The sequence below is a fragment of the Syngnathus typhle genome, linkage group LG10 (assembly GCF_033458585.1).
Source record: "Syngnathus typhle isolate RoL2023-S1 ecotype Sweden linkage group LG10, RoL_Styp_1.0, whole genome shotgun sequence".
NCBI lineage: Eukaryota > Metazoa > Chordata > Actinopteri > Syngnathiformes > Syngnathidae > Syngnathus > Syngnathus typhle.
In genome coordinates this window covers 1,653,310-1,790,789 of record NC_083747.1, presented here as the reverse complement: position 1 = coordinate 1,790,789, position 137,480 = coordinate 1,653,310, and the positions used below count along the sequence as shown (strand labels likewise).

At 45.9% G+C, this 137,480-nt stretch overlaps 11 protein-coding genes and 9 non-coding genes across 36 annotated transcripts in view; 7 read left to right on the top strand and 13 right to left on the bottom strand.

Annotated features, from left to right (window-relative positions):
• mef2d (myocyte enhancer factor 2d) overlaps positions 1–20,121 on the top strand; it is a 38,010-nt gene extending 17,889 nt beyond the window's left edge. For 2 of the 7 annotated variants that reach the window (XM_061289492.1, XM_061289493.1), the window contains exons 2-13: positions 2,019–2,306; positions 5,180–5,383; positions 8,641–8,778; positions 8,888–9,025; positions 11,447–11,684; positions 12,226–12,282; positions 13,541–13,725; positions 13,880–13,906; positions 14,293–14,410; positions 15,450–15,603; positions 15,705–15,767; positions 16,702–20,121. In XM_061289492.1, coding sequence (XP_061145476.1) covers positions 2,253–2,306; positions 5,180–5,383; positions 8,641–8,778; positions 8,888–9,025; positions 11,447–11,684; positions 12,226–12,282; positions 13,541–13,725; positions 13,880–13,906; positions 14,293–14,410; positions 15,450–15,603; positions 15,705–15,767; positions 16,702–17,089 — 1,764 coding nt within the window. In that variant the 5' untranslated portion in view covers positions 2,019–2,252 and the 3' untranslated portion in view covers positions 17,090–20,121. Of the gene's footprint in view, positions 1–2,018; positions 2,307–5,179; positions 5,384–8,640; positions 8,779–8,887; positions 9,026–11,446; positions 11,685–12,225; positions 12,283–13,540; positions 13,726–13,879; positions 13,907–14,292; positions 14,411–15,449; positions 15,604–15,704; positions 15,772–16,701 lie in introns of those variants that run through there. The other 5 variants (XM_061289496.1, XM_061289494.1, XM_061289495.1 and 2 more) reach the window with 5 other exon arrangements.
• A 1,343-nt stretch (positions 20,122–21,464) lies between these two features.
• On the bottom strand, positions 21,465–28,239 carry nes (nestin). Its single transcript, XM_061289488.1, has 4 exons — positions 27,313–28,239; positions 26,807–26,931; positions 25,752–25,828; positions 21,465–25,217 (listed from the first exon to the last, which is right to left on the bottom strand). Exons 1-4 carry the CDS (start codon positions 28,111–28,113, stop codon positions 21,865–21,867), a joined length of 4,356 nt encoding a protein of 1,451 aa, XP_061145472.1. The 5' UTR covers positions 28,114–28,239; the 3' UTR covers positions 21,465–21,864.
• Positions 28,240–28,662: 423 nt separating this feature from the next.
• On the top strand, positions 28,663–36,420 carry capn7 (calpain 7). Of its 2 annotated transcripts, XM_061289489.1 has the most exons (21): positions 28,663–29,188; positions 29,265–29,373; positions 29,835–30,001; positions 30,075–30,142; positions 30,209–30,436; positions 30,516–30,602; positions 30,674–30,800; positions 30,870–30,955; positions 31,019–31,112; positions 31,172–31,318; positions 31,394–31,500; positions 31,670–31,790; positions 31,855–31,999; positions 32,063–32,162; positions 32,243–32,378; positions 32,446–32,521; positions 32,700–32,845; positions 33,735–33,797; positions 33,871–34,001; positions 35,724–35,816; positions 35,892–36,420. In XM_061289489.1, exons 1-21 carry the CDS (start codon positions 29,087–29,089, stop codon positions 36,034–36,036), a joined length of 2,478 nt encoding a protein of 825 aa, XP_061145473.1. In that variant the 5' UTR covers positions 28,663–29,086; the 3' UTR covers positions 36,037–36,420. The 2 variants fall into 2 exon arrangements, with proteins under 2 accessions (XP_061145473.1, XP_061145474.1); XM_061289490.1 differs by lacking the exons at positions 33,735–33,797; positions 33,871–34,001; positions 35,724–35,816; positions 35,892–36,420 and adding an exon at positions 33,462–33,649.
• A 1,595-nt stretch (positions 36,421–38,015) lies between these two features.
• On the bottom strand, positions 38,016–41,533 carry sh3bp5b (SH3-domain binding protein 5b (BTK-associated)). Its single transcript, XM_061289499.1, has 9 exons — positions 41,256–41,533; positions 40,432–40,494; positions 40,060–40,188; positions 39,499–39,663; positions 39,295–39,425; positions 39,156–39,198; positions 38,872–39,082; positions 38,450–38,788; positions 38,016–38,377 (listed from the first exon to the last, which is right to left on the bottom strand). Exons 1-9 carry the CDS (start codon positions 41,319–41,321, stop codon positions 38,166–38,168), a joined length of 1,359 nt encoding a protein of 452 aa, XP_061145483.1. The 5' UTR covers positions 41,322–41,533; the 3' UTR covers positions 38,016–38,165.
• Positions 41,534–47,735: 6,202 nt separating this feature from the next.
• Positions 47,736–51,958, bottom strand: mettl6 (methyltransferase 6, methylcytidine). 5 transcript variants are annotated; one of them, XR_009715991.1, is made up of 7 exons: positions 51,498–51,957; positions 51,256–51,390; positions 51,015–51,185; positions 50,779–50,920; positions 48,943–49,135; positions 48,162–48,343; positions 47,736–47,895 (listed from the first exon to the last, which is right to left on the bottom strand). XR_009715991.1 is itself a non-coding variant. In XM_061289222.1 (5 exons), the coding sequence occupies exons 1-5, from the start codon at positions 51,780–51,782 to the stop codon at positions 48,993–48,995; spliced, it is 876 nt and encodes a 291-aa protein (XP_061145206.1). In that variant the 5' UTR covers positions 51,783–51,957; the 3' UTR covers positions 48,703–48,992. The 5 variants fall into 5 exon arrangements, 1 of the variants encoding a protein (XP_061145206.1); XR_009715990.1 differs by having other exon boundaries at positions 48,306–48,343; XR_009715992.1 differs by lacking the exon at positions 48,162–48,343.
• Positions 51,959–52,974: 1,016 nt separating this feature from the next.
• eaf1 (ELL associated factor 1) lies at positions 52,975–55,588 on the top strand. The gene is made up of 6 exons (XM_061289223.1): positions 52,975–53,255; positions 53,726–53,820; positions 53,893–54,029; positions 54,164–54,336; positions 54,441–54,686; positions 54,792–55,588. Exons 1-6 carry the CDS (start codon positions 53,153–53,155, stop codon positions 54,839–54,841), a joined length of 804 nt encoding a protein of 267 aa, XP_061145207.1. The 5' UTR covers positions 52,975–53,152; the 3' UTR covers positions 54,842–55,588.
• Positions 55,022–67,205, bottom strand: bmper (BMP binding endothelial regulator). The gene is made up of 16 exons (XM_061289221.1): positions 66,847–67,205; positions 64,397–64,482; positions 60,573–60,672; positions 59,599–59,681; positions 59,403–59,493; positions 59,253–59,335; positions 59,076–59,175; positions 58,894–59,003; positions 58,695–58,829; positions 58,511–58,615; positions 58,347–58,392; positions 58,115–58,263; positions 57,749–57,950; positions 57,331–57,673; positions 57,129–57,259; positions 55,022–57,045 (listed from the first exon to the last, which is right to left on the bottom strand). The coding sequence occupies exons 1-16, from the start codon at positions 66,941–66,943 to the stop codon at positions 56,864–56,866; spliced, it is 2,043 nt and encodes a 680-aa protein (XP_061145205.1). The 5' UTR covers positions 66,944–67,205; the 3' UTR covers positions 55,022–56,863.
• A 1,035-nt stretch (positions 67,206–68,240) lies between these two features.
• Positions 68,241–113,141, bottom strand: bbs9 (Bardet-Biedl syndrome 9). Of its 3 annotated transcripts, none has more exons than XM_061289769.1 (23): positions 113,002–113,141; positions 112,199–112,310; positions 111,970–112,126; positions 110,662–110,726; positions 110,477–110,590; positions 108,559–108,733; positions 107,978–108,062; positions 107,269–107,452; positions 106,266–106,395; positions 104,881–105,062; positions 104,458–104,534; positions 104,218–104,271; positions 104,047–104,149; positions 101,580–101,684; positions 100,579–100,593; positions 98,876–99,016; positions 98,507–98,605; positions 98,164–98,336; positions 97,818–97,970; positions 87,229–87,411; positions 86,106–86,355; positions 82,498–82,602; positions 68,241–68,876 (listed from the first exon to the last, which is right to left on the bottom strand). In XM_061289769.1, the coding sequence occupies exons 2-23, from the start codon at positions 112,308–112,310 to the stop codon at positions 68,596–68,598; spliced, it is 2,943 nt and encodes a 980-aa protein (XP_061145753.1). In that variant the 5' UTR covers positions 113,002–113,141; the 3' UTR covers positions 68,241–68,595. The 3 variants fall into 3 exon arrangements, with proteins under 3 accessions (XP_061145753.1, XP_061145755.1, XP_061145754.1); XM_061289771.1 differs by having other exon boundaries at positions 112,199–112,295; positions 113,002–113,116; XM_061289770.1 differs by lacking the exon at positions 100,579–100,593 and having other exon boundaries at positions 113,002–113,101.
• On the top strand, positions 70,522–70,594 carry trnak-cuu (transfer RNA lysine (anticodon CUU)). Its single transcript has one exon. It is a non-coding gene; the product is annotated as a tRNA-Lys (tRNA).
• On the bottom strand, positions 70,904–70,976 carry trnak-cuu (transfer RNA lysine (anticodon CUU)). The gene has a single exon. It is a non-coding gene; the product is annotated as a tRNA-Lys (tRNA).
• Positions 71,288–71,360, bottom strand: trnak-cuu (transfer RNA lysine (anticodon CUU)). The gene has a single exon. It is a non-coding gene; the product is annotated as a tRNA-Lys (tRNA).
• trnak-cuu (transfer RNA lysine (anticodon CUU)) lies at positions 71,801–71,873 on the top strand. Its single transcript has one exon. It is a non-coding gene; the product is annotated as a tRNA-Lys (tRNA).
• On the top strand, positions 73,964–74,036 carry trnak-cuu (transfer RNA lysine (anticodon CUU)). Its single transcript has one exon. It is a non-coding gene; the product is annotated as a tRNA-Lys (tRNA).
• Positions 113,142–113,626: 485 nt separating the features above from the next.
• Positions 113,627–113,698, bottom strand: trnap-agg (transfer RNA proline (anticodon AGG)). The gene has a single exon. It is a non-coding gene; the product is annotated as a tRNA-Pro (tRNA).
• A 264-nt stretch (positions 113,699–113,962) lies between these two features.
• Positions 113,963–114,034, bottom strand: trnap-agg (transfer RNA proline (anticodon AGG)). Its single transcript has one exon. It is a non-coding gene; the product is annotated as a tRNA-Pro (tRNA).
• Positions 114,035–114,327: 293 nt separating this feature from the next.
• Positions 114,328–114,399, bottom strand: trnap-agg (transfer RNA proline (anticodon AGG)). Its single transcript has one exon. It is a non-coding gene; the product is annotated as a tRNA-Pro (tRNA).
• Positions 114,400–114,676: 277 nt separating this feature from the next.
• trnap-agg (transfer RNA proline (anticodon AGG)) lies at positions 114,677–114,748 on the bottom strand. The gene has a single exon. It is a non-coding gene; the product is annotated as a tRNA-Pro (tRNA).
• A 177-nt stretch (positions 114,749–114,925) lies between these two features.
• Positions 114,926–121,054, bottom strand: nt5c3a (5'-nucleotidase, cytosolic IIIA). 2 transcript variants are annotated; one of them, XM_061289799.1, is made up of 8 exons: positions 120,848–121,054; positions 117,911–118,009; positions 117,747–117,816; positions 117,543–117,675; positions 117,367–117,456; positions 117,134–117,296; positions 116,190–116,390; positions 114,926–116,126 (listed from the first exon to the last, which is right to left on the bottom strand). In XM_061289799.1, the coding sequence occupies exons 1-8, from the start codon at positions 120,983–120,985 to the stop codon at positions 116,025–116,027; spliced, it is 996 nt and encodes a 331-aa protein (XP_061145783.1). In that variant the 5' UTR covers positions 120,986–121,054; the 3' UTR covers positions 114,926–116,024. The 2 variants fall into 2 exon arrangements, with proteins under 2 accessions (XP_061145783.1, XP_061145784.1); XM_061289800.1 differs by lacking the exon at positions 120,848–121,054 and adding an exon at positions 118,408–118,524.
• On the top strand, positions 117,975–134,779 carry atg5 (ATG5 autophagy related 5 homolog (S. cerevisiae)). Of its 3 annotated transcripts, none has more exons than XM_061289802.1 (8): positions 117,975–118,115; positions 123,938–124,129; positions 124,205–124,332; positions 124,638–124,716; positions 124,815–124,977; positions 125,152–125,246; positions 130,782–130,899; positions 133,768–134,779. In XM_061289802.1, the coding sequence occupies exons 2-8, from the start codon at positions 124,022–124,024 to the stop codon at positions 133,902–133,904; spliced, it is 828 nt and encodes a 275-aa protein (XP_061145786.1). In that variant the 5' UTR covers positions 117,975–118,115; positions 123,938–124,021; the 3' UTR covers positions 133,905–134,779. The 3 variants fall into 3 exon arrangements, with proteins under 3 accessions (XP_061145786.1, XP_061145785.1, XP_061145787.1); XM_061289801.1 differs by lacking the exon at positions 117,975–118,115 and adding an exon at positions 123,453–123,597; XM_061289803.1 differs by lacking the exons at positions 117,975–118,115; positions 133,768–134,779 and adding exons at positions 123,453–123,597; positions 131,128–131,463.
• dctn3 (dynactin 3 (p22)) lies at positions 121,416–123,327 on the bottom strand. Its single transcript, XM_061289804.1, has 7 exons — positions 123,145–123,327; positions 122,541–122,625; positions 122,386–122,472; positions 122,236–122,319; positions 122,113–122,171; positions 121,977–122,036; positions 121,416–121,871 (listed from the first exon to the last, which is right to left on the bottom strand). Exons 1-7 carry the CDS (start codon positions 123,244–123,246, stop codon positions 121,785–121,787), a joined length of 564 nt encoding a protein of 187 aa, XP_061145788.1. The 5' UTR covers positions 123,247–123,327; the 3' UTR covers positions 121,416–121,784.
• Positions 134,780–137,480: the final 2,701 nt, after the last annotated feature.

The following is a 137,480-nucleotide window of genomic DNA, read 5'->3' as shown; positions in this document are numbered from 1 at the left end:
ATTATCCTCCTCTGAACTCTCTTATCAAATCTGTGCCAGCGGAAAGGGAGGCGACCATTTGAAGAGGAGTTAAAAATGGATTTTTTCCGAATGCTGAATTTCACTAAGATGTTGCCGACAGTTTCGACATCCTCGCTGTAGATGTTCTAGCCTCCGGTTCTTCATCAGGAAAACAATTAGTGCCAAGTTGCCGCACTCCCTGCTTCCCTCTCATCAGTGAATAATTCATAGATAAGTTTGGATGTTTCAAGATTTAAGTCATTTTCTTTTTCTGAAAAAGTCTTAATATCACAAGAGGTTGTTTTTTTTTTTTTCAAGAAAAAAAAATCCAATATTAATGAGATTTTAAAAGAAAAATACACAAATTAATTTTGATTCTTTTTCACGTCAAATCGGTTTGAGAAAAAAATACAAATAAATGAAATAAATAAAAAGAGGTTTGCGTAATATATTTTTAATTAGGTGCTCAAGAATAACGTATTTTTTTAAATAAAAACATCTTATATTTAAGTTACAATTTTTTTCGCCCAAAAATACTTGCTATTAAGATAATTTGTGATTTATGTATTTATTTAATTTTATTTGCGGTTGCAGAGGTGCTAAATTTCACAAGGATATTGCGGAGGATTTCGACATTCTGCCGAAGTTGTTCAGGCCTCCCTCCGGTTGTTCATCAGGAAAACAATTAGCACCAAGCCGCCACACTTCCTCTTCTGCCCTCATCGGTGCATAATTCAAAAACAATTGAAGCGTCCACTCTTAACGTGCACAAACAGGAAATGTCATGACCGGCAATTTCAAACACTTTGTATTACCATTTGAAATTATTCTCAGCATAATCATTATTGACATCGTGTGCGCTTGGTTGCTTTAAGTGGTTGGGAAAAAAAAGCGATACAATGTTGCCATCTTGGGATGACAACTTGAATTGATGAGCTGGAACCATGTCAATATTTTGGCTTCAAAATTCACCTCCTATTGCTATATTTGCACGTGGCTAACATTAGCTCAAATCTGTTTGTATTTACGTACAGTAGCAGCCATTGAATTTGACCTCCATCCACATGACACAATGAAGGCCGGCAGGTAGGCAGCGAATGCAAACAACAACGTCGGCGAGCTGGCGTGGCGTCATCTCCGCTCGTGTGTGCTCGTCGTCTGCACCCCTGCCTGCGTATATGTCTTTATTTATGGACGGCTATTTTTACAACGCCGCCGCAAATAGTAGGAACGGCGCCCAAAAGTAGCCCCGGTCTCCCTCGGCGTTCCCGGCCTTCTCATTCATTCATGACTTTGCACCAACACTGCACGCGTTCTTCTTCTTTGGAATTTAGGAATGCTCACCACCAACTTTTACCACATACACGCTTGGCTGGCGGCGCCGTTTACGCAGACGTAGACTGGGATGATACCTGTTCCACATGTTTTTGGCATTTAGTGTCTGACATCGTTTTTTTTGTTATTAAAGTGGATTTTTTTTCATTATTTTTTGTATCATTTTGTTTATATATTTATTATTATAATATATATTTTATATATTTTTTTTATAAGTCCTAATTGCTTCTTTCCAAGAACAAAAATAAAAGGAGCAAATAAAAAAGCTAGACGAATTAACCAAAAAAAAACCCCACACAGACAAAAGGCTCCAATGCCGCTGTCATCTCTGCGTTGGCCGGCGTGCCAGGCGGCCCCGACCGGGCAGCCGGTTGCCGTGGGCGACCGTCCGATCAGTGATGTGGCGGTGATGCCTCTAATGAAGCTGACACAGCACAGCCTCCCTGCTCGCCGGGCCGCCGAGGGCCTCCTGCTCTGCATGTAGCAACAACCCCAAACATCCTCCCTCCACCCCCACAGCTCCACTTGTTTCATGTGCGGCTGATTTGATGGCCGCCTCATTTATTCTCTTGTTTATCGGCCGGGTCGGGCAAAGACGGTGTTTGTAGTAGCTAAAGTGGGTCACGGTGTGCAAAGCGAGCCCCCTCGTTCACCGCTCCCCCTGCCCGTGTGTTGTTTTCCAGGAGCCGGCCAGCTGAGGTGAAGGCGAGGGCACAGTGTGGACGAGCCGCCCGGCCAACGAGGACCATGATCTGAACGCTCGCTCGTCCTCTCGTCTTTCTCCACCGTCATCACCGAGTAAACGGCTCCCGCGTCCGGCAGGAAGTGTTTAAACGCACCAGCGGGAAGTGGAAGAAGATTCGGCCGTCACCTGACAAGCCCCCCCCCCACCCCGCCTCCGCCGCCGCCACATCAAGATGGGGAGGAAAAAGATTCAGATCCAGAGGATCACCGATGAGCGCAACAGACAGGTTAGCGTCGCTCGATCGCTTGTCGCGCTGATTCATCGAACAGCTCAAGTCGTTCGATTCCGAAATAAGGTCAAAGCAAAAACCGGTCACCGGTGAAACGGAAAATCATGGCTGAGAAATGAGTTCATAAAATTAAGAACACATACTAAGTCAATAGCTGCATTTCGAATCGTTTGCATCGAAACGGTGACAATCCATCTTTCCGATTGGCTGTTAGCTAGCAAATTAGCGTCTAGTGAGTCACGCTATGGAGGACTGACTTTTCTCAACCTTTTGCGGCCCTTTTTCGAAAGGGCTCAAAATGAGCATTTCTTCGGCCCTGAGAATAATAACAAAGACCAAGCGAAGCAATTCCAAAAGGGCTAAATAATAGAAACAGAATCTAAATTTCCCACGGGAGCGTGCGCTGTTGTGGCATCCCGTGTAGCTCGAACAACAACACTCTCAGCAGTATCACCACAACACCACATCAAAGCGTGATTTATTTATTATTATCATTTTTTTTTTCACGAGGCTCATTTTCCACGTCGCGGTGGGCTTTCTCCCAATTGGTGGAAATGAAAAGCGAGAAGATATCCGAGAAGAAAAATGTCCTCGGAGCGTGCTCATATCAGCAGCGTATTGTCATCTCGGTTAAAAAGGCTAAATGATCCGTCAAAGACGAGTCGCCGGCTAAATGGGCTTCTTCGCTCTATCGAGCACGTTGAGGAATGGATTTGACATGGGCACCTCCAGCAGCCCGCAGTCGGCGAATAACAAGAGAAGAAGAAAGTAAATAAAATGAAAAGCCAGGCTTTGTTTTGTTTTTTTATTCTCGGCTTTTGATTTCTTCCTCATCAATCCCAGCAGGTTGTATTTCCATAAAGGCGCGCAAATGACGCCCGCAGGCCACCAAGGATTCTTGTTCAGACGCAATCGGAGCTATTTGTGGACCAGTTAATGGATCCGGAACTCGTATCAGGTGGCCGGCGGTTAGTCGATAGTTTGACCAACTCGCCGGATTGAGTCGCAGGAATAAATCAGGAATTGTCTCAACTGCAGGAACTTTTCGTATATTTGAAGATGTTCTCTCCAAGGACAATTTGCTGGGTTTGAAAAAAAGTCTTTTGAAGCTTAATGAAGAATGACGCCGGTGAAAGGAATTCAAATGGATGTCGGAGGACATGAGCGCCCGTCACCCTCCTACATGTTGATTGGGGAGATGTTCCGTTCCGTTCCATAAGCTTCACAAAACAAAACAGCCACTGCCAGTGTAGGCCCGGCTGGAAGCACGACAGAATCTCCAATTTGCTCCTTTGAAGCATTGTGAAGCATTGCTAGGTTTTAGCTTTTTTTTTTTTTGGAACCAATATTGCCATTTTGGAAACGTAAACATACAGTGCACTGGCCAAATGCGATTTATTATGACGGTATAAAACGTGTGATCCTAAAAATTCTGGTGTGCCACAGCCATTCAATGATAATTTTAGCCGGTAGAAATTTTGGCTACCAAAAATGTGTCCAATATAATTGAATTATTTAATTTGATAATTTAATTATATTTAATTTAATATATTTTGATCATTGATTGCACTCATTATTTAAAATAATAATAAAAAATGTATTATTTAATTATATTTAATTTAATATATTTTGGTCATTGTGTACACTAATTAAAAAAATAAAAATTTGTGTCCAAAAAATCAGGCTAGCAGGAAATTGTTCCAAAAGAAAAAAAAGTACTCCTCATAGTTAATGTTGATGTTCCAGCCCTGCGTGCGAGCTAACAAACGCTAGCGACCCGTCGGTTACAGGAAAACGACGAGTCGACGCCGGTTCTCAGTGGTGCTTTTCCTCATCCATCTGCCACGCGAGCAGAACCCTGCCAAGACACTCGCATGCACACAAAAAAAAACCCGCTCCATCCTCTTCGCTTTATTCCGTTGCCATTGGTTACCTGCTCTTCACCTCGCACACGTCCAGCTACTTTGTCCTGGATCGGACCTGAGAAAAACAAAGTGGCTGAGTTGAAACAAAGGGATGGATGGATAGATAGAGAGACAGACAGACGACGATCTGCGTGATTATTGCAAATGCCTCGTTATCGATGTGCTCTCATTAGCCCAACGTATACGGACGGCAAGACGAAAGGATAAGATAAAGGAATGGAGGACGGAAGCGACTCGGTGTGAGGTCCTTCTTTCACATTCTCCTCTTGTCATCCTTCCATCCCTGTGCTGCTCTGACATGTTGCAGCATCTGTCATGCCTCCTTCTCACTCCTCCTCCCCTTTCGCCCTCGTTCTCTCGTCGCTTCCTGCTGCCACAAATCAAATTATATCGGGGTCGTATCCACGGGCAACCACTCCCCCCCCCCGCACTCTCACCCAACCCGTTTCCCACCTCATCACACGGTGAAAATGTTTGCTGTTTGCTGCATTCTTGCTCGACTGAAATATTTTATTTCAAATAATTAGCACCTTATCGCTCACAGTCACCTTCTGAGCTCCCTGACAAATATGTGTGTGTAAGAGTGCTGGCATGGAAAAGAGCATGGCAGAGTGTGAAAGTGACGGGGATAGTCAACGTGACAGCAGACGAGAAGCATGTTTGGCCAGCCGGTCCTCAAGTCTGTTCCCCCCCCCCCCCTTTAATGCAATCTGATGCAATGAATGGCGTAATGGAAACACAAGTGTGATTAAAAGTGTTGAAATTGCTCTTCCCGTTAAATCGAGAGTAAACAAGACCTGTCGGGACGATCTGCAATCCTGCGGATAAAGCTTACGCCTGTCAATCAAGAGCTTTGGGCCCCGCATTGTTAAATTGAGTCAGTAGAGAAGTGTGGAAAAAAAAATTGGGATTGATTGGTGGAATATGTTCCCGTTTGCTCGGCAGGTGACCTTCACCAAAAGGAAATTCGGCTTAATGAAGAAAGCGTACGAACTGAGCGTGCTGTGCGACTGCGAGATCGCCCTCATCATCTTCAACCACTCCAACAAGCTCTTCCAGTACGCCAGCACCGACATGGACAAGGTGCTGCTCAAGTACACCGAGTACAACGAGCCGCACGAGAGTCGGACCAACGCTGACATCATCGAGGTAACGTTTCATTTGTGGCGCTTTCATTTTTACCACTCGATGTTGCCGGGTTTTTTTTTTCCCTTTGATCGTAATTTGGCTATAATGGCGTAATTGGTTTTATTGTGCCTGTTTCTGCGTCACCAACAATTATCCTTCAGGTGTGGTCAAAGCTGATTTTTTTTTTATGATGGAGGCCAACGCAACATGGACAAAGGAAAGGCACGACGTCATTTTGGTAGATGTTGCGTCTGTGAGGGTTTTTTTTTTTTCCCCCGTCGTTTTATGTTCGCCGTAAGAATGAAAACGAAAATACAACAATGGCTATTGTTGTACTTTTAACACACCTCGCACCTGCAGGATGCTCTTCAGAGACTCGTGCAGCAAATTTCGGTAATTTCGTCTAACGAGCCGGATTTAAACTTAGCTTGTCATTCCATCGAGATGTCATACTTGGACATACTTTAGACCAATTAGACTGTTGTGGGCCATTTTTTTTTTTTGTTATGAGAGAGTTTCAGACATGCTGCCGCCTGAATGAGATGAAACCAGTGAAGCAAATTATTTCAATTTAGATTATTATTATTATTTTTTTAATTCAAGTAGAGCCACTTGAGCACTTTCGAGCCTTTTATTGAGCAAGAAAAACAGACCAAAAACAAAAAAGTGTGAAAACACATACAAGGAGCTGCTGTTGGCCACAACTCACACCCGGACCCTCCCACACTGACCTTCTCTGGCCGCTTGATGCAGAAAAAAAGACTTGTATTGTACCCAATCACAAATTTACAGCTGTACACAACTAATGTGTCTATCTTATCATCTTATTGATTCCTAATTTGATTGATCATTTATAAGGTCAATGAGTAAAATCTGGACTCCAGCTTTCTGTCTCATAGTGGCAGCAGTTTCTGTAGGCTGTTGCTGCAGTTGCAGATGGCTCTTAAAGTGTGCGTGTGCATGCGCCTGTGTGTGTGTGTGTGTCGCAGGGCGTTGGGCAGCTCCGGGCCACATCAGCTCAAGCTCCACTGGTCCTGTTTGTGTGCATACATGTGTGTGTGTGTTTGTTTTTTTCCAGTGTGTGGATGTGTCGCGCTTGTCTCTTTCTTTCTCTTTCTGCTTGTGTTCATTTGTGTGTTTGTGCGCGTGTATGTGTGTGTTTTGCACGCTCTTCCGTGGCCCCAGAGAGCATCTCATACAATATTCAAGCCTGGTGTGCGTCTCGCTTGTGTGTCTGTGTACATCCTTTACACGGGAGCATCCCTCCCCGGTGCTAAGCTATGCTACGTTACGTTATGCTGCCGCGAACCTCGGCCCCTCCCCTACCTCACAGCCACGGTCACACCGGCGAAGCTTTCAGTGACTTTGTCCTCGGTTGTCCCCCTCCAGATGCCCACCTCCTCATTAAGCGGGTGTTGGTTAATCCTCGGAGTTCGTGTCCTCACGTGACGCCTTTTTCAAATGGTGGCGCCAATGAAATTTATTAAACGTGCTACCCCAAAGGTTTCCTACGTTCCAAATGTTTCCCCAAATAATCTCCAATCTATCGAAACGCTTCCTCCTTCGACGCAATGAGGTCATCGTTGGACTTTAAAAAAAAAAAAATTACAAATTGACAGGAAGTGCCAAGCCTCAGAGCTTAACATCGATAAAGCTTAAGCGAAAGTGGACACGAAGACGTTACATTCGCCGGGCAGCTGTCATTGGAAGCTTTTTTTTTTTTTTTTCTCCCCGTAGGCACTCTCTGTGTCACCCAGGCTCGGCCCGACCCGGTTGGGACGGCGTGACTTAATTATACGATTTACATTGGGCTTAATCTGCGGCCAGAGGACGGCGGCGAAGCTAATTGGCCGGTCACCAAATGCACTCGCTCGCATTCTCGCTCGGTGCCTCCGTGAGCTTCTCTGCGAGTGCTTTTGACTATAAATTATGAAGTGTGGATGTAGTCACGCAGGCTGACACACACACACACACACGAACACACTCAGCTTAGTGCGGGTCATAGTGCATATGACCATTTCTCCCCTGTATGCTTAGAAGCACTTTAGCGTGTGTTGTGTGTGTATGTGTGCATGTGGCAGTATTCATCACACAGCTCGACATTCCTTCACTCAAGTGAGAGGTAGCACATATGCGCACATTGCCTCCAAACGCAGTGCGTGTGTGTGTGTGTGTGTGTGGTGCATGTGTGTGTGGGCGGGCTGCCTCCGCTGCCACAACGTGTTAATCCGCTCGGCTGCAGATCCCAATCAGGGCGAGAGAAGGAGGAGAAAAGAGCGGCGGAAGGCAAGGAGAGGCGAGCACAATGAGAAAAGGCCTCCGATGAATAGACGAGCGAGGAGAAAGGAAGGGAGGCAGATGGATGGATGGAGGAAGACGGAAAATGGAGGGGGCGGGGGGGTTAAGAAAGGTGGTGGTCAGTAGGGCAGAACGATTAATGGAGTTGAAATGGACATTGCAGTGGAGTGGAATATTTGAAGAATCTTCATTTCAATGAATTACGACATCTATTTTACGTTCAAAAGTTGAAATGAGAGAAAATGGCACTCATTCTACGCAAGGGTAAAATTGCTGCACGACAAAAGCTTTTGTGTCGCGTGTACAAACGTTCCACCGGCCGATTTCCTCCGACGTCCAGTCAATGTCCTTAAAGGGCCACGTGTCCCTTTCAGCTCTCATTGTGCTATTTGTGCCCATTTTATGTATCTTCCAGGACCCACATTTTGGTGTGTCATACGTTGATTTGATTTTCATTTCCCTCTTTTTAATATTAAACCTTCATATTTGGTTTTTAAAAAAATGTTGCCCTGGAGTTCAAAAGCCACTCTCGAGATCTTCAAATGGAACCAAGGCAATAACAAATGCTATTATTACTGTCTTTTTGAATGTGGCAATTCATACTTACTGAAGCTTTTTTTTTTTTTTTTTTTTTGTCGTCGTAGCAAGTTGGCAGATTTTGTTTTTTGGACTTTGTCATTTTACCGTTTTGCTAATTGATTTCTCGGCCGGTCACGGTGATTCCCGCCGTTTCGCCCGTCCGCAAAGCTTCTTAGCTCGGCGTCAAATCGGGTTGAGCCAATCCTCCGTATTGACGCCGCAGCTTTCACACCAATCAGGTCCGAAGCGTCGGTGTCAGCTAACATCAGCGCTCATTGGATCAAAAAAATATATATATTTCTCTTTTGTTGTCATGGGCATGTCAAAATGCTGCTGCCATTTTTTTTTGATGACACGTGCGTGTGTGTGTTTATGCAAATGTCCCCCCCGCCCCCCTTCAGACCTTGCGAAAGAAATCATTTAACGGCTGCAACAGCCCCGAGCCCGACGGCGACGACTCCATCGACCAAAGCCCGTTAAACGACGACAAGTACCGCAACAAGACGGACGACCTGGATACCCTCTTCAAGCGCTACGGCGTGAGTACACTCGCACCTGTGTCACCGTCTCTAACCCTCCTCCTCCTCCTCCTCCTCCTCCTCTCCCTCCACCTCTTCTTCCTATCCTTTTTCTATTTGGGCTACCAAGGCTCTGAACAAGAAAGAGCACCGGGACTCTGAGAGCCCGGACCCCGAGGAGCCCTTCTCGCTCACGCCGCGCACTGAGGAGAAGTACAAAAAAATTGACGAGGAGTTTGATAAAATGATGCGCAACTATAGGCTGTCAGTGAGTACCGCCACGCCTCCGCTGTGTACCCCGCCCCTTTTGACCCCGCCCCCCCCCCCCGTCGCCTCTTCGGGCTGCTGACGGCGGCGGCTGTCCTTGTACTCACAGAGCACTCGCATTCACCATCCTCACGCCTCCTCTTCCTCGTCCACGTAACCTTCACCCATGGGAAGCCGTTTGATTCAAAAGTGGTTAAAACGCGTTTAGAATAAGCTCCGCCCACATCACACAAACTCCCTAATTCCCATACATAGTATTATTTTTAAAAATTAGATTTTGAAAATCTAGTCAATTCTTCTAGTCATTTTCATCAGCTATTTTTATTTCTCTATTTTTAAAACTCTTTCACTCTCCTCATAACGGCTTTTAACTTAGCGCAAGTCGAAACGACGCACTGGTTAATTACTGCGCTACTGCGAGCAATGTGAGTCAAGCGCGAGTATGCCAAAGTTGTCCTTTACGCTCAAACGGCTTTCCATACTCACCAGCACATCAGCTAATGCTAATGGTGTGTGTGTGTGAGAGACGGAGACCTCCCCCAAGGCAGGACGGTCAGAAAGGCATTATGCATTCAGTTGGAAATTACAGTGGTGCAAAATAATGATGGGCAAGTTTGCATTAGCCAATATGAAAGAGTCCTGTAATGTTTGTTTATGCTAAGTTGGTTAAGTTAATAAGCTAAGCTAAGTTCATGAAATAAATGGAAATAAAATATGAGTCAAATATATTTTTTTGCTTAGCATCTCTGTGGCGCGGCATGCATGTCAGCCATGTTTGTGGAGTGTGTTGCCACCTTATGTTTGGCATGTGCACGATATATAGAACTAACGGGTTAAGTCGATTGAAATTTAAAAATGGGGATTCAAATATACAATCAATTCAAATATAATAGTCATGCATTTTAAACAAATGGAATAATGTAAATATAGAATTCATGTGAAAAATGAACTGGATACATAAGTTAAAAGTAAAATAAATAGAATAAAAAGTAAAAAAAACAAATAAAATTCTCAATGTATTTCTATAATTATAGATTCATCATAAATACAACACATGCAACAAAATCCTCAGGGAAGAAATACCATTATATTTGGAAGTTTATGGACAAAACAGTGTCGTGCATCGAATTCGTAAAAGTAACAAATCCTGGCAATCCATACTCGACTTCATGCGGCATATTCATAACAGCGAGGCAAATCGTCATGCGTGCTATAAAAATAGGTGCGTTAATGACATCCTGGGCTGTCACCGCTGTCGTCATGGCAACCACCGGCAAGGAAAACACACCTTTTTTTTGTAATAACTCAAGTTAATACCTCAGGTTCCCGCCTTCCTACTGTGAAGAGGTGATGCTATTCACAGGGGCTGGCGTGCGGTCGCCATGGAAACGTCCCTGACTGGACACGGCGCTCCGGTCGTGAACCGGCTCCGTCTCCGGCTCGGGTTCCGCCTCGCACCTCGATTGATGTCTATATCCCTGGCGCTCGATCCCACCATTAACGTCACCTTAATGAGCGCCGTTCGATTTTTACGAGTTGGCGTGATTGGTCGCCGGTGAACGCGCACGGTCACCCTGAGCGCTTTTATGAGTTTACGCCTGAAACCGAGACCACAGCACTACTGCTTGATACCGCGGCTAAAGCAAGGAAAGTCACTTGGAGGAAGTGAAAGACAATAAAACAAAGCAATGGCTATTGAATTTGTTTTGCTAGCTTAATGCGACGTGTGCCCGCGCCTTCCTTAAAGTCAAAATGGGTCCCGGGCTGCACAGAGCCGAGCACAGAGCCCAGAACTTGGGTGCTTTGGCCCATATTCTATTTATATAGAAGTCCTGCTTTCACTGAGAAGTGGGTCACCTTGCAGGACAACCCGAAATGGTTATTGAGATTCATTTTCGTCCACTTTATGGACTCCACCATCACTGTGTGCGTGTACGTTTGTATTGTATCGCATCAGTTAAAAATAATTTCATACTTTTGCCTCATTCAAAATGTGTAAAATGTTCAAATATTTGACAAATTTGTCAATGGAATGAGATTTAGCATTAGCCCGTAGCTTTAGCGGTGTTATATCTGTTTCACAGTGTGGATGCAAGCTAAATGCTAGGACGTGTCACTCGCTGCGGGATGTAGCTTTAGCGATGAAATGTAGCGTTATCAGTAGCTCGGCAATGCACTGATAACAGATGTGGTGAGCTTTAGCATTAGCATTGTGATATACTGTTAGCTTTTAAAATTAGCGAGGGAAGGACAGACTGATTTGTTTTGGCGTGACTGTTTTCCGACATTTCAAGCTTGTTTGCTTCGCTGATGCTAAGCTAATAAAGCTAATTTGATCACCTCTCTCTTATCGTGACGATTGACTTTGGAAACACGGACGCCCTCTAAACCCCGCCCCTTTCCTGTGTGTCCTCACCACCAGGCCGCCGTCCCGCAGCCGACCTTCTCCATCCCCGTCACAGTGCCGGTGTCCAATCAGAGCGCCCCGCCGGCGCAACCAGCTACCCTCCACTTCAGCAACAACCCGGGCGGCACCTTGGTCACCACCACCTCCTTCATCAACGCCGCCCTCTCGGACCCCCGCCTGCTTTCACCGCAGCAGCCCGCCCTGCAGAGGAACAGCGTCTCGCCGGGACTTCCGCAGCGACCCGCCAGCGCAGGCACGGACGGTGCCGCTTTCTCCTTTCTGTGAAGAACTCGAAATTGCCTTTATAGGCAAAAATGTATTTCATTTCCTTCAAAGTCGCTCGACTTGCACCGAGTACTCGGCACGGCGGGGGTGCGGAGGGCCCGCTCGCTACCGCTTTAATTGAAACTTTTGTAAGTTCCGCACGCGCGCGCCCGAAGCTGACAGAAACGTCTTTTGATGCTCGCTGCTGACTGACGAGCTCGGTACGCGCGGAAACATCATCAAACCGAGGAGCGCCAAAACAAAAGCCTCTTCAAAAACAACAGCCGGCTGTGAAGTGCCGCCCACACCATCTGATTGACGGCTCCTCCATGCGCCACGAACATTTTCTACCTCCCGAAATATGTTTGTTTTCTTTTATAACATTTTCCCCGTACATGACCTCACGGCACATTTTGCACTTAGCATTTTGCACGGGAGATTCCGCTTGTTGAAACTCGCATGCTTGAGCTGATTGCAATATTTGGATCTTATTGAGCTACGCAAATGAATGACGCTGTCGTCCTCTGCAGGTGCACTCCTCACAGGAGATCTGGGGAACTCCAACGGAGCGTGCCCGAGTCCAGTCCGTAAGTAAAATCTCCACACGCACACACACGCTGATGGTGTTGACAGACAACAGCCCATAAGACCCAATATGGCGGCCAAATAACATTTTGATTTGGATAAGTGAAAGTGATCTTTTGAACATTCACTGTTTTCATATCTGTTATTCAGCCAGCTGATATCAGCGCTTTTTTTTTTCACCTTCTTCCTGAGCGAGGTCATGAAACCAATTCAACTCGTCTCTCTGTCCGTCAAGACTTTATTGTGCAAAGCAGCTGAGAGCAAAACGCCCTCGCGACAACTAAAACAGGCAACACCCGTCTTGTGTTCTTGCTCCCCGCCCTCGGGGCCCCTCTCAGCTGTTGCCCCTCATCTCCCCTTCTCCAGCCCCGGGCTGGCGTCGGCGATCTTGGCAGCCAGCGCTCCTCAGAGGTGACTTTGACGCTGGCCAGAGCTTCCCCCTTAAAGCCCATTAACGACACATACAGTGCCAGCACTAACAGATATCTTCTTGTTTTCCTTCGGGGTTTTTTTTCTTCCCCCTTTCGGCTCTCTCTTGCCGATTCATTTATTTATTTAACCCTTTCCAACCTGTGGGGGATTGACGTTAGTCTTTTTGGACGGGCCTGAGTGTTGCTTTTATCTTCATCACGTGCTGAAATCCAAAACGCCATCCAGTCAAATGGCAGCTCAGGTGACTCTCTACATCCAGAAGCTTCTTGTGGTCTGCTAATGCTTCTCCATCGTTCCCCCCTTCAGTATCCCTTTTCCCGTGTGTGCGCGCGCGTGTGACACTCTCAGCTGTTGTGTTGCGGCTCCTCGGGAACATCCACATTGACGTCAGACGCCATTCCCAACATTCCTCAGTCCAGAGTCACCACATCGCCACCACGTGGACTCTACGCACGCACACAGAAACACAAACACTCAGAATGGGCAGGTGGACTCCGTGTGCGTGTGTGTCCGTGTGTGCGATTGACAATGAGCAGAGTCACATGTCACCACTGTCATCAGAAAACGGTGTCATGGAGAACCTCTCTCAGCTATCTTACACACACTCGTGTGTGTGTTATTGCCGTGACAACCAAATCTGTGACACCCCCCCAACTGACTTAATCTTCAGAAGTTTGCATTCAAATACTTCATTCTCTATGTAACCATGACAACCAAGCCAGCATCCGTTGAGTTATTTAGTTACGTATTATAAATTGGATTTATTATTTTGTATTTAGTTGAGATTATTGTTCAAAATGAACTCTTGTGTCCTTGTGCATCTCTTAGCTAACGGCTACATTAGCGCCCGGGCCTCGCCAGGCCTGCTGTCCGTCTCCAATGGCAACAACAGCAACCTGGTCAAAGTGGTTCCAGCCAAGTCCCCGCCTCCTGCCAGTCCTCAGATGGTCAGCGCTCGCAAACCCGACCTGCGGGTCATCACCTCGCAAGGTGGAAAGAGCCTCATGCAGCTGGTGAGACACCAAAAAAGAGCACAAAGTATCAAAACAACACAGAATGAAGGAGCTCACGTTTCCCAAATCAGGACGACGCCACTTTTTATTTTCAATCAAATGTGTCAATCGTTTTGGTCGCTCTTGACATGACTTGTTTCCTCCCGCCGCGCAGACAGAAGAGCTGGAGCTGGTCAACGAGGTGAATGAAAAGCTTCCGCAGCCTTTGTTCCGTGCTCCCATTGTGTTTGAACACGACTTGCATGAACGTGCACGAGCCCGTCACGACCCCAGCGCGCTCGTTACGCGCGGATGTACTTTACGAAGTGTTCAGAGAGTGGATACAAGAGCATGGCATGTCTCGCACGTTTCACAACAGCGAGCGACCATGATAACCATAGCAACCTGACGTGTCAGACATCTTTGCACAATTTGTGAACGTCTCAGCGAGCTTGTTCGTTTCAGAAGAGGTGATATGAGATATGATCTAATGATTTGAGGTGGAGCTTGCATGCGGTGTGTTGTATTTGCTAAGCTAACAGCTAGCATCGATGTCTGGCTCAGCCTTGTTGTGTTATATGTTCCCAGAATGCTCAGCGGCTAGGCAGCTCCCAAGTGCAGCAGCCCCTTACCACCCCGGTGGTTTCCGTGGCGACGCCCAGCCTCTTGGCGCCCTTCTCCGCCATGCAGACGGCTTACAACACTGGTAACATTATATGTTTTTTTTCATCTATTACCGTAATCTTCGGACTATAAATCGCGGGTTTTTTTCATAGTTTGGGTGGGGGGGCGACTTATACTCAGGAGCGACCTATATACATATATATATATATATTTTTTTTTTCACTTTTTTGGGCATTTTATGGCTGGTGTGACTTATACTCCGGTGCGACTTATAGTCTGAAAATTACGGTAATATATTTTACACTTCTGTACCAAAATCAAAGCTAACATTAAAATGCAAAACAGCAAAAAAGGAAATATATCTTATTGTCGTTACATGTCAAGGAATATTTTAGAATAAATTTTAGAAAATCACACTCAGGAGCTAGCGCGTCGACTTTATTTATGTATTTATGATGATTTAAATCAATCTTATTTACAATGTAGATGCAGCCATGATCAAACGCTTTGAGCGCATGTTTAATTGGCGGCGAACTTTTGACTTGAAAGCGTGCCGAGCGTTCCAAACAGGAAAGTGGCTGTTTTGCTCCAATAAGCAGCTGACCCACATCCCCGGCGTATCCGCCTCCAGCGGCTAACGCGGGCGTCACGTTGAGTAAATCGCCGTGTGCTCCCTCAGCTGGGATTCCCACGCTTATGCTAGCCAGGTTAGTCTGCTAGCTGCTATCCCGCCCGAGTTGGAAATCAGGCTTTCAAACCAATCTTTCTCACTTTTTCAACTTGGGTTTTCCATCCCGGCCGGGTTGGGCTTTCGAACGAGGGTTGCGTTTTGGAATGGAGTGTTTGAAGTGCTACTCGCTCCCATTAAGCGCGCGCCCCCCCGTGTTGGTGGGTGGCCATCTGCCGCGAGCGGCGCTAGGTAACGCTAGCGTCCCGCCGAGTAAGGCCCGTTTAAAAAACATGAATAATGTCGTCAAGGATCTCGGGCGCCTCCCGGCAGCGGATGAATATTCACTTTGTAGCTACTTCAAAGCCAGAGCGTGAATATGATATGAAGACGACGATGAATATGGATCAGCGCCGCCGCGTATTGACGTCCGGCGCGCTCGCGTTTGTTTCAGAGTACCAGCTGACGAGCGCCGACCTGACGGCCCTGCAGACGTTCACGCCGGCGGGCCTGGTGCCCGGCAACATGGCTGCCTGGCAACAGCAGCCGACAGTCACCCAGCAACAGGCGGCGCCGCCCATCAGCCTGGCGTCGCTTACCAACCTAGTGTAAGTTTGACTTGGGTCAGGTTTTGGGTTAGGATTTCAAGGACAGGCCACCATCTTTGGCTGTATCGGTGACCCCCACCACCCCCCACTTGTTTCCACAGCATGTGGGGTTCAGACAAACAGAGTGCAGAGATGGCTAACTCCAACATTGCTGCTAACCTCAGGTGAAGCACGCTCGTCTTTGTCTCTGCTGTGTTGTTGTTGTGGACAAAACTGGTATTACACTCAAGGCGCCCATCATGAAATTCTGACCTTCCTCTATATTGTTAAATGCAATTAAAAAAAAATATTTCTTAAAAATGATAACGTCACTTCTGTCACCGCAAAGCATTGCGGGTAGCACGACTGCTCCCGGCTATGTCGTTAGCGCTGAAGCTAGGCCGCCGCTCTGAACTCCATCACTGTCACCAGCAGGCTGACTCGGACCTTTTTTTTGCCCGCCGTCATCCATCTACGTGGTCGGCATGGCGTGCGAGTGTGCGCGCGCGTGCGTGTGTGCATATGCCAGCAAACGAGTGGATATTAGCCGCTGATGTGACATATTAGAAGGTTCCCTCCGGCGGCCACAGGCGCTAATTGGCAGGGTGAAATTGGCGTCCGTCACGTGGAGCTGCAGGCAAGAGGGTGAGGAAAAAAAGAAAGAGTCCTGACGACAGTGTCAAACGATGCGCCTTCGTTAAAAGTTATTGCGTGAAATGTCGCACTTTTTTTCGTATGCTGAGGCATGGCTTGTGAATTTTGTGCTTCCAATATCTTAACTCTGCCTGCTTTTACGGGGGTTTTTTTAGGCGGGGGGGTAATTAAAACAATTTAATTGTAAAATTATTTGTTTTCTTTTCTTGGAAGAACATTTCTCCAAGACTTGTTTTCATTGTCTTAATGATTTAATTCTGGTACTTTTTTCTCCCAAAATGTGTCATTTTCCTCAGAAAACATTTTATAAAACAAACAAATGCAACTTGTTGTCTAACTGAGCTGCATTTAAAATCCTAGTTACTAACCTAGTTACTTTTAAAATCCAGCAATTAGTCATAGAATTTACTTTTCAGGGTAACTTTCTTGTCTCACAAATTTCGCTTTCTCTGCTACCCCCTACAGGCCGATGGCTCCCCTCCCTCAGGGCACCTTGACGGTCAACACCAACCCTCACGTCAACATCAAGTCCGAGCCCGTGTCGCCCAATCGGGACCGCAGCACTCCCTGCCCCAGCTTGGGCGGCGGCGGTCAAGTCCACGGGCAGGTGGTGCCGTCGTACTCCTCCACCGTCCAGGGCCGCTCTCCCGTCGACAGCCTGAGCAGCAACGGCAGCTCGTACGACGGCAGCGACCGGGACGACGGTCGGGGCGGCGGCGGGGGTCCGGACTTCCATCTCCACCAGCAGCCCGGCGTCCAGCAACCCACCATGATGCTGCTGCGGCCCGCCTCCACCGAGCCTCCGGAGCAGGAAAACGTGAAGAGGATGAGGTTGGATACGTGGGTCACATAAAATGCCGGTGCTATGCCGGGCCGGACAGAACCAATTGAGGCCCTTGCCCTCCCCCCCCTCCCAAAAAACATTACTACACACACCAGCCCCAGAATTTCACATAAGCATGCTTAACACTTGGGCACACATTCACATACACAACTCACAAAAAAAAATGGGGAGATTTGTCAGGATGAACCTAGAATGCTTTAATTTGACCGCTGAACTTTAGAAGTCAGTATTTTCTTTTTCGGAATTTTGACCCGTGACCAGCAAGTTGTACAAAAAGAAAGACTGAGCATTCAAAACTTGTCAAATTAGGTTGACCTGGAAAGGTCAAGGAGCATTTGTAGGGTCTTTCTGAAGTCACACCCACAAATACTAATGCCCCAAACTTTTTGTCATCACGGGTCGACTTCGTATTTGTCTCTTTCACTCGGGACAGCACGACGGGAAAAAGCCAGTTTTAATATGTAGTGCAAAAGGGGCTCATGCCGTTTCCCAGCATGCCTTGCGTGTCGCCATCCATCTCCAGAGTAGATCAAGCCAATGATGGAAAACTGCCCCCCCCCCCCCCCCCCCCCCGAAAAACCAGACTGATGACACCCTTGCTCACCCTTTGTCAGCAATTTGTAAATGAGCTGGTTTGAAAATAATTTCTCTCTTCTCTGATTGGCCACAAGCTGTTGCTTTGCCAGACCAATCGGAGAAGAGAAAGCCATCACATGGTTTTGCTGCCTCTTTTTAATCATGTCAACACGAATAGACGTTGCTTACAAATCAGACAGCAGGGATGTGATTTAATTCATCCAATGATTAGTCGGCTAATTGAGGCAGGAAAACGGCATTAATTGGAATGATTTGTTGCCATGACAACAACAGAATCAGGGAGGATGAGACTTGTGCGTGTGGTAACGCACAAAGTGAACCACATTGGGGGGGCTGTACATAAACTGCGTGCGTGTGTGTGTGACAAGTTTGAATAATGTTATTGATAATAATAATAGTAGATGATTGTACATATGAGCTCAGTATTTGGCAGGAAGTAAGGACAACAACTCCTTTTTTAATAATTCTTTATGGCTACGTGCGTGTGTGTGTACAGTACACGATATAAAAGTGTAGTTTGTCGACCATGCAACAGAGGGCGCTATAGAGGCAGAAAAGGGACTCGATGTTGGAGCGCACTTTTTACACTTCAACACACACATATCAATGCAAAGGTTCCCTCCGTCCACGTGTTTGTATACTTTTTGACGTTCTACGATTAGATGATGAAGTTAACAAGCCTCTGATCGGAGGTTTCAATGGTGACAAGTTTAAATCATAAGACTTTTCTAAGAATTAATTGCAGCTATTTCCCCCCAAAGTTTCAGTTGTGTTGCATGTCCTTTAAAAAAAAAAAAATCAAAAAGGGAAAAAAACTAAGTGTGTGTATACCATATATATATATATACATATATATATATATAGTGTAGTTATAGTTATATAAATATACATATAATATATATCGAGTTATATATCTATAAAGTTATATATATCTTATACAGTATTTATAGGTATTTATGTTGTGTGTTTTCCTTTTTTGATTTTTTTTTTTTTTTTTTTTAATTTGAGCATACTACTACTCCTGTTTGCATTACGTTTCTTTTTTGCTTTGTTTTGTCTCATTTTAAAATACGCAAACATTTCCAAAAACTGCCCCATAAATGCTACGTTAAAGCTACAAAAGTAGATAAAGAGGCGGGGGTTAAAAAAAGTTTTATATTTGCCAATATGTACTTTTCCCACTATATTTCATAACACACACACACACCTCTTTCCTGTCAATCAACACTTTGAGAACATCCCCCTTTACCATTAAAGTTGAAAGATTTTTTTTTTTATCATATCACTATACTCAAGCCCACTTAAAAACCATCTTTGTGTTGCCATGGCGATGCGGTTAGCCACCAACGAAACGTTAGCACTGCACCTCTTTGTTTTTGATGACTATTTATTGGGACAATGTGCGATGCGGTCCTTTTTAGTGCGCTAAATGAACTCTTTTCAATTCATTTTATTCTGTTGGGAGTCTGCCTCAAGCCATACGCGACTTGGTTGTTATTTGTGCGCTCCCTCTAGGGGGCGCCATAATCACTAAAAGACAATCATCTTCAAACTCTGCCTGCTATGGAAAGCCAATTTGAGCGTTTTATTTGGCAACTTCTTGATATCCAAAGTCCATATACTAGTACGCTCTTTGTCCTAACGAGTAAGACGAGGATTACTAATATGTTTCAACTACTAGTATCACTTTTGGCATAATCAGTTCAATCAAATCTTAGAAATAAACTGCTGTAATTAGTACATGGATCTTTTGATAGGTATCAAGGATTTGGAATAAACACTCCAACATATTTCCACACGCAGGCCACCAAAGCTAAAACGCTCACTTTCCGATGTCCATTCGTGCTGGTGACAAGTCTGTTTTTTTATGGTGAATATAAATGATCATCATCACGATGAGGACATAGACGTGATGAAGACTTTTTTTTTGTGTAGCTTAGTTTTGATTTGATCAATATTCTATAAATATCTTTTTGTTTGGTTGTTGGGTTGTTTTTTTTTTTTTTGGTTGTGTTATGAATTAAACGTCGCACGTTGTTTTGACGCACAAGTAAGCGAGGATGTCACTGCTGCATGGATCAAGAGCAAAGGGGAATAAAATGTAAAGTCAACACACCATCGTCACACAAATATATTCTAAGAAAAATGAAGATAAAATATAGAATAAAAATAGCTAATATATTGTGTTGGGCTAGTCTGCTTTTTTGTTGTAAAGAGACTTTTTTTTTTTGTTGGACAACGATATACAATTTGTGTATATTTTCATAAATAAAAGTATGCACTGATATGTTATTACGAAATCTATACTGCTTTTACAAAAAAAGTGTTTGTTATTGTACCAAAGTATCCCATGCTCCCTTTCTTCTTGCGCCTCCCTCGCTCCCCTTTTTGCGTATGTTTTACCGTATTTTATATATTAAATAGACAAGTTGACCTACACCAAACCTTGTTGCTCTTTTCTCTTTCCTTCATCTCTTTAAATGTAAATTTGGATTTTTTTTTAAATAGATTTTTGGGTGGTATAAGTTTAAGTGTCATCTGTACATGTCAGCTGCCTGCTTGACGTCACGCCCAGTGAGACACACACACACACACACATATGCACACACACACACCAGCAGATTTGTCTCGAAATTCAATTTAATCACTGACACAAAAACATTGACATCCATCTGTTTTTATCATTAGCATGCTAACAAAATGACACTGGAGAAATACTGTGATTTAGTTAGCTTACGTGTGTATGACTTTGCGTTTGTGTATGTCTGCGTGTGGGCGCGGCCCGCTGTCTCCCTAATTCAATTTCCACATACTGATTAGATGACGGCGGGCATCTGCTGCCACACACACACACATTGACACACACATAGTTATGTGATTAGTTGAAAGCCTTGCCCACTCAAGCACAAGCCTCCTTCCTTCGTTTCATGCCGTCAGCTAGCGTGGCGTTTGTAGCGGCGGTCTATCTGTCCCATAGTTTTTGTAAATGTGTACACAACCACAAACAAAAGCATACTTTGAAAAGTTTGACAAAAACTCGCCCCTGATATCGGTTTCACTGACCAACAAAAATTGTGTTGTCATATCTATCAAAAAAGGATTCCTACCTGAAATTAAACAGGATGTCGGCCATTTTGTTTTAAGCTATAGCCATTTCGGCTGAATTCCATGACATCACTATTAAGATATTTTGTTTAGCTACACTATTATGGACAATTGGGTCAGAGTTTGATGATCATTTCAAAGATTTCAAGCCTCACTGCTTAAGAAGGTTTTTACTTTGTTTACTGTCGTTTCTAAGACGCATAAATGTCAAACAAATTTGCATTTGTACCTTTAATGGAAGGATGAAAGACAACTAATACGGAATAAGAAATAAAACACGTGTTGAAGTGAAGCATTTGTCATGGGGGGGCTTAACATTGCGGAGGCTTAGCAGAGTCATGCGCAGCTGTCACCAACACAAACAAAAAGCTAATTGCACGCCGCCGTGCAACCTGGACTATTTTTAAAACCATCGTACATGATGATGAAAGAATTGGTCAGTGACTGCAACTTCAAGTGTCTCACTGGAGACGCCCGAACGGAATGTCAATCATATTTGGCTATTTGTGACTTCTCGCTCGTAAAAGGTTGCGTATCTTGAGCTGTGGGCTCACATTTAAGCTACCGTAATTTTCGGACTATAACACCCAAACTATGAAAAAAAACGCGACTTATAGTCTGAAAATTACGGTAAATTGCAATCAAATTGGTTCTTCTAGAAAATACAAAATAACACCCAGAGCATTTTGTCATCAAGTTTATTCAATTTAAATGTACTACTACTAAACAATCAATCAAGCAAAAAAAAAAGAAACATTTATTTATTGATCAACAAACATTTCTTGACCGCATGAGCATTTTGTTACACGACAATCAATCAGTCATGAGTGCGATCTGCTCTTATTGATCTCCACCGGGAAGTGAAACGTATCAGCTCGATTAGATCAATAACAGCTGATCAATGGTTCACCTTCCAGTCCGGACCAAGATTAGCACAGAAGGAAACTGGAGATGGAAGCAGACTCATCTAGTGGTGGCAAGGGAAAACATTTTCGGAAAATTTAAGATAGCAAAGAATTGACTCGGGAACTTGATGAGTGGCCAGATGGTTTCCAATGACACCTAGGTTCTGGTGGACCGGATTATTCATCCCCGGATGACCAGGAACCTCCCTCAACTTCCGAGTCCTCAGAATGTACGGACACTCCCGTCACAGGCTCCGCCTTCTTTGAACTCCCATTGACCGCCTTCCCCCAGTCCAGCTCGCCAGCAAAGTCCATCCCGGTGGAGATGTCATCTGATCCGTAAGCGGCGGCATCTTCCACGGACGATGCCCAGAAGTCCTTCTTGTCTTTGCCGTTGGTTGTGTGGAATTCCGACAAGGAGTCCTTCAAGATGACGGATTCCTCAGGTGCAGTCTCTGGGGAGATCTCGACAGGTTTCTCGTCAAATGTTGGGGCACCTTCGCCGTCGTCTCCTTCCTCGTGATGATGACTCATAATAGATTTTTCTTCATCTTCTGGATGTCTTATGTCAACATCTTTGGTAGTCTTTTTCAGGATGTTCCATTCATCTGCCAGATGGCCTGCAGCCTCTTCTACCATGGAAGTAGATTGCTGGAGGAGACCTTTTTGGTTTTGAGATTCCAGACACTCTTCTTTATCTTCTTCTCCCAAGTTGGGTCCACTGAGGAACTCACTAAAGGTTTCATCATCATGCATCACCTCATCCTCCCTTTTCTCTGGAGCTTCTGATGCATCTTGAACCCCTTCTTTCATCTCTTTGTTGTCTGTAGAATCCATCTGAGGCTGAACTGAATCCCCGAAGAGAAGATTGTCTTCATCTTGGAGATCAGGATCTATGCAGACTGGTAAGTTTACCTTGACAGCTTCTTCTTGGTTCAACGTTACATCCTGGACTTCCTCCAAGTAGTCATCCGGATAGTCCAGTTGAGGTTGGATAAAATCATTCAGGTCCAGATCGTCTTCATCTTGGAGATCAGGATCTATGCGCACTGGTAAATTTAACTTGATGTCATCTTCTTGGTTCGACGTTAGATCCTGGACTTCCTCCACATAGTCATCTGGAGAGTCTAAGTGTGGCTGGATGAAACCACTGATGTCCAGATTGTCTTCATCTTGAACATCAGGATCCATGCAGGATGGCATGTTCACCTTGTCGGCCTCTTCTTGTTCCATGGTCAATATTTCATTCTGGACTTTCTCGCCATCATCTGGAGAGTCCAACTGAGGCTGCTCCACTTGGAGTTCAGACTCTGTGCAGGACAGCAGGTACAATTTCTGTGCTTCTTCTTCTTTCAATATTTCATCTGGGACCTCCTCCACAGAGTCATCCGGTGAGTCCAACTGAGGTGGGAGAAAATCCTCAAGGTCTAGATTGCCTTCTCCTTGGATATCAGGATCCATGTTGGATGTCTGATTTTCATCCTTTTCAGTCTCTTCTTGTTCCATAGTCATTATTTCAACCTGGTCCTTCTCTCCATCACTCAGAGATTCTGACTGAGAAGGTCCCAAGTCCAGATTGCTTTTCACTTGGACATCGGATTCTATGCAGGATATTGAGTAAACTTTCTCTGCTTTTTCTTGCTTCAGCATTCCATCTCGGACCTCTTTCTCTTCCATCTCCTCCTCATTATCCTTAGCGTCCAACTGAGGCAGAATTAAGTCTTTGGGGGTTGGTTGGTCTTGGACATCAGGAACCATGCAGGACGTCAAGTATCCTTCCCCAGCCTCTAAATGCTCCATGGTCAATGGTTCATCTTGGACCTTCTCTAAGTCATCCAAATGAGTCTGGGATAAATCATGGTCTTGGCCTTCAGATTTCATGATAACTTCTTCTTCCATAGTCATTATTTGATATTGGAGCTCCCCCTCTTCCACCCTTTCCTTGGCATGATCATCTAGAGTGTCCAACTGAGGCTCCACGGAATCCCTAAGGACTTGGATGCATTCCACTTGGACTTCAGATTCTGGGATACTTTTTTCTTCCAAGGTCATCATTCCATCCTGGACCTTCTCTTCTTCCATGTCCTGAAACTTCTCCGGCTGCACAGAATCCCAAAGGTCCATTTTGGTTTCCACTTGGACATCAGATTCTGTGATTACATTCTGTTCCTTTTTGGTCATTCCATCCTGGACCTCCTCCTCTTCCACCTCCTGCCATCCCTCCTCCTCATCCTCAAGAAGGACTGTTTGGTTCTCACTGGCCACCTCTTGAGCAAAGTGAGAAACATAGCTATCCGTGGAAAGGTTCTCCAATTCCTGCTCCACAAGTCGGTCCGTCTCGATCTCCACATCATCAACCTCCGCAGGTATTTCTTCATCCAAACGCTCCTCACTGACATTTTCCAGTCCAGGAGCTTCCTGAGAATATCCCAGGTCATATTCTACCACCTCTTCATCGACTTCCTCACAAAGATCCTCCATGGTTCCAAAGTTCTTGGTCTTGCTTTCGTTCCAGGCACGTCCAGCCGCATCTCCATCACTGGACTCACTCTCGTCCACGTGAGATGCTTGCGTATTAGCGTCGGTGTCGTCGCTGGTGTACCGGATGAGCGGCCGCGTGTCAGCTAGCGTGTTTTCTTGAGCATAGCTGTCGCTCTCCACCTCCGTTCGCCAGGACACCGAGACATTCTGGGAGTCTTCGTCCTCTTCGTTGATGTCTGGTGAACGTTCTTCCCGTCGACTCCAAATCTCTTCTTGCTTCTTTGTTTCTTCTCGACTTAGCTCAGACCTTCTTGTTAAGATGTCCTCCTCCGGTTCTGCGTACTGACTTTCCGTTTCTAATTTGGGTTCACTTGACTCGACACGGATCTTCTTTTCTACTACGCTGTCCCATGTGTCCATCTCTTCTCCATCTGGATACAACAAGTCCACTCCTTCTGCCACAGATGTTCCCAAGGTGGAGTAACTTATTTCCTGCCTGATCTCAGCCATGTCCTCGGGGTTGAGGTCACATTGGGAAGACAAACTGCTGGTGCTGGATTCCAGGGTGGCTTCGAGTATTGCCTCCGTTCCAGATCTTGATGTTATCTCCTGCTCATCTACCACCAAGTACGCCTCAACCGGAGCAATTGCAGAAGAACTGAAGGTCTCCAGAACATGTTGTTGTTGGCTGATCTCCTTATTGAGCGGTGGAGCTACCGAGTGGAGTTTCCCACCATATTCTTCTTCTCCACCTTCATCTGGATGTTCCTCCTCACCAGGAGAAGATAAAGGCTCAGCATATGTTACTTTCTCATCTACTTCCTGCGCTCGAAACTTCTCCACAGCTCCATCATGTAATATTTTAGGATAAGTACTTTGTTGTCTGGCCACTTTTGTTGTCGTTTCTTCTTTCTTGTGAACCTGACTGACATTTTCAAGGTTGCTCCTCAAAGGGGTCGTTGAAGTCACGGATGGTCTCCAGACAGACGCGAGGGTGTTGCAGCGAGCCGGTAGTTGGTAATTCCCTCGTAAAGATCTCAAAGGCGCGTCTACGAGAGGAAAAAATGCAGTCAATAAACTGCGGGGGTTGAAGTTGTCGTAAAAACGTGACCTCCTCACGAGTAAGATGGAATTGCTTTCTGGCTCAGTTCCACGGAGGGGACCCATGGTGGAGCGGAGGCTACGCTAATGGACGCTATTGATCGCCATTTCCTTTCTTACTGGAAAGCCAAGAGGCCACGTGGCGGGCGCTTTGTGAACGCTGTTACTTGGATTACAACCATCAATCCACCAATTGGAATAAAATCATTCTAAAATGGAGGAGCTCAAAGTATTAGTTAACCTGATATCATGTTAGTGACTATTTTGCATTTTCATCGTCAAAGTAGGCCTTTAAAAAGCACTTTCATTAATGAAAGGTTCCAAATAATTCAATCTGAATGGAGGTTTATTAAAACAACCATGTGATTGGTCTCGGCCAATCAGCAACAAGAATTATGTTGTGATTAAAGTAAGTAAAAAGAAAAACATGACGCAAGATGGTCTCTCTAGGCAAAATGAATGATGTCAAAGGGACCTGGTACCTTTCAGTGTAATGTTTCGAGACTCTTTAAGACGGCCCATATCGTCTCGCCGCAGGCTCTCGCTGTCCAGTAGAGCTCTGCAAAGACGGTAAAATAATGTTCAGCTCGGACGCAAAAACCTCGGCCTGTGCGGGGAAGGAAACATCAGAGTGTGCAGTCACTCTTATGATGATGAATGGAAGGTCTCTACTATTGATCTCTCACACACACACACACACACACACACACACACACACACACACACACTATTATTAGCAGGCCATCCAGCGCTAACTCACAAGCTAGCCACCATCCATCACGCGTAATATCTTTTTTTTTTTTCTAAATTTAGATTCAGAAGACATGATTTACTTTATTCTACTTTTTTGTCTGAATGTTCCAAAAAGGTGCGGCAGTCTAACGAGATTGACTATTGATAGATTGATAGCTAATTATATTGCATGTCATGTGTCCCCCTCCCTGCTGTTATTGGAGAATCCCACAGCTCATAAATGTGGGAGCAGTCAATACATGCGAGGGCGGGGCGAGGGGGGGGGGGGGTGCACTTTTGTGCTCCACAATGGACTGAGGTTTGCGGCTCCAGCAGGACGACTCAGGCTGCTGCTTCAAGGGCGTGACCTTTGAAGCCCAAACAGCTGAGACCTTGCATGGCTGGAGAAGATCCAGTTTGCGCCGGGGTGACTCGATCACACTTGATCACACGGTCGAGTTTTATCGATGTGTCATGTCTATTGCAAGCCGACTTGCTCTGGCACGCTGGACAAGTAGAAGTCCCCCTCAACTGCTAAAAGTGGAGTTGATAGAAAAAGTCTACACACCCCTGGTGCCAGCTATTCATGATACAAAAAAAAGAGACATGTTAGCATGTATCAAAAGGGGAAGAACGGCAAAAAAAAAAAGAAAAGATGTGGTTGCAAAAGTGCGCACACCCTCATGACTACGGCTGTGTTCAGAATAAACCAATCATATTTCAATTTTTGGGAGTCAACACACACCTTGTGTTGGACACGCCATCATTTGGAATATTTGGAGGTCTTTTTTTTTTTTCTTTCTACCTGTAGGTGACCACCTCCAGGCCCAGCGACATCTTCTGCTGGAGCAAGCCTCGGTTCTCCTGCACCAGATGATGAAGCTGCTGGCCCACATGCTGCTTCTCCTTCTCCAAACCTTCCAAGTGCTCCTGTACGCAAGACATGGCTTGACAAGGTTAGACGTGCTTCTGTTTGATTTTGATGATTAGATGGCTCCTGCTAGTCGTTTGTCAACCATTCCGGAGTCAGCGTGTATTATTTGATTGTTCGCCGGGCTTCCTGAAGAGGAAGAGGACAGCTGGGAATGACTCACACATTCTCACAATAGGCCGTGCTGCCCACTTCTTAGACAGGAAGTATAAACATAGTAGCTGGTCCATTTTTTGGTATTTAAACACACTGACAGAAGTTCAGCCATCTTCAAATTTACAGTCAGTGGAAAATTGTCATACAAATAAAGATTTGTCATATTCTTGAGATGGTGAATTATATATGATGAGGAAACATTTTGAAAATTGTTTTTGCTTCACCTGAAGTGTGTTTATGTGCCGTCTGTGTTCTTCACTCTGCTGCTCTGCCGTCTCCTCCAGCTGCCTCCTAACATCGCCTTCAGAGATCCTCTCTCTCTCCAAGGCCATCAGCTGGGCCTGGTACTCATTCTTGTGGCGCTCTGTTTGGCCCAGATGGGCTGCGCTCTCCCTCAGGTTCTCCTCTAGTTGGTCTAGCTGTGCCTGGTAAGCTTGCTCGGTCTCCTGCCATGCCGTGGAGGCCTGCTGGCTGAGCTCCTCCTCCAGCTGGAGGAGGTCTAAGGTTGGGGTGCTGCGTTGCGGTGCCCTATGGATCAGGGCGGTCTCCAAGCGGGCCACGTCGACCTCGTGGTTCCGCACCAGGTGCTCCATCTCTTCCTCCAGCTCGCTGATTCTCTCCCTGAGCCACCTCTGAGCCTCGTGCTCCTCTTCCAGCTCCTTCCTGCTCACCTCCATCTTCGCATTGACCTCCGCTTGGGCCCGAGCCTCCTTCTGCCAGTGCCGCTCTACCATCTGGAACTCCTCACTCAATTTGCAGACCTCCATCTGAGCAAAGACCCGCTCCCGCCAGACTTCATCCAACTCCTCTCTGGTCCGATGGAGATCTTCCTTTAAGCTCTTCTCCCTCACGGAGGCGCCCCGGTGGCCGTGCCGTAGAGCGTGGATCTCTTGGGCCAGCTGCATGTTCTCCTCCTCCAGGAGCTTGACCCGGCCCAGGTAGGTTTGTAGGCGGCGGTTGAGGTCCAGCATCTGGTGCTTCTCCTGGGCCATGTGGCGGGAGTACGCAGGGGTGTGCAACGCCATTGTGGGACAGATGCAAGAAGTGGAAGCTCAGGGTGGACCTGACAAGTGAGGCTGCTGTGAGGCCGTGGGAGCTATTGAAGGAAGAGGAGGGTTGTGTGTGGAGGGAGGAGACAAGAGGAGAAAAGGGAGGAGTGGACAGAGGGGCTATGGTTAGTATGGGGTGGGGGAAGACGGTGAAGTCATCTCTCATGTTAACTCTTTCACTACTGTGACCCAGAATAGCTTCTTATGCTCCTCATGAGGCCTGCAGAGCAATTCCAGACCCTCCACTTGAACTTCTTGGAATGTCCTCTCACTTGCACTCAAACTCTTAAGTCCTTTCCTGTCCTGTCTTACTTACAGGACATTCAAATGAATGAGCCACAGATGGTGGCGCTGGAGAGCAAGATGAAGAACATTTCCTCTCTCTCTCTCTAAATTCACCTATCTGTACGTGTCATATCCATTGTCATATACAATGCACGCACGCCCTCTAGTGGCACAGAATGCCTCATGTGGGTTTCCTTGCCGTTCCCATTGCGCATGCGCGAACTACCTTCCCGGAAACGTGCTTGACAGCGAAAACGAAAGCTTAAACGTAATTGAAAAGCGATGACGACAAGAGAGACGACATTCATCAACACTATGATATCACCGTCTTCTGGCCGCCTCCATGAAGGTTGCTGAGATTTAAAGTTTGCAGTTTTCTTTTCTAACCTGAGGTTCCTGAACGTCACATGTAGTTTCGACTAGCTTTTTTCAACTGCGCATGCGCGAGAAAGCGGTCCAGGAAGCTTCGTGTTTGTTTTGACCCGCTAAACATCTGTCAATTTCGGTCAGGGAAGATTGACTTCACCCGGGCGTCGCTGGCCATAAAATTCATGACAATAATTTGACTTTAACATCATTATGTCCGCCTCCGTGGATTTACCTGCTGGCCACGTGAAAACAATTAATTTTCGTGGATAGCTCGTCATCTCAAATCGTGTTGAGAATGGACAGCATAGCGTTGGAAGTCGACGCCATCAAATTCGCCAAGACGGCCGTCACCTACGACCAAAATGGCAAATACGACGAGGCTGCCTTTTACTATAAGGTGGGTCCATACAGCGGAAGTCAGCGTCTGAAATAGGACTGTGACTGACGATTCAAACGTAACTTGTTCGCTTCAGGAAGCCGCCCAGGCACTCATCTACGCCGGCATGGCGGGCTCCAAGCTGGACGGGATCCAAGACAAAGTCAACGAGTACCTGGATCGAGTGCAAACCCTCCACAATGCGTGTAAGTCCATTAGAGTTGCACACAAAGTAAATACCGTGACCAAAACACCCACTTGCTCCACTTGCAATTTTTTTTTTGCCTGGTGACATGACATGGTGACACAAAGCCATTTATTTTATTTTTTTATCTCCCAATGATGCAGGATGTATGTGTAGGAATGTTAGTGGCATGCGTCAGACAAGGGAGTGTTTGCTCAGTCAGGATGTCTGACTTGGTTTTTCCGTGACTGCTATGTATTTATTTGTGTGTCGTGGAAACTGGGTGGATTGCATATTTTTATTGCAGCTGTCAAACTTTCCTGCTAAATCGTTACCATGCGGCTTTAAAGCCGCTTTGTTGATCACTCGGAAAGCCATTTGAGAAAATCCAAAAATTGCTATTAGATACGAATGAATAATAAGGTTTGTTATTCTAAAAGAGTGCAATGTTGTCATTTTCCCCATCTGAAAATGTCCGCCTAGTGAGCGCGGTGGATGCGCAGAAGAGCGACCCGCTCAAGTCTCGTCACCAGGTGGACCTGGAGCGCGCCCACTTCCTGGTCACGCAGGCTTTTGAGGAGGACGACAAGGGGAACGACGACGAAGCCGTGGAGCTCTACACTCAGGCCGTAGAGCTCTGCATCAAGACGGTCAGGATGCTCATCTTCTCTCGCTCTTCGTGGTCTCCTCCGGTTGTTCCTCACCATCTTCATGTTCTTACAGTCCAACGAGACGTCTGACCAGGCTATGCAGACCAAGCTGAAGCAGTTGGCCCATCAGGCTTTGGATAGGTTGGTTTCAAAATCATCACGTGACATCATGGCGTTCATGTTAAAAGTTCTCGTGGTGTCCCTCAGGGCGGAAGGTCTTAAGCAATCGCAGTCCAAGTCCGGTCCGTCGCAGACTCAGGACAGGGCGGGACCGTCGGGAGTGAAACCCAGCTCGTCGGGACCCGTCCGGCAGTTTTTCCCGCTGGGTCCTGACTTTAGCCTCAACGACCGCCCGCAACCTCAGCCCATGAGAGCGGTCCAGTCCAGTGAACCGCAAGGTCAGCGATACTCGTCCGATGAGATCGAGGTCCTCAGGTGAGTCGCTTTGCCGCCTTCTCTTCGACCATCATGCTCCATGTTCTTCAACATTTGTCACGTCCCGGCACCTTTCCAGGAGCACGTCGACAATCAACGGCATCGCCTACGTTCCCTTCATGAGCGTGGACCTCAAGGAGCGCTTCGCCTTTCCCGTGCCTTTCTCGTGAGTCGTCGTCTTCAACAAGCTGTAACCAGCGCCAGCGTCCGTTCGATCTTCTTGATCTTTCCCACCAGGGACAAATCAGGCACCCTGGCTCTGTCACCCAAGCAGAAAGTCATCTTCTCCCGCTGGGTCCGACCCGACGAGATCTGCACCAATCCCACCATGATTATGTCCGTGTCCAGCTTCAGCATCAAGCAGGTCTGCAACGAGGGGGAGCCCTTCTCTCGTTGTTGCTCACTCAACTTTTCTTAACACTTTGTGGCGCAGACGGTGGTGTCCGACTGCTCCTTCGTGGCCTCGCTCGCCATCAGCGCCGCTTACGAGAGACGCTACAACAAGAAGCTCATCACCAGGTAGGCTGAACGTTTCAAGATCCCACCAGTGCCCTCCTGACACGTCACGTCGATATGTTCCAGCATCATCTATCCTCAGAACCGACGAGGAGAACCCGAGTACAACCCGTGTGGGAAGTACATGGTCAAGCTCCACATCAATGGCGTTCCCCGGAAGGTAACGACATCGTCGCGCAGGCAGAAGATGAAGGCAGAAACTCACGTCTCCTCACGCAGGTGATCATCGACGACTTCCTGCCGGTGGATCGCGGCGGCGAGCTGCTGTGCTCGTACTCCAGCAACAAGAACGAGCTGTGGGTGTCGCTCATCGAGAAGGCCTACATGAAGGTGATGGGAGGCTACGACTTCCCCGGATCCAACTCGGTAGGCGGCGTCGCGTTTTCTACATCTACGGGCTTCTTCTTTGTTTATTCATCCCGTTCTCTGTCATTGCCACAGAACATCGATCTTCACGCGCTCACCGGCTGGATCCCTGAACGCATCGCCATGCACTCGGACAATCAGTCGTTCAGCAAGGATGACACTTTCCGCATGCTCTTCCAAAGGTGACTTGAAATCTTTCAACATTCTTTTATGGGTATGGGTGGAGAAAAGTCGGAAAACACTGGAGAAAAAAACCCAAATTCTAACTTTGACCAGCAGGTGGCAGTATTGAGTCACTTTTGGATGAGATGACTCAAAAATGTTGCGGTCTCAACTTTTTTGCCTTTGCAGATTCCACAGGGGCGACGTCCTCATCACCACGGCAACGGGAGTGATGACGGAAGAAGAAGGAGAGCAGTGGGGCTTGGTGCCAACTCACGCCTATGCAGTCCTCGACATCAGGGAATACAAGGTCAGCCTCCGCTAAGCAGCACCAGCACCCCGAGTCCTCCTCCTGACCTGCCCGCCTCTTGTAGAACATGCGCTTCCTCCAGCTGAAGAACCCGTGGAGCCACTTGCGATGGAAGGGCCGCTACAGCGAACGCGACGATAAGAACTGGACTCCCGAGCTCCTCAAATACCTCAACTTTGACCCCAAGACGGCGCAGAAGTTTGATAATGGTACTGGAGATCACATTTTGCTCATGGACAGCGTTGGATGTTTTTTTTTTTTCTTTCTTTCAGGTGTGTTTTGGATCTCCTGGGAGGACTTGTGTCAGTACTATGACGTCATCTACCTGAGCTGGAACCCCGCCCTCTTCAAAGAATCCACCTGCATCCACAGGTTTGCCTCCAAACTGCTGCAAGTTCCTCTCGGAGCAAATTAGCCTGAAGCGTGTTTTGTGCGTTTCGTGTGCCATGCAGCAGTTGGGATGGAAAGCAAGGCCCGGTCAAGGACGTCTACAGTTTAGCCAACAACCCGCAGTACAAGTTGGAGGTGCAGAGTCCAGCAGGGGGCGCTGCGGTGTGGGTGCTGCTTTCCAGACACATCACTGACAAGGTAGGGCAAAGAAAGGACAAAAGAACTTCTCAGAATCATGCTTCATGTTTTTTTTATTGTGATACAGGAGGACTTTGCGCAGAACCGAGAGTTCATTACGCTTGTTGTTTACAAGACGGACGGCAAGAAGGTTTACTATCCAGGTCTGACATTTGCACCCTCTGGAAGTTCGGACAACCAAAAAAATCAACAGGCAAAATATGAGCAATATTGAACAAAATTGAAAGAAGAAAAATACATCATGATATCATCCATAGGAACCAAAATAGTTTTCGGTTACCTGTCAAGGGTCAGTACTAACCACCGATTGTTGTTGTGCAGCCGAGCCGCCTCCCTACATCGACGGCATTCGCATCAACAGCCCGCACTACCTGACCAAGATCCGACTGACCGGCGCCGGCTCGCACACCTTCACCTTGGTGGTGTCGCAGTACGAGAAGCAGAACACCATCAACTACACACTCAGGGTAGGAGACAAAGACGGGTTGTTGCCACAGACAACATCTAGATTTTTTTTTTTCGCATCGCTGTTTAGTTCAAGTTTGAACTTCAACTCGGGAGAATCTTGCGTAGAGAAGTGGAGGGAATCATCGGAGAGATTCGTGATAGCGTCGTTTTAGCATCGCCTTTGTTTAAAGTGAGAGGCGTGAATTATATTTGATCTTTCAAAGCAGATTTGAAAACACACAAATTCTCCTCATCCAATGCTATTTGTTCTGCTCCAGAAGTTTTCTTTGTTCTTCTTGTTTTTGTGCTTGATTTCAAAAGTTTGCTTTGTGTGTCACATATATAACCAAGATAACCCTTTTTTTTTTTTTTAAGTTTCACAAACATGAATTAAGGCTGCTTTTTTTAATATATAAGAGCACCAACAATGCCATGAAATATTGTGATAATAGTGAGCAGAATGATCACTTTTATCATATTACAGAATACATGGTCGTTTTTTGTAAAAAAGAAAAAAGAATCTAAATGCCATGAGCAGGAATGGATTCCACACAATATTTCTTTCCTTTTGCAAAAAGCCTTACCGTACAGGAAACGCAAAGACATGTAAGCGACCAATTATGCTTTTTTTCACAGCTTATTATACCGCCGCGCTAATGGCACGTTTGTTACTGGACGACCAGGGATGGAGCTAGGGCGCTGCCACAAAGCGAGCGGCTTCCCCTGCCGAAGTGGAGCCCAGAGTGTAGGAAAGAAAATTTCCCCTACTTCGTATCGTATAAGGGAAAAAAAAAAAAAGTCATAGTATAGACTCAACTGTGCAGTCAGCAAAGGGGTGCTTTCATATGCTACGATGCTACGCTAGTTGCTAATTTGAAATTCAAATTTTTTTTTTCTTTTGTTCTGTAGGTTTACTCTGGCTGCAAATTCAACTTCTCCAAGATCCCAAATCCCTTCACGCATACCAAACGGGTAGGCTAATGCAAACATGAACACGCCAAATTATATTTGCACACTTTGTGTTGACTATTTTCCTGATGTTCAGCTTAACGGCCAGTGGAAGGGCGCAAGTGCCGGCGGCTGCGGCAACTACAAGGACTCGTACAAGAACAATCCCGTCTACCAGCTGCAGCTGGATCGGGCCGGTCCGCTGCTCATAGAACTGCGAGGTTCCAGGTTAGTGTCTTTTTTTTTTTCTCATAGCATTTCATAAATCAGCCTTACTAAGTCATTGACATGCTGGGCAATGCACTTCTACTCCAGGCCTGTAGGTGGCTCTCTTCACAATATTGCCACATATGAAAAGTTTTTTTTTTCTTTTTTTACCTACTCATTTGGTCCCTTTTTTTTTTACCTCCTCATTTGGTACCTTTTTTTTTTTTTTTTTACTCATTTGGTCAGTTGTTGCCACCCTAAAAAAAACATTTTAAACATGTTGACCCATTTTGATGTGGCTTTCGTGCATCCTGGGAACTCAGGAGCAAGTGTCAAAAGTTGCTGACTCATCTTAGCTTTTTTTCTTCTGGTTAAACACTCAACATCCAAATAATCCAGCACATTTCTGTGTGTGCGTCTTCAATCCATTTCACACTGCCCTCATGCACATTTACGTAAGCCATCTTGTGGCTTTGTTTTTGTTTTCTTTCCCGCACTGGCATTTTCTTCTGTCGCCAGCAGAAAATCTAAATGTGCTGCACGCTCAATTTATGCGGAACAATAGCAACAGCAATAATTGACCTTCAAGTGTTGAAGGTCGTGCAATGAACGTGCAATGTGATTTATGAAGCTTCAAATTAATAAGTCTTGTGGGTTCATTTTATCGTATTAGTCTGCAGAGCAGATTTTATGGTCAGCACATTTTGAACGCAGGGATGAGCAGATCAAATCCGATCGTCACGCACTCAGAATAAGTTCAAACAGACAAACCTCGGCTTCTATGCGCTTGCCGGCCTCCCCTGAATTACTGCAGCCATCAGTTTATTTTGGGTTACCCTTAACTTGTAAACAATGTTCTTGTTTGGTGAAATAATTTAAAGCTACCTAAAGCACAAAAAGTGGCAATAAACTTCCTGAAGTTGCTTTTCAAAAATAATTGTTCACTGTTTATGCAAATGTGAAGAAAAAAAAAGTCAGTTGAGTTATTGCCACCAGTTCAAGTTGTGGGGATTTTTGGTCACAGGACAAAGCAAGAAAAAGAATACAGCCGGCAGAGGGCGCTCTCGCTTGCTAAATTCAATTGTCCTCCTTTACTAGGTCATCTAAAATGGTCGTTTTCTTGGGTTTCAAGTAGCCAAAAGAGAGAAAGGATATTAACTCAAGGCCCGGGGGCCAGATACGGCCCGCCACATCATTTTATGTGGCCCGTGAAGACAAATTGTGAATCAACTTTGTGTGTCATTACTGGAGTTGCAAATTGTCTTCACTTTTAATATCTTTTTTTTTTTAATATTTGACCAATTTTTACTCGTCCGATTTGAAATCGAGTTATTTGTCAGTTTGTTTTGCCGCTTTTACTGTATATAATATCAGGTGCTCGTACATTTATTTGGGTCGACAGTCATAATGGCCTTCCGAAAGAAGCTATGACTACAATGCGGCCCGTGGAAAAAAATGAGTTTGACACCCTTGGGATAAACAAATTACATAAATGCAGCAGACAACAAAAGAGGCATACAAATCAAGGCTGAACGTTTATCTGCCGGAGCGCAGACGTCCTCTACTAATGCGATTCAAGTGGCCAAAGTGGATTTGCCCGATTGACTTTATTCAACACATCGCCCAAGTGGGAAGAAAAAATGACAAAGTGATGTAACGTCTCCTACTCAGGACATCTCCTCTGAAAAGCCACAGCAAATCCAAATGGTTCCGATTGACATGTTTTGTGACACGTGCTGACAGGCAATACAGCGTCGGCTTCGAGATGGTCACCGTGTCGACCACGAGCGATGCCAGCTCCACTTCCACCAACAAGAGGAGCAGCGGAGATTACAGGTTTGCCATTTTCAAAGTAGGCTTTGGAGCCAAGCTTCATGTTTTTGGTCTTCATCGTGTGTGTTGACCTTGCAGATGCGGCTTCTGCTACATGGACTGCGAGCAGGTTCCGGCGGGCGTGTACAACGTGGTGCCCACCACCTTCCTGCCCAAACAGGAAGGGCCTTTCTTCCTGGACTTTGCCAGCACCGCCCCCCTCAAAGTGGCTCAGCTACAATGATTGATCTTCTGTCCAGACCCGCCAATCACAAGTGGACTCACCATGCCAATGACTCTTTTTTTTTTATGACAAAATGCTCACATGTCCTGGAATATGGCTGTCTGTTATTATAATGCATTATGGAGACACATTAAATGGCCGTGTTCTATACCAGTGGTCCCCAACCTTTTTTTTCAGTGAATGAATCACTTCCTAGAGTAATGGGTCAATGGGTCAACTGCCTTCCTTCTCGTGCGTCAGTCAGTGAACGTGTTGCGTCACACTGCTGGCGTGAACTATGTATGTCAGAATGTCGATTTACGACTTGCCAAGGAAAGAAAGAACCACTCACTGAAACACCACTTCTTTTATCATTCTTTTAATAAACATTTATGTTGAAACTTGTCTGGTGTTTTATTCCTTGTTTTTATACTCTCCAATTAAAACATGAAAATCAGACATTTGGTTGTCATATGAGTTGGTGTCCCCCAAAATAACCAATGTCAGCATAACAGATTTTTTTTCCAACCTTTTATTCAAACACAATTACATTCGGTATAATAACATCATCCACTACAATCCAACAAATACAAAATTAAAAAGTATGCTCACTCGTGAACCTTAAAATGGCGGTGTGGCTAATGGAGTGTCCAAATGACGTCACAGCTCAAACAGCCAATCAGAAAGTGGGGGTGAGGGCGGGTGTGGCACTTTTCACTTTCAGTTAAGTGTTGCCCATGAATTTTCCCTAATGAACTGGCCTGTTATTAGGTACACTTGAAAATGGTGGTGTACCTAATGGAGTGTCCGAGTGACGTCACAGATCAACCAGCCAATCAGAAAGTTACCCTCGTTAAGCGCACCTGCGGGAAAAGTTTTAGCCACTTTCACGTTCCGCAGGAGCTAAAAGTTTTCCCGCAGGTGCACTTAACGAGCGAATCACACGGACACTCCATTAGGTACACCGCCATTTTCAAGTGTACCTAATAACAGGCCACTTTATTAGGGAAATATCACGGTCAAAGGTCACAGGTGTGAAGCTCTAGTCCTCGGGGCGCGTTCCAACATGTTTTCCAAGTGACCCTCGTTAAGCGCACCTGCGGGAAAAGTTTTAGCCTCTTTCACATTCCGCAGGAGCTAAAAGTTTTCCCGCAGGTGCACTTAACGAGCGAATCAGACGGACACTCCATTAGGTACACCGCCATTTTTAAGTGTACCTAATAACAGGCCACTTTATTAGGGAAATATCAAGGTCAAAGGTCACAGGTGTCATGCTCTAGTCCTCGGGACCACGTTCCAACATGTTTTCCAAGTGACCCTCGTTAATCGCACCTGCGTGAAAACTTTTAGCCCCTTTCACGTTCCGCAGGAGCTAAAACTTTTCCCGCAGGTGCACTTAACGAGCGAATCAGACGGACACTCCATTAGGTACACCGCCATTTTCAAGTGTACCTAATAACAAGCCACTTTATTAGAGAAATATCATGGTCAAAGGTCACAGGTGTCAAGCTCTAGTCCTCGGGGCCGCGTTCCAATATGTTTGGAGTGTCCGTGTGACGTCACAGATCAAACAGCCAATCAGAAAGTGGGGGTGAGGGCGGGTGTGGCACTTTTCACTTTCAGTTAAGCTTTGGCCATAATTTTTCCCTAATGAAGCGGCCTGTGATTAGGTACACCTCATGGACACTTCAATAGGTACACTCACTACACTAAATGAATACATTTGCTCAGTAAGAACTGAACTTCAATCCCAGATGTGAGCATATAACTAAACGTGCTTTTAGAATTGGAACCTCGCTTTGTATGCGTACGCATATGCAAACTAATTTTAATGTGTAAATACATAAGATGGCCCCGCCCCCAAGTTGGCGGAGCAAACCCATGGATCACGCCCACTACCAAGGGGACAGGGTGAAATCCAGTAGTGTAGGGGGCGTGGCCAAGAGAGTTAGGGTTTCAAAGTTAGGGTGTCCAGCAATTAAGAACTCTTAGAACTGTCCAACAGAGTAACATTTTCTTTATTCAACACAAAACATTTTCACAATGCTTGCTGCCAGCTCCCATCTTCGTGGAATAAATCAACAAGAATGAAAAGATCCTAAAATTTGTCTTTCAGAGTCACTCCAAATCAATGTTCCTGCGACGGTTTCTCACAGTCCTTTGACCACCACGGCCTTCTGGGAAAAGTTGTCCGCATTTTTGGCGTCGCTGCGTTGCCGTCGCAGGTTGAGGAAACTGAAACGAGCCTCTAGGTTGAAGCTCCTCTTGGTGGCGGCTGTTACACTACTGCTGTTGTTGTTCCTGTTGTTGATGATAGCTGGCCCGTTGTCCAACGTCACCTCAGCGCCTTCCGCACGCTCACCTGTGGTGCCGTAAAGTGGCGAAAATAAAGAGTCTGGACAAAAGACATCTCAAAACCCAATTGGCCACTCACCTCTCTCCAGGTCACACTCGGGCGACGATGCCCCACTGCACTCGCTGCGAGGGCCGAGCACGGGCGAGATGAGACCAAAGTCCGACAGGGAGACGGAGATGGGCAGCTCCAGGCTGCACGGCCGAGAGGGAGGCGAGGAGGACGAGGAGCACGATGGAGTCGGTGACGGACAGGCGGAGGAAGAGGAGGCGCAGGAGGAAGAGGTGAAGGAAGACGGCGACTGCAGCTCCTCGGGGTTGTCGGGCGAGGAACCCAGACTGCACGTGGAACGCGTCTCAGAGTGTTCCTCGGACGCCACGCTACCGCCGTTGCACGGCTCGTCAAAACACACCGACATCACTGTGAGGGATGGATGGATGGAAAGTAGTAAGAAAAATATAGCATATTGGAAACTATGCAGAAATCCATCTTCTTGATCTTACTGGAAATGCCATCGGAATCCGATTTGACGCCGGACGACTGGTCCATGTCGCCCTCTGCGCCGACGCCGCATCCCCGCGGGCCCATGACGGAGCTGCGCCGCCGTTCGTGGATCTCTTCCGAGATGGCCTCCAGGTTACAGAGGGCTGTCTTGTATTCAGCTTTGGCGTGCGAGAGCTTGGCCTGTCGCTCGTCCACCGTCTTCTTTAGGTTCTGCGTGGAGGCAAAAAAAAAAAAGACAGCATGAACATCACATTCAGACGTTTGGTTTTGACTTGTTGCGCACCTCCAGCTGCAGGTAGAACTTGGCTTTCATCTCAAAGTAGGGCCTGTGGAAAAGGTGAAGATGTCAAATAAACAGGTAGCTCTTTTTCCCAGCGGCACTTGAACGCAACACCACCAGCGAGGTTTTCGTCGTTTCTCACTTTGACTTGTTGATGGTGCGTTTCAGTTTCTTCTCCAGCTGCTTCATGCGAGCGATGGCCGCCGCGTGCTTGGCCGCCGTCTCCTTGTGCGCCACCTCGCTTCGGATCTTCTCTTGGTCCGCCTCCAGCACCTGTGAGAGCCAATCACGGCTCGTCAGCACATTCCAGTCAAGCGGTAGACGCTAAAGAAAAGCGAATGCCGACCCGCTGCGTGGCGTGGTTGAGCATCTCCTGCCAGGCTGAGTCAAAGTGGCGTCGGTCCTCCTCTAGGAGGCGCTGTTCGGCCAGCAGGATGGTTTCTTTGGCCGCGCGAAGGATCTCGGAGGCTCTCTGGAAGTCCTGGGTGGCCTTCTGGGCCTCCAGCTGGGACTAAAGGACACACGAGGGATATATTTTTATGTTAAAATCAAATTTGGATTTTAAAGCTCAAGTTCAATTCCTTTTCCAAAGACTTTGCTCTCAAAGTACTTTGCAAGGGCAGGCGCTGGTGGTGGTGACAACCATAAAATGTCAGCAGAAAAGCAAAAGATAGAAGTTTACTAGGACAGTTAAACAGACGATAAAATCGACTTTTATTTTTTAAATCCAATATACTGCCAGCAGTGTTTGCTTCAGTCAAACCGTTGACAAACCAGATGTTTTAACGTGGTGAGGAAAATGCGATGACAAACAGGAAGTGTCTACTCGGGTCTTTCCAGTTGAAAGCCACTTCTGCATTTCACAGGAATTTCAGAAGAAGAAATAATAATAGTGACAATAGCCGACCTGTCGGGTCAGGCGCCGGGCCTCCCAGTACGGCTTGGATTCGTCAACCGTCTTTCCGATCTTGATGAGGAGCTCGTCCAACTTGACGGTGGCCTCCACTAGCATTGAGCGAAACTTCTGCCGGGCCTCCTGGCAAAAAAATTATTTGGAATGAATGCGAGTGGAGCAGACTTGCTGACTTGGCCCAAGATGTCACTTGGTAATAAAAGCCACGCGCGAGACTTTCACCTCATTTATGATGTCACTGACCTACAAGCATAAGACGTGGCACAGATTGCTCACACCTTGAGTGAAAATGGCATTCTTTGGATACATTATTGTGCATGAACTACTCCTTTACAAAGCATGTTAAGCATTTGCCACCACACTGACCTCCAGCGCTGTCTCGCATCGGTTGATGTCGTCCGACGACTGGTTGAGTCTCTCCAGCTCGCCCTGCAAAACAGGAGAACCAAATTGTCATACCACAACGCTCTGACATAAATCATAGTTTAATTGATCACTGTAATAGCTTTAGTGGTTTTGATATAGTAGTATTTTTTGTCATTTAAATCAAATTGTGAATTCAATCACAATCGCAATTTAAAGCATTAAAATCCGAATTGAATTTTGAAATGATAAATTCATGCAGTGGTCAACTGTACAGTTCATTAACTGTGCAAGTATTTTTTTAGTAGTAGTATTTAACTTTAAAGGATGCTTGCATTTTATTCTGATTGTTTATAAACATTTATTAAAGTATAATTACTATCATAAATTTGAACGGAATTACAGTTTAACACATATCGAAATGTCGTTCTCATGCAATTACATATGTTTATAAACATTTATTAAAGTATAATTACTATCATAAATTTGAACGGAATTACAGTTTAACACATATCGAAATGTCGTTCTCATGCAATTACATATGTTTATAAACATTTATTAAAGTATAATTACTATCATAAATTTGAACGGAATTACAGCTTCTCGTGCAATTACATATCTTACTCGAGTATTTTAGTGACATGCAAAGTGGTTTTCTCCACTCGGCCGTCAACTGTCACATCATAATTATTCGTGAGCGACACAAAATGGATGACAACCATGCAAGAAAGCCGCTTTAAGTCGTCGTTAGTCACGCCGGAGGACAATTTACGACATCTTAGATATCCAATGAAACGTAATAAAGATTGGATCTTTGCTTTGTCTACCTGGACGCGGGGGTCCACATCTTCATCTTCGTAGTCCGCCTCGTCTTCACAGCGATGGGGGTCCATTGTTCGAAACCTGACCAAGAACCAGCGAGATGCTCAACAAGCCGGGCCGACAAAACACATCCCGCTTGGTTTGCTTGTTTGTCTCCGAACACGATCGAAAGCGAACAGAACCGAAGCGGGCCTGGATTGTGTCCTCCGTCCTACTTTCGTTTTGTCCCCCACCCAGCGCTCGTCAATGTTGAAGAAGATGGAAAGCGAGTGATTTTGTGAGCTGCTTGACCCGCCTTTTCCGCTCTTCTTTGACAGCTCATTTGTTCCGTCGAGGGAAAGACTACTTCCGGTAACGCCCCCTCATTTACATAGACTCGAGCTACTATGATTGGCTTCTTAAAGCCACGTGACGTTACACGCTTTATCCTGAACACTTATCATATAATGAGATTTAATTAAAGTGTTCTGAGATAATCATGTAATTTTTCGGCGAGTTTTGGGGGGCTGCCCAACCATGAAATATTTTTTTCATTTATTTTTCTGCTGCATGGAATATCTATTTTTTTAGTAATTTGTTTTACATTTTTGGAATCTTTTTTTGAATCATTGTTTATTTTTTTGGTGGGAGGAATATTACCCCATCTTTCTAAAACTCTTTTCTCTTCATTCTCATTATTTCTCTGTTCTAGCATCTGTAATGAAATCATTCGCTCACACACAAAGGGACAATAACATCCTATCAGGAGCACAGTGTGACGACTATTGCTGTTCTTTGGACTTGGCCAGTGTATCATCTCTAAAAAGCCAACCACCCACACTACACATTGTATATTTCTGTATGCATGCAGATGCTTCTTGTTCTTCCAAATGCAAACAGATGACGCTTTGTCATGGCACAGCTGCCCTATGGAGAACATCTCATCCGATTAGTGCAGTGCTTCTCAAATAGTGGGGCGCGCCCCCCTTGGGGGGCGCGGTGCTATTCCTGGGGGGGCGCGTGTGACCCTGGGGAACAGGCTTTTTTTTTGGCAGTACTAGAATAAAGTGTAATTGCGCGTTTACTACAAGTCAAGTCAAGTCAAGTCAAGTTTATTTGTATAGCCCTAAATCACAAGCAGTCTCAAAGGGCTTCACATAGACAGAAATTGACAATTATTCTCAAAGCATCCCCTGATCTTAAGCTCCCAAAAGGGCAAGGAAAAACTTAAAAACCCCTAGCAGGGGGAAAATGAGAAACCTTGAGAAGGGACCACAGATGGAAGGATCCCCCTTTCAGGATCACCAGGTTGAAATGGATGCAGAGAGGGCACAAATGATACAACATGAAAATCAATTAAATAAAAAGTGGATCTCCATGTCACAGCAGAGGGCTGCCGAAAGGAGCCCTCAATTGTCCTGGCAGTGCTCTTCGAGGAGGTTGAGCTGCAGTTCCCCTATCCTGAATTGGCCACGAGAATCCAGATAGCCGCTGTCAGCATGGGTACCACCTAACCACCTCCCCGGCCGGGGAGGGGGGAGGGAGGGGGTGGAGAGGGAGAGAAAACAAACTCCAGCCGAATCGGCCACTACAGGTTAGTTAAAGGCCATGTCATAGAAATGTGTCTTTAAACGTGTCTTAAATGTTTCTACTGAGGTAGCAGTCCTAATATCCATTGGTAGGGCATTCCAAAGCTCTGGAGCCCGAATAGAAAATGCTCTAGAGCCTGCAGACATTTTCTTAGCCCTCGGTGTCGCTAAAAGGGTAGCGTTTTGCGAACGAAGGTTACGAGACGGAACATAAGGAACAACTAGGTCGACGAGATATGAAGGCGCTAAGCCATGCAGCGATTTATAGGTTAATAGAAGAACCTTGAAGTCACATCTTAAATGGACCGGAAGCCAATGTAAGTTGGCTAGTATTGGGGTAATGTGATCAAATTTTCTTGTCCGAGAGAGCAGCCTTGCAGCGGCATTTTGTACTAACTGTAGACTTTTGATGCGGGACTTAGGAAGACCCGAAAATAGTACATTACAGTAGTCCAGGCGCGACGTGACGAACGCATGTATAATAGTTTCCGCATCACCGGTCGAGAGGATCGGACGAATCTTTGCAATATTACGAAGGTGAAAAAACGCAATTCTGGTTATATTCTTAATGTGCTTTTGAAAGGAGAGAGTTTGGTCAAATATTACCCCGAGATTAGTTACAGTATCGCTTTGAGTGATAGTACGGTTATCTATAGTTATAGCGGTTTCCTTGAATAAGTGTTGATAACGAGCTGGACCAATTATCAACATCTCAGTTTTATCTGGGTTAAGACGAAGGAAGTTGAGAGACATCCATTGCTTGATCTCCGCAAGGCACTTCTCAAGATTACAACAATCCCGCGGATCTGTCATCGATAACGGCATATATAATTGGGTGTCATCCGCATAGCATTGAAAACTAATATTATATTTACGTATTATGTCCCCAAGCGGAATCATATAAATATTAAAAAGAATTGGTCCGAGAACCGATCCCTGTGGGACACCACATGTAACATTATAGAGCTCCGAGGACGCATTGCCATGGACCACTCGGTGCGTCCTGTTTGATAGATAGGAATGGAACCAGCCTAGTGCTGACCCTGAAATACCAACACAACTTTTAAGACGCCCTAATAAAATATCGAAGTCTACAGTGTCGAAGGCAGCACTAAGATCGAGTAGTAACAGTACAGACGAAATGTTTGAATCCATAGCTACGAGGAGATCATTAGTCACTTTAGCAAGTGCTGTCTCAGTGGAATGATTAGCTCTAAAACCAGACTGAAAAGTGTCGTATCGATTATTGGCGACCATGTAATCAATAAGCTGCTGCGCTACTACTTTTTCAAGAAGTTTTGCTATGAATGGGAGGTTTGAAACTGGCCTATAATTACTGAGACAGTCCGGGTCAAGATTTGGTCGCTTAAGTAACGGTTTAATGATAGCGGTTTTAAAGGCTGTTGGCACTATCCCAGAGGAGACAGACAGATTGATTATATTTAAGACGGACAGTCCTAAAATTTGAAATAATTCTTTAAGTAGTTTGGCTGGAAGAGGGTCGAGTAAACATGTTGTTTGTTTAGCCGCACTAACAATTTGTGTAAGCCTTTCAAGAGACACGCTTTTAAAAGTTGAGAGGGTTGTTGCATGATCATCAGCGTTGGTAAACGGCGTGCTCGACCGAGCGATTGGAATGCTATTCTTGATCTCATCCCTAATGGATTCAATCTTTTGAGCAAAAAATTTCATGAACTCATCAGCTGAGTGGAAGGAACTATCGGAGGTCGGCTGGCGCAGAGTCAGCTTTGCCACTGTATCAAATAGGTGTTTCGGATTGTTTTTATTGAGATTAATAACTTGCGAAAAATATCGAGTTTTTGCTAAGATAAGCGCATCTTTATATTTCAGGAGGCTATCCTGCCATGCCTGATGGAAAACCTCAAGTTTGGTTAGACGCCATCTGCGCTCATGCTTTCTACATAATTGCTTAAGCGTACGCGTTTCATCTGTGAACCACGGAGTAGGCACTCTACGGCGAGTTTTCAGACGTAACGGCGCCACAGAGTCAATGGCATTTAACAATGTCGCATTGAATTCATTCGTAAGATTATCAATAGAGCCGGCGTATGTGAGAAAATTAGTGGTTGCCGGCGACAGTATTTCAGATAGCGCAGTTGCAGTCATAGAGTTGAAATGACGGCTCCTATAATGCTGATTGCTCTCTTGTCTTTGACAAGGAACTAGAATTTCAAACTTTATTAGGTAATGATCAGACAAAACAGTAGTGTATGGCAGTACTGCTATATTTGAGGTTGCAAGTCCTCGGGATAATACCAGATCTATGGTATTTCCATTCTTATGCGTTGCTGCCTGTACAGCTTGCGTAAAACCAAAGGTATCAGTTAAAGTCTGAAACGCCGAAGTAAGTGGCTCTGACGGTAAATTCATGTGGATGTTGAAATCGCCCATGATAATTATATTATCCGCATTGGTTACTAGATCAGCCACAAATTCTGAAAATTCATCCAGGAAGCCAGAGTAAGCCCCGGGTGGACGGTAAATAACAACAAGATAAAATGACGGTAAAGCGGTGGATCGGACAATGAGAACCTCAAATGTTTTAAATACGTTGATCGAACGAGGCCTAAAACTAAGCTCGGAATTCGAGATGAGGGCGACACCCCCACCCTTTTTTCGAGGACGCGCCACATGCGAGCTCACAAAATTTGGAGGCGAGGCCTCATTAAGCGGCATCAGTTCATTAGGTTTTAACCAGGTCTCGCAGAGACCAAAAGCGTTTAGATTATGTTCTGTGATGAGATCATTAACGAGAATGGCTTTCGTATGAAGCGATCTAATATTCATAAAACCAAGTTTAAGTGTAATTGGTCGATCCGGGTGCGTATTTATCGAAGGATATTTATACGAAATGCGAGTAAGATTGTGTTCTCTAAGCCTGACATCACCTCTCAAATGTTTGTTAGCGCGGTGGGCTGATACGACCGTGGGAATCTGATAGTAAATATTCGTTACACGTGTAGAATTATCTGAAACCGGCACCGTTTCCTCAGCAAAACCGGTCGGGGTGGAGTGATTGGATTTGTCTACTACCCCAGTAGAAAGTGCGTTTATGTGTACTGTCGCACTATTCAAACTATCACGCTCTAGTCTACACAAGGAGCTATGTGCATGCTGGGAGTCTAGCCTAGCGCTAGTTAACTTTATCTTAACAGACTCCAAACCCATCCTGACAGGTGGTCTAATCACCTGTGACCCGGCCTGCTCTAAAGTGACCTGTCATGTGTGGCTCAAACAGTAATCTATATTCCTAGAAAGAGTGAAGGCGCCTTCACGGTTAGGGTGAAGGCCGTCCTTCCTCAGCAGGTCGGGGCGGCCCCAGAAGGAAGGCCAGTTATCTATGAAATACAGTCCCTGCTTCTTACAGAACCCAGCCATCCATCGATTAAGGGAGACTAATCTACTAAGCCTCTCATCAGTGCCTCTCCCAGGCAGGGGGCCAGAGACAAATACTCGATGCCGACTCATCTTTCTAGCGAGATCACAAGTCCTCGCTATGTTTCTCTTTGTGATCTCCGACTGCCTCATCCTAACATCATTGGAGCCGACGTGTATCACTATGTCCGAGTAGCTAGTGTTGATGGAACTACGCTGTTGACTAGACCTATTGCGAGTCAGCTCCCTAAGATTAGCTTCTATGTCGGGTGCTCTGCCCCCAGGAATACACATTACCGTGGCTGGATTTGTAAGCGTAATATTTCGGGTAATGGAGTCACCTATGACCAAAGTGCGAGGGCCAGTAGACCGAGATGACTTTGGACGGCTATGCGTCTTACCTGGCTCATCGCGATTAGCAAGCCGCTTGGGGCTAATGCTAACTGGGCTAGCGGGCTGACTACAGCCCGCGTCTGTATCCGCCACATCTACAGTTATCGCGCAATTCTGCTCTAACTGGCGGACACGTCCCTCTAGCAGGGACAACCTCTCTAAGAGAAGGGTGCAGTTGGTGCACGAAGCCACACAAACCTCTCGATCCGCAGCCATACTTTGTGTCCGATGATCGACGGCAGACAAACGGCTACAGCAGGGGGCAGTGGCGCTCTCATTGTTACTTCTGTCACGTTTGCGACAGTGCAACATTTTACGACTTACAAGACAAGTTAGGATAGTCACGGTGGGGAGGGGGGGCGCGAATAGTTTTCTTCTTGCTAGGGGGGGGCGTAACAGAAAATAATTGAGAAGCACTGGATGCTTGTCTTGTAAGTCGTAAAATGTTGCACTGTCGCAAACGTCACAGAAGTAACAATGAGAGCGCCACTGCCCCCTGCTGGGAAGATGCGCAATTACACTTTATTCTAGTACTGCAAAAAAAAAGCCTGTTCCCCAGGGTCACACGCGCCCCCCCAGGTATAGCACGGCGCCCCCCAAGGGGGGCGCGCCCCACTATTTGAGAAGCACTGGATTAGTGGAACATTTGCATCATTTCCATATCGCCTCTTTGGCAACCATTGAAGAACTTGACCTCGTTGTCTGGCCGACGGACTGAGATGCTTTGATGTTCACAAATTGATGAAATCAAATCATGTGTTAAAAATGCTACTTATTTGGTCTTCTCGTGCACTCTGGGGTTGAAAAATGTTACAGAACACTCGTAAAGAGGCCAAATCAAATGTGTCTAAATATACATGCGACATTGTGACCATTTTACACGGTCTAAGAAAAGAAAAAGGCATACTAACGCTTGCTTAGGACTGACAAAGCTATTTTCTGAACAATATGTTCACTAATGTCAAAAACCAAATATGTTGACATAGGCAGCGAAATTCACCTGTTCATTTCCACCTTAAGCAGCAGCCATTTTGTTTTGACTTGATTTTCTGATATTTCCAAGTGATCCAAATTGTAGCATGCAAAAGAAAGTAAGACAAGATGTGACGGTTTTGCTCGACAGAGGGATAACATTTAACAAAGTTCTTTATTGTGCTTGGAGTTAATGTATCATTTTATCTACAATTGCCAACAATCGCCCGCTTTGTCGACTGAGTGACGCTCAGCCGCTATCCCCCATGTTGAATTATCCGTGACTTGGTGATGTCGTTTTGCCTTCTTTTAGTCTCTGAAAGTCAAAAAGTTGTAAAAATTATTTTCAGTACAGTATCACAAGAAGCAGGTGGCGGTAACTGACTCTATATAATAACTTTAAAGTACAGAAAAGTATTTGTACTTTTATTACTGTCCACTAATGAAGATCAACATTTAAGTTATTTAAAAACACTTTATAGTCCACACAGTAATCACGGCATTAAATCCGCTTTTATTTCTGCATATCTACGCTAATCGATCCGATAGGGAACAAATTCACATCCTTCACGCTCCACTGACCCCAAGAACGATTTCTCCGTTTCTTCTCGGGGCACTTGCATGACAAGCTTAAGTGAAAACGTTTTGACGCCTTGGGGGAATAACAGGATGAGTGCTCGCGTGACTGCTGCAAACCGCAGGGAAAGAGAGAGGAAGTGTCTCCACCTTTTTTGACTCCGAGGTTGCTTCAGGGTGAAGGTAACCTGAGGCGAAACAAAAATGCGTTTAAGAAAAAAAAATTGATAGCATCACGCTTGGCGAGCAGCCGAGTACGTTTGCTTGTTGGTCACACCCTACTCAGGAGTGTTTTTGTGCCGTCTCAATGTTGGTTATTGACGAGTTAAAGGTTAAATACGACATGGAGAGCGAACATTATTCACACGATATAATGTTAGCCAACCTGCACTTCCTGCTTTTTCACATGTGTATTAAGGAAGTTATATAACCGCAAAGTAAAAGCTTCAGCGAGGACCCGACCACGTGACCTTTTACTGTTGTGGGCTTCCTGTCAGCTTGCCCAGACTGACCCACAGGAACCAGTCACTCCACAAAAACAGAACCATTTCGTTCTTCACTTTTAGACTTAGTCATTGTTTCTATATGAACTCGTAGCCCAAAATAAGAAATATTTGGAGATTTGACAGTACATTTTAAATGATTCAAAATTATTTTTAAAATTGCACTTAATTTATACAACGGATGCATACATTTCAAAGTGAAGGAGAAATTTCCCAGTAAACAAATAACTCTAAAATATAAACATATGTCACTTAAAAAGTCAAAAGTCCTTTTTAACAATCACCTCGAGAACTTTACGACCACTCAGGTCTTTCTCCGCATGCGTGCGTCTTGTCATGATGGCATTTTGATGAATTTGCCCTGCAAGAAAACTCTGGGAACACAAAGTCCTTCTTTCTTGTTGACCGTTTCCCTCTGGACGTACTCGTTGGCCACGCAACGGAAGCCAGCCTCCAAGAAAAGCGCCGCCAAAAAGTCTGGAAATACACAGATGCCAGGCATGTTAGGATGAGGCATTTGGGAATGAATGGGGATCTGAGATGCCAACAAAGATGACAATATCCATGTGCGTGTACAATGGGGGGGAAAAAAAGCAAAAGCAGTCCAGGTGACTTTTTTTTTTTTTTAATAATTTGTTTGAGATTTGGTCTTTTGCTCCTGATTTGTTTCTATATATTTAATTTCTTATCTATTTTCCCCCCAATATTTTTTTTATTAATATGTATTACATGATTTTTCAGTCTTAAAATGTCTCATATTTTGGTATAGATGTATAGTAATCGAGATATGTAGACTATATACCGTTTTTTTCCATGTATAGTGCGCCCCCATGTATAGTACGCACCCCTAACAATGGCATGCTGATGCTGGAAAAAAGCTTGTACCCATGTATAATACGCACCCAATTTTTATGAATTTTTTTTAATTTTTTTTTTAATTTTTTTTTTTTTTTTTAAGTCCCAAAGATCGTCACACACGCAGGGAGGCAATGGGTCCCATTTTTAAAGTCTTTGGTATGGTCTTAACTAGGCTGGATGTCATTTTTTTGTTGGCGTTGATTTCTCCGACTGCCCCTAAACGCACCACCGCGCTCCGTGCGCACACGGCGGCTCTGTATGGGAGAGACGTTGAAGAGGAATAAAAACACCCTTGGAAACCAAAACTTGCCCCTCGTCGTGACTCGGAGCCGCAACAAATGTTTCGGATTTGTGTAGGGTACATTGTGACAGACGGCAAACTAGCAGGTGATCGAGCGAGCGTCTGATACAAGAGCATTGCGGTCGTATGGAGCGTGTTTGAAATGAACAGCAGAGACGAAAGGAACAAGGCAAAGTGTTGTGAAATAAAATATTACCTGTAATACGCATTTTGTTATTTGCTGATTGAAACTGCTAATTAAACTGTGAATTGAAACTAATAGGTGGAGAACTGAACTCTCGCTCTTTATATAGCTGACGTGTCTTGCGCAACCGTTCTGCGCATCTGTAATGGCGGCCTCCGTATGACGTCCGGTCCGCGATGGAGATTAAAAAACAAACAATATTTGACAATAACACACCATCGAGGATTGCACCATCGCATCAAACGATGTGTCGTCAATTATGAATTTTACTAAGTGTGTTGGGCAGGATGGCTGAATGCGATGCGCGATTGACAACAAACAAGAAGAAAGGTGAGTTTTATTTCGGGGGAGATTTGTCATGTCTCGTCCCCAGTTTTGCTATGTGTCTAGGTTGCCATAGTTTCTGTTCGTGTCACCCCGCTCTTCCTGTGTCACCTCAATCGATGTAACGTGTTTTGTATTTAAGTCCTGTCTGCCCCTCGCTCACCGTTGGATCATTGCATGTGTTACTGTCATTCTGTTCCTGTCTTTGGTAATGTCACCCTGTCTTTTTGTTCCACGACTTTGTCGGTCAGTCCTGTTGTTGGTTTTGTTGTACCATGACTTTATTTAAAAAAAAAAAAAAAAAAAAAAAAAAAATTAAAATTTTTTTTCTTTGTACCCATGTATAATACGCACCCCAGATTTTAGGACAATAAATTAGTAAAATATTGCGCACTATACACGGAAAAAAACGGTAGGTTTTTCTAGCTTTTTTTAGGATAATTATCAGCACACCTTTGGAGAAGAAGTAGGATCTGGTTCCATCCTGTCGCACGTAGAAGTTGTCTGCCAGCTTGCTGCTGGCTTTGAACCGCTGCATGGCGTGATCATGCACGCCGTAGTCTCGGAAGAGAACGACGCCTCCGGCTTTCAGCACCTTCAGTGAGAACACAAAAGCGGTATATTGCAGAGTGGGTCATAAACGGGGTTTCACTGTATTCAAAATGGCAGCAGTCATAATGCACTCGTACCCTGTGGATGTTGCCAATGGCCGGCGCCATCTTGTCAGGATGGATGGCAGAAAGCACAAAGATGAGCGTGGCAGCGTCAACGCTCGCCTCGGGAATGTTGTCTCGCAGGTCATCGCAAGTCAGGTCGCACTGGAAAACGGCGCAGCGAGCAGGATCGCACAGAGGATTCTTCTGTCGACGAAAACAACAAGGGTGTGTAGACTTTTGACACTGTAAAATCAAGTAAGGGCTATTGGCTCACTTTGACAAAATCAACCGCTCTGGGCGAGAAGTCGCAGGCGTAGACGAAGATGTTGCACTCTTCCTCCAGCAGAGGGAAGATGCAGTTGCCCACGCCGCATCCCGCCTCCAGCAGGACGAACTTCTGCGATTCAGACTGCAATTGATAAAAAAAAAAAAAACAATTTACACATTGAGTAATGTCACTTCTACTGTTTCAGAAGTTGCTGGACTTCATAAGTGCAGGCAAACTGCATAACTCACTTGTCTGCACGTCTTGAGCTCCTCGAACTCTCTGCTGGTCCAGTGTCTGTCCTTGAAGAAATGAGTTGTGTTCCTTTTGTAGAACAAGTCCCAGTTCTTCTGTGCTTCTCGCTCCAGTTTCATCTGCTTGAAGGCGGACACCAGACTCTGCTCTCCTCCAGTCTTTTCCTCTTGGTTCAAGACTTCTTGTTGGTTGCCCTCGTGTTTCACTCCGCCGCTGTTGTTTTGATCACAATGAGTGACGCTATCACCAAGGGGCAAACTTTCATTCTCCGGCGCGGCCATGCTGCATGATTAAAAGCTTCCCATTGATGGTATACTACTTTGCAAACATTTTCTTGTACATTTCTACACGTAGTTAAAAAGCGTCGTAAGGACTTAAGTCAACAAACAAAAACAACGTGTCTTTTCGGCAGCCGGTTCCATGTTGTCCATCAGTGAACATGATCCGTGTACAAACTTCCTCTGCAAGTGACAAATACCATCCACCCATTCTCAATACGTATTGTTTATTCTCAAAACGAGGCCACAAAATGAATATTTCTTTTACACAAAAAGTCATTTTTAAATGATAGCTATGTTGTTTCACAAACATTTACGGGAGCTTGCATTGACTAGGGTGTAATGTTATGAACCCTACTAACAGTGTCCGTAGAGAAACAACATCGTACGTTAATCGTTCTGACATTCAAAGAAGTCCCTACGTATAAAAATACATAGAAAACTAGTATAACACATCATATAAGCTTGTAAAACGTGCATATTGATTGCTAAGTTTGATCGGAAACGTCGACGCTCAACAAACAGACGACGCGCACTATACGACTGCTTTTATTTATTTGAATGGAGACGATGAGAACGTGCAGGTTGTCATGGTCCGAGTGGAGGCGTCTGACGGTGACGTCACATCCCACGTCTAAACACGTTGTCAAGCTGAAAAAAATAAATAAAACCCGAACAATCTTGTTTTGTCTTTTTACAAGTGCACAATTGCATCCACTAGCAGCTGTTTTGTATGTAAAGATCGACAATAAGTTGTGAATAAAAAAATACACTTGGCGATCGGTCGGATAACGTAAGTATGAAGGATTTGATCAATTTTAAAAATACAACATTAGAGGTCTTTAAAAATATTGTGGGGTGTGATTCGGGAATTCCAAATGGCCTGCACAGTGAGGAAAACAGCAAATTTAGATATTCCGTATATTTGATCTGAAAATTTATAGTTTGTGTGACTTGCTCCTGTCAGAAATTGTACATGGCTGACCTCTAGCGGACAAAAGTTAGAAACATTACAAAACCAATAAATACATCACATTGTATTTCGGTTGGCTATGCATATAAAATACTTGTATTTGACCAACAGAAACAGTAGGCATGGATGCAGACAAAAAGTACAATAAAAAGACAAATCAATCCAAAATAAATTACGTCAAATGTTAAAGGTTTTTTGACAGCTTGGGCTAAAGGCGGAAATGTCGTATTAGTGACGTATAGGATGTTTTGCTAATAGTTAGCTTCGTGGCTAACCTTGTCGCAGCAGATTAAATGTTGAAAATTACGCTTATTTTACGAGCTTTTGTTCGTTTTTTGTGTGCGAAATTTGTAATGGACATTTGAACGTTCGTCTCCCGTGACAACCAGAAAGGCAGAAGATGAACGGCAGTACGAACCCGTTGCTGGACAAAGAGGAGCATGTTTTGAAGCTCGGGGAAAGCTTCGAGAAAAGGCCCAAGTCTTCCTTTCACACAATCAGATGTGAGTCAACAGCCATCATAAAAATCACCTTTTAGATGCAGATTTCAACACATCCATCAAGATGACAACATAATCATATGTAGGGACTAAAAACAGTGGTACAGCTGTTATTGTGAAATTGGATCATATTTTTTTTTGTTACTTAGCCATATCCTTACTTTTATACTGCAGAGAAAACACTAAATATTAATGGTAAAATACACATTAAAAAAAAAGTAGAAAAATGTAAGAACCAAGACCAAAAATACAAAATAAAAAGATACAAGAAAAAAAATAGAAATAAATATATACTCAAAGTACTAAAAGTATCAAAGACAAAAATACAAAAAAAGACAGATTACAATAGTCTTAAATGACTTGAAAACAAATGATATAAATACACAATTAGACAAATTACAAAGCACAGAATAAAATGGTAATACACCAAACTACAAAATACAAATGATGTGAAATGACTTTTGCCTTAACAGATGATTTCAAACCCGCGTCCATCGACACCAGCTGCGAAGGAGAGCTGCATGTGGGCAAAGGAGACGAAGTCACCATCACGCTGCCTCACATTCCGGTACAACTTCTCACACTTGCTTTCTTTGCATGAGCTACAAAAGTGTGCTAAGAGTTTTGTTGTTGTTGGCAGGGCTCCACGCCGCCCATGACGGTGTTTAAAGGAAACAAGCGGCAGTATCAGAAGGACTGCGTGCTCATCATCAATCACGACACGGGCGGCTTTGTCCTGGAGAAACTCAGCAGCAGCATCCAGGTCAAGAAAACCAGGTGAAGTCAATGTATTAAACCTAACATGCCACAAGAGGGCGCCATTTGACCTGAGCCAAAGGGAGATTTTTGGAAAATAACGACAGATAAGTCCATCATGGATGTGAGCTAACATCTGTGGCTTGTTTGCTCAGGGCTGAAGGCAGCAGCAAGATCCAAGCTCGCATCGAGCAGCAGGCAGTGAGGACAAACCAAGCGGGACCTCAGTTCCGGGCCCCCACGAAGCCGGGCGTCACCACCAAGACGTCGCCGTCGCCCTCCAAGGACGACCCTTCCCCTGAGCCGCAGCTGGACGACATCAAAAGAGGTGAGGCGGCCACATCAGATCACAGGCTTTGAAAAATAGTCCTTTTTTTCTTGCAAAGTCCATTGTGATGATAAGAACCGGTTCTTTTTTGGTCTTTCCTGCAGAGCTGCGAGCCGAAGTGGACGTGATCGAGCAGATGAGCAGCAGCGGCAGCAGCTCGTCAGGTTCGCCCAACGCCTCGCCCAGCGCGGGCGACAGCAGCGATGGCGGAGGAGGTGGCGCTTGCGAACGTGGTGATGCCAACCGCCCGCCGGGCCCAGTCTCGTCTTCGCCACCGGGCCGCCACGCCCTCGCCAACGGGGGCGGCGAGCGCCAGCCTCCCGCCAACCATCAGCTCATCAACACACTCAGTGAGTACCAAGTGTCCAATGAACAAAGCAACCATGTGACCTTTTGCTGGAAACATGTCCCTCAAGAATTTTTTTTCTTTTTCTGCCTCATGACGACGACAACAGGAAGTGATCTTCAGCTCAGCGAGTCTGGCAGTGACAGCGACGACGAATAAATCAGCCGGACGGACGCCTCTCCTCACCAACAGTTTCTTTTTTTTTTATGGGTCAGGTCATAGAGTATTTTTTCAAATGATGCCACATATTTAATTTTTTACAAGAGAGAGACTTTATAGATGGAAGATTCTATTTGGAAGCAGGTTTTATTTTCAATACATTATTTTTTTTAAGCAACATCTCTAGTTTTAGGCTTTTAATTGAAAACATTTTGGAAAGGGAATTTGTTCATTTTGTTTAGGAACACTTTGTAGTCTTTGTAAAAATGTTAACCACTGTTCTCAGTTAAAAAAAATGGAAGACTTTATTAAATTCAACCATTTAGTTAAGGAATGTTAAAAAAGAACATTCAATAATTTGAAGGATCAAATTTTCAAACGAGTCAGTGAAAAAAAATAAAGTTAGTATGGTTATTTGGAAATGTGCTAGAAGATTGAAAAGATATTTACCTCAGACAACTGCAGAAAGGTGCGTTTTTATCACGGTCACGTTCACGTTCACTATGCCCATTACAGTTTTAACGGGAATTTGACATATGCGGATAAAAAACAAAACATCCATCTCTTTTCTTTATTGGTGCTCCTCTTATCATTTGCTTGCTTGTTCTTGACTTCTCACGCTAAAGTATTTTTGCAATTTGTATTTCAGTGGTCATTTTGTACAAAATGACAGCTGAGAGAATCCGAGACATTTTGGCACTGCACTTGTTTTTGTTGTACTATATGTAATAAAATTGGTGTAAAGAATTTTTGCTGCTGGTTCAAGTTGTGTGTACTCTTACTTTAAGCTGAATGATTACTAATGTCCACAAATGCCATTTACACAAGGAGAGATGTAGAAAAAATTTGACTTACTTTTGGATGACTTCCTTTTCTTCCTACGGGTTAACATAACATCGGTCGTGTATGTTCGTCAATCAAATTACGGATGAATGATTCTTCTTTAAATAACTGCTGTCATAAATCAAATAAACCACCAAACACGCGCTTGAGAAAACTTTTCCGTTCAAAACTTTTCTCTGAGCGCACCTTTTCCAATCAACGGAGCAGAACCTGTATTGACCAATCCGCTGTCAGCAAAAGATCACGTGACCAAACCCGGAAGACAGTTAACAGGTTGATGTAATTGTATGAAGAAAATGTTGTCTAAAATAAAAAACCTAAATAAATGTCTTCATGGTTTGTGTCTTTGGAGAAAAATTAAACACATCTGTATCCATTTATTTATACAAATACAATATATAAACTGGTCATCTTTGGTGGCTCTGTAGCGACATCTTGTGGCTATTAATGAGCGTTTATTCGACTTCCTGTTCGTGATTTGAATGATGGAGGAAAGACAGTGGGACAGCGTGAAATTGGATAAAAGATTATATTGTGGTTTTTAAATAATGAGGGTAAGGTGTTTGTTTTTTCATGGACATATCCCACAAAGACGCTACAGTACTTTTCAACGACACCACACAAGTCACATTTGGGCACACAAAAGTACACACACCACATAAACATAAATAGCTTTTTCTTTGTTTTGTCCCTTTAAAGTGAACCCCGAATGCACACACCTACACAGCGACCATTTTTGGTAAAACATACAGCACAAAAAATAATTACCATGACATCAGGCCTTGCACGATTTAACAACACATGATTCATTTTTTGTGGATGTGGAACGCATCCCTTGCAATCAACTGGGGGTTCACTGTAAACCGTTTCTTAGCTGCACCCTCCTTGCTTGTGCTCCCACCTTTGCTATATAAATTAACAGTATCAACACATGACAATTGTAGAAAAGCTTGTAATAAATCTATGCCGCTTCCAGTACAAAAGCTCCTCGTCCACTTCGGAGACTATCAGCACGACTCGGGGAGTCCAAAAGTTCCGTGAGGTTCCGAGACGAGAACGTCCTCCCGCAAAATTCCTCTCCTGAGTGTTTTGTTCAAAAGGGATTCCTTGGACCCTGAGTACCTTTGCCGCATCTCAAGTCCGAGATGCTTTTTTTTTTTTTGTGGGGGGGACGTGGGGTCACCGTCCGGGGCAGGCTAGCGGTCTGATGCAGCGTCCCTGGAAAAGCACCAAGTTGGCGGGACAGTGGCAACCAGCCACGCACGGCTTGTGGCACGGGCCGATCTCGTTCCAGTTGTCACAGGTTTTGGTGCAGCCCGGCCCGCACGTGTCGTAAACGGCGCCGTGCTTGCATTGCGTGGCTGACACAAAAACAAACGGAAAAAAACTCGTGTTAAAAACAATAAGTGTCGCGGCGTGGCTTCAGCCGGGTGCGTTGTCTCACCCATGCAGGAGGCGTCCGGCCTCCAGAGGACGGGGACGCCTTCTCGCTCGCAGGCTCGGCTGTAGGCGATGAACGACTCGCAGTAGCAGTTCTTGTGCACCGGACACTCGCACATATCCGTCACGCACGACCTACAAAGGTCGCCGGTCAGCATCTCGGTTTCCCAAAAATCGGTGGGAAACAATTTTATTTGCGTCGTCACCTGTAGAAGGTGGCAAAGTCGACCACGCGGTGACACTTCTGGAACTCCCACGACTTGATCTTCTGGCACTCGCGGTGGGCGCGGAATTTGACCTTGACGCTGCCGGGACAGAGGAAGGAGGTGGGGCGACGATGCGGCGGCTGGGCACACAGCTCGTTGCCGTCCGGCGCGCGCCACGACTCGGCGAACTCGTCCACGTCGAACTTAAAGTGGCCGTCGCCGCCCATGGTGTCGTCGCGTTTGTGGCCGTTGTAGTTGCCGCACAGGCCGCAGAGGCGCCCCCGCAGGTGGGGGGCGGCCACCACCTCCACAAAGCTGTCGCCGTCCCAGGTGATCTCCAGACCTGCCGACAAGGAAGGATATTCGTATTTGAATGTGCTTCGAAGAGATGGAAACATGTCATGGTCCTTCAAGTGACCTGCGATGGTGGTGAGCTTGAGGAGGTAGCCGTCCAGGTCGATGTGCACGCCGGGCCCGTGGTAGGGCAGCGCGATACGGGTGCCGTTCCTGCGCACGGTCAGGTGCTGGTGGAGGCCCAGCACCAGGCCTCCCAGACGCACCTCCACCGACTGAGTCCAGGAGAAGGAGCGGGTGCGCCGAGCGTCGTTCTTCACCAACACCTGCGAGGAGGACACGATGACAATTTGCAGTCCAGAACCTTTTGAATTGAACCCCATACAAATTATAAACGCAATATTATTTCTGTCCTATTGGGGTCGCCATTCTCACATTCAACTGAAGTACATGCGCCTGTTGACCTTGACCTCAAGGCTCAAAGTCGTACCGTAAAGCTGGAGTCGCCGCCGTTGACGCCAGCAGCACCGCCGCCGCAGTCCCTGGTCAACACGTACTGACACGTTCCCTGGAAGTTAAAAGTTCTCCCATCGAAGGTGTTGTAGTGCGGGTCGCCAAACACCGTGCACACGCCGGGCTCTGCCGCGACACAGACAAAGGCCGTTGAGAAGAAGGAGACGCACGGCAGGAGCAAACGGGACGGGGGAAGTAAACTTACTCACTTTCAGTGCAGACTGGACAGCAGCCCGTCCGGTTCAGAATCTTGTTCTGGAGGGGGGGAGCGACACAAATTTAGCAAAACCGATGAATGAATGGGACGGAGGATAGCACGAAAGAACAAACAGGTGAGCTGAATGCCCATTGGCCGCGGTGACGTGTCACTCACCGAAGGGCAGCTGGTGATTGGCACACACTGTTTGGGCCGGCACTCCACGCTGCCTTTCACGCACGCGCACAGCGTGCAGTTCACCGACGACCACATGTCTCCTTCCTGCGGATGGACGAGCGCAACACGGATCAGATCCATCCATCCATCCATCCATCCATCATCCCTCCATCCGTCATCTCACCCTGTAGATCTTGTTGCGTACTCGGCAGTACTTGACGTCGTCCACCTTCACGTAGGACAAGCAGTTGTCGCAGCAGCTGTCGCCGTGACAACCGCCCGGACGCGAGCAGCGCCTCCGGCACACCACGGTGGAGTCCTGACAAGATCAGAAGGTTGGGTGACGTCGTTCAAAACAAAACGGGAGCCTCTTCGAGTTTCACCTCGCAGGTGCACGTGGTGCAGTTGTCGTGCGCAAAAGACGTGGCGTTCTCAAAGACCTCGCTGTGGAACAGACAACTCCCCTGAGACAAATCAAACACCTTCCGCTGACCTGGCGCAGCGAGACCACCATCGTTAGAAGGTGACACACCCCCCACACACACTCCCCAAGAATGTTATTTACCAAGACATTTGGGACAGCATTGGCCCGGAGGGGTGTGACTGAGGTGGGCGGGGCAAGAAAGCACGGGACACGCCTCCTTCACGCAGAGCGTGCGCGCTCCCTGCAATTACGACGACACGTTGGATCAAACCAGTGAAAATATAAGTAGCGCTTTGGCGCCATTCGAGACCTACTCACCGTGCATGTGCACTTGATGCAGGGTTTGCCTTCTGGACTGAACTCCTCCTTCTCTTTGTACAAACGGCCCTCGAAGATGCAACCTGACAAAAGTTGCAAGTTCATTCGCTTTCGTCGGCGGGCTTGGACTCGACCGGAAGTTGAACTCACCGGGGCAGGTGGGGCAGCACTTTTTGGGATGGATCTTGGGATTCTTACAGTGGACTACACACCGCACCTCTGCTTCCGTGATGACGCCCTCCTGTCACAACCAGGATGTAAAACTGTTTATTATTTTATATCTTTTATATTAATACATTTTATATATTAATTTGATATCTATTATTTCTCCGTGCGTGTGCCAGACCTGACAGCGCCGAGTCACGCAAGGCTTGACGGCGCTGGTCCAGGAAACTGAGCTGTTGTAAGATCGCCCGTCCAACATGCAACCTAAGAAGACAAGCGTGTGTTTAGATTTCAAACATCGATGACAGGATGTCAGCGAACACAATTATTTTCAGGAATTATTATTTTATTTTATGGATGCTGCAGACGCATTTCATTTTTTTTTTAAATTGAGTAAATACTGCTTCCGTGTCATTTGCAGCCATCACATTCAAAAATGGTGTATATTGTAAACACACTGGAATTAAACCAAAAATTTAGAAAGAATCAAAAAGCCTCACAAAAAAAGTATAAATGGAAGGATTCGGTAGTTCCAAAGAGTATTAAACACACACAACCGTGGCTTGTCCACTCAGCAATAAATTCCCAGCCTATTCATTTCATGCCGCTTACAGTAAATGGACCGCAATCGATACCGCACTGCGCCTGCAATGAAAGCTGATCACAAGAATTGATCTACTTTCCTGGGTCGGAAAATGCAAACCGAAAAGATCTCGAGTCAGCGCCGAGGGGGATCATCGCGTGCCGTTTGAAAGCCGAGCCTCCCGGAGAGCCTCGGATCAGCTTCATACACTCAAGACTGGCTAATATGACGGACGTGACCATGTGACCACTTCCTGCCGGCAGCCATTTTTTTTTCAATTGCAGAGGATTATTTCCCAATCGAGTGAAATCACAGCACAGATGAGATGATTTTTTGCCAAATATCCGTTGTAAAGTTAAAAAAAGACCAAAGGACAAAGTCATGTAAATCAACCCCAAAAGTTATTTTCTTAATTGGTGGATTAATCGATGAACAGAATTTTATCGGAACCAGCATCGGCCTAAAGAAATCCAGATCAGTCACAATTGTCACAAGTGATAATAATACAAAAATGGAGCATATATAAACTTTGTTTCAAATATGAAAAAAAAAAACCTTTCTAAAATTCTTACCTTTACACCTCTCGCAGCACGCGCCGCTTTGTTTGACCACCAGGGCGCAATCTTCGGACACTGGCGGACATTTCTCCTGCTTGCAGTCGGCCTTGCCCTCCTGCCAACCGCAGACGAAAAAAAAAAAAGAGAAAAGATTGGTCAGTCTTCTGTTTTGTTCTTTGGTCAAAACATCATTTTAAGGATAAAACGAGATGACATCAGACAACATTAGGATTATTATTATTATTGCTTGTGGTGAGGTCGTCACAATGAATCATTAACATCTGCACTCACATCATTTTCCAAAACTTTGACGGAATTATTTATGTGATTCCCAGGAACAGCTTCCTTCACCACATTTAAAAACAATTCGGAAAATAATAACACGACTCAACCCGTCTGATGGTCAGTACAAGCAAGCGTACAAATTTACAAATAACTTTAATTGTAATGCAGCCTGGTAGTAAACAATGTTCATGGAGCTTCTTTCCGTTTGGCCCAAAACGCCACATGAGCTCACTTTGTGGTCGCCGACTCTGCGGCCGAGACTGATTGATCGTGCATTTCAATTTACAACCACGTATTGTTGCAGTAGGCTGCAAATCACCATCTCCAAATATTCAGAACATCCAAATTCTCAATATGATTAATCAATCTCCAAAATGGTTGTCAATTCATTTAAGAATGGATTAGTTGTCAATGAATCAATGAATTATTGCTCCTCTACTTCAATGTGAAAAAACAAAATGGGTCCAAGCTTGAGCAAGGTCACGTCCTTGTCTCGCTCCCGGCTTCTGTTAGCACAAAGTGGTATTAGTCCACATGACCTAATGCACCCCCCCCACCCCCGTCAACACTCCATGGGGTCCCTTGTCTACAGGTCAAAGGTGGTGACGGGTCATAACGCCTTCTAAACACTTGACATACCGCGGCACCAAGGCTGCTCTCCTGGATGGCTGTCTGCCGCCGAACCCCCCAACCCCCCCCAAGGCCCCGTCCACGCACCCCCACATACATACACACTTGGAGTACATTGAATTACAAACAGGAAGACATAAAAGTCTCTGTAAATGTCACCCAGCAATGTTAGATGTAATAAGATTACATCTCAACCACCAATCAAATGACAGACAAGTCACATGTTCCATTTGGAAACCACAAAGCGTAAATGTTAATTGTTTTACAGGACATTCAATCTTAGACGTCTGTGGCAATAGTTAAGCGGTGCCATTTACAATTGCAATTGCCAAACAGCAGGATGTTAGATTAGATTTACGCTTCTATTCATCCCTCCTTTGGTTTTGCTTGTACTATGTTGCATGTACGACATTAATCAGTGTCAAAGCGTGACTTTGTTGTTGGTACAATTTAGTTCCTCCTGGGGATGCATCAAATACAGTAGAGGATCTATTTAGGTCAAGTGTTGCCTTAAGGGACAGTCAGAAAGCCAAGATTTTCCCATGCGAAAACTAAATTTCGAGTAAAATCGACGACATTTCTTTGTTTAGTAAACCCAGTTCAGGACACATCTAAAAAATGAAAATGATTTTCACAACAGTTCAGTGCGGTAAAAGTTTAAATACAAACATTGGACTGTTGCTAGCAGGCAAATCACTATGCGCCACCGTGTGTTCATTGTCCCTCAAAGGCCACCATACAAAGAGGCTAGCGAATTAACTAGCGAGCTAGCCAGCTAAGCGCATAAATTGAAGAACAAATAACAGTGTGCATTTATTTTTACAATTCTAAATCACACCATACATCACTACTAACCTGCCATAAAATTAACTGTTGAACTTGACCCAAAAGAGCTGTGTAAGCGATAATGAGCGACCTAATTGCCGCAGAGAGGCGGTGGACTGTTTGCTACGTGACGTAATACGTCAACAGGTGCCGCGATGCATGCTGGGAATAGTAGTATCAGCGAAAACCAAACGAAAATTACTGATATTATTATTAACAGTATTAGATTATTTTTAGTATTATTATTACGTTAACTACAGTTTTATTTTATTTTGGCTTTTGGACATTTTCAACCTAACGCCAGTCATATGGGTTAGTTTGGCTTTTCTACCTCTAGGGGGAGACAATGGCAAGATTTTCTCCCCATCCTTTTTTTTTTTTAAATCCCCTCTTTTCCATCACTTTCTCCCCCTCCCCTTCACCTCCAATCTCCCAATCTACTGCTGCCTGTGAACTTTCACCTCCTAAACAAACAGGTCGGGACCCCCCTTAGCAGTGAAAGAGCCACAGTAGCTTCAGGGAAAGGAATTCCCCAAACAGACTTATTTTTTACTTACTTCCGCCGAACCGCCGCTTCCTGTGCAAATGTGTGTGTGAAATAGAAATAACATTAACCGACCCTAATTTATAGGACAAATATGGCGTTTAGTGCTGGAACCCATCCCGCTCCATTTCAATGATTTCTTATTGAGAAAAAAAAAATGCATTAAAAGTACTTAAGAAGAATTCTCAAACATGAAGATTCCCCCCCCCCCCCTCACTTTTAAGCAAGTAAATTTAATATTGGGAATGAAATATTTTTACATTTAAAAATATTGACTTAAAAACTTAAAATAGTAAGCGGTGTACCCCCAAAATAATTCCCATAACTCCGTTTGGAAAAGCACTTGACCGTGACGAAGATGTAGAGTGAGACGGACATACGGACGACTCGATGAAGAGGGGCAGCAGATAACGGATCGCCATGGCGACCGCTCTGTCGGTTTTACAATGGCTCCTCTGTGTGTGTGTGTCCCAGACCTTAGTCTGGTCTGTCTAGACCCCCCCCCCCCCCCTCTTCACACACATACACACTATATGAGTATATGAGTGACACTGCACCCCCCCGCCCCAACATATCAGACCGCCTGGCGACAGGAGACTCACCGCATGTCTTTGGAGGGAGGGGGCATAAGGGGGCTGACAGATGTGGAAGTACTTGAACACACTCAGGAAACATAGACCCCGCCCCCCCTTTTTCAGCAAAGATTGCAATTTTGAAACGTGTGTGTGGATTTCGATGACATTTATGTGAGCCATGCGGATAAAAGTACAGAAATACATTTTTGGTGTCCCTTTTCAATATTGCTCTATTGCAGCCAAATATTGTGATTTTTGTTGCCGTGTCATTGCCAACATGTCTTGATTAGATCATTGGCAAGTAAAGTCCAATCTGCGATTGATCCATCCATGTGTGTCCCAACACTTTTGCACATATGCGGGTTGCAGAGGCAGGGGGAATTGGGGAGGGGTGAATTGTGGAGTAAAGGTCAGTGATTGGCTGCTGACGAGTGATATCCATTGAGCCGGCCGGGCTTTAAACTGATGCCGACCTGATAAGAGCGAGAATGCTGTGGTAACCGTGACAACAAAGTCGCCAAGTTGGCAGAAATGTTCATTTCGCTTTAACTTGTGTTTTCAGTGGTTCTGTCCACTTCTGTCCTATCTGTGTTTTCATTTCATATTGTTTCTCTTTTTTTTTTACAAATGTGGATGCTACATTTTTATTTTTTTGGTCCAATCAGATTTCACTCTCTGTGTTGCCATGCCAATCTAATCTGCTCATGGCCTTTAGGTCCTTGTAACTTAAACTTAACTTGGGCCCAGGTACCAAACGCACAGCGGCTTCCGTCGCCTTCAAACCCATCTTGACACGTCCACATCCTGACACATTAGCGTCCCGCTATTGACTTGTGATAAAGCTCACATTTGCTCAGTTGTGAAAGGAAGCAACGCAAACACTCAACGAGACAAAGCCCCGTCAGCAGACCTGATAAGGGACGAGTTTGCCCATCGATAATCACCGCGACAAACATCGGGAAAGAGGAAGAGGGTGTTACCAGGCAGACACAGGTGATGCACGGGTTGTCGGTGATGTTGGGGATGTGCAGGACCTCGCCTTCGTTCTCACAGCTGGCCTCCGTGCCTGAAGAAGACAGAAAATGGCGAGGTTACGATGACATTTAAAGGCATTTCGAGACATTTAAAAGCTTGTAAGGACGTCTTAAGGGTCTTAAGGGTCTCGGAAGGCAAGAATCCCTCCAGAAAATATTTAACTCTGATACACTTCTTAAAAAAAAAATCTTTTCCCAATACAAAAGGACACATTTATGACAAACATTCCGCAGCACGAGTCATTTTGTGCATTCCACTAAATCCTAAGCGGTGACATTTAAAGGGTCTTAAGGGTCTTAAAAGACGCGGTGGCAAACGTAACCTGAAACAGGAACGCAGGAAACACAAAAGCTTTACGGGCATCGCGAGGCACATGTACGAGGAGAACTCCTCGATGCTTCCGACCGCGGTCACGACCTGCAAAACCGCTTCCTGTGTCCCACTATGGCGGCCATGTTGGATGACATCACACTTGTTTCATTAAAGACGAGAAAGCGCGCGGGGGAATCCGACGGAGGCTTCCCAGGGCCGTGTCGTCTGCGTTTCGGGGCAGACGACGAACTCGCCGACTCCGCCGCCGCTGTTAAACTTTACAACCTTCGGGCCTAATTAAACTGGCATGACTGAGAAAGGGGGGGCAATGGAGGGGGGGGGGGGGGGTCTCTGGGGACACATCCCTGCTTTGACCAAATAACTCAGTCATTGTTTTGTATTTGTCTCAGGTAACTAGGGCAAAGCTTCCAGTGGAGACTCTTTACTAGCATGTTTACGTATCGTACGCACTTGCGGGACACTTCTTTAGGTACACCAACTCATGCAATCCAGTCGTGGAAAAGGAGCCGTTTTGATGAGTCATTAAAATAACACGATATTTGCTCACTTATTCATCATTGCTCACTTGTATTCTTAAAAAAAATCATGTTACATATTCTTTAATTTTTATGAAACGTGTTATGTCGCTCGTTTCCCTACAGTGTTGAGAAAGGTGTACAAAAATGGCCGCTTTCAATTTTTATTTATTTTTTGCTGGCTTTCTGGTTTCTTCCGGTTTCGGCCCAATCACAATCACACACACAGAAAAAAAATAATTTGAAGAGAAGCATCCAAAGTGGAAAAGTTCCTTTGTTGTGGTCAGCGAGACAAACATAACCTTCACAGCGAGGATCAAAATAAACTTTTTAGGCCACAAATAAACCAATGAGAGAGTCGGACATTAGCAGAAGCACCTGCTTGGTATCGTGCCAGCTTAATTAGGCTTTTTTAAAACATGTTTTCGAACAGGGGTGTGTAGACTTTTCATATCCATTGTATTGAATCAAGTAAATCAATCCACAGAGGGCCCCTTGATCCCCGATGACCATCTCTCCCCTCTGCCCCCCATCTGGTGCCGCTTTGGCCTCATTGCTCCGAGGAGAAGCCGCGACATCGTGTTTAGGATTTAAAAAAACAAACCAAAAAAAACAAATTTTTTTTTCCCTGTCCTGTGGAGGTTTGATTTAACGTTTCCAGCTGAGCCAAAAGACGCGGGATATGTTCTGCATCAAACACTTTCATCCTCTCGCTATAATCACACGATGATGATGATGAAGGCCAACTGGAGAAGAAAAAAAAGGGGGAAGAAAAAAAAAGACAAAAACTCCTCGCCTGCGCTTTTTACTTGCCTGCAGTGGTGGAATGTTACCAAGTCCAAATCCTTAGCGACTGTACTTGAGTACATTTTCATGGTATCGGCATATTTATTTTTCGGACCACTTTTGACTTCCGGAAACTAAAAGCCGACATCTGTACTTTCAACTATCCAGTCGAAATTGTCTTGCTACTTTTTCCAACTTTGGCAGATGATGAAATGATGTCAAAAAGATGGAAATAAAAAAAAGAGAGATCATGAAAACACGGTTGAACAAAACGAGGACAGTGTTAAAACACACAACTTGTATTTTTAAACAGTATTTTAACCTTTTCAAATTTAAATTGAAATATTTGGAAACTTTTTCTTTTATGGGAGTTTGTTGCCTTGAAATTTTGAGTTCACCCAACTTTTTTTTTTTTACTCTTTATGTACACAAGAACAGAGAATTCATTATTTATGTGTATATACGTGTACTTTAAAAAAAAAAAAAGTAAATAATAATACAAATAAAATCACATTTCGAGCCTCCTTTTTTTGCGCGTATTGATGTCGTGGCTGCGGCGCAAACATATGATCGACGCGGACGACGAAGACGCAAAACGCACACATGCAGATCCAAGTTAAAAGCAGAAGTTTAATTACAAGCCCCAGCGTGGGTGAGGCGAACGTCCTCATCTTCTCCTTGCCAAACTAAACTGCCCGTGTCAACCTCGCCAACACCGCGCGCAACTACGTGCGCTTTTACGCAAATGTGCAATCTCTCACCTGTGATGAGCGCAGCGGCGGGCATCCCAAGCACAAGCAGGAGGAGTAGCGGCAAGCCGGCGAGGAGTCTGCAGGTGGAGCGGCGGCCGGACGTCATCCTCAACAACCCACGGAACGCTTTTTAAATCCCCAAAATACCAAGTCGTCCTCAGGGAAGTTTGTGCTGAAGCTTTGGAGCCGGGGTGCATGACGCGCTTGCCTGGTGGAGGTGAGCAGAGGATGGTGGCCTTTCCTGGTAGAATCCGTCCTGAGCGAGCAAAGCGACAAGTTCCAGGAGAAAAGATCAATGTGTTGCGTTCATGGATGCTGACTGCCGACTGTGCGCTTTCTGAGGACTGCACACACACTCTCTCTTCTCTCTCGCTCGCTCGCGCACACGCTTTCCTCCTCCTCCTCTTCTTCTTCCTCCGCCTCCTCTTCTTCCTAGAACGACTACATGCTGCCGTGTGGAGCCCAGCAGAGGCAGCAAAGTCCAGCCGGCACCTGTAGAAAGCCGTCGGAGCATTTATTCCATATCCTTCATGTCCGAGAGGAGAATAGGGAATTTTTTATTTTAGCCTCACAAACAGCAAAACGAAGGATGCAAGGGCAGCTTCGAATTTATTAAACAAATAAATCAATTAAAATTCAATTAAAAAAATTAAAATTAATCAAGTGAGCAATTATATTCTGTTTGTTTTCAAGGCCATTTGATAAGATTAAATTTAACAGCCATGCCTGGATTGGGTAATCTGCACTTTCTGGTGAATTCCCGCCAGGCTGGACTGTAATATACAACATTCGGTGCGACTCGAGCCTCCCATCTGGCTTGTGAATTCAATTTAAAATCATATTACGTTTGTTACTGACGGTCTCACAATATTATACCAAAAGTGTCAGAAATATTTAACACACTAGAAAGAAAAATACGAAATATAAATACAGCCTGGTCGTGTTGATGTCGGCGCTGGGGGAACTTTACAATCATCTTCCAAATGTCGCGCCACTGTTAGCGGATAAGCGCTAGATAAGAGCTAAATGCAAACAAAGCGTGGCTAACCGCTAGCAGATGAAGCCACTCACAAGCAGAGGAAAAGGAAAAGAAGGAGAAAGTGACCAGACATGACGTTTCCTGCCGGCGGACGGGAGGGCTGCCGGGTCGGAGCCCCCCGCCCCGGCCCCGGGGTTAAAGCCTCCTGCAGCCGACAGGTCTGGCCCTCAAAGACCCTGTGTGTGTGTGTGTGTGTGTGTGTGTCTGTGTGTATGTGTGTTCCAGCTGAGCCTGGACTTAGACCTGCATCTCCAACACAAGGAGCTAACATTTAGCGCTGGATGAATTCAATCTAAATAATAAAACAAAAGAGGTAAAGACAAGAACAAAAAAAGTGAGCAGTAAATAAAAGGAGACTCAAAAGTGTCTTAATGGACTTTTATTGTGTTTTCTATTTCATGTTCTTTTCTATCTACAAGGACGTAAAAAAAAAAAACGTTGCCTATGTTACAAAGAGCCTGCCATGCCACGCCTTCTTATTTTTGGCTTTCATTGACGACATGAATGCTAACATGCTAGCTGTTGCCGTAGGTGCCACTTTTTACCCTGAGCTCACATTATTCAAATAAAGTGTTTCCTGGTGGAAGGTGGACACTTTTGGTCGATATAAAATCTACGATACAAATGCTAACGATTACTTCCATGATATTGTGTATCTCAGGTGTGAGTCCTTCGTCAGTTCTGGTTAGGAAAGGGGGTTCAGGGGTCAAACCTCATACTCAGGCCTCTCCAGCTTCTGGGTCCTTTTTCTTCTCTTTAACTTTGCTCGCAGATGTCTTTTTGGATACTTTTTTGTCTCCTGTCTCTTTGCCGGCGGCCTCCTTGTCTCGCTCTTTCCTCTCCTTGGAAGACGACGACTCCTTTTTGACCTCCTTGCTTGACTCCTTCCTGGTTTCCTTCTTCTCCTTGGAGGACTCCTTCTTCTTCACCTGGTCCGCCACCACCGGCTCTTCTCTGACGGCGCCCTCTGATGGCTCGCTGGAGACTTTCTTGTCTTTATCTGAATGACAAGGACGACATTGTCAGGAGGGGACACTGAACTGGGTCAAAGATGGAACCTTGAGGGACTCCATACTGGAAAAGACAATTAACACGGGCAATTTCTTTGATTTCTTTTCACACACTTTTCTTGCCGAGCCGCCTCAACATCCATGATGTGGCTCGTTTATTATGTGACCTCAGACGGGCGCTGGGAATGCTAACGAGCCCTTTGTCGGGCCTCAGACGAGCCGTCGCAGCGCCTCTCAGATGGGATTAGCTCTGACTTTTGTTGTCACACGCACACACACACACACACTAGCAGGCGGACAAATTGAGCGACAACAGCACCTGTTGCATTACAAAGCACCGCCACTTAACTGGAGGACCCCCAGCCAGCCCGCTCTCCACCCTCCCGAAGGCCATCCAAGACACATGTTCACACACTCACACACACACACACATACGCTACACACACTAGCGGCAGCTTGGACTGGCTGCGGGATGAGATGATAAGAGGATAGTTGTCTGCCTACAATGAGACGCTCTTCTTATCTCCATGAGAACATTTACGGACCACAGACTGATGTCTCCCTCACTGTGTGTGTGTGATTTGGATTTTCTTTCCCTAATATTGCGACTTAATGTGCCATCATTTATTTTCAATGTTCTCTTTCCATGTTTTTTTTTATGCAAACTGAAGCAAAACATTTTTATGTGAATAACAATAACATCGGATTTTTTGAAAGGCACAAACGCACCTACAGACACACACGCTCGCTGCGGGCGGTGTGTGCAGCCGCCTCTATTTTGACGACGGCTGCGTGCAGTTGAATGCGGCGCTGCTAACAGTCCCGAGCGAGCGGAACATGCGGGCCTTGAACGCACCGCAGATAATCCGCAGATCCCCATCTCATACGCACCGCGACTATTGTTGCCGGGTTTTGTTTTTGTCGGTCGGGAACAAAAAAAATAACGGCGGTGACAATGGAGCCGGAGCCTTTTAGCTTAGCGCACAAATTGGGTCATTCAGAAGATAGAATTATGATATCATATGCAGCTGACATGGAGGACAAGAAGAACTCAGTGTTTGGTCTCGTTAGCGAAAATGAAACACCTCGGCCGCTCATATATAATAACGGTATTCCCGAGATGCCGGCCGGCCGGCGACTGGAACGACGCTAGGCTGGGTTTCCCGACGCCGACTCAGCGCCTCGGTGTCGCAAAGGAGAGGGAAAAAAAGTGTTTAGTCTACAGACGTGCGCTTTGTCGCTTGCTGCCATCTTGTTTTACAACGTCAATGTTTGCGGACGTTCGCGAGGGCTCCCCGGAGAAAGCAGTTGACGGACGGCCGCGCAGGTGCTCCCAACGTTTTCCCGGCTCCGGACTCTCCGATGTTAGTTTTAGCCATTAGCTTCCTGTCATAGTTGGTATTTCCACGTCTCTCCTTCAAGATGGAATTCGCCGGCTAAATGTGTAAAATGAGAAGACGTTGTGGGTCATTTAGGTTTAAATGTTGGGAAAGCTACAAAATGGCTGCTCTCACAATCACTCAAAATCTATTTCGGGACTCTTTTTCTCAAGTGTGACATTTATACCTTGTGGACTCAAATCCATCACAGCATACGAAGCGGAAGCATTTGACGGACATCCACATCTGATAGCAAGCCCGGCTAGCTCAGTCGGTAGAGCATGAGACTCTTAATCTCAGGGTCGTGGGTTCGAGCCCCACGTTGGGCGAGATCTTTTTGAATAAATCCTGGTAGGAAAAATCACAAGATGTGAAGGGCACAGCTTCAATACTTGCTGGCCAGCGAGCTGGGTGTGGTTTAGTGGGCAAATTCATTCCCGCGGTCTTGAGGGATATTTTCTCTCTGGACAGAAACGCCCTGCTAACACCCCAACATGAAGACAACTGTACGGTGGTCTGCTCAAAATGACTTTTTTTGTGACTATGAAATCGGGATAAGTCTGCTCGTATGAAACACATCATTAACTTTCTGATTAAGTATATTTGGGAAATATCTCAACGTCCAGCCAAAAAGCAAGCGCCCAACGTGGGGCTCGAACCCACGACCCTGAGATTAAGAGTCTCATGCTCTACCGACTGAGCTAGCCGGGCCTGTGTGGAGTCAGAGTGACTGGCGACGGACATTTATACTCTTGTTGCCTCGATTCAACTCGTAAACACAAAGTCTCCACTGTTTAACTATTAAGATTCTTTGCACATACTGCGTTTCTTGCCTCCACTTAACAGTGTCACTGTTGCCATGGACACACACAGTAGCAGGGACACACACACAAAGCTCCAAATATATCAAGGAGTTGGAAATAAGTAAAAACGGGAAGCAAACGTCTCAAGAGGAATGACGTCCACGTCGGGCAAGCAGGTTCTGATTTGACATGAACAATCAATCATGAACAAAAGAGGAGCGCCCAACGTGGGGCTCGAACCCACGACCCTGAGATTAAGAGTCTCATGCTCTACCGACTGAGCTAGCCGGGCTTGTGTTATTCAGTCCAATTGACAGGAGACAGAGCATCACTCTATACTTTAAGGAGCCTTTCACTCTTTGACGTAACTGTCACTTGAAGAGTGTTCCTGCGTATTGTGACACTTAACAGTTACTGTTACTGCGACACACGAGGGTTTAAAACAAGCGCTATTGTTGGTTTCGTCGTTTATCTTAGCACTCCCAAAGCCTGGCAGCGATTTGGCCATAAATCAAATGCATATGTACACACGCACACACACACACACACACATGTATCCAAGCATGCATTCACCTGCAAAATGACACCAAAGTATGCATGTAAATAAATGAGAGCAAACAGTCACAGGAAGTTGTCCAAAAGAATTGTGACACTGTTTATCTGGCAAGCCATGAGTGTATTTAAACAAACGATCCGGTCTCGCTGTCCAAAGGTTGCAGGACTTTTCGACAAGCCCGGCTAGCTCAGTCGGTAGAGCATGAGACTCTTAATCTCAGGGTCGTGGGTTCGAGCCCCACGTTGGGCGCTTGCCTTTTAGGACCGTGCCAAATCGGCCACACCCCCCTTACAATAAAAACAACAGCTATGACTTGTCCTTTATAAATAAATGTACAATCCTTCATTGACTCAAGCTTTACACATGATTTTTTTTTTTCTCTGATGTGTCCTTCACTGACACGCTTGTTCTTCACCGACACGGTCCGATTGGGGCGAGTCGCCGAGGCAGACAGACACAAACACGGAAGCGCAGAGGGGGTCCGAGACAGAGAGGTCTCCAGGTACAGGAGGTGGTCATGGGAGAGCAACTGTACTTAAATATGTGTGCGAGCTACAGCTCAATGCCTTCTTTTATCATGTCTCACTCGCGGGCTGTCCAAAAAGTAAGCACCGTCATTTCGCTAATGTGGAGAATGAGAAATGGACTTGGGAAGTTGGTAATGATCATCAGGAAAGTCTGTCGCCGTGATTAGAGGCCCAGAGAGTTTGCTTCAGTGATATATGGAAGGGAAGGGGAGGGGGGGGGGCAAAATGAAGCTTGCTCTCAGGGCGGAGGATGCTCAGACGGTGGGAGGAAGCGCGTACATTCCACGCTAATCCTGATAGCACGCGGCGGCTCGCGATACGAGAACATGTCAGCGGCGTTGACACTTTGGCAGCGATGCTTATTTATGAGGAGCTGCTTTAAGCTTGTTTGCGTGAAAGGATGCGAGCGCTTAGCGGGTGCACGTGTGGCCCGAAGAATACGCAGCGTATTCTTTCAAAGAGATCAAGTGTGTGTGTGTGTGTTTGCTCACAGGGAACAAAGACAGCAGTGTGTCCCGCAGAGAGCGAGAGTGGGCGAGACACATCCATAGTATATGACTTATTTATCTAACTTAGAACCGTTTTATCCCACGTGCCGTAAATCGAAGGGACTCTCCGCCCCGCGCACGTACGTCGGCGCGCGCACACATCTGTAAGATGTTAGCTATTGTGTTTAAAACACCGGCGTTAGGAATTTTTTCCTACGGCTTACAATAAATCGTTAAAAGTTGCATATGAGTCTTGCGGTGCCTATCGGGTTACCAATGTCTTGTCGAGAATATATATTATGTATTTCTTTTTTATGTGCTGCTGTCATCACGATTTTCTGCAGTAATATCATAAATTATGAAATGCAGTGCCCCCAACCTGTCCCGATATCACGATTCATCGTTCGCAAGTCTAAATTTGAAATGACGCACCTTTGGTGTAGTACCGCGTCATGCCACAGAATGGGGGGGCAGTACTGAGCAGCGTTGAAGTGAGAAGAGGCACACAAAGGTTATGCTATGGTTATGTTATGCTAGCATTAAGCGAGAGGAATTTCCCGAGGTGGTCGGGTTGAACTTTTTAACGGAGTGTCCGTTTTCTAGTAAGTTTAAAGTGAGAGTGGCAACTCCTATAAACAGCTTGAAGCAAGCACGCTCGACATCTTATTTGGAGAAGTGGATTTTCTCCCGTCTGGGACGACTATAAAATCGCTGGCCAAATGCTTCACGTTGTTGTAATAACACGTTCTAATTCAATGGTGTGTCTTTTCTAAACGCATCAGTGAGCAGATTGTCAGAATGCTATTTGCTCAGAAACGAAGCGCATCTGTATGTGCGTATCGCCGAGTTTGCCAGCGTTCACTTGGAGGTGTTTGCTGAAGCAAAAAAAAAACAAGCAGCTGCTCAAACACACTCGTAGGAGGTGGATTTGTGCTTCATTACTCTCCGGACTCTTTCATTCTTTCTTTCTTTCTTTCCCGCGGCAGCGTTCACACGCCTTGGCGAAGGCGAGCGCCGAGCGTGCGTGTGTTTTCTCACTCGTTCAGACAGATTGCTTCCTGTTCTGTTCGCCGTTACACTTGCTTCCTTCCTTCCTTCCCGTCCAGAATCATCCCTCTGTTTGCCTTGGACGCTCCGAACACGGCCTGCGCTAGGTTTACTACAGCCAGCGCGTTACGCACTCATTAGCGGCGTTTATTATAAGGAACAACTAACAACATACATTCGAAGTGGCTAGTCAACCTTGCAGGATACATTCCAGGCCCACCCAAGTGAACTATATTAGCCAGGGTACTGTGACAGAAATGTTGGCTAGCTAGCATGAGCCCGGCTAGCTCAGTCGGTAGAGCATGAGACTCTTAATCTCAGGGTCGTGGGTTCGAGCCCCACGTTGGGCGTAACAATTTTAAAGGAATCTTTGAAGAAAGTACCGTAATTTTCGGACTATAAATCGCGTTATCTTTTCATAATTTGGGGGGGGCGACTTATGTACATATATATGTTTTTTTTCACTTTTTTGGGCATTTTATGGCTGGTGCAATTTATACTCCGGTGCGACTTATAGTCCGAAAATTACGGTAGCCAAGCATTTTGATGAATCTGGAAAAAATTACACAGAGCTAAAATATCTTATTTTGTCCTCCTCATTAATTGCAATGTTAAAGTCCATAACAAGAGATTTCACCAATCGACCCGCCCCCCCTACACATACACACATCTGCACTGGCAAGCACTTGTCATGATGACATCACCGCCGAACACGCTGTCTTATCAGCTGTCTTCTCGCCTCGCCGCCACATTCATCTCTGGCTTTTACAGCCCTCGGCGGGCGCTCCCTCCCTCACGTACGGCAAAGCCGGTGTGTGCGTGATTATTTATTGAGGGACGGAGAGAAGCGACGTAAAGGCCAGATGACCTCAGCTGGAGTCTGTTTCACGTTCGCACCGTGCTTTGGCTCCAGTTAGCTCGTCTCCACCTGACTTCCAAGTCAACTTGATGACTTGGAGCCTTTGCCAAGATCGTGGAGATGCGTGTGTGATGACCAGGGAAGGGAATTGTACAGGTGCTGGCCCAAAAAAAAAAATAATGAGGCCGACTGATGACAGCTTTATGTGGCGGACGCTAAAGGTTAGCTGTTTTTGGTTGCCACGGAGATGGCGGAATGAGAGGGGGCAGAGATGCTACAATTAAAGTCAAATATAGACAAGGAGAGGGAAGTCAGTTCCCGTAAAGTTACCATTTTGTCGTTACATTACTCCCCCCCCCCTCTTTCCCATTGGATGCCTCTGACGCCAATTTTGTCTGATTATCCTCCGGAGTGAAATTTCGGAAGTATTTTTCCACGGACCAAATCATCGAGTGGCGCGGTGGAAGCGGACTGACGTCGTTTAGGACTTAATGACGGCTAAGTGTGGTACTTTCAGAGCGGCGTCGGCGGGTACAAGTCGTTACCACTTCCAGAGAAAACACCGCAACACACACACACACGAGCATATAAGGCCGCTTATGAACCCGAGCGGCTCGTTGCAGAATGTTTTTCACGGCTGATGTGCTTCCAAAGCGGCGAGGCGCCGCTATCTGATTGGCCCTTTGCCGGAAAGTCATTGTTTCGTTGGGCATTTTTTTGTTTTGTTTTGTTAAAATAAGAATGATTTGTTATTCAGGCGCAGGTGTGGAGTTTATATTAGTTTTAGTAGTAGACGTTAAAGACGAGTCATGATGAGATTGTTCTGTCCTTATTCTGGTGTGTGTGCGCGTGCAGCCATGTTCTCATAGGCAGGTCATGTCTGGGTCAATCTCTCTGGCTCCAGCACTTCCCTGCTTTAACCCCTTCGTATCCCCCCCCCCCCCCCCACACACACACACACGCCGGCACAATGAAAGCAATGTTGCATATGTGTGCTGTGATGAGTACAAGTAGTGTATTCCAGCTGTAAAATGAGTCGGTGGCTCTAAAAATAAATTGACCGGGAGTTGGGGGCCACAAAACATGGTCATTCTATTTATTATTTTATTATTATATTTATTATTTAGAGTTATTTTTTTTATTTTCGAGTAATAAGTAAGCAGAATCGGCAAGCAAAAAATTCAGAAAAAAGTAATTTTTTAAATTCCTTTCCCTGATCTACTTTAGAGTAATAAGTAAAACGAATCGGCAAAAAAAAATCTAATAAAAAATCCATTTTTAAATTCCTTTCCCTAATCTGTAGCTGTCTACACAATGTGTTTCTCCTCCAGTGCTTTTCAGACCAAACATCAAAGTTCTTCAGTCATTTCAAGCCAGTGCTAAAAAATAAAAGCCTCCTTTTCCACCAGCCCAAACGAGTCCATTTTTACTTCTTTTCAAGACACTCCCTCAAGAAGTTCATTTAAGCTCAGCGAGCACGTCAGGTTGTGTGCTTCCCAAAATCAAACAGCCACTTCCACACACACACTCTCCTGAGCCATCACAACAAAGTGAGAGAGAGTGCGCTGCGCACGCCGGCACATCCCTGCAGACATTCCAGCGGTTTGCGGTAGGATTGATGGAGTCGGCACTACTGGTCCCACTGGGATGTTCCCACTTAATTGCTGTCTGTCCACACGCACACACCGACCGAGCATACTGGTCTTTCAAGTGAGCATCGCGTCATGACTGTCTGCCGCGAGGGATGCGCGCTCGTGTTCATTCAAAGGCACTTTTCAAATACTTTCAAAGAATGTATGCGCCAAAAATTATATATATATTTTTTTTTTAACCAGAGTCTTCGTCACACAACTATATACCAAAGAAGCGAGAGTAAAGTACTTTACCAAACTATGCCCGTCGTGTGTGTGGTTAAGTGACAAAGCGGCGGCCAGCGTTACGGGGTTGTAAAAATACACAAAATGCCGGAATGTGCAGTCGGCGGAGCCGTTTGACAAAGAACCGCACAGGCGGCGTAATTATAGCTAGCCTATCTGGAGCGGCTCATTGGAAGAGAATCCGTCTGCAACGTGAAAGTCGTCGAGAAACACGGGCCGAGGCCGCATTCCCAACAAACATTTTGGCTTTGGGAATGCTGACTTTGTAAATAAGCATTTCCTGGCTACTTATTTTGGATGGACAGCTGTGACAAGAATACCGATGTTATTTTATGTCCAGTCAATCCATCTGCCCGTTGATGCTAGCATGCTATAAATGCCTTGGACGCGTTAGCGAAAAGTTTCAAATCGCTCGGAAACACAAAAGATCGTGTTTGTTATCGACTCTGAACACGCTGCTATTATTCTTAGATTAGTTTGCGTGTCTATGTCTGTGCAGATGCGCTGAAGCGCGCACACATTAGCTTGACACTATCAGTGCAACTTCCTGTGGGCGTGGCCTAAAGTTTTGTTTGCATTAAACCAACTTCCTGCACTAATGGCAAGCGCAGCAGCTAGCCACATACTGTGTGTGCGTGTGGGGGCGACTGGGGAAAAAAAAGATTGTGTGCATTTTTGCACGCGTGCGGCCTGTGCGGTTGTGTTGTGAACGTAAGCACAAGCAAATGACCGGCTTGCCGTGCGCGACCGCCACAACGTGACCCATCTGGCTTCTCTGAAACGCACACGCAAACACAATTGTGTGTTCTTCAAGCGTGTAATCGCGCCCCGGAGATTGCTGGAGTCGTTAGCTTGTTGGATGCAAAGTAGCCACGCTAGGAGAACTAGCATTAGCATGAGCACAGATGGCCGCTTGATGGCGGGGGGGGCCTTCTGGCAGGCCGCGGCTAACCAGCGGCAGCGGCGTCTGCGGTGGTCGCGTGGGTGTTTGTGGACGGAAGCGGCGATGCGCCTCAGCCGGGGCGAGCGCGTCTGTCTGGAACTGATCGAGTCTCATTAGTCGCTGGAAATAATTAAAGCTGCCGTCCAGCCGCAACCTGTGGCCCCCGTTTACTTTGGCATCATTGTGTTGTGTGCGTGTTGTCAGCTCCATGTGAAGTGTGTACGTGGATCAGATCATTCATGTGTGTGTGTGGGTGTGCACGTGTGTTTGCCTACGACCATTTGCTGAATAAATGTCCAGGACCACGAGTTCATTAGATGAGTGTTTCAGGTGTGTATCCTCAAAATGTGTGTGTGTGACTGTTTGATTTCCACGGGTCCAATATTTGCCATGGAGCAGAGCCTGGTCGCTAATGAAGGGAACTAATCTTGTCGTCTGTGATCACACACCCACGCACAAACACACACATTAAGTTATAAACATTCAGTGACACACACACCGTTTTTTTTTTTTTTTTAAGAGGATCAATACCAAGTATCGGTCTTAACCGGCATTATTTTTCTGTATTAAATACTTGCGAAGGCTGCAGATATCAGCCGCCGATACTTAAGGTAAAATAAATCCGACATGGAGTTAGTCCTCCTTTGCAGTAGATGGCGCTATGCTGCGGCAATTTGGTACATTATTAAATATTATGGCTGCAATTGTTTGTCATTGTGTTCAAAGAAATCTAGGATATCAAAAGTACTAAATGTATCGGTACTTGGTATCGGTACGTACTCAACGGGTGATACTCGTACTGTGCTGTTGGGAAAAAAAAACGTTTGTACTTCACCTTTATTTATCCAAATTTGTTTTGCTATACTCAACCGGATAATATGAAACCATAAGCAAACATGACATCGCCCTTACGACAAACACGCACATCGTACGTAACCTGAGGCTAGCTTCCAGACACCATTGTCTCGGTCGAAAATAGAAACAGGCACAATATCGCTTTCCATTTTTCTGATAGCCGTCTTGCCATGAAAGGCATCACTATTTTTGGTAAGATTTGCCGTAACTTTCTGACCATGTCGCTAACACCAGTTCGCTTCAGACGATGTCGCTGACACCAGTTAGCAACACATTAACACACTTTTTCACACACAGGCGCACTTAATCACTTAAACACACACAGGATGGGTGCGGGGGGGGGCAACGTCTTGACGTCTGCGGTGGCGCTTTGTTCTTTGTCTTGAGCCAGCGCCAAGGCTGTGAGCAAAACTGACACTGAACACGCCAAGGAAGCGCTCCGATTCACGCTCCGCTCCTTCTACTCCGTCTATAAAAAGAACTTGCGGCCATCGGGTCATCTTAGTTAAGCGGCCTCACCGCATTTTCCGTTTTAAATGGATATCGAGGATAGGAAATAAATGGCTTTACGTAAGAATCCGTCGCTACACAGAAGCCGTCATACCGCATACTTGTATGTTTCCCGTCATATGATTTGATTTGACATGTTTGATAACACGACAGAGTGAGGACAGAACATGTCCGCCGCACGTTACGTTCCGTAATACGCCATGTAACACGATCCATAAACAAACGCGCGGCATGTGGTCCGTAGCTTTTTTGTTTGTCTTTCAAAGGCGAACCCGCAAAACATCGTTTTTATGATCGTGTTGATTTTACGCGGCCGAGCGCTCTTCATTTTTCAAGCGTATAAAAATATATGTTAGCTTGGTCTTTAAAGTCACAGTGAATCATGATTGTTTACATAGCGGGGGAAAATGCACATTTGTCAGGCCGGGCACACACGCATGAAGATGTGTGTGTGTGTGTGTGGAGGAACACAGTAAGTTTTTATAGTTAGTGACAGCTGACGAATAACCCCCAACTTGAACTTTGAACTCGGGCTCTGCCTTGTGTACCCCCCTGCTAATTGACACGTCTCCTTTGATAAACTTTACACGGCGGGCGGGCGGGCGGCGCGCACGCCGCCGCGCACTTTTATGAATGCATCCGTTCACAAAATGAACGTTTCGATAATGGATGTTAATGTGAGCAGATATTTGGGCGAAAAAGTCAATTTGTTGCACATTTTTTCTCGTTTTAAGGATCAAACGGGAGTGACGAAATTATAAGTAATAACATAAATGTGTGGCTGGGTGGGTGCGCCGTGGAGAAAGAAAGAAAGAAGAAGAAAAAAAAAAAGCACAAGCTGTCTGAGGGACTTGTGGAGATAAGTTTTGGGGGTTTGAGAAATGTCCACACAAAGGGGGCTTTATTCCAAAGGCTGCTTGGAGAGCGCGTAGCCTTACTTATATCCAACACGTGTATAAATATATTCGTATAGCAAACCACAATTACATATGAAAGTTTATTGGGAGTTCTGAAAAAACAATTGTGACTTGGAGTGATTCTAAAAAAAAAAAAAAAAAAAAAAAAAGGCTAAGGAAGGGAGAATATAGAACTTGCATGAGAGGAACCTGACAATCAAAAATAGATCAATAAAAAATAAATAAACTGCCAAAGTAATCTAATGTGCGGTAATTTAGCGCTAAAGTAACCGCTAAATATTAGCTTAGCGGCAAAACTTTGTGATGTAAAAAGCAGCAGCAGCAAAGTTAAACTTCCTCCACTCTGGAAGTTTGGCTTCCTCCGCCAGGCATCCCAGAGGAAGACCATTCATTCCTGACGGCCGTTCCCCGAGGAGCGACAACCTGAACGCGAGTCTTTCACACGTGTTACGTGTTGCACGCTACGTGAGCAAAGCGTGACGGCCCTCGCCGAAAGGATGTATGCTTTGTCCGTGGCGCTCATCAAAATAATAACACTCGCTGTTTCGGTTCTTTCCCATGACTTAGCGCTTCCGTGTTTTCCAATGATTGGCTGCCAACCAACACGCATTAAAAAACCACGCCGCACTTTGTGTCAAATGGGATTGGATTACGGTGTTTATCCGGCATCAAAGTCAGATTATAAAACCGCGCTTTGCAAAGGTTGCTGAAGGTCAGCGACGGGAGCTAGCGGCTGTCGCGGGGCTTACGAGCGCATTCGACTTTCCACTGGTGACAATGATAAGAAATATGTGGAACATGTTTACATAATAGCCGGCAGCATTTGATGTGAGCCCGAAATAGCCAATGGGATAATGCGGCCGGCAGCGACATTAGCGACGACGCTATGCTCGCGTTAAAGCCCGGCGGCGCGCGTTGACGGACCTTTGCTTCACGTGGTGTGGCTATTCGTTAAAGTTGGATGTTGCACGTGCCATTGATTAGCTCCAATTCATCTTTTGTTTACTGTGATGAGGTCATGTCCTCAATGGTAGCGTTTAACAACCGGGCGACTATTACACACACTCGTACTTAAAAACGCACACACGGGCCCGTTTTGGACTAATCCTGCTTTCAATCTTCTTTTATATGCAAGCGTTCGGGCTAACGACATCACCGAGGGAATTCAAAAAAAGAAAACTTGCGGGATAATGTGAAACTAGGACGCTAAGCCGTAAACAACGATCTATTGGAGCCTCCCATTTTCGTATGATGTTGCCGAGTACATAAGAAAATGAACACGCTAATTGTTCTTTCTGTCATTCTTCACAAAAGATAAATAATATATGCTTGTGAGAAATGTTCTATCGTGTGTCTACATGTGTTGCTCCACCGTCTTCAATTATCAATCGCTTAAAGGTTTCGAGGACCACAATTTGTCCGCCCGTCTTCGGTATTGTTTATTAGCATTAAGCTAGTCGGACTTATCTAAAGAAAGGCTATGCGCTAAATGTATTTACTTGCATTGCATCAGAGGGAAAAAAAATTACGATTTGTCCATCGAGGAGACGGGACGTCGAGGGCGTTTTGGGTTTGCGGGGTTCGGGACACCCACGAGGAAGGCGAGTGTGAGCGGCATACGTGAGTGCAGTTATTTTGAGAAGGACGCACTGGACATGTTTGAGTTGGGACGCATGTTCCAGAAAGCCAGCTGTAATTTAGTCAACGCACCAATTTGAAGGCCACGGAACCCCCCCCGAAGAGGCAAAAATACGAACTGCTGCGGCGCTCCAACACGCATCTAAGGCTAAAAACATAGAATTTAAAAAGTTCACCCCTCACCAGATTACCAGAGTCCAACCCTCTACTCCACGGCAAGGCGCAACATTTACTGCTGACTTGCGGAAAGTGTCCAATTCCTGCTTTCAAATAATTACAAGTTACAAGTTCGTGTCATGTAAATAAAAAGAGTCTTGGCACGTACGTTCACAGACGCAAACAAATTAGTCTTGGAGGTAGATTCGAACCCTGAACCAGGGAGCTGTGAGGCAGATCAGGACAGACACTATGCCTTTGAGCTATTTATATTATTACACACACACTTGCACAGAAAAAACACATGAGACCTTGGTCGAACTCCGCCAACGGCTTTGACGCGGCGAATGGACGAGCGCTACCGTCATGCTAACACTCTCGGCTAATTGCTAATGAAGCCTGCTAATGGGTACCATCCTGCGCTCCGAATAAACACTAGCCAGCCTTGGAAGCTAACAGCGGGTGTTTGTGGCTAACGTGAATGCGCGGCTGTGTTTGAGGATGAGGCCGCGGGATCTTAGCAATTAACGGATGCAAAAATAGGCACGCGGTTAGCAATTGACGGACGCACGCTGTTAGCGATTAGCAAATCAATAAAACACTGGCTGTATTGTCAGAGTTCAAGTCGAGAGTTAATGCATGTTCGCGGGCTCATTGTGTGTGTGTAGTGTCTATAATTCCAGGTGGGCTGCAGAATCAGAGGCATCTTAGAAGTGTGTCACATCTGAGTGTGCGTGGGGGTCTCCGATCTGACGTCCTGCCTAGCAGACACCTTTTGATGCCTTTCAAGTCCATCAAAAGTCACTTCCTGTCCTGGAGCCACACATACCGACCGCACATGAAGACGACGCAAGAGCCTCAGGCCGTCCGTGTCTGCTTAATATGTTGGAGAGGAGGTGGCGGGGTCGGGTGGGGTCTTGGAAACGAGTCGGTTTTACACAAAGGAACCCGTTCTTTAAGCTATTGTGTTTTTACATTGCTACAATTGTCAATGCAGTACCACAACGGGCCACAAAATGTTTGGCAGCACTGAGTGATGCGAATTCACGACCTTACCTTTCTTGATTTTCTTGGAAGGTTGTTTCTTCTTGATAAACTTGGTGGCGTCCTGAGGTTCCTCCGTCTCGTCTCCCGCCAGCTCCGCGATGGACTCCGCGCAGCCTAAACGATATACGTTAGCATTAGCACGATGATTCTTTTCGGACGAAACGACGCGGGATTCTGTTTTATGCACAAGCAACCGCTCAGCTCATGGAGCGACTCTCGGCCAATCGAATGGCTTGCTCGCAACTAATTGTATGATTGTGCAGAAATGAAAACAGCCAGAAAAATTAAAAAACAGAAGCTTGAGAGCCATTTTATGATGTCAGGTGATTGATCATGGAGGAAGAAAAAGAAGCGGCATTGAATAACATGCATGTGCATGTGCGTGTGTGTGTGTGTGTGTGTGTGTGTGCATTTGGGTAAATCCCCACTGGAGTCCCGGGATCAATGAGGGATTTAAGGAGCTCCTGAGGTGGATGAATTGGACGCCTTGTCTGCCGTCCATCCCTCCTCCCTGTCTCCTCCTCTTCATCATCGTCCTCCTCACCCCCTCCCTCCCTCCCTGTCTCGTTCCTGATGTTTCCCCCGTCTCCTGCTCCTCACTCCTCCATCCTTCTCCTCCTCATTGTAACTTCCTCCCCGCTTTCCCCTTCCTCCTTCTTCCATCCCTAGTTCCCTCCTGGCTCACTCCTCATTTCCTCTCGTCGCTGAGGATCATTCCCAGTTTCACGCTGCTTTCCCTTAACATCCACGGCACACATGTTGCCTTTGTGTGTCCCCTCTGTGTGTGTGTGTGTGTCTGCTATCATGTCGACCTTAAGTTGTCTGAGAATGTTTCCCCGCCCCCTTTGTGTGTACGTGTGTGTGTGTGTGTGTGTGTGTGTGTGTGTGTGTGTGAAGATTAGCCTAAACCCTCTCTAATATTTATCCTGGCCTTTCTAAAGCCACTCTTGTTCAGTTTGGTGAGAGCGCAGCATGTGGCTTCTCACACACATACACACACACACACACACACACAGTTGTTTGAAATGGGATATGCTTCGCTCTTAATTGGGCAGGTGTTTTTCTAAGGCCAGAGACTTTTGACATTTTTTCCCCCCCCCTTCAACGCTGTCTAACAATTTTGGTGGGAATGTGTGTGTGTGTGTGTGTGTCTTATAACAACATCAGGTACGAAAAGAGTGCTACTACTCAGTGCACACACACACACAAAGAATGAGATGCGACAAGATGGGAACTCAGTAAAATGTTACAATTAGAAAGAAAAAAGTTCTAAATTTTTTTTTAAAAACGGTTCAAATGTGTTGAAAATCAAGCGTGGCTGAACCGGCGGAAGCTAAAAACGCAAAACATCCTTCACGGAACGGGAGATTTTTTTGCATTTCCGCCGTCCAAAAAAGACGGACAATGCGGGTTGCGCTTGATTTCCCATGAAAAATGGGAAAAATAAAAATAAAAGACGAGGTTTGGGCGCGTCGACAACAGCTGGAAGAACACTTGGCCTTGACGGTTTGGATTTGTCGTCCCGACGACACCTTCTTTTTTGCCGAGCGAGCACGTCGGCCGGGTCCCAAAATACTCCCGCCGTGTGTTTTGCTTCTCATCAGCACATTCCAGCTTTATTCCGGGAGGCTGCGGCCTCAACGTGAGGGTGACACGGCTGTGCCGACAGCGCCAATTTGCCTGCGGCCTTCACGCTATTTACAGCCTGGACGCAAGTACACAAACACACACGTCGGAAGAAGACGCATTCCGAGCTAGCAAAGCCACTTCTGGCTAAATTAGCGGCAGGGGAAAAACTCAATCCATTATGTAATGCCCTCACATGTGGGCAAGGAGAGCTTTGAGATGGGTGTCGTCGCCTGGACATTCTTCTCTATCATTTTCGTCATTGGTTCGCATTTGTTGTGGTCGCACGGCTCGTCGTTAAAAAGCCCGGTGACGACTCGTCACCCTTTAAATAGGCCGGCCGACTGATTACAGTGTGCCGCTACGAAGAATGCTTCGATAAAAGTGTCTGGCGTATAAGCCCCGCCCCCTTAGGGAAAGCACGCCCTCATCAGCTATGGACCCGAGAACCTCCCGACAAACTGTGCTCATCCCTAACCGCGCTATATGTTTTAATGCGCGTATGACGACATGGAGAATATTTGATATTTCCTGGAGGAGGCGGAGGCTCGTGTTAATTATTGATGGCCCGCCGTTTATTTTTAGAACTGGAGGGAGCTCCACTCTTCAATTTGTAAACGCCGCAGACGCACAACAAGGACAGCTGCGCCGAGACCTAACACACATGCACGCACATGCACGCTCTATATTATCTATATGCACACACACACAAATATATAGTGCAACACACATGCACACAGCAAGCCCATCCTCTCCCCTCTCTTTAAAAAGTCGAAAATAGACACAGGCCTCAAACCACAGCTACCAGCGCAGCACTGCAAAAATAACTAACACACACACACACACACACACACGCACGGACGATGGTACAAGTAGTGCACGTGTGTAACTTTGAGCTTTGGTTTGATTAATAACCAAAAAGCGATTCTGAGAAAAAAGAAAAATTCGGAAAGCAAACTGAATCAAATGTGTCGATTTTTCTTTAATCTGCTTCCGTCGCAAATATTACAGCGTCTCATCGTGTTCATTTTTAGTGTTTTTGTCGTCCAATAAAGCCAAGTTCAATGTGTTCATAAAAGTGGCGCGGGGACCTAATAAATGTTTTCAAACAAGAGTGTAAATTTTAAATTAGAGCGCTATAAAAACGTCTTAACCTCAGAGACTGACGTGATGCTACCACAAGAAGGTTTCATTCACTTAATAAAAAGACATCTCTGGGAAACGCCCGCCCACACCCAAAGGATCCTATAAAGTGTCCTTTTGCACGGTAAATCTCAAAATAAAAAATAGAATCGACCCTCTACAAAAGAAATAAAGCTAATTTCTGTTAGCCTGCGCATAGTGTTTCGATGTTAGCATTAGGCTAACAGACGACTGGCGGAGAAAATTAAACGACTTGCTTGAACTTTTTGCTATTAAATACAAAATGTTTGATTCCTTTTTGTGTTTTTTTTTTATGTGTTGGTTTATACAGTAAATGTCATCAAAACCTTTGGACTCATGTTATGGAGGAAAAAAAGTCAGTTGACTTAATGATACTGTTGATTTTAAGTCTATTTTTTTATTGCTGTGTGTGTCCATCTCAGCTTGTGTTGAAGTGTGGAATGTTCTACCACCCAAAAGCTATCATTTACACTCACTTACACACAAACACCCACACCGAGTGGGGCTTTTCTTTTTTCCACCGTGTGTGTGTATGTGTGTGTGCAAAGAGAGAGGGGGGAACGTTTGCCGTGGGTGTTGTTGCAAACATAAACAAGTGTGTACCTCTACGCCTGGGTGAAAAAAGCAACATCTGAGACTGCAAATAAATCCCAGTTTACAGTGGCTGTTAGTGTGTTTGTGTGTGCGTAACCGTGTTGGTGTGTGTGTGATCGAGCGAGACCACTGGCGGCGACGACGAAAGACAAACACGAGTTAATGAACTGACTTGTGGTTCTAATCCGATAATTGAAGCTTCAAATCGAGTCTCGGAAGTTTTTTAGACTCACCCGGGGCCGCCAGGTTCTGGACCTGGGCGGGGACTTGGGCGTTGGCTTCGGAGGCCAGCGTGAGGCGCCCCCCTTTGGCCAGGCGTTCACACAGCAGCGTGATGTGCTTCTTGAGGCGCTCCGTGTCTCGGGGCAGGCCCAGCACCGGCCCGCCGGCCTGGGCCAGCGTGGTGGCCTGGTCTTTGGGACTACGGGACAGACACGTCCTCAGGAGGTGGGACACGGCCGCGTCGCAACTCTCCTCCCAGCCCTGAGGGGGAGACACTCAGAATCACCTTTGGCCGAGGAAGATAAAACGCCAAACACGCCGGGTCAGATTCAAAGTGAAGACGTCTTAAATGTGATCCAGCTGAGCTACATAAAAAAAAAAGAAATTCCAGAAATGTTGGAAAACACAGCTGCAAAGAGCTTTTTTGGTTCTCTGCTGCCATAAAGTTGATGAAGAGCAGAGGAGGGCCGCACTCACACAACACACACAATTATGTAAACTTGCTTAAATGCGGACAAGTGTGTGTGTGGGGTGGGGGGGGCAATTAAATATCGGGCCGGCTAGACAAAATAGAAATATTTGATACTGTAAATAGTTTTCAGAAGACGGGGGATGAGATCCAGCTTGTTCTCACTCAGTGGGCTCCTCCAATGAATTTCCCAGACTGGAGAGATCAGGACGTCACGTCGTCTGTCTGGAGCGTTTGTCTCAAAGTACTGCGCTGAACATTTTTGCTAGCGGAGAGCCAAGATTTTTATTTTATTTTTTTTTAAATGAGATCCTTGTCTCGCTTGTTCTATTAATCAAGTGACGGCATTCATCCTCCTATAAAAGAACGCCGATAGCTTAAAAATGGACCTTCTCCTTCACCACCTCCTTCTTTTGGACTTGTCAGCTTCCCGCTTGTCATCGTGTGCTCTTCTTGACCCCGCTCTCAACTCGCTCTTCTTTTCTTCTTTTTCTTTCAACTCTAACGTTCTTCCCTCTCAGTCGGCGTGCGTGTGGTTGGTCATTAGAGGCATGATGACCTGTCATTAGGACTCATTAGGGGGCCTATCAGCATGGGGGAGGAGTCCAGAATGGAGGGGGCGGAGCAAACTTTGCTCACCTGTCCCACTATGTGTGTGTGCGTACCAGTTGCGGCGTGTCGTGCAGCAGCGGCAGCATGGTGGCCTCCAAGATGTTGCTCTGCTCGGGTGTGAGGCCCTGCCACAGTGACAGCAGCAGCACCAGGAGCTGCGTGGAGCTCCTCAGGCGCACAAAGGCCTCTTCCAGCTGACAGGCGTTCTCCTCCGCCGCCTCCGCCAGAGTCATCACCTGCGTGGCCACAAACATTTTGGAAAGTCAGCCTGGAGAGTTCTGCAAAAATTCTCCTGTCCGATTACTTTTGTCCGCATGGTATTTTCCCCGCACACGTCAACACCCACTGAGGTGAGAAGATCAGATGGAAACATCTCAAAGCAAAACAAGTCCAAGGATAAAGTCCAAGGATCAACATGAAGACACATCCCCCGCCCCCCTCCTTCCTCTCTTCTGAGGGACTCTGGCGGTCAGAGGCTGACGCAGGAGCCAGACTGCGGACAGCCACTTCCTCACCAGCCAGTCACCGAGCTACGATGACAAGGTCGGAGTCTCAAATAGATCCATGAGAAGAGCGGGACGAGCCAAGGTTCCGCGTGAGCGCTTCTCTGATCTCTTATCGAAAGGCGCGCCCTTAGTTTCCCGACGAGCACTTCAAACGTGTCGCGTCCTTGCGGTGACCTCGAAAAGCGGCAAACAGAAAGCCAAGGGAGCACATTTTCAAGGTGCAACTTAAGACCTCCAGCGAGTTGAACTCTGAACCCTAACCAGGGTCCGTGCTGAACTTGGAGCGATAAGGAGGACAAGCGAGGACAGGCCCGAAGGTTGGGGGGAGAAAGCAGATCCTGGACTAATGGAGCACATTGACTTGACAAATGGATTGGCGGGATTTGGGAAGAACACCCACATGGGAAAACAACACCTGGACCAAGGTGTTTGGACACAAATATGGGGAAAGAAGACAGATGGACAGACTTGATTCATCCCAAGAGGGAAATGGAACCCAGTCAAGTTGCTCGCCCCCTCCCTGCAGAAACTCAATTCAAGTGGCCCTATGAAGAAAGAAAAAACAACAACATCTTTTTTTTGCTCAAGTCAGCAAATGAGAAAGGCCACAATCTGCAAGATCCTCATGTAACATTCTGACCATTCAAACCGGGTTCAAGCGGACCACCCTCCCATGAGAGCGCTCCAAAGTGTGTGTGCGTGTGTGTATTGATAAAAAGAGCGAGGGTGCAGTGAAGGGCTCCATTGTTGGCAGGGCAGCGGCTCGCTTCCACGCATACACTGATTGATGCCAGCTGAGTGGACACAAAGGCACATTTAGTCTACACACACATACACACACACTGATACACACACACTGACCAAGAGGAATTTGTCGTATTTGCACACACAAATAAAAATACACAAACAATGCTTCCCCGCATCTGTTCTGAGCAGAAGCGGACTTAGACACCAGTACAAATGTACACAAACACGCGCACACACACACACACACAAACACCCGAGTCACATGATAAAAAAAATGTTCCACCCGCAAAAACCCAGCTTCCGATTTTAATCCGTTCAAAACAAGTTTTGCGGTGTATTCGGGTTAATTGAGATTTTGCGTTACAGGAAGCCCATTACAAAAAAAAAGGTTCACCTGCTGTTGTTTCAGATGGAAGGCAAAGTCGATGTCATGTGGAACACGTGTGTGCGTGTGCAAGCGGTTTCCTTCATTCAAGAACAAATTAGCATGGGCATTTAACAAAGGCGGGGGATTGCAAAAGCCATTTCCTCAAATGTTCTTCTTTCCCTAACACCAGAAGAAGACATTTCCTCGATAATGAGGATGATTAAAAACATGTGCTGAGGGGTCTTGAACTCGTCTACTAACTTGGCGGATAAAACATGGACGCCGTGCGATGATGTCACTCACGGGTCACAACATTAAGTCATCCAAACTTTGACTTTTTTTTTTTTAAACCACTCAACACGATAATATACGCTCAATTAAATATGTAAATACCTCAACTATGTTAATGTGAGGCGGTAAAAGTTGTGGCAGGTGTACCTAAAATTGTGACCGGCAAACAGGTGCGCACACACGCAAAGGTGGAAGACGGCGGGCGGGCGGGCGTGTAAACAAGCGTCAGACATGGAGACAGTGCGATGAGCCGATGGCAGCCTGGATAGGTGGCCAGACAGTAACCGCTATTGTGGATGCTCAAAAGCGGCACGCACACAACCAATAGCGATAAGGGTCGTCTGTCTACACGTCTGCTGATAGCATCGCCACGACGAGGGAAGGAGGCAGCGAGACCGCCGCAGATACCGCGGCCGAGAAGCTGGAGAAAAAAAAAAAAAAAGTCAAGTTGATGAAAGCCTCCTGGCCCAGAGCGAAGAGCGGAGGATCGCATGACAGGATCTGGCGACCCGACCGGATCGGGAAGTTATTTCAACTGAGAGCCCCCCTCCGCCACCACCTCAAAAAAAACTATAGTGGGGTACAGTCTTCACCCACTCTGTCACCGTTCAGCAATTATAATGGGATGATTTTCTCTGGGTCTGCAGATAACCATTATAATAATCGGTTCATCTGTTGATTCATCTATCGATTCATCGGCTAAATTGTTTCTATTTCCATGCCTTTATTGAAAATACATTTTAAATTGATATTGCAGAATATGCACAAACATGCTTTTTTGAGGACTGGTTAGAAAAATGTGATTATTTTTATTTTAAGTCCTCAAAGATAATATATACACTACAGATCATATTCATTTAATTTACCGTTTTTTTCCATGTATAATGCGCCCCCATGTATAATACGCACCCTAAAAATGGCATGTCGATGCTGGAAAAAAGCCTGTACCCATGTATAATACGCACCCAAATTTTGACTTCTACTTAAGTCGGTTAACGTAAAATTATTTCAGAAAAAAGATCTTTGGGAACAAACGGATGTTATTCTGCCGGTCAGTATCACTGCGCATACGCTAGCAAACTCGATAGCGAAGAAATGTTTCGGATTTGTGTAGGGTACATTGTGACAGCAAACAAGCAGATGATCGAGCAAGCGTCTGATACGACAGCATTGTGTTCGTATGGAGCGTGTTTTGAAGTGAACAGCAGAGAAGAAAGCGCATCTGTAATGGCGGCCTCCGTATCATATCCGGATTAAAAAAAAATAAAAAATTGTACCCATGTATAATGCGCACCCCAGATTTTAGGACAATAAATTAGTTAAATTTTGCGCATTATACATGGAAAAAAACGGTAATTTAATTGTGAGCATGTGGACGATTTCAAATTTATTATTATTATTTTTTAACGGGAGTGGTAAAACTGCAAAGACAAATGTCGAGGCTCTATATACAATACACGAAGCGGGAGCAATGCGAGCGAACGATCGAGTAGCGACGGAGGCGATCGGCTGACAAGGAGAGTCGGGAGATTGATGGGGGAGGGCGGGGATAATCGAACACACCACCTTTCATCGCGCAGCAAAGCTTTTTGCGCGGCGAGCGTGTGAACACGCGTGTCGAAAAAAAAACTCTAAAGTGAAGCCACCATGGCAGCCAAAACATTGAAGTCGCCTCCTTTGGCGGCTCATCAATCACGGCCTGACAAAAGGACACTTTGAACACTTTTTTTTTTGTGGACTTAACCTCGTCTGGCTCCACTTTGAGGAAAAACATCGGCCTTTTTTGCAGCATCATTCTCGCCCTGGGAAAACTGACCACTCACTTTTCCTTTCCAAATACACACCTTAATGTAAACACCAGTGAAACTCCATGTTAGCTATGTTAGCTTAGCATTTGTTGATACTGGACAGCTGAGCAACCTTTGACCCTATAGCACACAACGGCATATATTCTCCATGAATAACAACTGGAGCCAACAAATAGACTGAAGGGGAAAAAAAAAATTGGACGTAAACTCTATATGTTCCATACACAGGGTTAGATGTACTGGGTGGTCCCGAGGGCCAAGAGGCCCCCGACCGAGCAGGGGCCTAAATTACAGAGCGTGACCCACCGCAGTGACACCCAACCTGGGATTAACATCCAGCTCGGCTCCCGGTAGCCTCGGGCTGCGTGGGGCTGACCTCCGCAGGTTCCGAGGTGATTGCAGGCCCACCCAGAGATGAAATAATGAGCGGGTTGAGTGGGAGTGGACTTTTGGGTGGAGAATTTGGCACTAGCGTCCAAAGTGTGTCTTCATGGACATGTGGGGACATAAAAAAAGTTGTTATCTTTTCATCCATTTTTTTTAACTTTCTTTAAATATTGCCAAAAAAGAAAAAAAATATGAAAAAATATATATTTTGTGCTTTATAACTTTCTTTAAATATTGCCAAAAAAGAAAAAAAATATGAAAAAAAAAATATTTAAATGTATTTGAACTATTTTATGAATGTTAGAAAGTCACTCCAAAAATATATACATTAAAACAATTTTTCTAACCAATCATGACATGACAAATGACATGTTCGATGACGTAGAAAGATTTTTTGTAACTGATGGAATATCGAAACACTTTTTCATATTCCATCAAGTTTTACACTATCAAAGTGTGGAAACATCTGGATGGATGTAATGCAAGACCTGCATAAGAGGTTAAAGCAGGTCAAATGAATTAAATGAAACACACACAAACATCTACACGCGCACACCTCATAAAGCGGTCCGCTACAGCTGCTTGGACGTGTGGACGGGGTCAAAGGTCAAACACATATGCTGACAGCACGTACTCGGCCCGTAGTGAACACCCTTAAACGACACGCGCGCACACACGTAGGCAACCTCACGCACACATTGACACAGCTAGTGAGAGTGTGAAGGGAATGTGATGTGACTAAACCCGAGGGCCTGGTTCAGCAAAACAGCTGTGCGTCTGTCTGTCTGTCTGTCTTAGAGGTCATAGAGGTCATTTTTGACATCAGGAGGCGGAGACGAAAAAGATGGAGACCGGCAAGTAGAGACGTGAGGAGAGAAAGTGGACACGAGGAAGTGGAGAAGACCTTGTGGCCATCAGAAATGGGACAAGAAAGTGAAGCCAGTTGAACTTATGTATTATATTTCCTACGAGAGATTTTGACGACATCCTGTCTGCCGGGAGGAATACTCTGTTTTCTTTTCTCTTCATATGCGCTTTACACTGCCAGTGCGTGTGTGTGTGTGCGAGTGTGTGTTTAGTCTGAAGCCATATTTAGTCTCTCTGGTTCTAAAAGGAGGCCTATAATCACACAGAACCTCTCTCTCTACTCATTACACACGCACATGCACGCACACACACACACAAGCCTGTCATTAAAAGTTCACACTAACCTCCCAGGCTGCACGCCTATCAAGTGTGTGTACGTGGACACGTGCGCGCACCAAAATTGCTGGGGATAAAATCAAAGCTAATAATGCTAACGGGATGCTAACCGTGCTAAGGAGCGAAGACGAACGGGCAATCATAGTCAGTCCGTGCAAATCGTTGCAAAAGAGAAAATCAAAGCTAATAATGCTAACAGGATGCTAACTTGTCAAAATTGCAAAAGTCCAAATCAAAGCTAATATCCATTAGCATATGCTAACCATCGCAATCAAATAATGAACATGGACAGCCAATCATAGTCACACGCAAACACGTGGAGACCGCATTTGTGTGTGTCTGTACACGCGTGCGTGTGTGTGTTTGCTTTGCACTGAATGGTCTCATTGAAGAGCACGAGTGCCATGAGAGCGCCCGAGAGGGGGGAAAAAAAACTCTGGGAATTTACTGCTACAAGATAAATATCCTCATCTCGGCGTCGCCGGGCTGCCGCACACACGCGCGCAGCCATAAAGCCAGCGTGTAATCTTACAAATCGCCCATTGTTTGTCACGCGCGCACGACATGTTGACTTTGGGCAGAGCGACACGTGCACACATTTAAAAAAAAAACAAAAAAAAATTAAATTAAAATGATTATTTTCTCGAGGTCCCCTTCCCTTGATTTATTATTTTTATTTTTTTTAAACACGCGCAATAAACAATAAACCGAGTTGCAGTTTGCGGTCGCGCATCAGCTCCGGGTCGGTAAATTGAAACTTAATTTCTAATTTGCCACGCCCACTCGGCCCAATTACGAGGAGGTGGATGGCGTTCTCTTCAAAAGGAGCCTCCCGCGGCATCTCACGTTCCTCCGCCCCCTTTGAAGCGTCATCACCCCCCGAACGTGCCGATGTCACAGGGAACGACGCGGGCTCGTCACAAAAAGAGCCAAATACGCATCGCCGCGATGTCGCCCCGTCGGCCCTTTGCGGGGAAGCCACGTGTCGGCCAGCTGAGGGTGCGTGAGCCCAAGATGGAGGAGAACATTGGCTCCTACTTGAATTTTCTGGAGGGCAACTACCGCAAGATGCTGATTGAGTACTGGGAGCTATCCAACACCGTGCGGGCGGGCGAGAAGACCCAGGCGGAGTTGCACAAGAACAACCTGGCGCTGGAACGCTTCAAGGTGGAGCTGCGCACCATCAAGGTGGAGCTGGAGAGCGTCCGGGTGGAGCTGCGCAAGACCAACCGCGAGCTGGACGAAATCAAGGCCTCCAAGGACGACCTGGCCAACGAGATGGCTGAGAAGGAGGCCGGCTGGAGGCGCGAAAAAGAGGAGCTGCTCCAGGGCAGGGAGGAACGGCGCGAGGAGCACAAGAACGGCCTGGTGCGTAAAAACAAGACCTAGTTTCGTTGACGTCTTTGACGACCAAATGTTTCGCCGCCTCCTTTTCAGGACCCGGCTGGAGGACGGCGGACTGTCGCGGAGCCCGAGGAGATGAAGACAAAAGAGAAGGAGGCGGTGGAGGATGGCAAAGAGTGTGACGAGAAGGAGAAGGAAAAAGTGCAGGAGGAGAAAGCTCGGAGGAAGGAGGAGAAAAACAGAGGAGACAACAACCACAAGGACGAGGGGAAGGAGCAATGGAGGGAAAGGGAGCGAGAGAAGAAGCACAAAGGGGGGGACGAGGAGGAGGCGGCAAAGGAGGCCGACGGCAACCACCAGCAGGAGGAGAGGGAGAAGCAGGTGAAGGGCAAGGAGGAGGAAGCCAAAGACAACAATAAGGAGGAGAAGGGAGGCAGAAGGGAGGCGGCGGCGGAGGGGAAGAGGGAGGCGGTCAAAGGGAAGGACGAGGCCAACCCCGCCGGCGAAAAAGAAGAGACGCTGAGGGAGGTGAAGGAGCAGGAGTACGAGGAGGCCAAGGAGAAGAAGACGCTGAGCGAGAAGGAGGTGAAGGAGAGGGAGAATGAGGAGAACGAGGAGAGGGAGCTCAAAGAGGTGGAGGAGGAGAAGAGCCACCAAAGTCAGCCCAAGGAGCAAAGAGAGAGCCAAAAGGAGGTGAAGGAGAAGAAGAATGAGGAGAACATGGAGGAGAAGGAAAGGGAGAGAGAGAGTAGCTGGGAGGAGGAGGAAAAGCAGAGCCCAGGCATCCAGTATTTGGAGGAGAGGGAGCAGCAGTTGGCCAAAGGTCCTCCAAGGGAGGAGGAAGAAGAGGAGGAGGAGGAGGAGGAGGTGACGACCAGCGGTAGTGAGGAGAAAAAGGAGAACGTGTGGCAACGGAGAGACGAGGGCAAGAACAAGGAGGACAAAATGGACGAGGAGCTGAAGGGCAGGCTCATCAGGATGAAGGGCGAGTGGTGGGACAGAGAGCGCAAAGAGGAGGAGAGGCTGAAGGAGAAGGACCGCAAGCTCAAGGAGGACTGGCTGGAGAGGGAGAAGAAGGAGGAGGAGAGGAGGAAGGAGCGGGAGAGGCGGCTGAAGGCCGAGTGGAAGGAAAGGGAGAAGCGCGAGCAGGAGAAGAGGAGGGAGCGGGATCGACTCAAAGCCGAGTGGAGGATGAAGGAGATGAAGGGGGAGGAGAGGCGCAAGGAGAGGGAGAAGAGGAAGGAGGAGTGGTGGGACAGCGAGGACGAGGAGGCCGGCGAGAGGAGGGAGCGGGAGAGGAGGGACAGGGAGGAGTGGAAGGAGAACGAGAAGCTGAGGGTGGAGTGGAGGGAGCGCGAGAGGAGGGAGGCGGAGAAGAGGAAGGAGCGCGAGAGGAGGCTGAAGGCCGAGTGGGAGGAGATGGAGAAGCGGGACAAGGTGAAGAGGAAGGAGAGGCAGAGGAAGGAGCAGAGGAGCAAGAGGGAGGAGGAGAGGAGGAGGGGGGGAGGCGAGGAGGCAAAGGAGACCACTTGCTTCGGGAGGCTCCTCGAGCTCCTCTGCTGCTGTCGGAGAGAACAAGCCTGAAGCTCCGCCCCTTCGACAACCAATCGGCAAAATGAACACGACTCCAAATTTGAAAAAAAAGAGGAGATCATGAGATTCCTGTCCTGATGCCTAACAACGAAACTTGATTAAAAATGGCCGCTCTTCAAATTTGATCCGATTCTTGCACTCTGGCAGCACAAAAAGAAAAGGGAAAAAAAAAAAAAAAAGGATCCTCCAAACCCAAATGGTTCTGAACGTGAACACCGCCATCTTTCCCATGTTGTGATTCGGCCATTTTGGGGATGAATAAAGTAGTAATGCATCCATTTTGTCTGGCTGTTGAATGTGCGTCGCCTCACCGCTGACCGCAGAATTTACCGAGCGGTTCGTTATGAGCGTTTTCACTTTGAGCCATTTGTCCCATTTAAGTCAACGGTCGCCCCGACGACGACAGGAGCGTTTGATAAAATCACCGTGACGCCTCGCGGGGGCCTCTCTGATCCCCCTCGGCGGCGGCGTCGAGAGCGTCCAACATGGAGGATTTATTAAATCTCCGCCCGGCGACCGATGACGACGCTGGGAAAAATGCGCCACGTTAAAGCGCTTTTAATGAAAAGATGTTTGTCTTCTTATTTTTGGTCTCCTTGACGTCGCCCGCAAAGTCACCGCGTAACCATGGCGAAAAACATCTCGCCGACCGGGCGAATCACTTTTGACTGACACTTTGTTATTAGTGAGCGGCTACTGTAACCTTGTTTATTAGCGTCGGCGCGCTAGCCATCATGCTGAGAGTTGCCGTGAGTCAGGACTTATTTGATTTTCGCTTTCCCCTTTCCAAAGTATCTGGATGTGAACGAGGGACACGCCCCAAAGGAGCCGCATGAAAGCCATCATTGATAAGCCCCCTCGGTGACACTCAGGCAAAACAAACCGGATCACCGACAACGCTACTGTGCGCCATTCATCTTCTAACCATGTGTGTGTGTGCGTTGAAGCGTGTAAATGTGTGTGTTGCGGAGGTGAAACATCTCCTGAGGGGCGAGTCACGAGATGATGGAGGAGCCAGAGTTTCTCGGCTCCCGACGGTACTTTAAGCTCAGGCGAGCGCGCAAAGACACTTTTCCAGGTGAAAGGGTTCAACGCAAGACGTTATCGCCGCACCATCTTTTGGACTTCACACAAGTCATCGGAACCAGAGCCAAGCGGAAGAGCCGTTTTCCATCCCAGCGACTGGAAATGTTCCGTCCGCGTTGGACTTCAAAAAGCGGCAAAAGGGCACGGCCCAAGCTGGTCCGGCTCGCCTAACGCGCGCCACATGTTCTGATCCGCAAATGTGCGGCGCACGTGCCGAATTCTCTCCGATCCGCTAAACACTGGAAGATGGAGAGCGAGCGAGCGAGCGGAAACGGAGTCCACTTCAAATGGCAGAAATCAAGTTAATACCCGAGAATGTAACACGAGTACGCGGGTGCGCGCGCCCGAGCTCCAGCACGGCAATAAGAGGCCCGGCTGTTAATGGCGGTGGTCCAACTCCACAGTGGGATCTGTGTTTAGTCGTGTTTAGAAGCCCATTTGGGGCCCGATAAATCAGGCCGCTGTCCACCAGAAGCCTCCATTAGGGGCCCCCGCCGGGCCCCTGGACGGGCCTGTCAGTCACGCCGTCAGTCAGCCAGCCGTTTGAACTCCTAATTACAAGGGAGGGCTCCGTTGGCCGGGACCCGGCCCGGATCGGCTCCCCGGGCCCCAACTGCCGCCGCCCCTCCCAGATGGAGAGTCCCGTGTGTTCCCAAAAAAAGAAAATGGCGGATGTTTGGAGAGGACACGGCGGCCGGGGAAAGTATTTATGGAAAGTGGAGGGGGAAAAAAAAATGGCCGCCGCCCTTTTTCGTGACTCCTTCTGGGATTGAGTGACACTCGCAGGTTTGCCTTTCAGCGTTTGCTAGCTAGCATCATGCTAACCTACAGCAACCGGGCAACTACCGTGCAGATAAACATGTCGTTAAATGCATATCTCGTAAATACTCATTCTGAATCGAATCAGCCAAACGACTCAAAGTCGAAAAACGAATCCGCTGTACGAAACGGTCGCACACATGTGAATGTAATCAATGGAAGCCGTCGCATAAGCGCGCCTTCCCACTGTAGCCGAAAGAATGTTGCCATCTGGACATATACAAGTTGTATCCGCTCAAAGTTACGAGATTTCACGCCTGCATGCGGAGGTGTGTGCGCGCGTGTGCGTCGAGGCGTGTAAGTGTGCTGGCAGTGAGCTCACAGCTAATCACCCTGAAACAGGACCACCGTAAATCATCAAACTGCAAATCTCACACGCTAAATAAATGTGTGTGTGGGTGTGAGACATTTAAGCCGAATTTAAATTTACAAGTTGCATGAAAATGATCATCTTAATTAGTGGTGTGTGTGTGTGCGTGCTTGCTTTCCACCTGTGTGTACGTGGCGTCTAGCAGGGTGTCGAGGTTCTGCAGCGGCGCCGGCGTTTTGTCTTTAAAGCGGGTCAGAAGGCGCCGTTGAATGGCTCGGAACTGGGCGGCCCGCTCGGACAGGAGGTCCTGGTACTTCTGAGCGCTGACGCGAAGCTGACACACACAAAGTTACACACTTTTTGGCGACTAGTCACGCAGCAATGAAACATTTTGTGGAAGGAAAAGCAATACAAAGCAAATTCCAAACAGGAAGTCTCGAACTAGGAATTTTTTTTGTCAGTGAGGCAACCGCGATAATCGCTAGCCACACATGCCGCCATGGCTAACGCGACGACATTCTGCCTACCTCAAAGTGGTGGTCTACAGACAGGAAGTAGTCCTTGAGGGGCAGCGGTCCACTGAAGCTCTTCTTGAAGTCGTCGACTCCCATCTTGGAGAAATGATCGTCGACTCTGTGGAGAAGCTCCTTGGTCACTAGCCACATGTCCTCAAAAGCGTCGCTCTGGATGCGATAGCGCTCTGGCGCGAGCACAAAAACACACATTGAGGTTACGATTTACCAACTCAAAAAAAAATAATAAAAATAAATAATAATAATAATACATTTATTTATAATTTATTCATTTATTAATTAAATTATTTGTGAATATCTGCTATCTAACAATAACAGTTCAAAGTAGTCTTCTTACGGGAGGTCTTGGAGGCCAACACGGTCACCAGGCCGCCGCCGGGCAAGAAGCGGAAAGCCAAACTGTTTCCCTCGTTATCTTCCGACTGGGCCGCAAACTCTGCACACAGAGGCAAAAAAAAATTGTAAAAAAGCCCAGCATGATGTCTCTGATAGCCTATCGCCATACAGGATGCCGACAAAAGGCAACAAAAGACAATCACACTGGCAACAAAGTAGACATCTACACACACACACACTGAGGAGAGAGTGTTTTGTCGTCGGAGTTGCTGATTGCATCCGACTGTCAGATTACTGGGGGGGACAAAAAAAAAGGACCTCCCATTCAAACACATATGAAAAAAAAAAAATCTCGAGTGTGTGTGTATACCGGGAAAGATGGTAGCCAGTTCCACGGGCGGCTGGTTGGTGTCCACGGTGATTTTGAAGACGCTGCTCTTGCTGGCAGATGTCGCCGTGCAGACGAGGGCCAGAGGAAGGTTGAACTGGCGCTGGATGATGTGAGGGACTCCTGGAAAACAACAACACAAAATATAGCAAAAAAATATGCTCAAGCAGTCTAGGGGAAGCCCACTAGCTTAATGCTAATAGAAAATGTGAAATATCATTAACAGGCTAACCGAAATTAGCATCGATGTTATGCTATGTCACACATGATGAGATTTCCCCGTGAATTTTTTATTTGATTTTTTTTCAACAGAGAGTCACGCAGCTCGGCCAGAACCCGTCCTGAAGCCCGGTCCGAAACAAAAGTTGTTTGAGAAGGAGAGAAAACAGAACGAGCTGCCAAGCGTAACTTTGTCGCCGAACTGGGTAGAAAAATGAGCCTTGGAAATAGAAGAGCTCACGTGCAGCACTGAACAGTGGAATGTTCCGGATTATTGCTTAGAGCTCACACACATACACACGCACACACAAACACGCAATTATCTGACAACCAAGTGAATGATTCTCTTGGTTTTGAACAAACATGAGCCCGGCGCATTCTCCCGACCGGCCTCTCGGCTACTGTGTCATGCTCGCATTCCACCCGACGGCCGCCGCCCTCGCCTCTGCCCCCCTGTCCCTCTCAACCCGCCGCCGCCGCCGCCCCGCCAGCAGGTGCCCTCAGCGTGAAGGCCGCTGTTACGAGCCAAAGCAAAGAATCTTTGGGTTTCCTGTGACAAGAGCTTCTTGGGTGAAAGAAAAAAAAAGGGTGGAAACTCGATCTTGGGTGGAGGAAAAGAGGAAAAGCAGAGGAGAACGCGTGGGATTAAAAGAACAGCCATATGGGCCAGAATTTTGGGACAAAGCTGTGTTGAATTTCCTTGACAGCCGCTTGAAGTGCTGCGTCCACCCCGGGAAAATTCATGCTAGCTAGCTTTTCAATGCTCCTGGCTAAATAAGTAGCCAGCACTTCTTTCTGACCCGAGTCGTACCCGGCATTGATCCCACAGGATAGCAGTGTGTGTGTGTGTGTGTGTGTGTGTGTGTGTGTGTGTGTGTGTGTGTGTGTGTGTGTGTGTGTGTGCCCTCTATATCACAGCACATCCTATTCTGTATCAAAGCTCACAAAGTCAGACAACTAAAACAAACATGGGCTGACAAGCGGGAGCACTACTGCGTGTGTGTGTGTGTGGCGAAAGATTTCTTGTATGAAAGCTAAAAGGAAAATATTTTAATTCTGAAAACGTGGAGGCGCATGTGTGTGCGCGCATCTGCGTGTTACGAGAAAGAAAATATTTTTCATCTCAAAACAAGGCGTGCGGTTCACATTAAATTGTGAATAAAAAGAAAAATGAGTGTCTGTGTGTCCTAACAAGTATTGGATTAAAAAACAAAAACAATACTTCTATTGATAAGAGGCACATGCGTGCTTGTGCAAATCCCGTTTGAAGGTCAAAAAGAAAATATTCATAAGGCAAGAAGGAAATATTCATCAAGTGTGTGTGTGTATGTGCGGACTACTGGCGGCGGATCACGTTACAGACGAGACTCGGCTTTCTTCCTGTTTGAACAGTCCTGTACATACGACGTGTGTGTGTGTGTGTGTGTATTTGTGCGTGTACTCTATGCACGTGAGCGCGCACGTACCTTTGGGGTTGAACTCTGCGGGGGGGGAAGAAGAAGGACAAAGACACGAGAAGATGTGAGACAGAAGCAGATGTTCCACTCGGACGCCGTTTCGCTCGTTCCCACGCTCGGCCTAGCGCACGTGACCTACGGACAATTTAAGCTGATCCGGAATCTTGATTAAAAGTTTCCAATTCCTGTAGGACTTTATTTTTTTCTCAAATCATGTTTACTCATGGTGCCAGGTTGAAGTCACGTGACGCCAGCCGGGGTTCCTTCACCTCGGTGACATCAGCAGCACACAAAACCCTTTGGAGTTCTATTTTTAGTCTCACAATAAAGCGGCGTTCCCAGACGCATTTGGGGCAGAGGAAAAGTGTTCCATGCTGCCAACACAAACGCAATCCAAAGGAAACAATACCTCCCTTTTTTTTCTTTCTCGCTCAATAAACTACTTTCTGAGGGAGATTATTTGGAGTAATAGTGAAGTCTGTGACATTTTGGAATAAAGGCAGCTTCTGTTGCCCGCCACTAAGGGGGAAAAGTTACATCTTCCAGCAGCCTTTCCGGGAAAGAGGGACATTGTTCTAACGACAGCTGGCTACACATACTTTTATTTTTCTTACCTCTTCACCACTTCTTTAAAACATGAACCAGGAAAAAAATAATAGTCGTGTGTGATCTTATTGCTCTATTAGTGTGTGGCGGAGTGGAAAAGAGCGACACTGTTGTAGTACCAAGACTGACCAGCGAGAGACAGCATAGGGCCAGAGGGCATTTAAATACAAAGAAGAAGAAAGGCTAACTTCTATTTGGTGGTTGTCATTGTTTTTGTGAAAACACATAATATTTATATAAATTTATTATTATATGTTTTAATTTATTAAATATTTAAAACTTTGAGAATAAATTTGGGTTTTTTTTTGCAATTTTTTACATTGATCATAAAAAAAAAAAAAAAAACGTACTTAGCTTTGTATTAGCACGACCCTAAGCACGATGGACGGTGACCGTTTTAGTACCTGTGGGCGAGCTGTAGGACAAGGTGAGGTCTCCGCCCAGGTCAGCAGGCGGGTAGAGGCCGTTGAGGAAAACCGAAAAGACCATAGCGGTGGACGAGCCCACTCCTGAGGAAGGAACAGCAACATTAATAAACTTTTTTTTTTCAAATGTTACCGTCTTTACGATTGGTGTCAATCAGATCGGTTCTTGCTTTGGCTCAACCCTCAGCACCTCCTTGCTCTTTCCTTCCCTCGTCTTTTTAAAAAACGGCCACAATTCAGCCGCGGTGCTTTGCGCCAAGACGAATACCGAAACACGTGCGTGTCGATGTATGAGCGTGTTGTGCATGTGCAAATAATAAATACAAGCAAAACATGTGTGTGGAAGAGAGGAGAAGAAAAAAAAAACACAAATCAAGAAATTGAGATTCCTTAGTGACATTCCTGCTCTGCTTTTATTTAACCTGCGCAAACAGAACTTTAGGAAAGTGGACTTTTTTGGGAATGTTTAGGAGTAGCAAGCAAATGCGCTCAAGTGGTTCTGCTAAGGTTTCCTTCCACAGGTCCGCTCTCTCTCTCCTCCGACTCCAGCCTTTCAGGAGCACTGACCTCCTCGCCGGTATTCCGTCTTTCAGCGGGAGGCTTTTAACCTCGGCGCCCCGCGGGTCAAACGGCTCGGACGGGTTTAAGTGCTTTAAGTGTTCCCAGGCCCATTAGGAGCAACAAACACTCAAAGTGAAACACAGTAATCCTTCTCTCTCGCTGGCTTTTTGGGCGTCTCTGCTCGCTTCACTTGCCGTCATCCACATCTGGACGGGTCAAGTGGCGGTCCGAGTGACCCGAGGGTCCGTGTGGTCCGGCCGGCGGGCCTTCAGGGCCATTAAGCCGTTTACGGCGACAACAGTGCAAACAAACTGCACACAAAGGTGACCACCTCGCCTCCTTGACCTCCTCGGTCGTGTCCTCTTTGCCGCCTCGGTTCTGTTTGCTTAACCTTGCGTCACATGATCGTTGGAGAATGGATCAAGTATACCCCATATCTTAAAAACTGAAACTACTCTAATACTAAAACTTAAAAAGTAAAATAAAAAGAAGTAGTTGTGAAAAAAAGATTGACCTAAAAAAAAAAAAATGAATCAAAAGTTACCAAATTTAAAAAAACAAAAGTAGAAACAAAATATAAACAAACTAAATTGAAAAATGAGGAATTATTGTAACCCTGGTGTGTGCATGTGTGAGTGATTAAGTTTAAAGTGACTCCTGGTTGTTTGGTGAAGGTCAAAGTTCAAGAGGGACGCAGATTCTTGTCAAGAGAGGGAAAAGGTGATAAGTGGCAACTGTGTGTGTGTGTGTGTCTATTCTATTTGAGGGAACTGCCCATAACATTAACTCCGAATTCCATGAAAAGAACTTAAATTGGCACATCGTGGGCTGAATTAAAAAATGGCGACAATCCGTCTGGCAACTTTTACATACCAAAATATATCAAGAGTGTCCTAACTTGCTCCTTGGTAGAGGGAACCAGTAACTAACCTTTGACCCTTGCACTGACCAATCTGCTGAAAATCTGACCTTTGACCCAAAACAAAAACACCACTTCCTTCCTGACTTTAGACGTGTGCATGAACATGACAATCAACCAGGGACGGTGACGGAAGAAAGAAATTCAATGAACGTAAAAGAAAAGAGGCAGAATGCGGTGAGCCGCGAATCCAGTCGCCGTCTGAGAGGCATAAAGAGTCAAATAATAAAAGCCCGCATGTGACGGTAGCGAGGCTAAGCTAATTAGCTGGTAGCAGCCAAATTCCAACCAAGTCCAAAGTAGCGACTTGCGGTTCAGTCGCATCAAAGGTCCGCAGCTGTGAATGCTTTAGTGCTTTTCGTTTGTCTTGTCACAAAAATCGCTTCCAGCGGAGAATAGCTTCATGTTTCCAATCGGATAAGCAGAACCAGAAGTACACGAGACACCGCGGGGAGGGTGTCAGTCACTCAGCAGTATGGGATATCAAATCAATTCTCAAATCCAAGTAAGCCAAAAATTAATATGGTAGCGGAGAAAAAAAAAATGTAACAGTGAGTACCGAGCCTTGCAAAATAAAAAAATCTGTGACTAATTGATGATCAATGGTGAGGCAACATCATAATATAACAAAAGCCAAATGACCTTTATACGCTTTTGTGTTTGAGTCTTAACTCCCACATTGATTGTTTGAATATTACTCCCGTGACAATTTCATTTCCCTCACGGGATGAATCTTTTCATCTCGATATCCAAGCCGCGCTTTTTGAAAACACTGATGGAAGCGTTCCCGCGGTTGCAGCTGTTCCAAGTCAATTGATCTTTTTTTTTTTTTTCATCTATTGTCCAGAATGAAACACAAGTGCTTTCACATGTTTGCGCACCCAAAAGGATAAGAACAATCTGCGGACAATTCGTCACGACCGTTACAGCTGCGGAAGACATGTTGTCCGACACACGTGGACTGACCAAGAGGTTCCAAGACAAACTGGTCCTGAGTGACGGCGAGCGGCGTCTGAACGGCGACGGTCAGCCTGGCCGAGGTCAACGCGCTGCTGGCCTTTACCGTCACCTGCGCACATTTGGGATCGAGATGAAGCAATGCAAGCAAAGGTCATCAAAAGGTGACTCTGAACTCACCTTTACCGTCACCGAAGGAACGGGAAGGTCGTCCATGTCTTGGATCAGAGCTCGCTGTGATAGCAGACAAAACAAAATGGCGACACGTTTTTATCGTTTTATGTGGACGATACTGAGAGTAACGTGAGATTAAATTCGACCTTGTGGGGTAATTGGCAAAAACAATTTGGGTAAAAATATTGACAAAAGGTGAGGAGTGTACTCACATTTGTGAGACAGACATTGTGTGTGTGTGCGTACCGACGGCATATCCATGTGAGGAGACACGCACGCGGTCACCGTCGCGTCCTCCTCATTTTCACCTTTAGGCAGAATGTCTGAAAAACAAATTTGATGGTTGTCGTCATGCTGATGAACTCCATTAGACACTTCAATAGGTACGCAAATTCATGACGTTCAATATAGAAGGAGGAGGGGGGAATAAAGCGAGTGGAAAAAATTGAGAGTTTTGCCACAACACTGAGCTCTACTAGACATGTCGCATTAATTATTTAATTTCAAGCTTTAAAAGTACACCGATGCTAATTCCCATTAGCCTGTCTAAGATGTTTCGCATTATATGTTAGCGATGAGCTAGCGACATTTCCTTTTTGAAGACGGTTGACTGTGACAGTTTGAAGGAAGACGGTAACCGTGAAGAAAGGCCCCAGCATTTCGTCCTACCCTGAGTCCTGCTGGCCTCCCTGATGAACTTGTGCAGCCTTCTCATCTCGGCGTCGGCCTGCTCGTAGTCCACCTCGCGGGAGTCCACCTTGGGCGTGGTGAAGAAGGACGGGTCGGTGCCCATGTAGGAGCAGAGCAGGTGGCCGTCCCAGCTCAGGCTCACCACGGCGCCTTTCAGATCACTGAGGCCAAACAAGAAATGGCGAGGTGAGTCCAGATGTCAAGCAGTTCTCGCAAACATTGACTTTATGTAAAGGAATAAATCATTTGATATACGACTTCCATATTTTGATTAGCAATACAACACCGGAATGCTATTATTCTAAATTCTTCTATTTCCGCGAGTCCAACTTCCTCTATTTTTTTTTTTTTTTTTAATGGGACAATACATCAAATTTACATCAAGATTTCCTGACAGAACAAAAATGGGAAAAGAGAGAAGCAGGAAATGCTGAGTGATGCAATAATGTGTTTTAACAGCGTGAGTGAGTGCGTGTTAACGGGTTGCAGATGTGTCGTACTTCCAGGCCGACGAGGCGGTAACACACACACACACACACACACTCACGCACGCGCATACGAGGCAGTAGGGTGGCGGAGTTCAGGTGGAGGCTCCACACCTGCACGCGTGGAAATGGCCAACATTAAAACGTCCACTTTAACTGCCGCGGAAACACACTCACGCACGCGAGCGACTGTGACGGAAACACACTCCAACACTAAAAACAAAGAGTCGCACACACATGCTTTGCCCACAGTGGGATGTTCCCACCCACCGCTGTTGATGTCGAACGGGAGCAAAGGCGCAGAAGAACCCCGAGCGAGGCCGCATGTTGGGATGATGGAGAAGGTCAGTTCACGAGGTTCATTCATGACGTCATGTGATCATGTCACAGTTTGTTTATTAGCGTCGGCTGACGTTTTTCACGGTAAGAGTTGTCAAATCTGAAATATCTGGCATGAGCTCAAAATGGGTGCCAGGAAAAGAAAAAAATGGCCGTCGAACTGTTGAATTTTGCACATGGGTCTTTTGGCGTGTCTGCCAAATTATTTTTTTTATATATATCTTTTTTATTTGTTATATATTTTTGTATTAAATGTGATATTATTTATTATAAATGTGTTATATTATTTTGTATCATATATATATTTTATATAAAAATATACTAAAACCTATAATAAAATTACTACTTTCCAGGGGGCGCCACTGAGCGAGTTATAGGGACTTGTGTTTCGGACCAGGATACATTCCGGCACACAGAGGGCCCCAAAAAGGCGACTTTACTAGTCGGGAAACTAATAAAAAGCAACGATTCCGGCATGTGTACGAGAGCGCGTGTGTGCGTATGCGCTCATACGTCACCGCACACGGGCGCCACACTCACGGGAAGTTGGCGACGCGGAGCGCCACCGGCACAAAATCGAGCTGGGCGGCCCACTTGAGCGTGACGTCCTGGTACACCAGCAGCATGTTGGTGTGGTTGCCTAGCAACAGGTTGGTGGTGCCATCGGTCACTAAATGGAAAACAAGAATAAAATATGGATTGAGGCAAATTGTGACTGTCGTAAAAGTAATTTTTTTTTTTGAAGGGGAAGGGGAGAATGTCAGATATTACACATCATCATTTTGTGGTTATTTCTTATTGGATTACTAACGGTAAAGTTTGCTCTTTTATTTAAAAATGGAGCTAATTTAGTGCTACACAACCACAGAATGAAGGGGAAAATATTTTTTGGGTACAACCATCGGAAAATCCAAAATAAAAAATGAGAATAAACCTTGTGTGTGTGTGTGTGTATAGGCTTTGCTTCCGCCACCCAGCTAGCATAATATCAAAAGCGGCTTTATTTTTAGCGCTGGAAAAGAGGTGAAAAGACACATGATAAACTTTGCCGCCGCAAAGTGGAGAAATAACCCGAGTGATGACATCATCACATTTCGGCAAGTCGTTCTAAATACGGGACTTGCATTATACACACAACACACGTGCCCATCCATCCCAGGAGCGGTGCGGCTACCACCAGGGGAGATCTGAGGTGACGACCACACGCAAAACAAACACCTCGGCGGGTCAAGTACAGCGGCCAGCGAGGAGAGTGGGGGGGGGGGGGGGGTCAAAATGACAGAGTACCTTACGTGTGGTTGTGCGTTGGTGGCTAACAAAGGAAACGCACACACCTGCTGACCTTTACAATTTACACGTGAAGTCAAGTATATACATGATTGGAACAAATTTCCCATGACGCCTACCTAAACTTCCCGCTGCCTTTTTGTCCTCCATCAGATGATCCTCAATCATTCATCTCCTCCTCATCCTCCCATCCAACCGCTAACCAACTCATCCATCAGTGGAGCAAAAGGCGGGCACGTGTTCACGAGGGACTCACGCGAGGCGTACGGCAGGAAGCAGCTGGGGTTGAACTCCAGCTTCTTCATGAAGTGGATTTGTTCGTTGTCGCGCAGGCAGTAGAGGTTACGCTCGCCCAGGATGAAGATGAAGGAGGACGAGTGGGAGAAGGAGGGCACGGAGATGTCCAGGGCCTGCTCGCCCAGAACCAACGTCCAGTCGGGCTGGTGGGGGGAACAAAAAAAAAAAACTGGTCAACGCTATATTTTTTAATTTTTGTCTTCATCTAGTATACATTTTAAAAATCCATTGACACATCCACCAGTCATATTATAAATATAATTTAAATATAAATATATATAATAAATAAATAATTCCGTCCATCCATTTCTGCACTACTCCCACTCATTCCCATGAAATAACTCCCATTCAACTCTTTGCGACCCCTTTAGCGGCGTGTTTACATTCGTACCTGTCATGTAAATACTCTTTACGCGGTGCTTTAAATCAGTGTCTGTCGCCGTGGTTACCTGCACGCTACAGTACATACGGCTCGCTAATTGGAGGGCAGCGGAGTGCAAGTAAAGAGCCTCGCTGCCAAGTACAACTAAAACTACGCCAGCGGTGTCGAACGGCTCGCGTCAATGAGTTTATTCTTGCAAATTGGGCTTGTTAGCGTTAACGAGCGCTAACGGTCCACGCGGGAACCGGTGACATCACGGTGAGGGTCAATGCGGGTGACAACTCACAGTCAGCCTCTTGCCGCCGCTTTTGAGGGGCTGGTCGGGGTCCTGACGGCTTTCGGCCTCCGTGGCCACGGCCAGAGTCTCGTACCTGAGGAGCAGAGCGGATTTTATTTTACAATTGGACTCGGGAACATTTACGCTAATTCCTGTTCCATTGTATCTATTGTATGTTTCGCCTGAAAGTATTTTTATGACTCGACAGCTGCGCGTCGTCTCCGCCAGGTCTGACCGAAACCGGGATTTGCTCGCTTCACAAAGACACGGAACGGAACATCACGTAGCGGCCCGAGCCGGCTTTGGGTTTTGCACCTGCGCGCAACTTGACGAGCACTAGTTGAGAAGCATTTGCGCGTGCGTGCTTCCAGCGAGATCATCTTTCATGGAGTGGGACGACACCAAATGTTTGCTTAAACTTTACATGAGGCCAGATAGTGCCGGCCAAAACACACACGCACGCACACTTGACAACGCACACCTTGTTCATCACTTTTCAAAACGGCAACACAAATATTCCTGCGGTTTGTCGCATTTTCTTTTCCACTCGCCGAGGTTTTGTGTCGACGGCGGCCGTCGGCCAAACCTACTTGTAGCTCTCCAGCTGGCGGGCCGAGGACACGGTGAGGAAGCTGTCCGTCCGCGGGTTGTAGGCCAGCGGGCCGGGAAGCAGGAAGCCCGGAAGGAACCTTCCGAAGGAGTAGCTGTCCTGCTCGAAAAACATCAGCATGCCGTCCATGGACTGGATGCACAGCGAGTGGTGACCTGACAGCAGGAGGAAAGGGGGCGGGGTTAATCATTATATTAATCATTACGTCAATGTATTTAATCAATAAAAATGGGTGTGCACTTTTTAACCTCCACACACACACACACGCAATAAACATGTCGCTCCTGTTTCATTTCAGCAGCGGAGCGAGACGTGTTTCTCGGTCTGATATCTCCATTAACACCTTAGCACATGCACACACACACACACACACACCATCATAAAGCAGCGATGTGACCGGACGACTATAATTAGGCCTCAATGCGCCATTAGAACTCTCACTGCCGTCAAGTCGAGGTCAGGGATACAGCCGCCTACAGCGCGCACACACACACACACACACACACGCACACAAACCATCCATCAGCAGAGATTCGGAAAGAAAAGCCACACACTCCAACACACCTCCTCTGTGTAAACACGTGTGTGTGGGTGTGAGTGATGAGCATGTTCCACAGTGGGCAAGAACACAATACAATTACAATGACACACACACACGCACGCACATAAGCACTCGAACTCAGAACCTCAAAGCCGTGGGTCAGACCTGCCGACCGCCATTCCCGAAAGGGATCGTGAATAATGGAAATAAAAGCCATCATTAATGGCCGCGCGCTATACAGAGAGTCTTGTGTGTCGAGCACAATGCTGGAGTATAAAAGCGTGCGGCTGGCTATACGTTCTATTTTGGTTTATTAGCTTAAGACCGCGTTATTCAATCCTTCACGTCCACTACGAGCTGACTTACTACACAGCAATAAAAGATAATAACCTCGGTTTAAAAATAGTCGGGACGACGCCGGGCTGATGTGGTTTTGCTTTAAGGTCAAGTTAAAGCGCCGCCGCAAAGTTCTTGTGTGTGTGTGTGTGATAAAAAGAGACTCTAATGGCTTCTTGTAGATGACCTCTGACCCTCCCAGGTAGGGTGGGGGGGGTGCAGTGATTTCCCAAACTAAACAGCATCTCATTCATTCTAACTCAGTGACTCTGGTACACTAAAGTTGTGTCTAACATTTGTTTTTCATCCTAAAAAAGAGTTTTGTGTTAAAAATGTATTTGAATGGATTTTTTTTTTTTTAATCTAACGTCTTTGCGCAATTTACTGAATATAATTGAAGTTTCCGTTGATGTTCAAACTGCTTAACGTTACAGTGAATTACAATAATATTAAATATAGTCTTTTGCTGCATCTTTTAAATCGTCCCTGGCATAAAAGCTGCTAACAAAACGATGGCAGAAATACAGCAATGCAATGGCGGGCACTGCCCTCTAGCGGTGAAGGATAATAGCCATGCAAAAGCCTGTACGTGTATACTCAGTGTGTGTGTGTGTTTGCACACACACGCATACACAAAATGCACAAAGCATCCTAAAATACTTCCTCAGAACTTAATTTCAGATGAGTATAAACACGTGCAAAGTTCCTCCAGAGTTCTTAAAAGTTCCGGTACAAAGTTCCTGCGGTGCGAAAGGCTCTCATGTAAACAAGGAGTGAATCAGGGGTCCATCACGCCAAGCCACATTCTGGCATATTCCACATGCGCACACTCAATTATGCACGCGTGTGTCTGGACAAAGCCGCCTTTATTTAGAATCGTCATTTTGTGCACTTTAAAGGGGATTCCCGCGTGTGTGTGTGTGTGTGTGTTTTTCTTGGATTGTGCCAAGTGAAGGGCTGTCCCCGAAGGTTTTTCCAAAAGCGTGAAAAAGCATCATTCAAGTGTGCATGTGTGCGTTACCCGTGACCCCTCCAAAGGTTCCGTATGTCATGTTGCAGGCGGTCCTCTGCAGGTTGTGCTCGTAGACCAGTTTGATCTGGTACTGGTCGCCGTGCTCCACGTTGCCCGCCGTGCCTGAACACACACGCGCGTCAACAAAACGCCGCTGAAACAGGAAGTGACACGTAACGAAGAGGGGGGGTTACCAAGAACGGAGAAGACAGACAGCCTCCTGGGGTGAAGGACAGACAGGTGGAGAAGATCTGAACATCTGAGGACAAAAAAAAAAAAAGAAAAACATCATCATCATCATCACAGCAGAAATAAGGCTGATTTTCAATCTACCGTAATTTTCGGACTATAAATCGCACCGGAGTATAAGTCGCACCAGCCATAAAATGCCCAAAAAAGTGAAAAAAAAACATATATATGTATATAAGTCGCTCCTGAGTATAAGTCGCCCCCCCCACCCAAACTATGAAAAAACCCGCGACTTATAGTCCGAAAATTACGGTACTTAAATTCATTTAAATCTATCTTAATTTAGACAAAAGTAGTGCATTGTCATTATCTTGTGGCACCTTGGAGCTACGTTTAAGTGAATGAAGGAGCTTCACTGAGACAAAAGTAGAACTTTGCCGCCGCAATCGATTGGCTTTTGCCTCTCCACGTGAAACTAAAGTCGTGTAGCAGATGCAGCCATGACGCGACTTCCCGACTGACAATTTGTTGATTTTTGTCTTGCTAGGACAAAACGCAGTCCTCCGAAAGGAGCAACCACGACGGAAGGGGAGGACAATCCCACATGTGTTCTCTCATCCTGGGAAAGAACAAAAAACAAAAAATCTGCCCAGCGCCTCGGTCGCCCCGCCAGTATTTATACTCGCCAACCTCGCCGCCCGACCTGCCCGCTGAATTCCTGGGAGGAATTCCGCACTGGCGAACCGCAGCTTAAAGCAAATACCGATGCGGCGCTGTGGGAAGGAAGGAAGGAAGGAAATAAGGAAGGAAGGAGGCGACGCCGTGGAGATTTCTGGAACTTTTTTCAGCCAGAGAGCTCACGTTTCATTGCTGCAAACTGGCTGAAGGGAGACAGCGCCATCTGGACACATTTGATTTATAAAAAGGACAAAATTGTATTATTTGATTTATTTATTCTTTTTTGATAATGGACCAGCTTTACTGTATAAGAATTTAAAAATATATTTTTTAAACAATTTAATTTAAATCATTTAAACATGATTTCAGGGATTTTGCCACAATACCTGGTTGAGGTGTTAACCAACCATTAACCAACCTTCATCACACGTTAAAAAAACAAACTGAGGTGGTTTAAATTTAGCTCGTGCATCTATTGCTCAAGTCGCCAAGCGTAAAGAAAATCAGGCTAAAGCTAATTGGAAGAGGATTAAGTTGCTAAATGTTGCCGTAGCCTCATGAATGAAGGCAGCAACGCATCACTTTTTGCAGAGGTCGGCCATTTTTTTTTTACCTCCGTATAAGAAAGTACTCACGAGACAAACTTCCCCAGCTCCACCTGGATGATGGCATTCTGGAGGTGGACCTCAAGAAGCTGCGCATCGGCCAAGCCTTGCGCCCCCTCGGTGGCTTTGGGGGGCTGAGGGGAGAAGATCCGCAGCATTCCCATGTAGCTCCCCACCACCACCTTGTCTGCACAAGAAGCGAGAAACTATCAATGTGACGGACGTGACTACGACCTGAACATCATTTCTATTGCATTACCGTGTCCCGTGCCGCTGTTATCCACATCTCCAACGCACATGCATCCCTGGTCAAACTCTTCACCTTCGCCGAGGGCTGCCGACCACCAATCCCGCGCCTTGAACAGAGACATCTAATAGCACAGAGAAGATCACACATTTTTCATTTCAATCACAAGGAGGTTTAAAAAGGGAATTGGTCAAAAAGGTGTCACTCAAAAGTTGCCCACGTCATACCACGCCGGCAGCCAATGAGGAGGCAGTATAAGTAGTCATGTGACAAGTTGAGTCTCAAGCCGGAGAATGCAAGCAGCTTTGCTCTTATTAGTGCTGACTGAGCAGGTGGAACAGGCAACTTAATCCAGCAAAGTGATAAATTAAACACTCCTTTTACAAATGAATACACTTTGAAATCATGTTTCGTGATACAAGTTTACTGAAGATCAAAAGTTGGCAGCCAGACATACTCTTGTTTTTATCTACAAATTATAAAAGACTTAAACGGAGCCCCCCCCCCCCCAAAAAAAAGCTAATTAGTGGATTTTCCGCGGGCATTTAGCTTATGTATTCTTTTCTTATATCTCGCTCAAACTGTGGAGCGTCAGCACAGATCTTTATGGTGCCCTGCCCTGACGTGAGGGTCATATTGTCCGCGTTTGAGCACTAAAAGAAGTCACGCTAATAGTTTGGAGCCTCACACGCTCACTCATCAAGGCGTGTTCACAAATGAATTAGCTAACGCTAATGTATTAACTTTAGCTTGTCCGGCTAATTAGCTAGCCCCGCGAGTTACTCAGGGTTCAGCGGGTGGAATGAGTGTCTCACCTTTCCTTCACCGACGCCTCCGACGAACCCGCGGGTTTATTACGCCTCGCGGTGGCAAAAATTACATTTCCTCTCTTGAAGCCATCGTCTTGTTGTCATGGCACTGACGCTCAAACTGGAGCGGGCGTGGCAATTGTGCGCATGAGCGGAAAAGAAATGCCTGATGGGAAATGTAGGTTTTTTGCAAGCAAATGATTTAGAGAGGTAAATTGGACCACATTACGTTAGTTGAGGAATAATTTTCGTTGCCCTTGTTGAAGTTTTACATGACACGGAATGCTATATTAGCTAAAGCAAGGAATTCAATGGAAAATACATCGAATAAGTCACCCAAAACAATTTCAGTTTGTAGTCTAGCACTCTGGCAGCTGTACAAACGTCAGTTATACGTGGGCGCGAGACAGGTGCATGGTGGGAAATTGAGTCTTTCGCCGTTTTAAAATAATGGCTCACAGCCTCACTCAATATAAGTCGCAAAGGATTTAGTAAAATTTGATCTTAGCTCATTGAACACATAACAAATGAGTTTAGATGAATGTGCGTGTGTAATGTAAGGTGTAATTTTAGAGCTGCAAATGGTTGTAGTAGTGAGATAATTTTGATTACGAAAAACATATAAAAGGGAGGGCTCGTCCGGGATTTGAACCCGGGACCTCTCGCACCCTAAGCGAGAATCATACCCCTAGACCAACGAGCCACGCACATCTGGCCAGATGTGCTATAGTACATGTAGAAGCGTCAGTTATGCGCAAGCGCGAATGACAGATGCATGGGAAATTGAGTCTTTAACAGTTTAAAGTTAATGGCTCAAAGTCTCACTCAATATAAGTAGTAAAGGATTTAGTAATGTAAATTCCAATCTTAGCACATTGAACACATAACAACAAACATGTTTCAATGAATGTGTGTTTGTGTAATGTAATAGTGAGATAAGCTGATTACAGAATATTTATAAAAGGGAGGGCTCGTCCGGGATTTGAACCCGGGACCTCTCGCACCCTAAGCGAGAATCATACCCCTAGACCAACGAGCCGCGCACATCTGACCAGATGTTCTACAGCAGCTGCAATAGCGTCGGTTATGCGCAAGCGCGGGTGACAGGTGCATGATGGGAAATTGAGTCTTTAACCGTTTTAAGTTAATGGCTCAAAGTTCACTCAGTATAACTAGTAAAGGATTTAGTAATGTAAAATTTGATCTTAGCTCATTGAACACATAACAAATGAGTTTAAATGAATGTGCGTGTGTAATGTAAGGTGTAATTTTAGAGCTGCAAATGGTTGCAATAGTGAGATAATTTTGATTACAAAAAACACATAAAAGGGAGGGCTCGTCCGGGATTTGAACCCGGGACCTCTCGCACCCTAAGCGAGAATCATACCCCTAGACCAACGAGCCACGCACATCTGGCCAGATGTACAATAACAGTTGCAGAAAAGTCAGTCATGCGCAAGCGCGGATGACAGGTGCATGATGGGAAATTGAGTCTTTAACCGTTTTAAGTTAATGGCTCAAAGTCTCACTCAATATTAGTAAAGGATTTAGTAATTCCAATCTTAGCACATTAAACACACAACAACAAACAAGTTTAAATGAATGTGTGTGTAATTTTAGAGGTCCAAATGACTAATAGTGAAACAAATTCAGATTACAGAAAAAATATATATATAAAGAAGGGCTCGTCCGGGATTTGAACCCGGGACCTCTCGCACCCTAAGCGAGAATCATACCCCTAGACCAACGAGCCACACACATCTGGCCAGATGTTTTTGTTCTTGTTCCTAACTATCAATTTGTGCCACGTCAAAAACAGCCCAGAGGCGGGTTGTACTTTGGCATTTTGCTGCCGCCTCGCGGCCTTCTAATGAATTGCAACCCCTTTCCAAACTCCACTTCCGTTACGAAACAATAAAGCAAAACGTGCTCATAATACAATGTTATATTTCATTTCTAATTCACGCCATCAGAGAAAGAAACAAAAACAATCTGCTTATAAAAATACAACACAACTCTACTTTTGAAAACACAAGGTCCACAGACACGGTATGACATTATTCCCTCTTTCAATGATATACAGAATAAGGAAATATTTCCATCTGTTCTTTGCTGAGAAAAGGCAACATGCAGGTGATAGCAGCACATGTAAAACACGAAGCGAAAAAAAATCACGATGCTGAACTTTGGTGTGTGTGTGTTTAGCGTGGCTTTCTGCCCGTTTTAACGATGTAGAATAAAGTGCTTCTTCTAAGCAGAGGGGGCTTTAAAAGGCTGAACGAAAGTAAACATGGCTTTTTTTTATGTGTGTTTGTTTGATACATCATACGTCCACTGACTCAAACATATGTTAACTAAATCCTACAGCTATTCACACCTATATTAAAGTGCATTTCTTCCCATCGCATCCTCCCAAAGTCAATCGTCCGTTTTCATTTCCATTCGAATCATTTTCCAAGGTCCTCCTGCTTCTTCCTGGTCCGTTACACACGTTATGGTACACAAAGACAACCATACAAAAAAAACAAATACAGCGTCCTAGGTTTGCCTCTTATTTCGAGAACTGTGCACGCGAGCGAGTCTTCTGGATGTTACGTAATCGCTTCCCGTTCCTTGAAGGCGAGAAAGTGGCAGCAGGTGCAAAGGAATAAAATATGTATATTCGTTTTTGGATGTGTTGCTGCTCTGTGTGTAGCTGATGTTTGTTTCGAATTAGCTTGACGTCATGCTAATTCGCGCCGATCTTTTTTTTGGATAAAAAAATAAAATAAATCAATGCTGTACAGTGAACCCAGATAAAGATCAAGCCCGATTGTGGATATTGAAAATAATCGCAAAAAAAGCCGAACCCCAAATTTGTGGCGGTTCACCGTCCTGCAGTGTGATGCGCTGTCCACGAGATGAAGTGCGTCACAAAAACCCAAAAGTTGTGCTGCGCATTTAAAAGTGTCCAACGGGAAATGTACAAAGGCGTTGAAGTAGGCATGGGATTAAAAAAAAAAAGGGGGGGGGGTGGTCCAAAGAGGAAGTTAGAGGACCTTCTGGAGGATGGCGTTGGGCACTTCCAAGGTCTCGTCCTTCACCAGGACGATGTCATAAGAGTCCAAATATTTATCCAGACGCTCCTCCACCTGCCGAGGGACCCGAGGTTACCCGTTTGGAAAGGAAGACATCGTACAGAATAGCGCTCGTACCTTGTCGTTGAGGAAGCCCACTTTGAGGATGTTCTCCACGTTGGGCACGCCGTCGGCCATGCTGAGGTCGCCCAGCGAGTCTCCCATCAGGATGATGTTGCAGTTTTCCTTCAGCTGCTTGAAGTAGTCGGTGTTGCGCAGGGCGCCGTCGTGCTTGTTGTACACGTGGATCAGCTCGCCTTTGAAGCCTCGCAGCACGCCCTGCAACGACAACCACGTGCAAGACTCTGAAATACACTTTTTATATCGTTCCCAATTAGCAGTCGTTCATCTATGCTAAATCCCATTAGCCCGTGTATGTCGTTTCCCATTATATGCTAGCATAAAGCTAGTGGTCTTTTTTTGTAAAACTAAATGATACGGTTTGGCTTTTTAAATGTGTCCTTTTTTTAGGTGCCAGTTTTACAGCTAACCTCAAGAAATAAAAACTAGCTTGACACGTGGACTAAATAATATCAAATACATTGTTGTGCGTTGTTCATCTATGCTAAATTCCATTAGCCCGTCTATGTCGTTTCCCATTATATGCTAGCATAAAGCTAGTGGTCTTTTTTTGTAAAACTAAATGATACGGTTTGGCTTTTTAAATGTGTCATTTTTTTTAGGTGCCAGTTTTACAGCTAACCTCAAGAAATAAAAACTAGCTTGACACGTGGACTAAATAATATCAAATACATTGTTGTGCGTTGTTCATCTATGCTAAATTCCATTAGCCCGTCTATGTCGTTTCCCATTATATGCTAGCATAAAGCTAGTGGTCTTTTTTTGTAAAACTAAATGATGTGGTTTTGCTTTTTAAATGTGTCATTTTTTTAGGTGCCAGTTTTACAGCTAACCTCAAGAAATAAAAACTAGTTTGACACGTGGACTAAATAATATCAAATACATTGTTGTGCGCAAACAAGAAGTGACGTCAATTGCAAGTGTCGTTTTTCTGAACTCACGTTGTCGTCAAAGTCCATAAAGTTGGACACCACCTTGACGTTGGGGTGGTAGACGCCCGCCTGGCGGATGATCTCCTCCAGGACGTCCCCCAGGCCGGCAGAGAAGATGAAGACGGGAACGTTGTGCTGGTGCAGCCGGTCGAAGAACTGCTCGAAGCCTTCCCTAGAAAAGAAATGATTTTTTTTTTTTTTAATTCCCTTCATTTTTTGGGGGTGGGGGGTTGGGGCGGTACCTGAGTGCGGCGTCAGAGTCTCGCACCACTTGGGCCAGTTTGTCCTTCTCTAACCTCTGCTCCACTAAAAGCGTGTGGGACTTGAAATACCTGAACAGGCACGGGCAGAACATCGATGAAAAGATGCAACGTTATGGTATCGGGAATTGCGTGCGACGTGAAGCCAAGCAGCTCACCACTCCACCATGAAGGGGTATTTCTCCTCCATGGTGAGGTTGGGGTCGATCTCGATGGGGTAGTACTTGTTCTTGAGCTGCAGGAGCTTCTGGCGACATTCCTCCGTCACCAGGCCGCAGTTGTCGATGATGTCTGGGAGCGGGAACGGCCGCGTGTTACGACGACACGCTCGAACGGCAGGTTTGATCGCGACGTGGACTCACTGTGGCACGTTGGGCAGCGTTTGCCGTTGATGGCGAACTTGCTTAGCGTCATGTCGAAGTCAGTGATGACCTGCCAGGGGAGGACCAAGTGAAGACCAATTGGGGTCACATGTCGAACGCTGCACTTGCATGTCATCGCCAGCAGGTGTCAGAGTCGGACCCACCTGAAGTTTGGAGGCTCCTCCCTTGATGAGGCCGCAGATGATCTGCTCCACCCTCTCGGGGTCCCTCATGTGCACCGTCTTCTTCTCGAACTGAGGCATCTGAAAAGCGGGACGGGAGACGACATCACCGGAGTGACATGATTGCCTGACCGCGCCTCGATTTCGTAGACGACGTTAGCGACAAGACCAGGAGCATGATGAAGAGGTATGTTGGGGGATATGTTCCGTCTTGCCATGAAGTAACGTTTCACAACGAGTCCTTGTTGTCGGGTAGAAAAAACGTATATCCAAATATAGTCAAATACTATTGGCTCCTCGACAATCATTTTCGTACAACGTAAACCAATTTCAAGTGTTGAAATCAATTGAGAACAAATCTATCAAACTCCATCTTGTCATTCTGAGGGAGCCGTGCGGCGTTACGTTAGCTCAAGATTAAAAGTTGATGATTAAGCTGCGGTTATAGAAGGCACACACACACACACACACACACTTACCGCCAGGCTGTGTAGTCTGTGGAAAACAAGAGCGAAGAAAAGAATGTGTGGCTAGAGAGCCTTTATATACTCGGAGTAGGCGGGGAGGGCAGCGAACCAGATCCCGCCCTTACGCACGCACTTAACATTTGATCCATGTCAACACAAACTCACACACCCACACCGGTTTGTATAAATAGAAATGTGGAGGAGTGTGTTTTTTTTTTTTAAATCTGCCCTTGTTGTCATGTTACCTTTGACTTTACGCTCAATGACCGCATCTGCCGAACACGCGCATTTGAAGCCCACTCGCACATTACTCGAGCGGCGACAAAAAGCTTAAGGTCGGGTTAAGCGTCATCGTGTGTGTCTCATTACAGACGCACACATTGTGCAGACATAGAAATAAATACTCCTGCTACTTATATCCAACCAAAAAAACAACAACATGTCTGGGTCGAGTTCAGCAGAACGATCTCCCTCGCGTGACAAGGATGCAAATGTGAGGCAAGAGGAATGTTTCACATAGGTTGAGCCAATAAGTAGGTCAAAGTTCTCCGGTTACACCACGATAACATACATGGACCGTATTGCATCAGCCAGAGCTTCTGCATCTGTTTACAATAAACATGCGGCGGTAAATAGTCAATAAAAACATCTTGAGAAATAACAAGACTTTTAATTCGAGTATATGTGCGTGTGGAAGTTACAGGTGGCTTTCAGTTCAATGTGAATTTTATTGCGCCAAGTTTCTGGCCATTTGAGAATTAGGGGGTAAAAAACTGAAAGTGCATGCAAACTGATATATATTTATCTATAATATGAAGGTCTTAAAGATTGGATTGTGGGGAAGCCGCTCCGGTTGCCACGGTGACCGGCATCTGGTGCTACTGATAGGGGTGAGGGAGGACAAGGTTAAGTTCAGAACTCTTAATATTCCATTTCAGAACCATTCTGACGGTTGCATACAGATTTGTGACAACAGCACCCTCTGGTGGTTACCAACGGTATCTATGAACTTTTTTCTTTTCTTCCTATCTTAACTTTTTTTTCATATTACTCCACTTTTCCTTATAATATTTTGGAGCTGTCGTTAGGACAAAAAAAAAAAGATTTTTGACATTCACTAAAGTAAAGTATTTTGTTTTGTCATCGTGCAACCCAAGCATGCTGCAGCTCACATGACCAGTTTCACAATTTGTGTCCTCCTTTGTGTTGTTGGTCTTGCATGAGTCTCTTTTTTCCCCCCGAGCACGCGACTGCCGAGGGCGACCAGACACCGGTGAGTCACAGATGACTGGAATGTCAAATTCTAAGTGTCAGGGCAGGGCTGAATACCTCCTTCATGAGTCATATACTGTATATGAAGGAGGGCGGCGGGGCCTCCTGCTGCAGGTATAAATGATTACACATATATTAAGTTAAAACTAAATAACTTTTAATAGCTCAGCTGTGATGGACTGTGCAAGTGTTGTAGCCACCTCCATTGATTCCTGCTTGGTGGTTTACTGCTAGCAGCATGACATGCATGTCCGACAATTGCAAGCACAGACTACAACGGACAATCAGAACTGCAGAAAAGATCATTGGAATCAACCTCCCATCTATCCAAGACTTGTACCTGTCCAGGACCAGGAATCGGGCAAGGAACATCTCTACAGACCCTTCTCACCCGGGTTGCAGTCTGTTTGAACTACTCCCCTCCGGACGGCGTTATAGAGCTCGGTACGCCAAAACCAGCAGACACAGAGACAGCTTCTTCCCCCAGGCTGTTGCTCTGATGAACTCACACCACTCATAGAGTCTCAGAGACATTACTGTGCAATAACATCCTGCTCCTCACACCTTCTTGAATTTGTCTACACTGTTTTTGCATTATTCACATGTCCTGAATGTTGTTAGTCACCTAAATGTTGAACAGAGGGTGTGTTTCTACCGAAGTCAAATTCCTTGTTTGGCACGCTCAAACATGGCGAATAAAAAAACTCTTGAACTCTCTTGAACTCTTGAATTGAAGCAGTAAGTACCGATGGGCAAAAAACACAACCGGGGTCTCACTGTCACCTCAAAAGCATCTTATGTACTTGTGTAGAGTAAAAAGCTAGCTGCTAGTGACCTCTAAAACAGCTGCTGTTGCTGATATTGGGGGGTCATCCGCGCGTGCGTGAAACCACAATAAAGTCACCTTTGTTAAGGAAACGAAACAGCCTCTGGCCTCCTTCAAAATAAATGTGCGCGGTCCAATATGTCTAAAATAATGCGGAATGTACTGATAAAGGCTGCGACTGATTTCATTACATAAATAAACATTAGAATTTCATATGATAAACGGTGTCGTCTTTCTAGAATAGACGTAAAAATATCAGTTTTAATTTGAAATCGAGTAGTGTCCACTTCCTGCGCATGCCCCCTGCTAGCTTGACGCTGCCCCGTGTAGCTGTAAGGTAGCTTCCAAACTCACCATTTCGATAATTCTTGTCTTTTTGCCCGCTCGCTTCTTCTTGGCGACGATGTATTGGGCCAGAACAACGCCGCCGAACAGGGCGCACACGCTCGCGCTAGCCGCGGCGCCCACTTTGACGACGGCAGTCCGGTCCATAGCTGCACGATCGGAAGTCCGGCGCCTTCGCCAAGATGAACCCTCGTGTGAAGTTCCCTTCTCGTTTGGCTGGCGCTCGTTCGCTTGCTGGTGACGTCACAGGCAACAATGTGGGGCTGTTTCCGGACTGGCGCGCGCATCGCCAAACTCCACGTAAAAATAGAAAATAACTCAATTAATATTTTTTCCTTCTTTTTTGTCTAATCAAGTAAATGTAGTGGAGGTGAAGAGCGATTCCACCATTTTTTTCTTTGTATTTTTGGGAGCCAGAAAAGTGCCATTCAACATTACTATAATATTTTGCCATGTCTCTAATTGGCTTTTTTTCCCCCCCAACAAAATTAAAAAATTGAATGAACATCCTCCACAGACTGGGGATACTGTATTACAGTAAAATAGAGAAGTCATACTTCGCACAGGAAAACAGTAGTCCAATAAAACCTTTTTTATTTGCTTAACCGAAGTCACGTTGTGACATCTTGACACAAACAGAGGCATTGTCCATGTCAGGAGACAAACGGACAGGAAAAAAACGATGCGGGTCAGGTGCTCAATGTCTTATGACTCAACTTGCAGGAGATGAGCTGGAATGCGAGTAAATCTAACAAACGACTGTAAGAGTAGAATGTGTACAAATAAATAAGAGCAGGGTGACTCGGAGTCAAATCTTCCAGACAGCTGAAGAAGAGTCGTGTGCCTTCTGTTGTTTCGTTTTCTTCAGGCTAGCAACTCAACACTTCCAAAATCGCTTTGTATTTTTTCCACCTCATAAAGCTACACAAATCATCACAAATGGGAGTTACTCCACGGGCCGGATGCCCTTGGCCTCCTCCAGCTTCCTCAGGTTCTCGTCCCACTGGGTGAACTGCTTGGACAGCAGGAACATCTGACAATACAAAGACACTGTTGGATTTTTTTTTTTTTTTTTTTACAGAAATGACTGTCTTTTTTTTAGTCCCTCAGTTATGCTTTATGGTATTTGTAGAAGTACCATTTTGTTGTATTCCTCAAAAAGCCTCTTTACTTCCAGCGACTGAACATCCGCCTGGTCCTGTAATAGAGCCGACAGTGAGCTCTCCGAAGGCAAAAACCCAAACGACAGAATGTGGTGTGCATCTTTCTTCTACCTGCTGTTTGATATGAATCTGGGAGAGACGCTGGAGCTTGGTCGAGTGCTCGGGAACATCTGGAAGACGTACGCCGTTACTATTTACATTCTGACAAATAACACGGCGACAAAACGGGGTTACCTCGGATGTAGGTGCTCTCCAGCAGCGGCTGCAAATTGCTGGCCTGCTCCAGCAAAGCAGCCTGGGAAATCAGGAAGTCCTCCTCTGTGGGCCACATGATAGTAAGTTACAATATCCATGTCAAGATAATTCAGCGTTTGTATTTCTCACCGGCGAGAATAAACTCCAGCTTCATGGTGTCAGGCACAGCGATGTGGTCGGTGAACTGAGGGTCCAGGTACTTCATCAGGTCCTCAACTGCACAAGTATAAAAAGTCATTAGAAGCTGAAGCTAATCTGATTTTAATAAAAGCTGTGTGACTCACTCTTCTTGTGCAGGATCTTGACTCGCTCCCTCTTGTTGGCCGTGTTGGTCAGGCCAGCTTGAATTCTTGCGAGGGACTCAGCACACTGCAAAACAGAAGACCATTATTAATGACATTGAGCTCTCCGTTTGTAAATGCATTAGTTACGAGCAAGCAAGCACACAAAAAGCAGCCACTGTAGCAGGGCTTTAAATGTTGGCTCATATGACAGCACACCAAGATTGCCTTAAGCTACAGATGTGTCAACTTTGCCTTAGTTTAACAAATTGCATCGAAAAAAGATCAACTTTCACCCCGACATCTGACCATTTAACACTAATTCAAATACACGTCGATGGCTGAAAACTATTAAACTCCCCCAATCTATTGTGACCAGTTAAATCTAACTAGTTTGGCACCGACGTTAAAAATATATCGCTAACATGACGTTAAGGAAACGACACGACACACAAAAATATCACATTACTGAATTACTGCACACTGATTCGTGTAAATATTGGACAGTGGGAAAAATGATCGGCGATCGTTAGCTTTGCTAGACTCGCAGCTAGTTAGCTTCGTAGCTTGGCCACACCTATCAATAAATATAAACCTGAAAACCAACCTTTAATGGTTTCGAACTTTTATTCCTTCTGTCTCCATATATACGAGTCTCCAGTGCCTGTAGGCGCACTTCTACATTATCAACCGCCGCTTTTTTGTCCATTTTCTAAGCTTCTTTTGCCAACAAAACGGGAGGACCCAAACAGCCCTCAATCGCCTACGTCTATTTCATGCGCAGACGCATATTGATGACGTCACACCGCAGTAAAATACTTTAAACAGGTTTTCAAATATTTTAAACGTTTTTAATGTACAATAAAAGTGGCGCTTCTGCTTAATAGAATAAAAAAATATTTATTATCAAACTAAATTACTTTCGTCAAATTGTCAGCCGTCTCCGGTGGTCGCTGTTGTCAAAGCGTTCTTCTTCGGCTGTCAGTCACCCGGGAATGACAACATCGCTGGAACACTTTTCCTTTCTTCCCTGCTATTTGACCGCAAAACGCCGACAAAAGTAGGCTTTTATCCACTCCTACACACGCGTGACATACCCGTTTGTCGTGACAAACTCTGAAAAGCCAAGTCAGTGCCGCGTAACGGGTTTTTGAAAACACTTCCGCGTAGCTTTTACACTAGCTATGCTAGCTAGCTTATGTGCTACCACTAGTTTCTCCCTCCTTTTTGTGGCTCACTTCATGAAATAATACAGTCGAAGACGCCGTTTCAATGCATGTCTTATGTATATTGGTGTATATTTAATGAGAACAACACCAGTGGAGGATGGACGGTTCCATTTAGGATTGGTGACGTGAAACTGCCCAAATAATGTCAAATATGTTTTTCTGGTACGACAGGAAGCTGTGCGCTTCTGGACTTTCGGCTCTGACTTGAGAGGCGTCCAGTCTATATGAGCCTCTGGGAGGGGCAGCAGCAGCAACATGGCAGATGACAAAGACGTGCTAAGAGACGTCTGGTTCGGCCGGATCCCAGCCTGCTTCACTCTCAACCAGGACGAGGTGACTGAGAGAGAGGCGGAGCCTTACTATGTATGTCAAACACTCGTCACTCATCAACCGCTTGTCAATATGTCAGAAGAAGTCAAAGACTTGTTTTTCCCACAGCTGTTGTTGCCCAGGGTGAGCTACCTGACGCTGGTCACGGACAAAGTGAAGAAGCATTTCCTGAAAGTCATGAAGGCCGAGGAAGCTGGAGAGATGTGGTTTGAATATGAAGGGACGCCGCTCAAATGGTGAGGCTTGTCGCGATTATGCTGCTTGGTAGCATGGTCGAAATAATCAAATATTCCAGCTCACTGGCCATTTACATTTTAAAGACTTCTGGATTATTTGTTGAGTTCATTTAGATTTCCTTCCCAGAGAGGTACGCATCTTATATGCAATCATTGTGACACCTGAGCCCTCACTCTGAGCGCAATTCCAAATTCATCCACAAGGTGTCAGTGTGGCCCCACGCAACAATTCGAATCAATCACAGCCAGTAAATCCAAATCACAGTATTGACTTGTTCAAACAGAAATTGATTTTCCAATTTCAGGCACTATCCAATCGGCGTTCTGTTTGACCTCCACGCTTCCAACTCTGTCTTGCCGTGGAGCATCACCGTGCACTTTAAAGTAACGTCTCTCCTTAACTCTCCTTTTACATTTCTCAAGCCACTCATTGAGGTCATAAATATGACATGTGGCTAACCCGAATTTCTTCGCGCTATCAGAACTTTCCGAACCAGGACCTTCTCCACTGCTTGTGCAGCTCGGTGGTGGAGGCCCACTTCATGTCCAGCATTAAGGAAGCCGATGCGCTCAAACACAAGAGCCAAGTTGTCAACGACATGCAGAAGAAGGACCACAAGCAACTGTGGATGGGCCTGCAGAACGGTGAGGAACATACACGCGCGTGTTCAAGAGCAGCTGTTGGGCGGATAAAATGAACATGAACTTATTAACAGTCACGTCGTCCTCGCTCAGATAACGTTCACCTTCTTCTTCTGCCTTCTGACCTGCTCCAACACGCCCACTTCACTTGACAGGTGTGCTTGTGTTTATTTGCAGATAAGTTTGAGCAATTCTGGGCCATGAACAGGAAACTGATGGAGTATCCCACTGAAGAGGGAGGGTTCCGATACATCCCCTTCAGAATATATCAGGTCAGTAGCATCCACACGTATTTGATATGAGAAAAAAACCCAAAGGCACACCAGCAAGAAATTAATGTCTCAATTCAACCACAAACTCACGGGAAGTGAAATTCAAAATGAAGCGCGGTTGTCAATCACATCTCTTAAATGGCGCCAGAAGGTCGAGGAAGAACCTTAAGGGGAAATCACCTCTGAGCAAAGCAGATTCCCGCACTTTCCACATAGCAGCACATGTTTTGGATGCAGGTTTTTACCTCAAAGCCTCACCTGCTTGTGCAAGCCTTCAGGGCCTTCCCCCGACAGCGACAAACACAGCCTCTTTGTTTCCGAGGCTGTCGTAAAAAAAAAAAGCCCCATCACCGCCTTGAAAAAACATGAGCCGGTTTCGGAGAATTGCGTGACGACGTTACTGTTAAAACGAGCAGCTACCGCTCGAAGCCTCTTCCGAGTGAATGTGCTCCAGGGCATTTTGGTGATTGAAATGTTCAAAAGTATTGGAACGATAAGGTCAACTCAAATATAAAATGATTGGTCGTTAGCTGAGCCCTGAGCATGTGTGATGTCGTTTTTAATTGACAGCAAGTGGCAAAATGGCCGCCCCCTGAGATGGATATAAATGGGGGTGATTTTGCTGCTTTAATCATATTCCACAAATGCAATATTAATCATAAAACTATGTTTAGGTTCAATTAGATTACATTTTGAAATCGGAAATGACAAGCAAGGAATCCATGCTTCATCATCACTGCGCCAGTTATGCTTATTTTGGCAAAATTTCAATGCAAGGACCCTTTTTATTGTAAATGATGCTCAGATCACCACACGACATTCTTGTCTGTCACCCCGCCCGCCCACCAGCCAGCGTCACAGTTTCCATCCAGTTGCAAGATCTTCATCTGTACACCAAACAGATGAGGTCATCGCCGCTTTTGTGATGACAGGGAGCAGGCAGGGCGCTTGATCCGGAGGCGTAAGTGGACAAGCTGCCTCAGGTCGCTCGTCCGCTGCCGCCTCCACTTCCGCCACGCTTTATTCCTGACTCAGGTGAAAAGTCCCCTGACCGGAGAGACAGAAACAAAAGCGGGATGACAAAGCGGGGGCCGAAAAACGAAATTGCAAGAACTTGAGTTGAGATGCTTCGTTTTGACCATCTCGCGCCGTACAATGTTGTAGCGTGTCAAGGAGCTTTGGTTTTGACCGGAGTTCTACTTTGTTGAAGTGAGTTGAAGGAGCTTCATTTAGACAAAAGCTGTGCATCGCCGCCATCTTGCGTTATCTCCCAGCAATTATTTTTTTTAGGAGCGTCGTCGTCCCGCAATACTATGCCATCTCTTATTTTGCGACTCATCAGTATTAAATCCTCAGTAACGTTCCAATTTGGCAGTTTTGATAAATGCTTGATGCGCTTACATAAAAAAAAAATATATACCTTGGTAGACATAAAACAATCATATTTGAGATCTGTCCCGAGGTTTTCCCGAGGGTGGGGGCATGGAGCTCCTCTCAACCAGGAAGCCGGCCGGGCGACTCCCACATTGGAGGGGGAAATATAACTATAAATCTTCTTGATGCCCGGCGGTCACTGAAGAGTCACGACCAATCCGATGAGAGAATGTGGAACAGATTTGTCTTGGGAAAAACAAGCCGAGCTTTGAGTATCAGGACGTTTGCGGTGTCGGGAAAAGCCCCCTCGCTCTCATTGTCGGCCCGCCGGCTCAAAAATACTGTCGGCGGGCCGGGCAGATGTGATGCTTTGTTGTTTGCTGTGATTGATCATCCGGCGTGTCACGACGGCTCCGCTGCCTCTCGTCTTTATTCTCTCATCTCGTGTGCCGTAAAGCCTTTTAATGCACTTTAGACAAACATTCTTGTGTGCCGCAGTAAAATTCGGCCCCTTTAAAGCCACTTGGACACGCCCACTCAGACGGTGCACTTGTCGTCGCCATTAAAAAAAAAAAAAAACGTGCTGGCCGGCGATTCTTGGCCCGTGACTCCAAACGTTCCGTTGTTTTGGAAACGAGATGCTAAATATTTACACCCGGCGGAACACTAAGTCCAAGATTGGGAGCAAGATGTTCTCGAAATATTCACTCAGTAAGTCCATCCAGACCAAAGAGTTGCTGAACTTCTTTTTTTTGTCTTGTGTAATTAAGTGTTATTATTTCTTAAGATGCATTGTCGGAAACGATGAACTTAACTCATTCAGTGCCGTTGACGGTTATAGACGTCGAAGATATTAAACCGGGTCGGCAGTGAATGAGTTAATCAGATCTACTCGGATCTGAATCGGACCTCTTCCAAATGTGGACGCGTGAGCAGTTGACACATCACCAAAAACGTAATTAACAATAAACACAATTTTGGTCAAGTGAAGAAAACACGATAACGTGACAGGTATGCCGAGCCCGACCGCTAAATATTTACAATCACGAACGAGGGAGACTGGCAGACGAGAGAGAAGGCAAATCCGGCGTTTAGCTGGGTCCGACGTGTCGTGACACGACGCCGGCGCGGAGAAAGTGAACATGGATGCGAGAAGACAGCAGAAATTCCACAACAAAGCTGTCTGGCTCTCAGAAGTCACTCACACACACACACACACACACACACACGCAGGCAAACACATGCTTGGCATCCTTCAAAGGCAGATTGCGGTCTTTAGTGTAAATAACATGTGCTGCGTTTGATGCCGACAGAATTAATGACAACGGCGAGTCCAAATAACAGAGGGCTCATTTCCGTCTGGCCTGCAGCCGCCGGGACGAAGACGCCTCGCGGCCGTCACGTACACTTTTCATTACGTCCAGCCAGCCAGCGTCCGTCCGTCTCGGGGAGGCCCGCTAAATCAACATCGTGCGTCTCTCGCTCGTACTCCGAATTCAGAAATGAAAAAAGATTTGATCGACAGGTCCGAAATCAGCGGCGTGAATTTCATCTTAAATTCTGACGTCGTTTGACAATTTTGCCGCCATCTTGTCATACATCGGTGCCAAGGAATAGAATAGATCTTTATTTGTCATTGTCACATGTACAACGAAATTTAAAAAGTGCCAACCGATCCGCGCATGAGATAAAAAATAAATAAATAGAATAAAAATTTAAAAAAGGCGGTATGTCGATAAGATGAGGAGCAGCGTTTTAGACAAAAGTAGTGCTTTGCTTCCATTGTGTTTTCCCTCAAGAGGCAACCCTAAACCTTCCTCGGTCAATTTGGTCCATTTTCCAAAAATGATCCACTCGCTGTGTTGTCGATAACGGCCTTGCCCTATTCTCCAAACATTGTCAGGTACGCCTCGTTGTTCCCGCTCTGTGACTCAGCAGCCCCCCCCTCCCCCCGCCTCTCTGGAAGCTGCGTGCTTAGAAGAACGCATGTTTTATTGCCTCCCAGATATCTCGTAATGGCTCGCTGCGGAGGGGGCGGCGGGCTGACTCCACAGACAATTACAACACGCGGGAATGCTCCGCGCGCTTTTGTGTGTAGAAAGATGCCAAAGGCAACGCGTGGCGAGGACGTCACGCCGGGCTTTACTGTAAAGACTTCTTAGCGCGGCCGTGACCGCCGACGGACGTGTCGCGATCCGTCTCGACGCTAACGGGAACGGCGAGTTATTTTCGACATAATTAATTCCATGTTTCTGCCGTGTGTTGGATTCGTTCCCGTAACCGCATTTCAGATCATTATCAGCTTCAAGCAGACTCTGAATGGAACCAAACCAGAATCAGAGTCCATTTTGATTTGCGAGTGGTCGTACCTGTACGGTAAATTCCAGACAGATAGGTAAAAAAAAAACATTTTGACAAAAGATCAAATAGCGAAAACCTCTTTTGTGTCGCTCCATCAGCAGATCGGGCGTCTCGAGGCCATTTCGAGTTCCGTGACAAGTGGGTGGAATTTTAATCGGCAAATGGACTTGAGTGGAAACAACTTTTGATTGACAGCGCCGTCCGCTCGTCTTATTTGACCACCGTCACTTCGGCGGATTAAATCCCCTCCGCCGACAATTAGGCGACGTGTTGAGTTCCGCCGCTCTTTTCACCGAGTGAGAGCGAGGCGTCGCCCTGCCAGCTAAGGTGTCGGGGCGGCTCAAAAGAAAGTGTCTTCATCACCTCGGGAAACAATAGCCCCTTTCATTATTCATAGAGCGGCCACGTTTTAAAAATGCATCCGAGTCGCCGTCACTTAAACGCACTCTCCCTGCTTCGCTCGGGACCACGAGGCGCTCGAAAGCGACGGATGACTCGATCTTTCTGTGTAACGTGAACTTTGACGCCTTCCACGCCATCCTGGCCACCTTTGCTCGGCCGTCGGTGTGTAGTTACCACGCCGTCACCCGACCTCGCCGCACATTGGTTTCCTTTTCACGTCTCTCATGATTAGAGCCTATCGCGTGTCCCCCCCCCCGGGATCTTGTTCGACACCTCGGCTCTGGTGTCGACAAGGTGCGATCGGGTCGGCGCCGCGAGGCGCGAAGAACGACGGGCTCCGGCCAAAAACGCCATCACGATGACACAGCAGCCGCGCTTATTCATTAGCCGCGCTGGACCGTGACGCGACGACATCATCAATCAGTTTTAGATTAGGTTCGTGTGTCTACACTGAACCATCCATCAATCAAGTATCGACAATGTGTGTTGTCATTCCAAATTGGAGGATGCGAAATGAATCCACTCGTTCACTCCCATTGACGGACATAGCCGTCAAAGATCCATTTAACCAGTGAATGAGTTATACAACCAAGTCCATCTCGAACCAAAATTCTGTCTAGTTATTTTCGGGGAAAGAGTTTGGCGTGCGAAAGGGGAAAGAATGCTTCTGACCTCTGAACCCCTTGGGGTAGAATCAATAAGCGATACACGATTCTCGTGATTCATTTAACCTTGAGGCCGGGCCAGCGGCGTTCTTCTGCAGCTCAGTAAACACGTCTGATGACTTCCAGACTGATGCGGATCTGCGCAACATGTCCATCGCGATTCACATCTGCGGCAGTCGATGGCTCACGCATCGCTTTCGATTTGCGCCCCGGAGTTTCCCCGCGTCGTCTTTCAGCCTTCCAGTTAGCGCAACGCCAAATGTTGGATGACTCATTTGCATACACGGCGGAATGCTCGGTAGAAGCGAACAGGTGCAATCCAGGACGTGGGTGTGTCTGTGGGATAAAAAAAACATTTTATTTTTTTTTTTTTCCCCCCCCCTCGCCTCTGAGTTCATGTGAGCTATCGGTCGATGAGCAGATGCTTCCGGAAAGAAGACATGAATGGGCTGGCAAGTGACCAAGCTAAATCATGAACATCATTTTTTTTTTAAATAAATTTCCCCAAATTACTGTCAAACAAAACAAAAACAACCAGGTAACAAAGTCCAATTAGCTTAACGCTAAACAACAATGCAAATCACCATAGACACGCTAACGAATAGCATCTGTGTCACTGTGTTATAGAACCTATTAAGCAAATTATTTCAACACAGTATAGGTGCCAAGAACAAAAAAAAAATGTCCCGAGCATGTTTATGCAAATGACTCTTAATTCTATCTTTCGTTGCAGACAATGAGTGACAGGCCCTTCATCCAGAAACTCTTTCGACCTGTTTCACCTGAAGGCAACGTTCACACTCTTGGCGACTTGCTCAAAGAAATGTACCCTGCAGCATTCACTAATGACGGTAGGTAACACACAAACACACACACGCGGGGCGGGGATTTACCAGTCACAGCCACTCTCACCATTAAAAAAAATAAAAATAAAATCACATTCACCCTTGCTCTTATTAGGGACCTTCTCTGCCTAATTACAGCGCATCTCTTCTAGACTTAAATGTAAACAGTAAATAAAATCAGAGTGCGCACACGGAGGCAATGTGTGTGTGTGTGTGTGTGTGGCCCAAATAAAGATGAGAGGAAGCAGCAGCAGTCTAAACACACCGAAGAGAGGAAGTAGATAAGGACACAATGGAGCGTCAGCACAGACGACCCGCAGGAGACTCACCTGCTCGCTGCAGACGGAGCAATCCCACCTACACACACACACACAAACCGCCTCTGCGTCTGGTGGTTGGTTCCCTCATTCACTTTCAGTCCACGTCAGCAAATAATCCAATCCGAAAAATATGGCAAATTGTCGAGTTATTTTTATTAGCAGGATGCGAATGCATTGTACTGATATTGCTCCTAATAGCTTTATTTAGATGAACCAAATACGTGTTTTTAATGTAGATTTCTGACATGAACCACAATAATAGTGTTTTAATAAATAAAAAAATACGAATATAGTTGCATAAAAATAATTAACTTTTTCATGTGTTTTAATTTTGAAAATGTCACCTTTGAAAAACTTTAAAACTGTTTTTGTATGATAATAAATTCAACTTCATCTATAGTGCACTTAAAAATTAAAAATTAACCACAGCAACAAAGTAAAAAAGAATTGAGCATGAAACATCAATGCAATGGTAAAAAAAATAGTTCTATTCCAAAATGAAACTAAAGAGATAAAAGAGAAAAAAAATATCTGTTAAAAATCCTTTTCAACACCACCTTTTTACCGAAATCAATAAATCGCCCTTATTAAATCAAACGTGCGCCAAGCTGAAGAATGAAGACAAACAGACATAATCCAGACTCTCATCTCATTTCCTCCCTCTTGGCTCAGATGTTAAACATCTGGGCTTCTCCCGATCCAGGAGCCCTTGTTTATCTTTCAAGGTGTCAGTCAGGTGTAGTCCCTTCCTCCAGCTCTTGTCTTCATCCCCCTTTCATGTCTTTGACATCAAGTCTCCGTCTCTCCTGATCAAGGTGAAAGTGCTCTTTTGTGGCCTGCTCGTCTGGCAGATAGTGGCGCTGTTTGGATTACAGCCAGCGGGTCGTGTGTTAGCGGCGGGCGGCGGCGGGCTTTGCCTCTGCACTTCAGATCCCGTGGGGGTCCCCACAGCTTCTGTGATCTCTGGCACTTCAAATGAGTGTGTTGTGTCTGAGGCTCGGGATGAGATGAAGAAGATCTCAGCCATCTTTGAATTGGTCGAACCAAATAATCGATAAAGCGTCGAGTGTTAGCAAAAGGGGCTTCCCAGCTCTGCCGTTCCCAGCATGCAACGGGAAAAAGTCTGACTTCAGGAGTGTTGTCGAGCAACCTTTTGCCCACGCATGACACATTTGAGACGTCTCGTAAGCCTTTTTTTTTTCCTCTCTCGGCCGCAGCGCCACACGTCCATTTTTGTTATTTGCGACCGAGCGGAGGAAAGCCCCCGTGCGGCCTGAGTGACACGCATAGCCCCGCCCCCCTCCACATGCTCGCTCTGACTTAATTAAAACATCAACTGCCGTGATGTTGATGCTTAGTCAGACCGTGTGTGCGTGTCTAACCCAGCGTCAATGTTTGTGTGTGTCTCGAGTGGGCGTGGGGTTGGTCCCACTGATATTTTCCCCCCCGTTTCTCATTCATAGACTACACCCCACCCACTCGCAAGTGTTTGTTGTGTCTGAAAAAGCGCATGATGTGATACCGCCATCGGATTTATTGACCCGCAATTAAACTGGAAATTTTAAACCAAAAAAGGCCACGCAAAAGGTGTACCGTATTTCCCACACTATAAGGCGCACCTAAAAAACTCCAATTTTCTCAAAAGCCGACAGTGCGCCTTATATATGGACAAAGTTTTAAAATGGGCCATTCATTGAAGGTGCGCCTTATAATCCGGTGCGCCTTGTAGTGCGGGAAATACGGTATTTAAGAAAAACGAAAACAGGGATGGGCGAGTACCAATAATCGTTGTCGGTTGTTTTACAATTTGTCGCTAAAAATTAGAACAACTGTAAATAGGTATCAATTTGGAATATTTTCTGGATAGAAGAATTCTCAATCGGCACTTGGGGGTGACTAATCAAGATTTGATACTCGCATTATCAGTCTGTAACAAAGATGGATTGAACATCCCTAAAAAAAAAAAATAGTTTGTTCGTTTACAACATGCACACACACAAACACACAGACAGACACACACAAAAGCACAGGCGGCACCAAGTCATCTCAGGAGGGCGTCGTTGCCGAGTGCCAACCGCCGCAGCACCCGAAACCTGCTCACTCTCTAAAATCGGCGCTCCGTCTGCCGCTTCCGACGTTCCGAAACGGAACGCTGAAGTCTCGCTCGCTCGCTCGCTCTATGCCGACAACGGTCACTCTGCCGCCGTGCTCTTTATTAGCGGGCTGTCTTTGCTCGCCGTGTTTGTCGATGCGAAACCAAAAGTGTCAAAGCGAAAGTTGAGCGCAGAAAAAAAAGCAACTGCCACCGGCCTGAACATGTCCACCCCTTCAAAACCTTTCTCTACTTGAAGTACTAAGTGAGTGTTGATGTTGAGCGCTTCAGTATTGATCATTATTGATTTTTATTTTATTTTTCCAATTCTTTTTGTGTATCTCCCCTTTGCAGATTCTTTTTTTTTTTTTTTTTTACAAAAACGTGATCAATTACGGTCTGCCACTGCACCGATGACCGTAAGTCCTAACTGAAGTCCGATTCAAATCGTGTCCCCCGCAGGCGAGGAGCGGCGCCACCAGGTGGTGATCCACGGCATCGAGCCGCTGATGGAAACGCCGCTGCAGTGGCTCAGCGAGCACCTCAGCCACCCTGACAACTTTTTGCACATCTGCATAATACCGGTGCCCTCCGACTGAGACCGTTGCCATGGCAACCAACGCTAAAAAATAAACGCTTTCAAAGCGCAGGATGATGATGATGTTCTCCAAAGAACTTTCTCTGATGCTTCTTCGTGGGACAAATCTGCAGTTTGAGCCCCCCGGTAAGGAAAAGCGCTTGAGCATTTATGCAAAATCCTTGAGACTCATTCTGTCCTACGGGTGAGGATAATGAGCATACGAGAACATGGACCTTCACCTGGACGTCAAGGATATTGGATAAATAGTCAAATACTGTGAAAACGGCCAACAAGCAGATTCATACGAAGCCTTAACGGGTACATACGAGGATTTTTTCCCCCCCTCTATTGATATTGTAGGCAGAAAATGCTCATTTTTGACCACCAAATAATTGACCTCTAATATAATAATAATTTAACCCCCAAATGAGATTTCGAGGTCACGAATTAGCATTAGCCAAGTAGCATTAGCCACGTTTCTGAAAACAAATTCAACAAACAATAGGAACCCAGACATACCGCAATAACATTTTATTGCTATTTTGATCTTAACTTTGAAAAGGCCGTTAAGCTAACACTTTTGAAACGTTCCCATTTCAAACATCACATGACGCAAAGTTACTCAAAATACTTGTTGTTGTCCATCTAATTCATGTCATTTGAAAGTTGTAAAAAAAAAAAAATGAACTCGCCATTTAGCATCTTGTGACCACTAATTAGCATTTTCGTGCGGCCGATATATCGATATCCTAGCCATCCTTTTGACTTTTTCATGTCGCGCCCTCTGTAGTTTTACGACCACTTCAATGTCACTTTTTCTACGCCCACATTGTTATGTCCTTCACGTGTTCCCTCACTTTGGTCCGAGACAACAATAAACAACCGCCTTGTTTACGCCGTCGCCTCACTTCTCCATTTAGCTCCTCTTTGTCTGTTACTTGACTTGCTCGTCTTTGTTGATATCCACCCCCCCCCCCCCCCCCTCCTCGAGCATGTTCCGCAGCCAACATCACGCGGTGTCCCCGTGCGGAGATGACCGAGGCCCAGCCAGACTGGACTGACTTTGTTGCGTGTCACCAATGACTCACGAGCATCCCAAACCGTGCGTGTTCAGTAAACGGGGCCCGGTCGGACAAATCGTGCGTTGCGCAATTTCTTCCTTCCACCGCCGAGCGCTTTCGACAGTTCTTTTTTTTAATCATGTCGCATGCCCGACGCTCGAGGTACTTGCGTTCCGACACGCCGGCTTTGAAGCGTCTTCTTCTCCGTGTGCCCCTCCTCCTCCTTCATCTCGCCAGTTTAATGACCCCCCCCCTCCCCCCTGCCATACAAGTCATTTGTACCCCCGCTCGCTAATGAGCCCACTAAACTGTCTTGTCAGACGAGCCTGTGGCTGCTCCGCGACGCTCTGATGAGTGCGCGTACATAATTACAGACAGCAGTTATGGCCCCCCTGGGGCCTTGTAACCGAGTACCGTAATTTTCGGCGTATAAGTCGCACCGGAGTATAAATCGCACCAGCCATAAAATGCTTAAAAAAGTGAAAAAAAACATATATATGTATATAAGTCGCTCCTGAGGATAAGTCCCCACCCAAACTATGAAAAAAAAACGCGACTTGTAGTCCGAAAATTACGGTATTTCTTTTTCCCCGATATATGAAAGCAAACTCCAAATAGGCATCTTTTCAATTGAGGCAGAGAATGACGCAGAAACCTCAAGCACTACTTTTGTCTAACTGAAGCTCCTCAACCCACTTCAATATACGCCCCCCGAGTAAAGCACTACTTTTGTCTGAATAGAACTTCTCAAATTCAAAAGAGTTACGAGGCTCCTCAACTCACTTCGATCTAGTCCTTGGTACCACAAAAGCAAAGCACCGCTTTTGTCTAAATTAAGCTTCCCAATTTACGTCAACATAGTTTCTTGGCCACAATATGGCAGCAAAAAGCACTTTGTCTAATTGACCCCGAGTGTGCATGTTTTATTTTATTTTTTTAATAGTTGGATCAGCACTTTTACTCTTCTGCTTCAGTACCCGTACTTGTCGTTACGTAGAGCATGCGAGTACTTTGCATTTTGAAACTGCTCATTTATAGCGCATGTGTTTCAAATGATGTCACGGATCATGTCAGCACGGCAGAGTGGTCGCCGCCGAGCATGATGGGATGGCGGCTTTACAGTGTTGACTCAAGCGCAGCGTGTGTGCATTTGTGCATTTGTGTGTGGGTAATGAAGTCTTGTGATGAATGAATGTCTGGTCCCAGCTGACACACAGTTTTTTACGGGCCTTTCCTCATCCGAGCCGCCGTCTGACTTGCGTACAGTACTCGTGCACATACACACGGGCCGCCTGACGAATTGCAATGGAACGTCCATTTTACAACAACAGTAGTATTTAGTGGAAAATGGCAGACATCTGAAACATCCTGACAGGCCGAGATTCTTTTTGAGAAACAAGAGCAAACTATGGAATTGTTTAGTCGGCGCGTCCGGTTCTGGGTTTGAATCATGGCTCGGGTACTTGTGTGTGGAGTTTGCATGATGTCACTGTGCCTCACAGCTCGAGTGCCATTTGTTTTTTTACTAATATATATTTTCTCCTCTTATTTGCATAATTTGCCCATCATCATTAGCGTTTTTTTTCTAAATGTAGTTCTTCCGACGGTTAACCAATATTTTTGGGAACTATTGCTTAATTTATTTTTCTGACATTACATTTCTTTTCCAGGTCCTGCATGTTTTTTGTCTAATATTTTTCATGTATTTTAACCATTATTTGTTGTGATCTTTTTTTTCTTACTTTGCTATATTTTCCTTAACATTCACATATATTTTTCCCAATATTTTTCCCTTTTCTTAACACATTTAATTAAGTAGTCCTCACATACACATTAGTGTAGTCAGCTCAACAGTGTTAAGTGTTTGTGTATAACGTGACAAAGTCAATTATGCAGTGCAGACATTCCTTAAGAAACTTCACCACTTTCCCCCTTTGCAATAAAAGCCGCGACATGCCCCACACACACACACACACACACACACACACACACACACACACACACACAAACGTACACGGCGTGTTATATGGCAACAAGTGTGAGGACACGTGCAGCCTTTGCATGAAATGAGTGGCTTGGAGCTTTCTGAGATCAAACAGCACTCATAAGATGGAAAATCACGCAAGTCGTCTATCTGATTGTGGCTGTCTGGCCGGTCTTGAGATATTCTCAACAATTATAAATCAACACAAGTGGAAAGTGATGATGTCATAATTAGTTTTTTTTGGAGGAGGGCGGTGTTGGTCTAGATTTGCTTTCCTTCACTTGGCCTTTATTTGCTTTCCGTGATTTTGCCTTTGCTTTTCTAAACTTTGCATTCACCAGACCGAAAAACAAGGCAGTGATGCCGAAAACGAAACTTGGCCTGTGCGTGCACGTAACGTCATAAACACGCTCTAAGCTGTCATTAAAGTGTTGTCAAGAGCTCGAACAAGCAGCTATTACAAGAAGAGGATGACGATGCTGAGAGGCTAGACGAGTCCTTTCTTGAAAGTGTCTCACGCTCAAGCGGTATTATTAGTAAACACCGTGTG

Coding starts and splice junctions, on each gene's coding strand:
- bmper (XM_061289221.1), bottom strand. CDS start 66,943: ATGACGTCCGGCCGCCGCTCCACCTGCAGACTCCTCGCCGGCTTGCCG. Junction 59,004..59,075: donor ATGCTGTCCCAAATGTCTTG/GTAAATAACATT, acceptor TCGCTGCGCCAG/GTCAGCGGAAGGTGTTTGAT. Junction 57,046..57,128: donor GCCGGACGCCTCCTGCATGG/GTGAGACAACGC, acceptor TTTTTGTGTCAG/CCACGCAATGCAAGCACGGC.
- nt5c3a (XM_061289799.1), bottom strand. CDS start 120,985: ATGGACCGGACTGCCGTCGTCAAAGTGGGCGCCGCGGCTAGCGCGAGC. Junction 118,010..120,847: donor AGACAAGAATTATCGAAATG/GTGAGTTTGGAA, acceptor CCCGCTTTTCAG/ATGCCTCAGTTCGAGAAGAA. Junction 117,676..117,746: donor ACGCTGCCCAACGTGCCACA/GTGAGTCCACGT, acceptor TCCCGCTCCCAG/ACATCATCGACAACTGCGGC.
- sh3bp5b (XM_061289499.1), bottom strand. CDS start 41,321: ATGGACCCCCATCGCTGTGAAGACGAGGCGGACTACGAAGATGAAGAT. Junction 40,189..40,431: donor GATGCGAGACAGCGCTGGAG/GTCAGTGTGGTG, acceptor TTTTTTTGCCAG/GAGGCCCGGCAGAAGTTTCG. Junction 39,199..39,294: donor CGCACCATCAACAAGTCAAA/GTGAGAAACGAC, acceptor CCTTTTCCACAG/GCCCTACTTTGAGATGAAAG.
- nes (XM_061289488.1), bottom strand. CDS start 28,113: ATGGCGTTGCACACCCCTGCGTACTCCCGCCACATGGCCCAGGAGAAG. Junction 26,932..27,312: donor GGCACATAAACACACTTCAG/GTGAAGCAAAAA, acceptor TCTTGCGTACAG/GAGCACTTGGAAGGTTTGGA. Junction 25,829..26,806: donor CTGGAGGTGGTCACCTACAG/GTAGAAAGAAAA, acceptor CCGTCTTTGCAG/AGCTCTACTGGACAGCGAGA.
- eaf1 (XM_061289223.1), top strand. CDS start 53,153: ATGAACGGCAGTACGAACCCGTTGCTGGACAAAGAGGAGCATGTTTTG. Junction 53,821..53,892: donor TCACGCTGCCTCACATTCCG/GTACAACTTCTC, acceptor TGTTGTTGGCAG/GGCTCCACGCCGCCCATGAC. Junction 54,687..54,791: donor TCAGCTCATCAACACACTCA/GTGAGTACCAAG, acceptor CGACGACAACAG/GAAGTGATCTTCAGCTCAGC.
- mettl6 (XM_061289222.1), bottom strand. CDS start 51,782: ATGGCCGCGCCGGAGAATGAAAGTTTGCCCCTTGGTGATAGCGTCACT. Junction 51,391..51,497: donor AGCTCAAGACGTGCAGACAA/GTGAGTTATGCA, acceptor TATCAATTGCAG/TCTGAATCGCAGAAGTTCGT. Junction 51,186..51,255: donor GAGCGGTTGATTTTGTCAAA/GTGAGCCAATAG, acceptor TTTCGTCGACAG/AAGAATCCTCTGTGCGATCC.
- capn7 (XM_061289489.1), top strand. CDS start 29,087: ATGGACAGCATAGCGTTGGAAGTCGACGCCATCAAATTCGCCAAGACG. Junction 30,002..30,074: donor TAGAGCTCTGCATCAAGACG/GTCAGGATGCTC, acceptor ATGTTCTTACAG/TCCAACGAGACGTCTGACCA. Junction 31,791..31,854: donor TCGACATCAGGGAATACAAG/GTCAGCCTCCGC, acceptor CGCCTCTTGTAG/AACATGCGCTTCCTCCAGCT.
- atg5 (XM_061289802.1), top strand. CDS start 124,022: ATGGCAGATGACAAAGACGTGCTAAGAGACGTCTGGTTCGGCCGGATC. Junction 124,717..124,814: donor GCATCACCGTGCACTTTAAA/GTAACGTCTCTC, acceptor TCGCGCTATCAG/AACTTTCCGAACCAGGACCT. Junction 124,978..125,151: donor GTGGATGGGCCTGCAGAACG/GTGAGGAACATA, acceptor GTTTATTTGCAG/ATAAGTTTGAGCAATTCTGG.
- dctn3 (XM_061289804.1), bottom strand. CDS start 123,246: ATGGACAAAAAAGCGGCGGTTGATAATGTAGAAGTGCGCCTACAGGCA. Junction 122,473..122,540: donor CAAGATCCTGCACAAGAAGA/GTGAGTCACACA, acceptor ATACTTGTGCAG/TTGAGGACCTGATGAAGTAC. Junction 122,320..122,385: donor GCTGGAGTTTATTCTCGCCG/GTGAGAAATACA, acceptor TGTGGCCCACAG/AGGAGGACTTCCTGATTTCC.
- bbs9 (XM_061289769.1), bottom strand. CDS start 112,310: ATGTCTCTGTTCAAGGCGCGGGATTGGTGGTCGGCAGCCCTCGGCGAA. Junction 112,127..112,198: donor TAACAGCGGCACGGGACACG/GTAATGCAATAG, acceptor CTTCTTGTGCAG/ACAAGGTGGTGGTGGGGAGC. Junction 87,412..97,817: donor TAGACGCCACGTACACACAG/GTGGAAAGCAAG, acceptor GTGGCCACGCAG/GTGATGACTCTGGCGGAGGC.